The 134,949-nt window shown below is 51.1% G+C and overlaps 7 protein-coding genes across 16 annotated transcripts; 4 read left to right on the forward strand and 3 right to left on the reverse strand.

Moving 5' to 3' along the window:
• Positions 1-5,601: 5,601 nt before the first annotated feature.
• Positions 5,602-8,399, reverse strand: MRPL11 (mitochondrial ribosomal protein L11). Its single transcript, XM_029208367.1, has 5 exons — positions 8,182-8,399; positions 7,708-7,803; positions 7,190-7,283; positions 6,946-7,105; positions 5,602-5,881 (listed from the first exon to the last, which is right to left on the reverse strand). The coding sequence occupies exons 1-5, from the start codon at positions 8,302-8,304 to the stop codon at positions 5,776-5,778; spliced, it is 579 nt and encodes a 192-aa protein (XP_029064200.1). The 5' UTR covers positions 8,305-8,399; the 3' UTR covers positions 5,602-5,775.
• Positions 8,400-25,853: 17,454 nt separating this feature from the next.
• PELI3 (pellino E3 ubiquitin protein ligase family member 3) lies at positions 25,854-35,481 on the forward strand. 2 transcript variants are annotated; one of them, XM_029206872.1, is made up of 8 exons: positions 25,854-25,993; positions 27,136-27,288; positions 27,829-27,900; positions 30,007-30,136; positions 30,747-30,848; positions 31,646-31,840; positions 32,158-32,346; positions 33,749-35,481. In XM_029206872.1, exons 2-8 carry the CDS (start codon positions 27,137-27,139, stop codon positions 34,316-34,318), a joined length of 1,410 nt encoding a protein of 469 aa, XP_029062705.1. In that variant the 5' UTR covers positions 25,854-25,993; position 27,136; the 3' UTR covers positions 34,319-35,481. The 2 variants fall into 2 exon arrangements, with proteins under 2 accessions (XP_029062705.1, XP_029062706.1); XM_029206873.1 differs by lacking the exons at positions 25,854-25,993; positions 27,829-27,900 and adding an exon at positions 28,759-29,426 and having other exon boundaries at positions 27,262-27,288; positions 33,749-34,765.
• A 3,011-nt stretch (positions 35,482-38,492) lies between these two features.
• On the forward strand, positions 38,493-72,985 carry DPP3 (dipeptidyl peptidase 3). Of its 5 annotated transcripts, XM_029208105.1 has the most exons (19): positions 38,526-38,544; positions 39,735-39,864; positions 39,950-40,009; positions 48,970-49,059; positions 49,671-49,808; positions 50,390-50,464; positions 51,086-51,179; positions 54,839-54,969; positions 55,079-55,209; positions 55,285-55,343; positions 58,051-58,245; positions 58,464-58,576; positions 58,941-59,033; positions 60,512-60,574; positions 60,674-60,798; positions 60,923-61,043; positions 62,711-62,890; positions 69,852-70,014; positions 72,432-72,985. In XM_029208105.1, the coding sequence occupies exons 4-19, from the start codon at positions 49,006-49,008 to the stop codon at positions 72,602-72,604; spliced, it is 1,908 nt and encodes a 635-aa protein (XP_029063938.1). In that variant the 5' UTR covers positions 38,526-38,544; positions 39,735-39,864; positions 39,950-40,009; positions 48,970-49,005; the 3' UTR covers positions 72,605-72,985. The 5 variants fall into 5 exon arrangements, with proteins under 5 accessions (XP_029063934.1, XP_029063938.1, XP_029063937.1 ...); XM_029208101.1 differs by having other exon boundaries at positions 38,493-38,544; positions 39,735-40,009; XM_029208104.1 differs by having other exon boundaries at positions 48,970-49,808.
• Positions 72,986-73,681: 696 nt separating this feature from the next.
• Positions 73,682-92,855, forward strand: BBS1 (Bardet-Biedl syndrome 1). Of its 5 annotated transcripts, XM_029208132.1 has the most exons (17): positions 73,685-73,745; positions 74,093-74,169; positions 74,285-74,319; positions 77,283-77,555; positions 77,671-77,717; positions 77,859-77,897; positions 78,020-78,092; positions 80,045-80,176; positions 81,026-81,132; positions 82,678-82,798; positions 82,973-83,131; positions 84,240-84,309; positions 84,899-85,057; positions 87,516-87,649; positions 88,676-88,810; positions 89,619-89,705; positions 89,939-92,855. In XM_029208132.1, the coding sequence occupies exons 1-17, from the start codon at positions 73,699-73,701 to the stop codon at positions 90,023-90,025; spliced, it is 1,782 nt and encodes a 593-aa protein (XP_029063965.1). In that variant the 5' UTR covers positions 73,685-73,698; the 3' UTR covers positions 90,026-92,855. The 5 variants fall into 5 exon arrangements, with proteins under 5 accessions (XP_029063966.1, XP_029063967.1, XP_029063965.1 ...); XM_029208133.1 differs by lacking the exon at positions 89,939-92,855 and having other exon boundaries at positions 73,682-73,745; positions 77,383-77,555; positions 89,619-89,926; XM_029208134.1 differs by lacking the exon at positions 89,939-92,855 and having other exon boundaries at positions 73,684-73,745; positions 74,096-74,169; positions 77,383-77,555; positions 89,619-89,926.
• Positions 92,856-96,665: 3,810 nt separating this feature from the next.
• On the reverse strand, positions 96,666-102,683 carry ZDHHC24 (zinc finger DHHC-type containing 24). Its single transcript, XM_029208135.1, has 3 exons — positions 102,337-102,683; positions 100,885-101,162; positions 96,666-97,274 (listed from the first exon to the last, which is right to left on the reverse strand). The coding sequence occupies exons 1-3, from the start codon at positions 102,615-102,617 to the stop codon at positions 96,979-96,981; spliced, it is 855 nt and encodes a 284-aa protein (XP_029063968.1). The 5' UTR covers positions 102,618-102,683; the 3' UTR covers positions 96,666-96,978.
• A 774-nt stretch (positions 102,684-103,457) lies between these two features.
• On the forward strand, positions 103,458-116,362 carry ACTN3 (actinin alpha 3). The gene is made up of 21 exons (XM_029207976.1): positions 103,458-103,699; positions 107,149-107,263; positions 107,442-107,561; positions 107,862-107,948; positions 108,030-108,117; positions 108,594-108,672; positions 108,763-108,844; positions 109,592-109,677; positions 109,997-110,089; positions 110,532-110,762; positions 110,888-111,035; positions 112,050-112,200; positions 112,765-112,873; positions 112,970-113,110; positions 113,370-113,552; positions 114,214-114,348; positions 114,444-114,623; positions 115,048-115,194; positions 115,289-115,354; positions 115,830-115,988; positions 116,071-116,362. The coding sequence occupies exons 1-21, from the start codon at positions 103,550-103,552 to the stop codon at positions 116,227-116,229; spliced, it is 2,709 nt and encodes a 902-aa protein (XP_029063809.1). The 5' UTR covers positions 103,458-103,549; the 3' UTR covers positions 116,230-116,362.
• Positions 116,363-116,507: 145 nt separating this feature from the next.
• Positions 116,508-121,541, reverse strand: CTSF (cathepsin F). The gene is given in 14 exon segments (XM_029206814.1): positions 116,508-117,050; positions 117,131-117,189; positions 117,601-117,691; positions 117,782-117,846; positions 117,934-118,053; positions 118,860-118,940; positions 119,021-119,117; positions 119,206-119,351; positions 119,455-119,568; positions 120,135-120,210; positions 120,337-120,480; positions 120,482-120,577; positions 120,894-120,992; positions 121,252-121,541. Coding segments are annotated over 14 exon segments (1,476 nt in total). The 5' UTR covers positions 121,465-121,541; the 3' UTR covers positions 116,508-116,975.
• Positions 121,542-134,949: the final 13,408 nt, after the last annotated feature.

A 134,949-nucleotide genomic window follows, 5' to 3' on the forward strand; every position in this document is an offset into this window, starting at 1 on the left:
CCAAGTAGCCATGTATAAGGATTTTAGCTTCATCTTCTTTCCTTTTCACTTTTGATACAAAGTCCCTGCTAGAAGGCTTGGAAGCAGACTCATATTTTCTATGCAAATATCTATGCAAATTTTTGCCTGGAAATGCCAAAGTTGAAAATAACAAGAAATAGTTTCTTAAAAGGTTCGATGAAGTCACACACACATAAAGAGTCAGCTGATGGGCTTCCCTGGTGGCACAGTGGTTGAGAGTCCGCCTGCCGATGCAGGGGACACGGGTTCGTGCCCCAGTCCGGGAAGATGCCACATGCCGCGGAGCGGCTGGGCCCGTGAGCCATGGTCGCTGAGCCTGTGCGTCTGGAGCCTGTGCTCCGCAACGGGAGAGGCCACAACAGTGAGAGGCCCGCGTACTGCCAAAAAAAAAAAAAAAGTCAGCTGATTCTCACAAGGCAAGTAAAGCCATTTAGGCACAGGATAAGAACTCCTTAAGAAAACACAAACTGCCTTATGAAAATGCAAGGCCAACCTTCACGATTGTTTTGCAAGTTGAAATATACCTCTGAGACTTCATTCCAGCTTTGCTGCAGGCCAGTGACTAAGATTATCTACAGAATAGATGAAAAAAGCAATGTAATCATTGTTTAGTTGGAAGACATCTGACACAGTGCTGTAACTGAGCACACCCAAATAGTCCAGGGGAAGAAGCAGCCACACAATAGTTAGAAATCATCTACTCCTCTCACTATGGAGCTGTGGCAGAAGTACAACAAAAACTGAAAAATATAAAAGGTGCAGTCTGGAAGTCACTAGTATCATCAGAAGTAGGGGTGACAGCAGGCCTCATTCACATCACTAAAATAGGAAACTTGGAATAAAATGCAACAATATATAAATTTTTCAAAAAGAAATGGCCATGGCTTTTTTTCTTAAAACCTAGGTTGAATTGAACCTATACATAATATATATATTGAGAGTGAGAGTCAACAAGATCTTAACTTCTTTGTACTATTGTTATAAAAAAGTAAAACTTCAGAATGATTTTTTATAATCCTTTGAGAAGACTGCATGTAAGAGCACCAGGAGAGTAAGTGTTACATCTCCCATTCCTGGAAGAATAGTGGTCCATGAGATTATTTATGAGGATTAGGAAAGTTAGACTCACCCAAATATGATGCACTATTTAAGATTTATTATTCTTGAATAAGCAGTCCTTCCTCTAAAATGCAAGTGCCCCAATAGGATTAAATGCATGATTGTTGTTAAAAATTCATGTGAATTCAGCAAATTAAATGCTTTCCCTAAGGCCAACTGAGTTTCCATCAAACATACAAGGAGATTATATCTAGCTAAGGAGGAGGAAAGTATGTGCCAGGCTGGATAACCAAGCTGGGGAAATGCTAGGATTCTGGAAGCTACCTGAGAACGCAAATGGAAGAGTAACATTCGGTCCTTCAAAACATTGTACATGTCTGACTTTTCCAACTCTTTTTTCTACCAGTAGCAACTTCAAGCTCCCTCTGAAAAATTACTACTAAGACTGTAAATGAAGCAGAAATTTTTTGCCGTCTAAAAACTAACCAAGATATAGCAGAATAGGTATAGTTTTTAAAGAAAGCCTACTGATCTCCATGGTCCATGTAAAGTGGCGCATCCCTAGCCATGACCTCAAACGAACCGTATTTTTTCTTTGCCTCACCTCATCATTCTCCTTTCTTCTGTTTTCTATTTCTATCTCACCTCTCCCCACCTTGGTATTCAGAGTTTTGGTCCAAAAACCAGCAACACTGACATCACCTTGGGAGCTTGTTAGAAATTCAAAATCGTGAGTCCCTCCTCAGATATTAAATTAAATTCTGCATTTTAACAAATTTCCCCAGGTGATTCATAAATAAAGTTGCTTATCAAATAAAAAAAAAGGGGGGGCTGCCCTGGTGGCGCAGTGGTTGAGAGTCCGCCTGCCGATGCAGGTGACACGGGTTCGTGCCCCGGTCTGGGAGGATCCCACATGCCGCGGAGCGGCTGGGCCCGTGAGCCATGGCCGCTGAGCCTGTGCGTCCAGAGCCTGTGCTCCGCAACGGGAGAGGCCACAACAGTGAGAGGCCCGCGTACCACAAAAATAAATAAATAAATAAAAGAAGACATAGCTATAATAAAGTTTTCATGATGTGGACAGACAGCTAAAAATAAGACATAAATATAACATTTTAGGAAAAAACATAGGAGAAAATCTTAGGTACCAAGGGTTTGGTGAAGAGTTCTTAGGCATGACACCAAAAGCATGATCCATAGAAGAAAATAATTGATAAATTGGACTTTACTGAGATTGAAAACTTTTGCTCTGTGAAAGATCTTGTTAAGAGGATGAAAAAACAAGCTACACAATGGGAGAAAATATTTGCAGACCACATACCTGACAAAGAGCTCCTATCTAAAACTCTCAAAACACAGCAGTTAAAGAAAAACACAACAATTCATTAGAAAATGGACAAAAGGGAATTCCCTGGCGGTCCAGTGGTTAGGACTTGGCACTTTCACTGGGCCCACTGCCAAGGGCCCAGGTTCAACCCCTGGTTGGGGAACTAAGATCCCACAAGCCACACAGTGCATCCAAAAAAAAAGAAAGAAAAGAAAATGGACCCAAAAATGGAGACAATTCACCAAAGAACATAGATCTATGGCAAATAAGCACATGAAAAGATTTTCAACAACCCTAGACATTATGGAAACACAAATTAAGACACAACAAGATATCACAACCCACCTATTAGAACAACGAAAATAATAACAACATCAAGTTCTGATGAGGCTGCAGAGAAACTGGATCATTCGTATATTGCTGGGGCAGTGTAAGTAATGTACAGTTACTCTGGAAAATAATTTTGAGGTTTCTTAAACAACTGAAAACACACTTACTATATGACCCAGCAATTGCACTCCTGGGCATTTATCCCAGAGGAATGAAAATTACATCTTTCAAGAATAACCCCTGTATTTGTAATAGCCAAAAAGTGGAAACAACTAAATGCCCTTCAATAGATAAATGATTAAACAAATTGTGGTACATCCATACCTTGGAATACTATTCAGCAATAAAAAAGGAACAGACTATTAATACACACAACAACTTGGATGGATCTCAAAGGCATTAGACTGGGTGAGAAAAGAAAACAACCTCAAAAGGACATATACTGTATGAGTTCACTCATATACCATTCTAGAAATGAGGACAAAGACCTCCCTATAATAGAGGTAGAGAACAGAAAAGTGGTTGCCAGGGATTAGGATAGTAGGAGAGAGGTGGGTGGGTGCAACTATAAAGGAGAGAAGGTAACCAAGATGGGAGCTGTGGGGATTAGGATGACCTAATCTTGGAAGTGACATGCCAGCACTTCTGCCAGTCTTGGTGACATAGACTAACCCCAGCACAATGTGGGGGAGTGTTAATTACTAGGAGGTAGGGTTTGAGAGCCATTTTGGAAGGTGGCTACCACACCAACTAATTCTGCTACAAGAACATCTAAAACATAATAGGAAAAGGTGGAAAGGATGTAAAAAAAAAAAAGATATATTGTGCTGACTCTAAACAAAAGAGAGATTGGTGTAGGTATATTTAATAATAGACACAACAGACTTTGAGACAAAAAACATTACAAGCAAAGAGTAAATGGGAGATGAAAAGTATAGACAGTCTGTTTAGACAATTTTAACTGTTACAGTGAAAGAAAACAGAGAAATGGGGGCTTCCCTGCTGGCGCTGTGGTTGAGAGTCCACCTGCCGATGCAGGGGACACGGGTTCGTGCCCCGGTGTTCGCAAGAGAATTGCTTGTTCTTGAATTATACTAGAGTATGTGTGTGTGTGTGTGATTGTTGTTTTGGGGTTTTGTTTTTTATTTTTGCTATTGAGTTGTATGAGTTCTTTATATACTATGGATATTAACTCCTTATCAGGTGTATGATTTATAAACATTTTTCTCCTATTCTGTACATTGCCTTTTCATTTTGTTGATGGTTTCCTTTGCTGTGCAGAAGCTTTTTAGTTTGATGTAGTCCCATTGTTTATTTTTGCTTTGTTGCCTTTGCTTTTGCAGTCAAATAAAAAAACTCACTGCCAAGACCAATGTCAAGGAGTCTGTTTTCTTCTAGGAGTTTTATGGTTTCAGGTCTTATGCTCAAGTCTTTAACCTATTTTGAGTTAATTTTTAAAGTTTCATTCTCTTGCATGTGGTTGTCCACTTTTCTCAACACCATTTATTGAAGGGACTGTCCTTTCCCCATTGTATATTCTTGGCTCCTTTGTCATAAATTAACTGGCCCTATATGCAGTTATTTCTTCAACCTTTTGAGATAAGCACTATTTTCTCTATCTTACAGATGATGGATCTAAAGCACAGAGTAGTTAAGTAACTTGCCCAAGACAACACAGCTAGAGAGAATGGAAATGAGTGTGGCCTCTGACTGACAACCAGCAAGAAATTGAGGCCCTCATGCAACTGCTCAGAAAGAATTAAATGCTGCCAACCACGACGTGAGTTTGAACGTGGGTCCTTCCCCAGTCAAGCCTCAGATGAGACCACAGCCCCAGCTGACGCCTTGATTGAAGTTTTGGGAGACCCTGAAGCAGAGGACCAAATGATGTTCATCACGGGGTCGTGTGTATTTTTTTTTTTAATGCAAACAACAAACCTACCCAACAGTTGAGGACCTGGTTAAATAATGGTCTACCCATAAGACAGAATACTGAGTAGCCATGAAAAATGGTTTCAGAAAGATGATTAATAACGAAAAAATGTTCTAAATCACTGCCAAGTTACAAGTAAAAGTAGAATACAACAGTATCTAGAGTATGACCCAAATGTGTTTTATTCTTAAAGTATTATATATAAACACAAAGAAAAAAAAACAAGTAGAAAAGATATATACCACAATATTGCCAGGAATCTCATCTAGGTGAGGGGATTACTTGAGGCTTTTCTTTTCTTGTAGGGTTTTTCCTATGCTTTCCAAATCTTCTCGGTGTAAAACCAAGTACCTAGCACATAACAGGTGCTTAGTAAATGTGAATCCCATTTCCCCCCCCAACTCCTCCTCTCTTCTCTGAGAGGACAATAGTCCTTGATATTATGACTAATGGGAAAACAAAAGGCCAGGGCTTCCCAAGGACTTCTCCCACCATGGGCAGGTACCTAGTGATGCTTTGCTTCTTCCATGGTTCTGTAGCCATAAACCCCACAATAATTCACATTCAGGTATCACCTGACTCAGAGCCAGGGTCAGCTTAAAAGAGGGGCCTGAAGTAGCCCTTGGGATCCAGGGCACTCCATGTAGCAACCCTGCTTGGGGCTGTGACCTGAAGTCCCCAAAGGGTTCTGTCTCTGTTGAGGTGGCAAGTCCCCAAGAGATAGGAGGCATTTCTGATGGAAGCAGAAACAACATCTGCTGCCTCTGTACACCCAAGTCCAGCAGCCATGCCCCCACCTACCTCGCCCTTTCTCTCACCCCTGGAAAATGGGAAAACACAGGATTTTCTGCTACCTCTGCCAATTCAGATCCTGAGCAGTCGCTCTGCGTGGATGAGGTCCCTTTCTCTGGGGTCCCAAGGCAGAAACTGAGAGTGGGTGACAAAAGATGTTTATTCACACTTGATCCTCTGATATAACCACACGTGCAAAAATACATAATTTAAAGTCAGAAAAATATAATCAGGTTGATGTGACCTCCTTTCCTCCCCTCTGGCCCAGCCTTCCCAACTGGCCCTCTTCAAAATCCTGGAGGGTGGGGGACAGGGGTCACTTCTTGGCAGCTTCTGCCTGGGCTGCCAAATCTGCCTCTTTCTGAGCAGCCAGGAACAGGGCTCGCTCCTTCTGGAAAGCTGCCAGCTCTTCTGAACTGAGGCTGCAGGTACAGAAAAACAGACGGTAAGTGAAGGGCCGGTCACTGGTGGGGAGCTCACAGCACCATGTCACTGTCTCAGAACCCCTCTCCCCTCCTGCCCCCATACCTTTGCTCATCTGTTTCCTCTGCCAGAATTGCTACCCCACTATCACCTCTGCCTTTCACTCCTTTCTTAAAGCCCTACTCATCTTTTGAGGATGAGCACAGCTACACCCTAGTCCAAATTAACCTGCCCTTCCTCTGAGCCCCAAAACATTTTGTAAAATGAAGTCATCAGGTGGTGCATGCATATCTCTTTCAGAGCAAGGATCAAATTCACTCACTTCTGTACTCCCAATACAAGTAAAGATCTGAGCAAAGTAAAGTCTATCCCTGTTCCAGGCTTAACCCCACTCTTCTTGGGAAACAACCAACCGTCAGCCTTTGCATGAGGTGTGACACCAGCAGCAAGAGGCCAGCGAAGGGTTGAGTGTTGCCCCTGCTGTCGTCTGGCCCCATGAGGGGGTCTGCTGCTGGCCTCAGGATCAAGTCTGAATTTGAGAACCAACTAGTCTGTTTGGCTCACGTCCTACTATGTCCCATTCTGCCTCTAGTATTATATACCCAGATCACACTGAACTTCTTTGCTCCATTCCTTCACCTTACATCCTTCACAGGGACTTTTCTACTTCTTGCAATGCTTGCCCCAGGCCTTGACCTCACTTCCCAGGGCTCTGCTCCCTGTTCTGAGGATACTGTAGTTCCTTTTATCAACACTGACCATCTGGCAGTATACTGCTCCATTTATGGATCTGCCTCCATCTCTGGACTCTGAGTTCCTTAGAAAGCAAGGTCAAGCACGGCTACCTCCTTCCTAGCTGCATCCAGTGTCCAGAACAATGCCTAACACATGATAGGTACTTAATAAGTATATTCCAAATGAATGAATGAGGCTCCCCACTCCCAAGAATCTAAGATCCATTAACTCAGAAGCTGACTCTCCCACTCAGTGGGCCCTCAGCTTTGTCCCAGAGTCAAGAACTTTCCAGGCCCTCCCCTCACACTGAGCTTCCCCGGAAACTCACTCCTTCACCACACGAATGCCCAGGGAACGGGCAGAGCCAATGACAGAGCGGACAACAGAGGACAGGGGCACATCCTGCAAGGCGAAGGCGTCATCCTGAGCTTTGACACGGGCGATCTCATACACGTGCTTCAGTGTCACTAGGCCTGCCACCTCTTTCCCTGGGAGCAAGGAACAAATAGCCCTTCAGGTGTCACTGCTTCCTTCCAGAGCCCAGAAGCCCAGATGCCCACCCTGCCCCTTACCTGTGTGCCGGGCCCCCTTCTCAATCCCAGCAGCTGCCTTCAGGAAGTAGGAAACAGTGGGTTGGCCAATTTTGATTTCAAATGTCCTGTCAGGCTGAAAGGAAAAAAGACACATGAGAATCTTTCTTCCCACCTCCCCCAACCCCTGCTGCCCCAGCCCAGGGAACTTCTAACTTCCTGTCCCCCCTTCCCTCAGCTCACCTTCCCTTCCCTTTAACTGACAACAAAACCACAGAAGAAACAAATCTGCAACAAACGTCCCTGTCACTTCTATTCCAGGTCCAACTCTGCTCTGGAAGCCCCAGCAAGTTGGAGGAACAAAGGAAAGATCTGCAATATGGCAGCGCAGGTTCAGGAAAGATATGGCCTAGTCTCTACTGTAAAAATGGGGAAAGTGGGGCCGGGTAACAGGAAAACACTTGCCCCAAGTTATGAGCAGAGTAGCAACCCCAGGTGACCAGCTCCAGGGCCTGGGGAGAATGAGAAGGAAACTGGGGATCAGAGTCCCGACTCCTCACCTTCACAAAAATCTTGGTAGGCAGAGGAATGCCTTCTTTGATGTCCTTGGTCTTCTCGTTGAACTCCTTACAGAACTGGTTGATGGAAACGCCTCGCTGTGAGGGAGGCATAGGGGTCAGCGTGCGGAGGAAGGGACGGCTTCCTTTCCCCCGGAGGCTCCATCCATTCTCTCCTCCGTCTTCACTTCCCTAAGCTCCCATTCTCTTTTCTCTACCCAGATCCAACTACCATTTTATGTGCCAGATGATTCGTATGTTTCACGCCTCTCTATCCTTACAACAACAGCTCGTAGACGAAGAACAGAGAAAGCTGAACCTCGAAGAGGCTGTGTAACTAACCCAAGGACATACAACGTGTGGGCAGCAGAGCCGCGTTTTAAACCGAGGCCGCTCTGGCCCAGCCCGCACCCGCCACCCGGGTACTAGCTCCCACCCTCCGACGCCTCCCACGCCAGGTTCCTGCCGCGGCTGCACCTGACCCAGGACGGGGCCTAGTGGGGGCCCGGGCATGGCCTGGCCTGCCCGCACGATGGTCCGGATCACGCCGCCGGCCTCGGGCTTCCTGAGGGCCCGAGTGGCCCGGCTTAGCTTCGACATGAGGCGGAGTCCCCGGCCTTAGATCATCCCAGGTCCACAGTAAGAGCTAAGGCTCCTGGCGCCGCCACCTTGGGTTAAAGGTCAAGGGTCCTCACGTTAGGGTAAGGCAGATGAAGCCAACCAATAGCAGCGTTGATTCATCCTTCCGCTCTCCAACTAGTAAGACAAGGAGGATGAGATGAAGCGGAAAAAACTTTTAACTTGCTACCGTAAGATTGAGGAAGGACCCGAATGTCTCAGATACACACGTTCCTCCTGGAGAGCACACAGGCAGTGCCTCAGACAGCTAAACTGGCAGGTGGCCCTTAATATCCGCACTGCATTGTGGGTATGGTAGTTTTGACCGCGTATGCGAATCCCACAGCTTGCTATGTCCTGGGGCGCCATCTGCTGGACATAGTGATAATCCCTGGGTTGGAAAATAGTTTAGCGCTCCTTTTTAGGAGTAGGGATCTCTTCACTTTCTGAGCCTGTTTCTTCACCTGTTGTTGAAAGGGAAGATGGTTAAGAGTACGGACCTTGGAAGTAAACTGCCTGGTTGCTTCTCTTGCTGGCTGTGAACTTGATCAACTTATTTAATTTATGCTCAGTTTCCCCCTCTGTACAAAGAGGATTATAATAGGTAGTACCTATCCCTGGGATTGTTGTGAGGATTGAGTCAGCAAAGTGCTTTAGAACAATACCTGACACCTAGTCAGCACGTGCTCTTCACTGTACAATACGGACAAAACCTTGCAGAGCTCTTGTGAGGCTTAAGAGGCCCAGAACATAGTTGATACATCACCTGTGTCCAATAAAATCAGCCAGCATCTTCTTCTTATTGTTGTTATTATTATTATTTTTAGCATTTGCTACTTGCCAGGCACTGTGCTAAGGGCATTATTATCTCATTTAATCCTCACAATGGCATGACGTATATTGTTTTATTATACCCCCTTTACAAATGAGAAATTGAGGCACAAAAAGAGGCCCTAAAACACCTACCCTGTATGTGACAGGGCTGGGAAAGAAATATGAGATTATCTGATTCTAGACCTTGTTCTGTTTACCACAAGTCTGTACTGCTGTAATCCCTGGTTAAATGATATAATCCATGTAAAATGATATGATCCATGTAAAACCACACTGTAAACTGTGAGACACATAAACTTTTTATTCTGTATTCGCATTGGACTCCCACTAAGTAAATGTGATTGCTCCTGTCTCTGAAGTCTATCGAGTTCTTATAACGCTCAGCCCCATAAACCTTCTCAAGACTCTGGAACCACGAAGGCTCTTTGATTTACTAGCTGTAAAACCTGGGGCACAGTAGTTAACTTCCCTGTGCTTCCATTTCCTCACTAGTAAGATGGGGCTGAATATAATACCTACCTCACAGGAAATTAGTTAATTCAGGTAAAGCACATAGAAGAGGGCCTGGCCCAGAGCAAGCCAAGCTGGATAGGATTTATCTCTGGGTGCCCCACATCACCCAACCTATATTTACAAAGTTATTTACAAATAAAGAAATAAATCCTTCCTGAATGATTCCTGACAGGAATCAGGAAGTAAATGGGCATGGCAGGTGCTCAGGGAGCCAAGAATGTGGCCTGGCACAAACTGGGCTCCATTGGGTGCAATTTCCACTTCCTGTCAATGAAAGGACAGTTTTGATTACTCAGCTCTCACAGATTATAAGGAAGCAACTCCCTAGTCTGCGTTTGGATATGTGGGAGGCCAGACTGTTCAGTGGCGAAGATGAGCCCAGACAGGCGAGTGAGGACCCGATCTCACAGGCCTTGCTAGCCTGCTAAGGAGTGCGGGCTATACAGTAGGAAGCCATTGAAGAGTGTTAAGTATTTGTACCATATTTGCATTTTGAAAAGGTGACCCTGGCTTGGATGTGTAGAGGGATTGGAGGAGAGCAGGGATTGTATGCAGCGAGACCGATTAGGTCAGGGCAGTAAGACAGTGCAGAGATAACGGTAGCTTGGGACCAGTCCAAGAGATACTTGGAATATAGAGTTTATTTTAGTCAACAAATGCCTGTGTAGTATGAAGTGTGTACATCTTTATGAAGAGTAACTCATTTTTTAAAAAATAAATTTATTTATTTATTTTTGGCTGCGTTGGGTCTTCGTTGCTGCACGCGGTCTTTCTCTAGTTGCAGTGAATGGGGGCTGCTCTTCATTGCGGCGTGCGGGCTTCTCATTGCGGCGTGCGGGCTTCTCATTGCGGCGTGCGGGCTTCTCATTGCGGTGGCTTCTCTTGCTGCGGAACATGGGCTCTAGGTGCGTGGGCTTCAGTAGTTGTGGCACACGGGCTCAGTAGTTGTGGCGCACAGGCTTAGTTGCTCCGCGCTCCGCGGCATGTGGGATCTTCCTGGACCAGGGCTCGAACCCATGTCCCCTGCATTGGCAGGCGGATTCTTAACCACTGCACCACCAGGGAAGTCCAAGGGTAACTCATTTAAATCTCATTGCAATCCTTTGAGGTATAGGTGCTATTATTATGCCCACTTTATAGATGAGGAAACTGAAGCACAGAGAGGTTAAGTTACTTGTCCAAACTTACACTGCTAGAATGTGGCAGTGTCAGGATTTGAACCCAGACTTTTTGGCTCTAAAGATTCATGCACTTGACCATTCCCTAGGCTGCCACACAAATCAGCAGAAGTTAGTGCTTGATGGGTAATTTGTGGAAGGAGGGGGAGAGAAGCATCACGAGTGATGCCCAGAATTCTGGCCTGAATAATCATGCAAATGAATGGTTAGGCCTTTCACTTTTTTTTTTTTTTTTTTGGCGGTACACGGGCCTCTCACTGCTGTGGCCTCTCCCACTGCGGAGCACAGGCTCCGGACGCGCAGGCTCAGCGGCCATGGCTCATGGGCCCAGCCACTCCGCAGCATGTGGGATCTTCCCGGACCGGGGCATGAACCCGTGTCCCCTGCATCGGCAGGCGGACTCTCACACTGCGCCACCAGGGAAGCCCTAGGCCTTTCACTTTTAACGCTGGAGACACAGGAGTTGTAGGTTCAGGTAGAAGACAATGAGTTGAGTTTGGGTGTGTCTGTGTGACACCCGTCTGAAGGGTATGATCTGGGAGAGAAGCAGACAGGAACACTGGCCTCTGTAACATAGAGACTGGTAGTCTTTGAGGCCAGGGCCAGGAGTGAGATTGCCTGGGGTGGAGAGAAGAGATGAGAAGAGAACTCACATTTAAAGGGTGAAAAGAAGAGTGACTTCCTCAGCAGTCCAGCGGTTAAGACTCCTCACTTCCACTGCAGGGGGTACAGGTTCGATCCCTGGTCGGGGAGCTAAGTAAGACCCCATATGCTGCGTGGTGCAGCCAAAGATTTTTTAAAAGTAAATAAAACAAAATAAAGAGTGAAGGGACTTCCCTGGTGGTACAGTGGTTAAGAATCCGCCTGCCAATGCAGGGGACACAGGTTCGAGCCCTGCTTCAGGAAAATCCCACATGCCGCGGAGCAACTAAGCCCGTGCGCCACAACTACTGAACCTGCGCTCTAGAGCCTGTGAACCACATCTACTGAGCCTGCGTGCCACAACTACTGAAGCCTGCGTGCCTACAGCACATGCTCCGCAACAAGAGAAGCCACTGCAATGAGAAGCCCGCACACCGCAATGAAGAGTAGCCCCCGCTCATCGCAACTAGAGAAAAGCCTACGCGCAGCAACGAAGACCCAACACAGCCAAAAATAAATTAATTAATTAAAATAAATAAAGAGTGAAAAGAGAGAAGGAGGAGTGAGCAGAGGAAACGGAAAAGGAGCAGTTACGGAGCTGGGAGGAAGAGCAGGAGAATGAGGCATCTGCAGCTGCCGGAGAAGAGTCAGAGAAAAAGGAAATGAGAAAGTGGAGATCAAGCGAAAACTGAGCCTGTATCCCACGGAAAATGGAAAAGCCTGGACAAAATATTTGTGGGTGGGGGCTTTGCAGACCCCCAAATTACACAGTATCGAAGATTCACTGGGCTGCAAGAGGAAAGAGGAAAGAGGGATAGAGTGACAAGAGGAGGGATGTAGAAGGTCCCAGCTGGAAAAGCCCATAGCCTGCTTCTCAGGTGGGTTAATGAATCCCAGAAATGCAGGTGAGGGCAGGAGTAGGGGGTGGCTACTCCCATTCCCCAGGGAGGCAGCAAGACCCAGGGAGGGAACAGCTGTGCAGTGACCATGGAAGGCTCGGCAGAAATGCCTGCGTCCTTGTGTGGCAGAAAAGCTCCTATGCTTTGAAGCATGACAGGAAGAGAGCAGGAAGCCACCAGTCCTGCAGGCAAAGGCTGACAATGTAGAAGCCTTCTCAGGGTGCAGGTCCCGTCAGGCCATCTCAATGGGGACCCGTGTGAACAGACAGCATCGGGTGCCGGGTGCATCCTGCTGGGGGAAAGGGAAGGGATTCTGAATTTCCATCAATGGAGCCAGAGATGAAGTTGAGTTAAAGTAAAGTTCTGCATTTTACACGCAGGAAGTATGGACCGAGATCTGTACCTGTCACACACAAACAACGCTTGGCCCCATGCCTGGTACCCTGGGGGCGCCCAGGGGCATCGTGGAGGAGCAGCCAGAGAAGGCGAAGGCAGAGCGAGAAGGAGTTGGCTGGGCTCCTTTCAACTTTTTTTTTTCCTTTTTTCTTTTTTTTTGGCCGCACGGCGCAGCTTGAGGGATCTTAGTTCCCTGACCAGGGATCGAACCCAGGCCCCTGGCAGTGAGAGCACAAACTCCTAACCACTGGACTGCCAGGGAATTGCCAGGGCTCCTGTCAACTTTGATTGCAGAGGTGGGGAGTTAGGGACCTAGAACTACCCGCATATAGTCCGCCCCCTCCCTGAGGCCCCACATTCAAATTGTCCGCAAGTTCCGCCCACTTATGTCCCTACAGCTCCCACCAATTCTGCCATCCCCTCCGTGATTGCCCAGAGAGTAGGGCTGACAGCCAGCTTCTCACTCTCCCAACATACACACACACTTCTCGCCAGCTGTGTGAATTCAGGCAAGTCACTTCACCTCTCTGGGCCTTAGTTTTCTCAACTGTGAAATAAGAATAATGAAGATACCTACCAGACAGGACTGTTGAGAGAATTCAGAGAGATTAACCAGGTTGGGTGCTTAGCTCAGGCTGGCACAGGGCCTATGGTAAGCACTCTATGGAAGTTAACGATTATTATTGTCAGTTCAGCCTTCATCTTTCCTGGGCTGGATGCTCTATGGGCCCCTCTATGGGCTCTCTGCCTTCATTCTTGCCCCTCCAATCTAGCCTCTCCAATTTGGCCAGTGTCAGGCCCTTGTGTAAAGCTTGTCATTGGCACCTACAGCTTCTTTTCCCTACAGTGTAGATCTCAGTCCATCTGAGACAGTCATTAAAATGCATCTTCCTGGGATTCTCCATCCAGGGATACCTGTACTTCTCACAGAGCCCAGGGGACCCTGCTGAGACTCCTTACCCTACAAGCTAAAGTCTACACTTGTTGGTGTAGATGGGATTCAAGGCCCCACTAACCTCTCTAACCTGCTGCTCCCTACCTCACATCTACCATCCAGTCACACCAGGGAGCACACCCTTCCCTGTCACCCTGTGCCCTCCTGTCTGTGCATATACGTACCTGGATACTCTTTCTCCCCTTTTCTTCTTGGCTCCCTCTGCCCGCCTCCACATCAGGAAGGTGACTGTTATGGGATGAATTATCTCCCCCTGAAAGTAATATGTTGAAAGCCTAAACCCTACTACCTCAAAATGTGACTGTATATGGAAATAGGGCCGTTAAAGAGGTGATTAAGTCAAAATGAGGCCTTAATCCAATCTGACTGGTGTCCTTTAAGAAGAGGAAATTTGGACATGTAGAGAGACAGCAGAGATGCGTGTGCAGAGAAAAGACTATGTGAAGATGCAGGGAGAAGGGGGCCACCTGTAAGTCAGGGGGGGAGGCCTCAGGAGAAACCAGACCTGCTGACCTCTTGATCTTAAGCAGGGCTTATTTCAAACTAGGGTTGTGACCTATAAGTGGGTTATGGAATTGATTTAGTGAGTTTGACCAGCATTTTTTTTTTTTTTTTTTTTTTTTGCGGTACGCGGGCCTTTCACTGTTGCGGCCTCTCCCGCCGTGGAGCACAGGCTCCGGACGCGCAGGCTCAGCGGCCATGGCTCACGGGCCCAGCCGCTCCGCAGCACGTGGGATCTTACCGGACCGGGGCACGAACCCGTGTCCCCTGCATCGGCAGGCGGACTCCCAACCACAGCGCCACCAGGGAAGCCCTCAACCAGCATTTTTAACAAAAAAGAACAAAACAGAAAATAGCAGAGTACATCACATGGAGTAAAGGTACGTGTTATCTCATGGAACCTGTGTTTCCCTTGTGTGTGTGTTGGGCCACAATGAAAATGTATTTCTTTTTTTTTTTTTTTAATTTATTTATTTTTGGCTGCGCTGGGTCTTCGTAGCTGCACGGTGTTTCTCTAGCTGCAGCGAACGGGGGCTACTCTTCGTTGCACTGTGCAGCCTTCTCATTGCAGCGGCTTCTCTTGTTGCAGAGCATGTGCTCTAGGCACGCAGGCTTCAGTAGTTGTGGCACACAGGCTCAGTAGATGTGGCTCACAGGCTCTAGAGCACAGGCTCAGTAATTGTGGCGCACGGGCTTAGTTGCTCCGCGGCATGTGGGATCTTCCCGGACCAGGACTCAAACCCATGTCCCCTGCACTGGCAGGCAGATTCTTAACCACTGCGCCACCAGGGAAGCCCTTTTTTTTAAAAAGTTAGTTGTAACTCATTTTCTTTTTCTTGGCCTCGCTCTTCCCCTACCAAGGATCACACCCAGGCCCCGGCCAGTGGAAGCACAGAGTCCTAGCCACTGGACCGTCAGGGAATTCCTGAATATGTATTTCTTACATGCTCATGGCCAAAATATATAGAAAGTCATTGCAGTGGCCTGGGTGACCCTCAAAAATAATGTTGCACCTACCTTGTTCATTTCTGTGTTTCTGTTGCAAAATAAACTAAGGCATATTAACATTTTTAAGAGTTTATTTGAGCATAATATCATTCAAATTGGGCAGCATCCAATCTAGCAGATAGAAAGGAGCTCAGAGGAGCAGCACAAAATGAAGGACTTTTTATAGGCAGAAGGGAGCAGGAACAAGGAGGTTATAAGAGGCAAAAAAGTGGGTTGGTTATTGCAAGGTCACCTTCCTTTAGGGGACGGCAGGGATCTATCTGGGGTCTCACTAGTGCTGGTCAGGTGATTTCTATTGACTGGTTTAAGATTCTGGGAGAGTGGATATTGTAATTAAGTCTGGTGATGTGACACTTAGCATAAGTGACTCCACTTTGGGCCTGTTGGCTTGTTTTTCAAACAAGTCCAATGCCCGACCTAGCACCTGGCAGGTCTATGTGGTTAGGTCTTTTGGAAATACTTGTGGGGCAAATGCAATGATCCTTTCATATATTACCTCCTCTACTTTGGTTCCAAGAAAGTATTTTCTTGTCTCGTCACAGAAAGAATTCAGAGATGAGACACGGAGGCCAACAAAGCAAAGCGAGGATTTATTAAGCAATAGGACACTCTCAGGAGGGAGAGCAGGCAGGCTCAGGTGAGCAGCTGCCCTGAGTTTCTTTGGCAAGCTGGTTATACGGGGTGTGAAAATGACTGGGCAGAATATTCATTGAGGAGGGAGGGGTTTTGGTTCATATTGCCTGAATTTCATCCCAGTTCCACCTTCCCAAGGGGAGGAGGGATTTTTACCCTTATTTGGTCTTGATCAGAAGTGTCATGGAGTCTTCATGGGTACTTCTTGGTGCAACACAGGTGTCCTGGTGCGTGATGGGTACTTCTTATTTGCAAGGCTAATTTTATTGTAATGAGAGGGTAGTGAGCAAAAGGTTACATTCAGATGCCGGAGATTCCTGCCTTTTACCACCTTCCTTTTTTGGCCTCTAGGACCCCTGGCATTCACAAGATGTATGGTTTCCTGGACCTGGCCTATGCTCCCCTTTCTCTGTTCATATCTAGCTAACTGCCTGCTCGAATACTTCCACCTCTGTGACCCTAGTCTCAGCACCAAAATCTTTCACCTGGGTGAGAACAGCCTCCAACAGGTGTCTGCTTCCACTTTGGCTCCTCTGCAGGCCCTCCTTCAGCAGCCAAAAGGGGTCTTTCTAAAGCTTGTCAGGTTTTGTCACCCCAAAGTCATCATGCCACTCACCTACTCCAGTGACTTCCCACTGGAACCCAACTGAAATCCTAATTCCTTACCTGCCCTATAAGGCCCTTCTCCTCCCTCCCTTCCTTATTCCACTCCAGCCACACTGACCTCCTTGTTCTTTGTGATACTGTGATTTACGATGAGGAATATATACAATCGCCCCTCAGCATCCACGGGGATTGGTTTCAGGCCCCCTCCAGCCTACCTCACCCTCCCCTCCGCAGATACCAAAATCCAAGGATGTTCAAGTCTCTTATACAAAATGGCATAGCATTTGCATATAACACGTCCTCCCATATACTTTAACTTACTTATAATACCTAATACAATGTAAATGCTATGTAAGTAGTTGTAAATACAATGTAAATATTATGTAAATAGTTGCTGGTGCAAGGCTAATTTAAGTTTTGTTTTTTGGAACTTTCTGGAATTTCTAAAAAAAAATATTTTCAGTTCCAGATTCGATGTAGAATCCAGGTTGGTCTTTGTCCCTGTTCCTGGCACAGAGCTCCTAAAACCCTTGGAATTTCCTAAGTGATAAGAGCCATAAAGGTGAAAGGAGAGCCTTTTGTTATTCATAATAATCCCCTTTCAACAACTGGTGACTTTATGTTAATGAGGTGATTTTCTGAAAACCTCTAGGTAACCATAGGATGGGGACTGGTTGCCAGGGAAACCAACCACGTGACTAGAGGATTGGAACTTTCAGACCCATCCCCCAACCTCTGACCTCTGGGGAGGGGAAAAGGGATAAAGAGTTGACTTAATCACTGACAGCCAATGATTTAATCAATAATGCCTACTTAATGAAGCCTCCATAAAAACCCAAAAGGACAGGGTTCTGAGAACTTCCTTTTGGTGAACGTGTGCAGCTGCTGGGAGGGTCTTGTCTCTGGAAACTCCATGGCCCATCCCCATACCTTGCCCTGTGCAATCTCTTCCTTCTGGCTGTTCATTTGTACCCTTTGAAATATTCTTTGTAATAAACTGCAATCGTATAAGTAAATTGTTTTCCTGAGTTCTGTGAGTTCTTCCTATGTTTTCCTCTAAGAGTTTTATAGTGTCCAGTCTTACATTTAGGTCTCTAATCCTTTTTTTTTTTTTTTTTTTTTTTGCGGTACGCGGGCCTCTCACTGTTGTGGTCTCTCCCGTTGCGGAGCACAGGCTCCGGATGCGCAGGCTCAGCGGCCATGGCTCACGGGCTCAGCCACTCCGCGGCATGTGGGATCTTCCCGGACCGGGGCACAAACCCGTGTCCACTGCATCGGCAGGCGGACTCTCAACCACTGCGCCACTAGGGAAGCCCTCTAATCCATTTTGAGTTTATTTTTGTGTATGGTGTTAGGGAATGCTCTAATTTCATTCTTTTCCATGTAGCTGTCCAGTTTTCCCAGCACCACTTACTGAAGACAGTATCTTTTCTCCATTGTATAGCCTTGCCTCGTTTGTCATAGATTAGTTGAGCATAGGTGTGTGGGTTTATCTATGGGCTTTTATCCTGTTCCATTGATCTATGTTTCTGTTTTTGTGCCAGTACGATATTGTCTTGATTACTGTAGCTTTGTACCATAGTCTGAAGTTAGGGAGTCTGATTCTTCCAGCTTCGTTTTTTTCCCTCAAGACTGCTTTGGCTATTCGGGGTCTTTTGTGTCTCCACACAAATTTTAAGATTTTTTTTGTTCTAGTTCTGTAAAAAATGCCACTGGTAATTTGATAGGGATTGCATTGAATCTGTAGATTGCTTTGGGTAGCATAGTCATTTTCACAATACTGATTCTTCCAATCCAAGAACATGGTATATCTCTTCATCTGTTTGTGTCATTTTCGATTTTTTTCATCAGTGTCTTATAGTTTTCTGAGTACAGGTCTTTTACCTCCTTAGGTAGGTTTATTCCTAGGTATTTTATTCTTTTTGTTGCAGTGGTGAATGGGATTGTTTCCTTCATTTCTCTTTCTGATCTTTCGTTGTTAGTGTACAGGAATGCAAGAGATTTCTGTGCATTAATTTTGTATCCTGCAACTTTACCAAATTCATTGATTAGCTCTAGTAGTTTTCTGGTGGCATCTTTAGGATTCTCTATGTATAGTATCATGTCATCTGCAAACAGTGACAGTTTTACTTCTTCTTTTCCAACTTGAATTAATTTTTCTTCTCTGATGCCGTGGCTAGGACTTCCAAAACTATGTTGAATAATAGTGGTGAGAATGGACATCCTTGTCTTGTTCCTGATCTTAGAGGAAATGCTTTCAGTTTTTCGCCATTGAGAATGATGTTTGCTGTGGGTTTGTCATATATGGCCTTTATTATGTTGAGGTAGGTTCCATTTATGTCCACTTTCCGGAGAGTTTTTATCAAAATGGGTGTTGAATTTTGTCAAAAGCTTTTTTTGCATCTATTGAGATGATCATATGTTTTTGTTTTTGTTTTTTTTGTGGTACGCGGGCCTCTCACTGTTATGGCCTCTCCCGTTGCGGAGCACAGGCTCCGGACGCGCAGGCTCAGCGGCCGTGGCTCACAGGCCCAGCCGCTCCGCGGCATGTGGGATCTTCCCGGACCAGGGCATGAACCCATGTCCCCTGCATCGGCAGGCAGACTCTCAACCACTGCGCCACCAGGGAAGCCCCCTAACTGTTTTTTGTAGTGGACACATTTAGGTCCAATCCATGACCTTGGTGTTCCCCCATTCTCTGAAAATGCACCTCCAATCCATGGGGTTGGACCCAGCAACTATTTTTATATGACGTGATCCTGCCTATCTGTATTTGACTGGCCAGGAGCGAGCATCTCACCCAAGCTGGGCCAGAGTTCCTCCCCTTGTAATTTTTCATCAAAAGTTAGAAATTCTATTCTCAATTTGGACTGGCTTCCTGAAAGGAGAAGATATCAAAACTTGGGAGATGTGGAGCAGCCACTTCCTACCTCAGAACAAGTATGTTGGTCTGAAGGGAGGGAAGAGTGATGCCAACATACAGAGAGACAAAGAGACAAAAAGTGGGGAGAGACGGTTCCTTTCAGGTTCCCGCTGTCTGTTGCCACTCCTCAGGAAGAACTGCTTTCAGGTTTCTAAGGGTGTCTGTCAAGGTTCTTAATTTCAAGTACAGAAGCCAATTCTGGTCAACCTAAGCAGGAAGAAAATTTATGAAGGATACTCAGTAACTCACAGGATCTCCAGGCTGTTCAGGGAACTAGGCACAGTAGCTAGGCAAGTGGGAACACACCCAAAATCGTGACACAGAACTGGTCCTAAGAATACACCACTGCCCACGCTGGGCATAGCATCTTCACCACTGGCACCGCTGGCGGAGGGCTGCAGACTCTGCCGTTGGAACTACTTTTACTGCTACTTCCGAAATTGGACATAGCCACTGTCTCCTCCACATCTGCTTCTTTAGGAAATAGCCTCTGATTCAGTCTGAAGCAGATGCCTCTGCCTGGGAAGAATCTAAGACATGTGTCTGCACCCTAGATGCAAGGGATGCTGGGAAAGGGAATACCTGGCATTTTCAACCTTTATAGTTGGAACTAGTCTCTGTCTCATCAAGTTGGGTTCACACACACACACACACACACGGGAAAAGGTTTCAGATTATGGACAGCCAAAAATATATCAAACGTCTCTCACACTAGGATTCTGTAATACCCTGTTGCATCTAATTATGGAATCTCTCCTCTTTTTTTTCCTCCATATACAACCCATAAATAATACAGAAATTGGTGCCAGGAGTGGGGTTTGAAAGTAACAATCATAAAAACTATGGAACTGTCCAAATACAGTAGAGGCCGAGTTGTAAGTAGGGATAATTTTCATGACCTAGGATGGAAGTGGCAGTTCTTGTATCCAGTGGCAAAGCAGTTAGTTCAATTATCCCCCAGTGTCTCTTGAGACTTAGGTCAGGTGCCCACCAAGGGTGAAGCTTTGGCATAGCAAAACCAGTTTTCCATGATTCTCCAACTCTACAGCAGAAAAAGCTATCTCTGAGTCCCTATTCCAAATTCCCAAAAGACATAATGTGATTGGCCCAGCCTGGGTTACGTTGGCACCCCTACTCCCTTTAGCTGTGGCCAGGGAATGATATCACAAAGATAAACATGATTGCTGGGGATGCAGCACTGGGGATTAGGGGATTAGGGAGAAGTAGGTTCATTGGTGTGACCCAAGGCAAGTACTTAATAACTCAGTTGATCAGTGGGTAAATAAATGAATAAATCAAGCTATCAACATTTGAAGCTCTAGGGGCCCTTCTTATCCCCTCCCATAGCTTTTCTTCTGTCTGTGCACCTGCTGTCACTGGCTTCCTCAGCTCCTCTTCACTCACTCTGGCCATGGCTATCTCAGCCTCACCAGCCTCCTCTACATCCTGACTTTTCAGCTGGAACAACTCCCTACCCATTCAAATTACAGAATGTGAGGGTTTGATTGAACCAACTCTTCTTTTTTCTTTCTTTTTAAAAATAAATTTATTTATTTTATTTTATTCATTTTTGGCTGTGTTGGGTCTTCGTTGCTATGTGCAGGTTTTTCTCTAGTTGCAGCGAGCGGGGGCTACTGTTCATTGTGGCGCGTGGGCCTCTCATTGTGGTGGCTTCTCTCGTTGTGGAGCACAGGCTCTGGGTGCGTGGGCTTCAGTAGTTGTGGCTCACGGGCTCTAGAGCGCAGGCTCAGTAGTTGTGGAGCATCGGCTCAGTTGCTCCGTGGCATGTGGAATCTTCCCGGACCAGGGTTCGAACCCACGTCCCCTACAATGGCAGGTGGATTCTTAACCACTGAGCCACCAGGGACGCCCCTGAACCAACTCATCTTATTTTTAACATTTTTATTATAAAATACAATAAACAAACCAAAAGCTCATACAACATAAATGTACAGCTTAACAAACATTAAACGAGCACTCAGGTGAGTGCCACTCTGTCAAGACACCAAACAGCAACCTGGACAGCACCCCAGACAGCACCCCGGAGCGCCCGCTGTTCTACTTCCAGCCTGATTTTCAGGGTGTTAACTTCCTTGCCTTTCTAATTAGTTTTACCACCAAAGTAAGCATCTTGAACTGACATAGCTTAGTTTGGACTATTTTTGAGATTTATATCAATATAATTATAGAGTATGATTATATAATTAATATAATCAATATAATTATATAATTATAGAGTATGAATTCTGCTGTTTAGCTTCTTCTACTCAATGTTACTATTTTTTGCTTGTTTTGTTTTGTTCTATTTTGTTCTTTTTTAGTAAAAGCTATATTGAGGTATAATTCACATATCATACAATTCACCAATTTAAAGTGTACAGCTTAGTGGTTTTGGGTATGTTCACGGATACATGTAACCATCACCACAGTCAATTTTGGAACATTTTCATTACCTCAAAGAGAAACTCATACCCTTTAGCTATCACCCCTCATTCCACCATCCCTCCCTGGCTAAATAAGCACTAATCTACTTTCTGTCTATAGATTTTCCTATTTTGATATTTCTTGTAAATGAAATCATACAACATGCAGTGTTTTATGACTGACTTCTTTCACTTAGCATAATGTTTTCAAGGTTGTAGCATATATCAGTACTTTGTTCCTTTCTATAGCTGAATAATATTCCATTGTATAGATACACTACATTTTGTTTATCCATTCAACAATTGATGAACACTTGGGTTGTCCACGTTTTGGCTATTATGAATAATGCTACCATAAATATGTGTGTAAAAATTTTTGTGTGGGCATATGTTTTCATTTCTCTTGGGCCTATCCCTAGGAGTGGAATTGCCGGGTCACATGGTAACTATGTTTAACTGTCGGAAGCAATGCTGGTGGCTGCAGCATTTTACAATCCCACGGTCAGTGTGTGAGGGTGCCAATTTCCCCACATCCTGACACCTGCCTGTTTTTTTTCCTAGTCTATGTGTCATCCTTTCCTGTTGGAAACTGAAGATTTTAGATAATATATTGTGGCACCTTTGCATTTGCCACCCCCCAAGGGCTTACTATTGTTATTTGCTTGTTTAGTGACTGGGTGGATTATTTTAGTAAAGTCCATCCCCCTTTCCCACAGCCTGAGTTTAAAGCCTCTGTCCTTGGTCCTCAGTCTGCATGCTCACCTCAGTCACCTGGGATGACTGATTTGGGCAGAGCTCTCCTCGACTGACTCTTTCCCTGACCACACCCAGCTGTTAAACTCCACTCATTGCCAGCTGAGTTCTCTATTGTTTTCAACAGTGTCCTAGAACATAAATTGTTCCACAAGCTGATCCAATCAAGTTTGGACTCTGAAGGAATAGGGTTTGGATCCCTAAATCTATCTGAGGGGTCTGTCTTTTCCCAGCCCCACGCTTCTATCTACAACAAGGCGTCAAAGGCACAGCTCAGCATCTTAGCTCTTCCTTATCCATTCCTCTGCAAATCTCTTAGCCCAGAAAGCATTTGTTGTTGGTTTGTTTGTTTGTTTGCTTTCAACATCCTTTCTCAACTAGATGCACAAATACTCTTCCAAACTGTTTATGCCAGCCCCTATCTCTGGGCACTTGAACCCAAGAATTGAAGAAATACGGGCTGTATCTTGTTCCTTTCTTTGTCCCCTTTTTAAAAAGCAATAGGGTTGGGACTCCCCTGGTGGAGCAGTGGTTAAGAATCCGCCTACCAATGCAGGGGACACGGGTTTGAGCCCTGGTTCGGGAATATCCCACATGCCGCGGAGCAACTAAGCCGGTGCGCCACAACTACTGAGCCTGCGCTCTAGAGCCCACGTGCCACAACTACTGAGCCCGCATGCTGCAACTACTGAAGCCCACATGCCTAGAGCCCGTGCTTTGCAACAAGAGAGGCCACCACATTGAGAAGCCTGCACACCGCAGCAAAGAGTAGCCCCCGCTCGCCTAAGACCCAAAGCAGCCAAAAAAAAGAAGCAATAGGGTCAAGATCTAGATTGAAGAGAGAAGGGAGGGGCTGAACAAAAAGGTTTTCAAAACAATACTGCACATTTTTATCCCACTTCTGGAAGGTACTATTATTATTCCCATTTTATAAATACAGGAAGTGATGCCTAGAGAGATTAAGAAGCTGGAGTTCTTTTTTTTTTTTAATATTTATTTATTTATTTGGCTGCACCGGGTCTTAGTTGCAGCACACGCAGGATCTTTTAGTTGCGGCATGTGGGACCTGGTTCCCTGACCAGGGATCAAACCCAGACCCCCCTGCATTGGGAGCGCGGAGCCTTTGCCACTGGACCACCAGGGAAGTCCCGAAGCTGGAGTTCTTAGGACAGAGCATGGGCCTTAGAGCCAGAAGCCAAGGCTGGGACTTGAGATTCTGTGTCTGTTGGTGGTGTTCCAACTCACCCTTCCTCTCCCTGACCTGGACAATGCAACGCTTCAATCAGGCTCATCACGTGCTCCCAGAGGTCCCTCCTGGTCTGGCTGTACCCACCATGCAGCTCCAAGGCCAGTGCTCTACCACAGGAGAAGTCTCTGCCTCCTGGGACAAAGCCTTGGAACCTCTCTTAGCCCTTCCTGCAGTCTGGTGTCAGGTCGTAGCACGGGGTCTCTGGTCAAACGTCAGTTCCATACTTGCCTGGCTGTGTGACCTGGCTGCCCACCCCCACCCCAGCTTCACTTTTCTCATCTGTAAACTGGGAATTCTAACAGTAATTCAGTACGTGTTCACAGAGGGCCTGCTCTGGCAGAAAATGTGCTGGAAGCTGGGAGTGCAAAGGGGAGTAAGACTGTCGCAGTGTCCCTGTGTTCTATTATGGCTGTGCATACCTGGCATGCAGGTGGGCATACTGTAGGCAGTCAGGGATGGAAGCTACCCTGTGGTGCAGGATTTGTATGACCTGCTGCCGGCAGCTCAGCAGTCCAGCCTGCCCTGTGGTGGCCTCTCAGGGAGTTTCTCTTTGATTAATGACTGCTTTTGTCCTCAAAGGGTGTGCTGTCAGCTGCTTTCTTGTTTCATCTGGCTGCTGGGGCCCCAGAACAGTTGGCAAAGCAGTTGGTATCTTGGACTATTTTTAGGTGGCGGAGTTAGTGGGGTGTGTGGATGTGGTGGGGCCCAGGAGGAGTCTTGGAGACGGGCAGCTTCATAAACAACAAGTTGGGGAGACGGAGGGGAAGTGTGCCCCCTCTCAGGAATGTGTGGGCAAACTTTCACTTATCCTTCTTGACTGGGGCCAAAGGTGGCCTCCTCTGTGCAGCCTTCCTTGATTTCCTCAATAAAACATGCACTCCAAAGATGCAAATTAAAGGTCCACCCTCTGGGCTTCCCCCAGCTCTTGGTTATAGTTCCAAACAGACCAAGAGATAATGAGCTCTAGGGATCTTATATGATGCATCTCTGGGTCTCTCTGGCTCTGCACCTCTGAGTGCTGTCCAGCCTTCCCAAGTCATAACAACAAGGTATAGAAGTTAGGAGTCCGGACTTTGGAGTCACATAGCTGAGATCCACTCTTGGGCCCTTTCTAGGAAAATAACCACGACCAAGTCAGGTTCCTAAATCTCTGTTTTCTCATCTTTAAAATGGGTGATTATAGTGCCTGTCTCCCAAGAATTAAAGGGCTTATTTTGTTCAAAGCACAGCACATAGCACCTGGCACAGACTGACAGACAAGATCTCTTGCAAGCCCAGGACCGGAGGGGACTGCAAACCCCCAAAGGTCTCCATCCCCTTTGCGGCATCTCAGGTAGTGTGTGCAAGCTGGCGGGAGAGAGAGAGGTGTTCCTAGACACCTGGGGGTCCCCGAGTCAGCCGGAGGTTGCTCAGCAAGAAAGCAGCCGAGCTTGGTGGGGGAAGACAGGTCTGCTACTGGAGTCAAACGCGGCGGCTTTCCTCTCCTTCCTGCTGACGCACACCCACTCCTCCGCCTCCTCTAGTATTTTCCTTCTCTCTCCTTCCCGCCCCTGCCTCTCTCCTCTAATTCCGCAGCTTCCCCATCTGGGAGGCGAGTTCTCGGGCAGGAGGTGGATTGTCCCTGGCCTAAGGTGGGGAAAGGGACCTCCAGCCCAGTGGGAAGGTCCCAGACCGCGGTGGGGGAGGGGGCGCCAGGGTCTCAAGGAGAACTCGGGAGTCCCCAGAAATGAGGGCGGGGTCAGGGGAGCCCGAACTGGGGGAGGGGTCTCGTAGACTACCTAAGAGTCCCAGAGCTGGCGAAGTTGGGCGGGGGAGTTCCTAAAATAGAGTGGTGGGCGGGGCTTCCAAGGGCCCGAAGGCGGGGCCCTATAAGGGGCGTGGTTTCCTGCGAAAGGGCGGGGCTCCGCCGACTGGGGAAGAGCTTCGCCGCAAGGGGCGGAGTCTTGAGTGGGGCGGGGCTTACTCGGGGCGGGGCATAAGGACAGGGGGCGGAGCGTGGCTGTTGGCGCCCGTACCCCTCCCCCGGCTCCGGGTGTCTCCGTGACGAGGCAGCGCGGAGCCGCCGCGGGTCGGGCCCATCCCGCCGCGGCAGCCCCAGGGCCGAGCAGGAGGGAGGCGCGGAGAGAGAGGCGCCGAGCGGAGGCCGGAGCTTGGCCAGGTGAGGCCGCCGGGGCGGAGGGGGCGGGGGCTTCGCCGGGCGGGCCCCAGCGGACGCTGGGGGCGTGTTTGAGTGTCTGGGTGGCAGGGGTACTTGGTCTGAGGGCGGGCGCCTGTGGCTCTTTGCGCGATCGCGCCTGCTGTGGCGGGTCGAGGGTGGACTCTGCTCCCGTCCGGGCACTGCCCGCGGGGCTCGGGTTGTGCTGGACTGTGTGTGTGAGCGCGCGTGTTTGTGTGGAGGGGCCGCCGGGTGTGTATCTGCGTATGTGCTGGGCTGTCATTGTGCCTGCCCCGGGCGCGGGGCGCCGGCCTGCCCCGGCGCAGTCCCTCCTGCGCTGGGATATTTTCCAAACAGGCTTCCTGCGGGGACCGGCTCTGCTGCAGCCCGAGCGGGAGGGGGGAGCGCCGCCCCCACAGGCCTCCAGAGACCCGGGCGGCTCGGGGACTGCAGACTGACACCTGAGGGAGGGAGGGGGGTGCACCGGGGAGGGGTCCAGAGGCCTGCCCGCAGGGCGAGGACAAGATGGGGAGACTGGGGCAGATGGATGGGGAGGTAGAGGTGGCCAGACAGGCGGAGATGGGGAGGAGCGTGGGTAGAGAGATGGCGAAAAGGACAGCGGCGGGGACAGAGAGTCACTGAGAAAACAGACAGACAGACAGAGGCCTAGACCGGCAAAGGGGCAGAAAGATTAAGATGGACAGGTAGATTCCAAAAACCTGACAGAAGTGTTACTCAGAGGTCCCGGGGCTGAGAGCCAAACCCAGGAACTGAGTGAAGGATGAGCAGTGAGGGCCCCCAACTCCTGGGGTGACTTTCTTCCAAGCACATCCCAGACTGAGGTCCTGGCCAAAAAGAAGCTTCTGGCCACCCCAAGTTGGTCCATCCCTCTGTCCCTGCCAAATATTCTGATCCTCTGTGCAGCCCCACCCTCTTGGTTCCATCCCATCCATCTCCCTTCCCTGGTATCCCAGCAACCCTGTCAGTTTAGGGGAGGCAGAAGTGAAGTGGTTGCCATAGCAACAGAGTGGGTGAAAGGTCACTCTCTTGTTAGCCTAGGTGGCCTGCAGCAGGCTGGAGCTGGCATTGAGGGGGCTGGGATGGGAGGCTGCAAAGCTCTTTTTCTCCTCTCCCACTCTGCCCAGAATGGTGTTGGAAGGAAACCCTGAAGTGGGCTCCCCCCGAACCTCAGACCTCCAGCACCCAGAGAACCAGGGCTCTTGTGTCCTCTCTTCTCCCAGTGAAGATGCACAGCCAGGGGAGGAGCCCATCAAGTATGGTGAACTCATCGTTCTGGGGTGAGCCTCCCTGGTTCAGGTGGGGTGGGGCACCAGGCACCCCACAGGACAGCCAGACCAAGGGCCCCGGCTCTCCCCACTTAGGGCCTTCTGCTGTTTGTCCCTCCTCACCTTCCCAGCTGAGAGACAAAGTTGACCAAGCCCACCTCAATTCATAATTATTATTTTATCTTCCCATTTTTCATAAATTACTGAGACAACTCTAACTGCCCACCCACGTTTCTGAGCAGAAGAAAGTAACACCAGCTGCCTTTCATAAAGCACCTAGTGTGTGTAGTCTGAGGTGAAGAACTCTGGTTCTCCAGCAAAACTGCTTGGTTCAAATCCTGCCTTGCAAGTTGCTTAACTTCCCTGTGCCTCTGTTTTCCCATTTCCCAATAGGGATGCTAATAATAATACCTCAGAGGGTTGTTGGAAGGAATGAATGAGGTGATTTCTGTAAAGCACGTAGGACAGTGCCTGGCACACACCAAGTGTTCTGGGAGGCAGGCCTGTGCCGAGCCCTTTCATGGACATTATTTCATTTCAATCTTCACAAAGATGCTGTGAGGAAGGAGGTGAGGAAACCGAGGCTCAGAGAGGGGAAGTGACTGGCCCAAGGGCACACAGCTGGTAAGTGGCAGGGCTGGGATTTGGACCCAGGGCTTTTTACTCTAGGTCTAGTGAACTTTTGCTAAGCTACAGCTGACCCTCACGCTACAGATGAGGAAACTGAGGCCAGGAGAGAGGAAGAGACATGAGTTGGTGGCTGAGTAGAGCTCATCCCTTCCTGGTCTTCACCTGATCAGGATCTCTGCACCACCCACCTAGCTCTTGCCCCAGGCAAAAATTCCTCTCCTTCCTCCCCTGTCTGTACCTCCTTTTGGCCTCTCTCTCTACCCTGAAGAAAGTATACGATAAGCTATGTTATCATTGTGATGATTATTTAGAAATAATAATGGCTACTGTTTGTTGACATGTACATGCCATGTACTTTTTTTTTCAGTAATAATAATAATAATAGCTAACACTTACCAAGGGCTTGCTATATATATGCCAAACTCTGTGCCAAGCATTTTTAAATGCTTTATCTCCTCTAGTTCTCACAATGAACCTGTGAGGTAGGTCCTGATAAATTAACCCCATTTTACAGAGGTCATATGATAAGCGGGAAAGCCAGGATTTAAGCCAGGCCAGTCTGAGCCCCCAGCCTGTGTCCTGAACTGTCCCACCCGCCATATGTGGGAAGAGCTTACAAGGGCAAAAGTGATGCCCCTCTCAGGGGTGCTTGCATTAGAAAAGCAGCTGCTTCGGAATTCCCTGGTGGTCCAGTGGTTAGGACTCCACACTTTCAAAAAAAAAAAAAAAAAAAAGCAGCTGCTCGATGTCCCAAAGGAAGAGCTGGCATTGCAGCTGAGGGTGAGGCCACTGACGAGGGAGAGCTCAGACCTAAGGGGACAGGCCCTCTTGACTGCCATTTGTTCTCTGCAGGGCAGTGAAGCCCCACACTGGCTGGACATCAGAGCCACCTGGCGAGCACATTGGAAAATACCCATTGACAGGCCCATCCCAAACCTACAGAATCAGAATCTCCATGTGTGAGGCCGGGGAAGATTCTGATTCAAGTGGTCCTCAGCTGTATTTGCCAGCTATTCATCCTTTTCACTTCCTGCCGCCAAACCTTCCATGGCTCCCCACTGCTTATGGAATAAAGTCCGGAATCCTCAGCCCGGTGTTCAGGGCCCTCCCACCAAGTTCATTTTCCCCTGCTGCACTTTACCACCCAAGTCATCACTCTGTGATCTCACCAAACCCTTCCAGCCTCAAGGCCTTTGCTCAGGGTGAGCCCTCCTACAGAAAGTCTTCTGCAGAAGAGGCTGGAGTCAGACAGACCCGAGTTCACATCTAGACTGTTCCCACTGACTAGCCTGGGACCTCAGGCAAGTCATTTTATCTCCCTGAGCCTCAATTTTCCTCATTCGTAAAATGAGAAGAAAGATACTTGCCTGGCAGGACGTTGCACACGTTCCATTAGGTAATTAATAATGTGAAGCACCAAGAACACGGGAGGCTCCGGTACATGGCAGCAATCAAGGTTATGACTCACTCCATCTTTGCCTTCCACAATCATTCCCTCCGGACGAGAGCTGGAAAGGAAGGTAGAAATTTGATGTGTGTGGTGATATGGAGGTAGTGGCATTGTGGGTCTGTTTTTTTTCTTTCATTCTGGTTTCCAGTAGTACTTGTGATATAATTAATGACAGTTTGCTAAAGGTGAATCCTTTCTAGTTCTTCAAGGCCCAGTATGGGTGTCCCCTCTCTTAGAAACCTGATCCTGGGGCCAGAATTCCCTTCTCCTGTCTCTGGGCCTGGGGCATACTTGGCTTGTGCCTGGATCATGGCAGGTGGCACCCGGGTTCCTTGAAAAACTCGGGGCACAGAACTGACTGTGGTGTGTCACTATACCATGCCAGCACCTGGCACCTGGCCAGGCATGGTTCAGGAGTCCAGAAAACACTGGTTAATTGGATGCAAGGCCTTTTGAGGATATTCTGACCCCCACCCCACTCCCTGAAGGCACCAATTGGATAGAGTAGGGTCTTCTAGTTGTGGGTGGTTCTAGGGCTTGTTTATTAAGGTAGGATCTGCCCAGAAGTTGGCAGTTCCTCCTAGTCTCTCAGGGGCTCACTTTCTCTCTCTCTCCCTGCAACCCTTTCTTCTTATCCCTCACATCCACAGCTACAATGGGTGTCTGGCAAGTGGGGACAAGGGCCGCCGCCGAAGCCGCCTGGCACTGAACCGCCGGCCACACGCCAATGGAGTGAAGCCGGACGTCATGCACCACATCTCCACACCGCTTGTGTCCAAGGCAAGCAGCTTGTCCTAGCAGTCCTGGTCTTCCAGGTCTTCCAGCACGGTCTTCCCAGTCCTACCTGCCCACAGCCCCGCTGGAGCAGGGGAGCCCACTGTGTCTTCACTCACTGCCCCAGAGAAATGGTGCTGGTGGGAGATCCCTTGCCATGTGTTACAGTCTGCAAAGTGTTTCCTTGACCACCAGACCCCATCCATTGGATGGAAGTGGTCAGCATCATTGTAGAGGCGGCCAAGGCTCAGAGAGGGGATGTGACAGTCACACAGCAATGACAAAGGAAAGGCCTTTGGCTGCAGAGGGTTTGGGTTAGAATTCGGGCTCTGCTGTTTCCAGCTGTTAGACCTTAGGCCAGTTTCTTCTCCTCTTGGAGCTGCAGTTCCCTCAACTGTAAAACGGGAATGATAACCATGCCTCCTTCGGGTGGCTTTAGGGATCAAACAAGGTAACCTGTGTAAAGTGCCAACTGCATAATACACCCTCTGCAAAGGGTGGAGCCGCCCCTTCCCTAGGAGTGGCCACTGGGCCTTGGGCTCCAGCTTCTGGCTTAGAGGCTCACCCTTCTCCTTGCCACATGCCCGGGAAAGTGACTTCTCCTTTCTGTCACCAGGCACTGAGCAACCGTGGCCAGCACAGCATCTCGTACACACTGTCCCGGAGCCACTCGGTCATAGTCGAGTACACACATGACAGTGACACAGACATGTTCCAGGTATGCTCGGGCGCCTCCACAAGCCTTGGCCACTGGACCACCAGGCCTGGACACTCAGCTCTGCAGGTGTTCCAGGGGATGGCTCGTGGCCACGGGGCAGGTACTTTGTGTCCTCAGTGCAGTGGATCACTCTTCAGATGAGGAAGCACGACACCCCAGTGAGGGTTGTTGACTTCCCAGTCACACAGGAAGTCAGTGGCTGGATCAAGATTCAGACCCAAGCCTGGACTCCCACCTGCGGGAGGCATACAGTTTAGGAGTTCAGAGTGTGTTGTGAGAGTCGCACTGCCTGGCTTCTGCTCCCAGCTCCGTCAGTTAGTAGCTGGATGACTTTGGGCAAGAGTCGCTTAACCTCTCTGGGCCTTGGTTTCCTCATCTGTAAAGTGGGGCCCATTATAGTCCCACCCCAGGGCATCGTTGGGAAGATTAACTGAGATATTGCACACGAAATGCTTAACATGATATATAGTAAATATTTACCAAAAATTCACTATTTTCTACTAACATTTGAACATTCCCAGACTATGGGTGTCAGTTACCCTTTCACTGTTCTATCCGCAAATCAGCTAGTTTTTAATTGAGTGGGGTGCTTCCAGGAACTGGGGGGGAGACAGAGAAGGAGAAACACAGACACCAGTGATTGGATGTGGAGACCCCCAGGGAGCTGGGATGGTGCTGTCCCCTCCTTGTTTGGTGACCCTGCACACAGAGCAGCTGCTGGGAACCCTGGGATGGGAAGCCCGCAGGACTGACCTGTGCACACAGCATTCCTGTGCCTGCCCTCCCCTCCTTCACAGATTGGCCGCTCCACGGAGAACATGATCGACTTTGTGGTCACAGACACGTCCCCTGGAGGAGGGGCTGCCGAGGGCCCCTCTGCCCAGAGCACCATCTCCCGCTATGCCTGCCGCATCCTCTGTGACCGCCGGCCGCCCTATACCGCCCGCATCTATGCCGCTGGCTTCGATGCCTCCAGCAACATCTTCCTTGGAGTGAGTGAGCCCCCCGGGCAGGGACCAGCACTACATCTGAGAGTGAGCCGAGGGGTAGGCTGGGGAGGGGCAGCATCCTGGGGTGATGGACCAGCCTGCAGTAATCATAACCATGACCTATGCGGGGATTAGCAACCCCACTTAACAAATGAGCAAAGCGAGGCTCAGAGAGGTCAGGTGACGCCCAAGGTCACGCAGCGCCAATTCTAGTCCTCTCCGGGCCACCTCTGAGCTCGAGGGTAGAGGGGCAGCACTCCTGGCTCGCAGCCTGCTGGGGGCCACTCAGGGATGTGATCTGATCCCACGTGTGGTCCCAGGAGCGGGCAGCCAAATGGCGGACCCCTGACGGCCTGATGGACGGCTTAACCACCAACGGGGTCCTGGTGATGCACCCAGCAGGCGGCTTCTCTGAGGACTCGGCCCCGGGTGTCTGGCGGGAGATCTCGGTCTGTGGGAATGTATATACTCTGAGGGACAGCCGCTCGGCACAGCAGCGGGGGAAGCTGGTAGGTGGCCTGTCCACCCTCCTCCCCACCCCCTCATCCTTCCTGGGTCCTCCCAATCTCCCCTTCCCCCTTCCCAAGCCAGGACAGATGATCTCCAGTCCTGCTGCACAAGGGATCCCCCACAGGGTCCATCTGGGGGCACGTGCCACTTGCACCACAGAGGGGAACAGACCAGCATCTCCAAGTGTAGCCCACATACTGCCGGAGGTCCCTGGGGTGATGTGAAGTGGCACCCACACAAACACACCGTGCAGTACCAAGTGGCTTTGAGGATGCCAGCAGCTGAAAACTTCACACCCTCCTATGAGGATGACACTTGGCCTGTGTGAGAGCAGTTTGTAGCCTGAAGTGTTGGCAGTTTGTAACATGTCTGTCACGTTCACACGGGTTCAGCTTTATTCTCTCCCAGCAGGAAAGGGCCTTGGAGTAGTTCTGACACAGGTGACAGTGAACGCTCCATGTGGTACAGACCAGAGAACTAATGTTAGGGGCTGGGAGAGTCCTAGAGAGACATAGGGGCTTTGCCCAATGTCATGTGGCGAAGATCCTCAAATGGGCCACGCAGAGCTTTTCCTAGGTATGAGCACCTCGGGCAAGGAGGTGCCAAACCTCGAGGAAAAGCATGGCTTATCTTTCCAGAGCATCAATTCTATTGGGAGATCTGGGGAAACATTTTTAAAATTATGCTTTTGAACGTTTCACTAGGACACACTTATTGAGCACCTACTATGTTCTGGGCACCATTCCAAGTGTTTACATTGATTCATGAAAACCACTTGCTATACAGGGAAGTAAAATCCATCTTGAGGATAAGGAAATTAAGACACAGAGAGGATAAGTTACTTGACCAGGGACACAGAGTTAGTCAATGCTGAGGCCAGCATTCACACCCCGACGATCTAGTGCTAGAGTCCTTGCTTTTAACCTCAGCCCTTAGGACCCCTGCTTTGGGCTAAGTCCCCAGTGTTTTGGACAGAGGAGTTTCTGGCCTCTGCCATTAGGGGAGAGCCTGGGAAAATGTTTTAGAAAATTCCCATTTTGGTCCAGGCCTTCTGATTTGACAGATGAGGTGACCAAGGCCCACGTTTCACTGAGTGTAAGGAATGGTGCCTGCCTGGGTGTTTTTTGTTGTTGCTGTTTTTTCGGACAGTGCCTGCCTGGGACCACTTGCCTCCCCTCCCACATGGCTTCTCAGTCTTTTCTGCTGCTCTGCCCCCACCCTCCCCCCTCCTCTGCCCCAGTCCAACCCCCTCCTCTGCCCCAGCCAGCCCCACGGGTCCAGAGTGCTCTCTCTAGGGAGGTTCAGTGGGATGGATGGGTGGCTTGACTGGGGTCACGGCGGCCCAGTGGCAGGGGGGTCAGGAGCCTCTTGGGCAATAAGGCTCTTCTGCTGCCCTTGCAGGTGGAAAACGAGTCCAACGTGCTGCAGGACGGCTCCCTCATTGACCTGTGTGGAGCTACGCTGCTGTGGCGCACGCCGGCGGGGCTGCTGCGGGCGCCCACGCTGAAGCAGCTGGAGGCCCAGAGGCAGGAGGCGAATGCAGCGCGGCCCCAGTGTCCCGTGGGCCTCAGCACCCTCGCCTTCCCCAGCCCGGCCCGTGGCCGCACGGCACCTGACAAGCAGCAGCCCTGGGTCTACGTCCGCTGTGGCCACGTCCACGGCTACCACGGCTGGGGCTGCCGACGTGAGCGGGGCCCCCAGGAGCGCGAGTGTCCTCTCTGCCGCCTCGTGGGGCCCTACGTGCCCCTGTGGCTCGGCCAGGAGGCCGGCCTCTGCCTGGACCCCGGGCCGCCCAGCCACGCCTTCGCACCTTGTGGCCACGTCTGCTCTGAGAAGACTGCCCGCTACTGGGCTCAGACGCCACTGCCCCATGGCACCCACGCTTTCCACGCTGCTTGTCCCTTTTGTGGGGCCTGGCTCACCGGCGAGCATGGCTGTGTCCGCCTCATTTTCCAGGGGCCGCTGGACTAGGCTCCCTGGGGGCCCCCTGCTGCCGCGCCCGCCTGCCCACCCAGGTCCCCCACCTCCTGCAGCCCAGAGGGAGCTCTGCATGTGGGACTCTACCTGCTGGCACATCGCCACACCAGATGGACGCGTTGGATGGATGGTGCCCTTCCCCTCTTAACTCGGGCTCCAAAGGGGGGTCTCTGGGACCCCTACCTTGGTCAGAATGATGGGGCCCTCAGCACCAGCTCTGTCCCGGCCTGATGGAGGGAGGCTCACCCCTACGCCCTGGCCCTTCCTGGGGCATCCCACATCATGCCACCTACACTGTGCCCCTGGGGGAATGAAGGGGCCATGGGCCCCTGACCCCCAGCTTAGGCTGGCTGTGCCCTGAGCCTGCTGACCCAGTTCCAGATAATCACCCTGCTGCTGCCCTGGGTTCCTCTATAAACCTTGCTGCTCAGCTGCCCTCACAAATCCCTCGTGTCCTGCATGTGTGCAACGCCTCCAGCCCCTAAGGGAGTGCCGGGTGGGCAGCAGGCTGGGACCGACATCTGCGGATACCCACTGTGGGCAGGACTCCTTGCCAAGTGGGATCTGGGGACACAGAGACAGTCAGACCTGGTTCCCTGCCTGGTAGAGTTCACAGTCTAGTGGATGACAGACAAATTACTGAAGGACAGCATGGCTTCCTGTGTGCTGGGATCAGAGAATCACCAGGAGCTGTGAAGCTGGTCTCACTGGAGGGTAGAAAAGTGAGGAGTGAGAGAGGCTTCACTGAGGAGGCGCATAAGGGCTCCGCCTCGTTGGACTGCTGGGAATCCCCACAGGAAGGATCCACAGGAAGTGGTGGGGGGTACTTAAGGCAGAAGGGAGGCCGAGCACAGGCTCAGGTGTAAGTATGCAGGGAACTGAGTGAGAGGTTCAGAGTGGCTGGAGCATGGGCTTCAGGGGGCAGAAAGGTGGCTGGAACGAGATGCTGGCGCCATGCTGACAGGGAAGATGCTGGGTGAAAGTTCCGATTCTCATTTCTGGACAGTCAGGAGTTGAGCAGGGGCGGGGGGGCGGGGAGAGGACTCGTGGTTCCAGAGTGTTGGCTGTGACACAAGGGCTACCATCACCGAATGCCCACTATGTGCCCTGCACTGTGCTAATGGTAATAATAACTATGTTCATTGAGCACTCACCAGGCACCAGGCTCTGCTTCTCAGAGGTTTTATTATTTAATCCTCCCAGTAACCCAGGGAGGGAGGTGTTACCATTTCTGTTTACAGGGAGATTAAAACACATGCTCCAAGTCACACAGCTGGAAAGTGGCCAAGTCAGATTCGAATCCACAGCTGACTGCCTAGCCTCAGAGCTTGCCCTCTCCTCCATCACACTGGGCTGCTTTCCTTGGACAGGGATGGGAGGGGTCTGGAGGGCAACCCAGGTAAGGGGAACAGCATGGGCAAAGGTGTGGCAGGGAAAATGCTTGATGACCAATGAGGTGGGTGTGGAGGAGGCAGAAAAGAGGAATGAGGGCTGGGAATGTTGGGCTGGGGTCTGGTGGGCCTTGGTTGCCATAGAGGCCAAGTCTGAACTGGATCCCTATTCATCTTGGCTAAGTGTCGCCTCTTCCTGAGAGCCAAGGCAAGCTCGGGGTGCTGCTGGGATTGCCCCAGAGCTTTCCTGGGGCAAACAAGTTGGAAAGACAGGTAGATGGAGGTTCTGGAAATATAAAAATCTGAAGAAGAGGCTCTGAGTACCAGCCTGACCTGGGCATCATCCCCAGTGGAAGACAGAGCCTTAGGGAGTACAGATTCCAAGGGGAGGGACCTGCCCTAATCCACACGGTGGGCTGGAGCCACAGAGACCAGACCGGGGACTGTTGAGAGGAGAGAGGGCACTTGCTGGTGGTGAGAGGAGGTGATCAGACTTGCTTCTAGAGCATCACACTGTCACAGAGGGGGAGCCCAGATGGGGATGCTGGGGTGGACTTGGGAGCATTGCAACTCCTACACACACACACACACACACACACACACACACACACACACACACACAGCCAGAGCAGTAAGAATCCAACTCTTTCCATCTCTTCTCACTCTTTTGAGAACCAAACGGGGGAACACTCCCATGCCATTTCTATCAGGGAACCTCAGACTCTCTAGGAGGAGAGGCAAGCAAAAGGCACAGGTGCCACACGAGGGAGAACTCAGAGGTGTTGGTGGAGGCGGTCAGACAGCCCTGGTCTTGGTTCAGCTCTACCCCTTTCCAACTCTTGGAGCCTCAGTCTCCTTAGCTGTTAAATGGAATAACAGTTCCTATGTTGCCAGGTGGTTGTGAATGTATGGAGGACACCTGTAACATAGTATGTACTTAATATTACTTCCTCACCTTCTCCTTCATTCCCATGGGCAAGAGCCAAGGCTGGGGATGGTCATGACTCCAGGGATTAGACTGATGCATGTGATACTGTGTGTGTGTGTGTGTGTGTGTGTGTGTGTGTGTGTGTGTGTTGGGACAGGTGGAGGGGACAATGTGGTGGAAGGCTAGACCCCAGTTCAGGGACACCTGAGGACTTCCTGGGTGGCCTTAGGGAAGTCAATGAATCCATCAGCCTCCATTTCCCCATATGTGCAACAGGTAAAATGATATCCTATCTCAGGGTTTCTGCAAGAATTAAATGGGATCCTCCATGTCAAGCTGCTAGCACAGACCTTCAGGAAGTGCCCATATTAGCTGTGAAGATAAAAATGCAGCTTGGTTGGGGGTTTCCCAGGAGTACTGGGATCTTTCCTTGGCCTGAGCTGCCCACTGGTGTCCATGGAAGGCACTTCCTTCTTTATCTGTGTACATTTCAACCTCTCCCAAGTCAAGGAAGACTTTACACGCATGTTAAAGACAATGAAAATCGAGGCACAGGGAAGAAGAGTGATTTTCTAAGGACACAGACCAATTTATTGAGCTCCTCCCTACAATGAAAATCACCATCAGAGTCAACAGTTCGCACCACTGTGCCAATCAGGGCCTTGGGCACTTTTTGTGAATGAGAAACTGGTGCCACTGCTGGGTAGCTGCTGCTCTGGGCTGAGACACAGGTGTGGCCAAGGCTGGCAAGAAAGGTATCCCCTCTCTTCCACCCCTCTCTGCACAACACTAGGGGGCAGCACTACCCTGTCAACACTTCACTCAAGCCTACAACATCCCTCCCAGTAAAGACGATTTTTAGCCTGGTTCTCTGGCTGAGGAAGCCAAGACTCAGAGAGGTAAAGTGTCCCACTCAAGGACACACAGCCAGTAGGCAGGGGAGGCCTGACTGGACCGTAGATGGCCTGGCTCTGCCCCACCTCTGACTTGGGACCCTCACCATGTTCCCTACTTCGCCCAGGCTGGGCGCTTGGCCCTTCCACATGCCATTCCCCGCCCAGGCCATCCTCCTGTGAGTCTCTCCAGACATCCAAGGCTCGGCTCTGCCCTGGGCAGCCTTTTGGGGTCACAGGCGGCTTGCTCATCCGTCAGGCACCCGGCAAGCACCAGGGAACTGCCAGGCCCCTCGCCCCTTTGTGCTGAGGAAACTGAGGCTCGAAGATACTCAGCTGCAGCCCCCATCAGGCCCACGGTAAGTCGGTAGCGGTGCAGGGAAGTACTTGGGGGCGTTTCTCCGCGCCCCCCACACGGTAGGACCATGTCAGCCCTGGCAGGAGCCCGCTCACCTGTAGCCTCGATTCCCTGCGCGAAGGGTTTTGCAGTCTCGGAAGAGTCTCCGCCCCCTGGCCCTCGACTCCACCGAGGAAGGACCACATCACTCCCACGGTGCAGGTTTCCCCATACAAAACTGAGCTCGGGGGACTGGGAAAAACCCCAAAGGAGAGCGGAGGTCAGGACTGTGGGGGGGGGGGGAAATCCCTGGTGCTCTGTCCGCGACAGCTACGCCGCCCCGCCTGGACTCGGGGTCCCTTGCCAGCCCCGTCTGCCGGAACTAGGCCGCCACCGGCCAGGCCACTGAGGTTCCTGACCCCCGCGCGGGCGCCACCTGCCGACAAGAGGCCAAGGACACAAGGGCCGTTCTGCTTACGACGCCGTGGTGCCTGGGGCGGGGAGCCGGCAAGCCGGCGAAGCTCGCCTCGGTGCGCCTATTGGCTGAAGGCGATGCCCGTCCGGGCCCCGAGGCCCGGCAATTGGCTGGTGGGGGCGGAGTTCGCGGAGCCCCAATGAATGGGGGGAGCCGGAAGCAGGAAGTGAGTTTGCGATCGGAGCAGCTGCTGCAGGTGAGGTGAGGCGCGGCGCCCGGGTTTCGGGGTCACAATGTGTCATCCTCGGGGGACAGGGCAAGTCTGGGCCGAGCGCAAGATCATTCTCTTTCTGCCCCCCATCCCGTACCCCTGCCAAATTCATCGCAGCCCCGAGGCCAAGGAATGCTCCAGGCAGCAAAGGGTTAACACTCCTTTTAGAACCCAGGGGATTGTGCTATTGGGGAGTAGCACCGGTAGGGGCGGGGGAGGTTGGAAACTCATTCCTAGTAAGAGAGGGCTTTGTGGAGTATACTCTGGGTTGGGAGACACCCGGATCCCAACCGGGCAGTGAGACCTTCGGTAAGTTGCTTGGCCTCAATCTCCCTAACTGTAAAATGAGTTTTCTCCCAACTCTGAATTTCTGTAGCTAGGGTAGCTCCCCTGGCCCAGTACAGGGAGAGGACAGGAGGACGGAGGACCGAAGAAAAGGCAGAGAGATGAGGGTGGGACAGATCCTGGGATCAGTGAGAGAGGAAGAGTCCAGGGAAAATCATTTACTGCTGTAGGTACATTCCATTCGATTGGGGTGACCTTGTGACCTCGTGACCTCATCTAATTTGCATACCCACCTGGTGAGGCTGGGGTTACTATCAATCTCATCTTACAGAGGCTGTAATGGAGGGGCAGAAAAGTAAAACAATTGACTTGATATTAGGAGTCTGGGGCTGAGCCAGGATTGGAACCTGGGTCTTCCAACTGGGACTTTGTCCTTATGAGCACAGTGGTGGGCAGAATTGAAGAACCTGCAGGATGATTCTGAAGGAGGAGGCTAGGAGGTCAGAGAAGGAGGAGGGGAGGAGTGAGGCCTGGGGCTGGGAGTCCAGAGATGCAGATCTCTGCTTCTGACCTCTCCCTTGTGTTATTAGGCAAAGCTCTAGCCTCTCTGGACATGTTTCCCCAACTGTAATACTAGGTAGTTGGATTCAGTCTTTAAGTTTGAGAGGCCATGGGCCAAACATTGCCTACCAGAATATTTTCTAATCTCCTTGGGTGAGTCACCTAACCGTCGCTGAGCCTCAGTTAGCATATCTGGTGCATGGGTACAGTGGTATTCCCTTCCTCATGGACTTTGGAGAGGATTAAATCAGACTGTGAGAGTGCAGAGTCAGGTGTGCAGTTGGCGTGCGATAAATGATGGCTGTGATCATGGTGATGGTTCTCAGCAGGGCCCATGGCGGACACCCAGTACATCCTCCCCAGTGACATCGGCGTGTCTAGCCTGGACTGCCGCGAGGCCTTCCGCCTGCTGTTACCCACAGAGCGCCTCTATGCCCACCACCTGTCACGGGCTGCCTGGTATGGAGGCCTGGCCGTGCTGCTGCAGACCTCCCCTGAGGCTCCCTACATCTATGCCTTGCTCAGCCGCCTCTTCCGTGCACAGGACCCCGACCAGCTGCGCCAGCATGCCCTGGCTGAGGGCCTTACCGAAGAGGAATATCAGGTCAGTTCTCTCAGGCCAACCTGCATTTCCTGAGTGGCTTCTGGGTGTGAGGGGCCAGGAAGCAGGGGTACAAAGGACTTTCTGTCTCTTTGCATTAGACGAAAGGTTTCAAACACAGGGACATCCCCTCCTGGAGCTTCAGTCTTCTCATCTGCAAGATATGCGTGAGGATAGTCTGTACCTCTTAGGGTTGTAGCAACCTGATGCCAAGATAAGTGGTGGCTGCTGTGATTATAGCAAGGGCTGTGGAGTAAAGGAAACAGCTGTGGAGATTCGGAGGCGGTAGAGGAATGAGTCCAGTGTAGGAATCAGGAGGTCTGTGTTCTGACCATATCTTCCTCTACCGTGTTGTGTGTCCCTGGGCAGAATGTTCTGCCTGTCCTCTTGTTTTTGTCTGTCTGTGGGTCTGATGGCCAAGGAATACATTAATGCATTCTTAATGCATTACAGAAATGCAGAAAGACACAAAACAAAACAAAAAGATCATTTGTTCTCAGTGACCTCCCCAGAGGTAACCACTGAAGATGGTGGGATATATAACCTTTTCAGTCCTCTGCCTGTATTGCATACCTGTACATGTACATATGCACATGTATTAGTTCCTTATTTTCTCTTTTACATATGAGATCACATTCTATGTATTCTTATGAGTTCTGCTTTTTTCACTGAACACCACGTCTTGGAGGACTTACATGGGGTACATATAAATCCACCTCCTTCTTTTTTATTGGCTGTGAAGCATTCCACAGCAATGTACATGATAATCAATTTAATCTTTTCTTTATTGATGGACATTTAGGTTTTTCTCTACTCTTCTTACAAACAATACCACGATGAGCATACTTATGCACATGTGTGAGTAGGATCTATTTGTAGAAGTAGAATTGCTGGGTCAAAGGCTCTGTACATCGGCAATTGATTGGTGCTGTTAAATCATCATCTGAAAAAGCTTCACCGAGAATGTATGAGGATATGGTCTGTCTTTCTATATGTAAAATAAAGGGATTGGATTGCTTATCTCTGTGCTGAGGCCCAGGCTGTTTCTTCTACGTTTTTTTGAACTTTGAGTAATCACATCCCGTCTCTAGGCCTTGATTTACTCATTAAAAGAGCTAATAGAGCTTCCCTGGTGGCGCAGTGGTTGAGAGTCCGCCTGCCAGTGCAGGGGACACGGGTTCATGCCCCGGTCCGGGAGGATCCCACATGCCGCAGAGCGGCTGGGCCCGTGAGCCATGACCGCTGAGCCTGCGCGTCCGGAGCCTGTGCTCCGCAACGGGAGAGGCCACAGCAGTGAGAGGCCTGCGTACCGCAAAAAAAAAAAAAAAAAAAAAAAGAGCTAATAGCTGGGGAAGTGCTTATTAATGGAAAAGTGCTACCCAAGTATTCATTATTTTCAGTGGGATTCTTTCGTTTGTAAGTAACAGAAACCCACCTCAAATTGGCTTAAATGAAGGAAAAAAAAAAACCTTGACTCCCAGTCTGGTCTGGCATGTGAGGAACTTAGATGTTGCCCATCTGTTCTAACAACAAATAAAAAGCTGAAGAAATTGAAAAATCAACAACTCTTCTTAGATCCTTAAGAGAAGTGAGGTAACAGGGCAAACTGCTGCCCCCAAAACTGGAGAGACAGACAGGCAGGTACAGAGAATCACAACTTACCAGAGCAAAAATTCATGAGCAGAAACCTCCACAGAACCAGTGCTGGGGTAGGAAAACCTGAACTGTAACTGATGAATTGCTGGAGGCTCAATGTGGACAATTCTAAGAGTTAAAAACTCCAAGGGGACCCAGTCATAAGGGGGGCCCACAGTTTGGGGGATTTTACGTCCAGGAGCTTGACCTGGTTCTCATAATGAATTTCAGAGAAAAAGTCCCTCATGCTCCTCACAGGAGGAGAGGAAAAGGAACCATTTTTGAAATATGCTAGAACATTCTGTTCTTCCTAACACAGTCTGCCCTCAGGAAAAACTGTTTAACCAGAACCAAACCTGCTAGGGTTTTATCAGAGCCTAACTGATCTGGAAGAAGGGAAATACCCAGCTCCATAGCTCTGACCATCTGTCCCATCTAAGAGGAGTGGTGGGAACATGGGACTGAGAAGCACATGTGAAGTTCATAGTCCAGCAGCAAAGGCACACTAAAGGACTGAGACCTAATCATGGGATTCTAGAATGCTTCCCCTGCCCCCACACCTTACCATCACCTTAATAAAGGCCTATTTATGACAGTTCCTTTTACCTAGCACATCATGTCTGGCTATCAAGAAAAAAATTCCAAAACATTCTTAAAGGCAAAAAACACAGCTTGAAGAGACAGAGCAAGTATCAGAACCAGACTCAGATATGGCAGGGATGTTGGACTTATCAGACCAGGAATTAAAACAACTATGACTAATATTCTAAGGATGCTAATGGATAAAGTAAACAGCACGCAAGAACAGATGGGCAGTTTGGGATTAACATATATACACTACTATATATAAAATAGGTAAACAACAAGGACCTATTGTATAGCACAGGGAACTATACTCAGTATCTTGTAATAACCTATAATAGAAAAGAATCTGAACAAGAATACATATATAGGGCTTCCCTGGTGGCGTAGTGGTTGAGAGTCCACCTGCTGATGCAGGGGACACGGTTCGTGCCCCGGTCTGGGAAGATCCCACATGCCGCGGAGTGGCTGGGCCCGTGAGCCATGGCCGCTGAGCCTGCGCGTCCGGAGCCTGTGCTGCGCGACGGGAGAGGCCACAGCAGTGAGAGGCCCACGTACCACAAAAAAAAAAAAAAAAACATATATAGATATATACATATAGATATATACATATATATATCTGAATCACTTTGCTGTATACTTGAAACTAACACAATATTGTAAATTAACTATACTTCAATTAAAAAAAAAGAACAGATGGGCAATGTAGGCAGAGAGATGGAAATTCCAACAAAGATCCAAAAAGTGGTAGAGATCAAAAAAACACTAATAGAAGTGAAGGACACATTTGGTGGGCTTATTAGTAGACTTGACATAGCAGAGGAAAGAATCTCTGAGCTTGAGGGTATCTCAATAAAAACCTCCGAAACTGAAAAGCAAAGAGAAAAAAGACTGAAGAAAACAGAATAAGATATCTAAGAACTGGGACAACTATAAGCAGTGTAACATATATATAGTGGTAAAACCAGAAGAAGAAAGAAAGAAATAGAAGAAATATCTGAAATAGTAATGACTGAGAATTTCCCCAAATTGATGTCAGATACCAAACCACAGATCCAGGAAGTTCAGAGAACACCAAGTAGGATAGTAAGTGCAAAACAAAAAAGAAAAACAAACAAAACCTACATGTAGGCATATCATGTTTAAACTACAGAAAATCAAAGAGAAAGAAAAAGTCCTGAAAGAACCCAGAAGGAAAAATTATCTACAGAGGAACAAAGAGAAGAATTACATCAGACCTTTCAGAAATCACGCAAGCAAGAAGAGTGGGCTGAAATATTTACAGTGTTGAGATAAAAAGCCACCAACCTAGAATTCTGTACCCTGTGAAATTATCCTTCAAAAGTGAAGTGGAAATAAAGACTTTCTCAGACAAACAAAAACTGAGGGAATGTGTTGCCAATAGATCTGCTTTGCAGGAAATGATAAAAGTTCTTTAGAGAGAAGGAAAATGATATAGGTCAGAAACTCAGATGTACAGTAAAAAAAGGAAAGGCACTGGAGAAGAAATAAGTGAAGGTAAAATAAAAACTTTTATTTTTCTTATTCTTAATTGATCTCAGAGATAACAGTTTGTCCAAAATAATAATAGCAGCAACATATCCAACTATGTGTGCTTATGTGTACATGTGTGTATATGCTTATGTATGCTTATGTAGAAGTGAAATGAATGACAGAAGTGATATGAGGGAGAGGAGGCAAGAATTAGGATCCTTTTGTTATTATAAGGTACTCAAACTGCCCATGAAGTGGACTTGAATTAGTTGTAAATGTATATTGCAAACTCAACCACTGAAAAAACTAGAAAAAGAAGTACAACTGATATGCTAAGAAAGAGAAAATGGAATCATATAAAACGCTCAGTTAAAACCACAGAAGGCAGAAAAAGAATGGAAGACAGGTGCCAGCATGGTTGAGTTCTGGTGAAAGCCCTCTTCTGGGTTGCAGACTGCTGACTTCTCACTGTGATTTCACATGATGGATCATTTGAGCTGGCTCTCTGGGATCTCTTTTGTAGGGGCACTAATCTCAATGAGGAGGGCTATTCCCTCATGATCTAATCTCCTCCCAAAGGCCCCATCTCCTAATACCATGGCCTTGGAGGTTAAGTTTCAACATACTGATTTTGGAGGGACACAAACATTCAGATCATAGCAATCGATAAACCTCTAGCCAGGTTAACTAAGAAAAAAAGTGAGAGGTCGCAAACTGCTAATATCAGAAATGAAAGAAGGGACATCACTACAGATCCATGGGCATTCAAATGATAATCAAGGAATACTATGAAAAATTTTATGCCCACAAATTTGATAACCTGTATGAAATGGACCAATTCCTTGAAAGACATAATCTGCCAAAACTCACACAAGAAGAAACAGATAATCTACATAGGCCTATATCTATTAAAGAAATAGAATTAATAATTAATAAACAACCTTCTAAAACAGAAAACATCAAGCCAATATAGGTTCACTACTAAACATTTAAGTTAGTAGTACTAACTTAATTGGTACTAAACATACCAATTCTCTACAATCTCTTTCAGAAGAGAAAAGCAGAGGGAATAATTTCTAACTCATTCTGTGAGGCCAGTATTACCCTAAAACCAAAATCAGACAAAAATTACAATGAAAGAAAAGAAAACTACAGACCAATATGTCTCATGAGCATAGATGCAAAAATCCTCAATAAAATGTTAGTAAATTGAATCCAACAACATATAAAAAGAATCATGTACCATGACCAAGTAGGATTTATCCTGCCAATCTGGTTCAACATTCAGAAATCAATAAATGTAAATCATCACATCAACAGGCTAGAGAAGAAAAAATCACACGATCATATCAATAGTTGCAGAAGAAGCATTTGGCAAAATCCAACACCCATTCATGATAAAAACTGTCAGAAAACCAGAAGTCTTACAGCTAACATCATATTTAGTGGTGAAAAACTTTCCCACTCACATCAGGAATAAGGCAAGGATGTCCCCTCTCACCACTACTTTCCAACATTGTACTGGAAGTCCTAGCTAATGCAATAAGACAAGAAAAAGAAATAACAGGTACACAGATTGTGAAGGAAGACATAATACTGTCTTTGTTCACAGATGACATGATTGTCTATGTAGAAAATCTGAAAGAATCAACCCAAAACTCTTAGAACTCATAAGTGATTATAGCAAGTTTGTAGGATGCAAAGTTAATACACAAAAGCCAATTGCTTTCCTATATTCCAGCAATGAACAAGTAGAATTTGAAATTTAAAACAATTCCATTTACAATAGCACTCAAAAATGTTGAAATACTTAGTCGTAAATCCAACAAAATGTGTGCAAGACTTATATGAGGAAAACTACAAAACTCTGATGAAAAATATCAAAGAAGAACTAAATAAATGGAGAGAAATTCCATGTTTGTGCATAGAAAGATTCAATATTGTCAAGATGTCACTCCTTCCCAACTTGATCTATAAATTCAGTGCAATCCCAGTCAGAATCCCAGCAAGTTGTTTCGTGGATACCGGCAAACTGATTCTAAAGTTAATATGGCGAGGCAAAAGACTCAGAATAGCCAACACAATAATGAAGCAGAAGAACAAAGTTGGAGGACTGATAGTACTCTAGTTCAAGACTTACTATAGAGTTACAGTAATCAAGACAGTGTTCTGGGGCTTCCCTGGTGGCGCAGTGGTTAAGAATCCGCCTGCCGATGCAGGGGACACAGGTTCAAGCCCTGGTCCCGGAAGATCCCACATGCCGTGGAGCAACTAAGCCTGTGCACCACAACTTCTGAGCCTGTGCTCTAGAGCCTGTGGGCCACAACTACTGAGCCTGCATGCCACAACTACTGAAGCCCATGTGCCTAGAGCCCGTGCTCCGCAACAAGAGAAGCCACTGTGGTGAGAAGCCCACACACCACAATGAAGAGTAGCCCCCGCTCGCTGCAACTAGAGGAAGCCTGCGTGCAGCAATAAAGGCCCAATGCAGCCAAAAATAAAAATAAATTAATTAAAAAAAAAAGACAGTGTTCTGTTGGCAAAATAATAGACTAATAGATCAGTGCAGTAGAGTAGAGAGCCCAGAAATAGACCCGCATAAATATAGTCAACAAATCTTTGACAAAGAGCAAAGGCAATACAATGAAATAAAAATAGTCTTTTCAGTAGATGGTGCTAGAACAACTGGGCATCCATATGTTAAAAAAAAAAAAAAAGAATCTAGACACAGACCTTACATCCTTCACAAAAATTAACTCAAAATGAATCACAGCCTTAAATTGAAATACAAAACTATAAAACTCCCAGAAGATAACATAGGAGAAAATCTAGATGACCTTGGGTATGCAGGTGACTTTTTAGATACAACACCAAGTATGATCCATGAAAGAAATAATTGATAAACTGAACTTATTAAAATTAAAGTTTTCTGCTCTGTGTAAGACACTGTCAAGAGAATGAAAAGATAAGTCACAGACTAGGAGAAAAAAATATTTGCAAATATATGTCTAATAAAGGACTGTTATCCAAGATGTACAAAGAATTCTTAAAACTCAACAGTAAGGGCTTCCCTGGTGGCACAGTGGTTGAGAGTCTGCCTGCCGATGCAGGGGATGCAGGTTCGTGCCCCGGTCCGGGAGGATCCCACGTGCCGCGGAGCGGCTGGGCCCGTGGGCCATGGCAGTGGGAGGCCCGCGTACCGCAAAAAACCCCAAAAAACTCAACAGTAAGAAAATGAGCAACCCGATTTAAAAATGGACAAAGACCTTAACAGATATTTCACCAAAGAAGATATGCAGATGGAAAATAATCATATGGAAAGATGCTCCACATTGTATGTCATTAGGGAATTGCAAACTTAAAAAACAAGATGCCATTATATACTTATTAGATCAGCCAAAATCTAAAACACTGACAACACCAAATATTGGCAAGGATGTGCAAAAATAGGAACTTTTGTTCATTGCTGGTGGGAATGCAAAATGGTACAACCACTTTGGAAGAGAGTTTGGCACTTCCTTATAAAATTAAACGTACTCTTGCCATACGATTCAGCAGTCATGCTCCTTGGTATTTACCAAAGTGAAAACTTGAAGTGAAACTTATGTCCACAAAAAAACCTGCACACGATATTTTTTTTTTTTTCGGTACGTGGGCCTCTCCCTGTTGTGGCCTCTCCCGCTGCTGAGCACAGGCTCCGGACGCGCAGGCTCAGCGGCCATGGCTCACGGGCCCAGCAGCTCCGCGACATGTAGGATCTTCCCGGACCGGGACATGAACCCGTGTCCCCTGCATCGGCAGGTGGACTCTCAACCACTGCGCCACCAGGGAAGCCCCTGCACACGAATTTTATAGCGGCTGTATTCATAACTGCCAAAACTTGGAAGGAACTGAGATGTTCTTCAGTAGCTGACTCAATAAACAAACTGTGGTACATCAGACAATGCAACATTATCTAGTGCTAAAAAGAAATGAGCTCTCAAGCCATGAAAAGACATGGAGAAAGTTAAATGCCTATTACTGGGTGAAAGAAACCAATCTGAAAAGGGTACATACTGTATGATTCCAACTATATGATATTTTGGAAAAGGCAAAGCTATGGAGATAGTAAAAAGATCAGTAGTTGCCAGGCGTTGGGAGGGAGGACGGGCACAGAGGATTTTTAGGACACTGAAACTACTCTGTATAATACAGAGTAATGTATCATACATAATGGTAGATATATGTCATTATACATCTGTCTAAACACATAGAATGTACAACGCCAAGAGTGAACCCTAATGTAAGCTATGACCTTTGGGTGATGAGGTGTCAATGTAGGTCCATCAGTTGTAAGAAATGTACCAGTCTAGTGCGGGCTATTAAAATGGGGGAGGCTGTGCCTGTGTGGGGATAGGGGACTTTGGAGTAATCTCTGTGCCTGCTGCTCAGTTTTGCTGGAAACCTAAACCTACTCTATAGAATAAAGTCTATTTAAAAAAAGAGAGAATTACTGGCTCACATAATTGAAAAGTCCAGGGCTAGGGAGGCTTCAGGCACGACCAGATTCAGGGGCTCAGTGATACCGTGGTGATGCAGTCTTCATCTCTCAGCTTTGCTTTCTTCCGTCACCCCAGTAGGGGAGCTCCAGGGGACTCAGGCCTGATGAGTCTTGGTATAAACCGGAGGCTCGTTGCCACTGGGAAATGTCCTGGTTGGGCTCTTATTGGCCACCTTGGGCCTGTGTCCACCCCTGGAGTTGGGGAAGGGAGGTTTCGCCCTATCCCAAAAGGAAGATGTGAGGCCTTATTGCCAGAGGAAGGGAGACTAGATTTGGGGCCGGCAAAAGCTACAGAGTAGTTGACCAAGGCCCCTCCAGCCCTAACGTTTGATGCTTCCGGTGCTGGCTGCCTGCCAGGTGAGGGCTGTGGACAGCCCTTCCTGCAGAAGGAGGTGGTGTTTGCACTGGGCCTCGGGGGTCACATGAGAGGGCGGCAGGTGGCTGAGAGGATGCTGGTGTAAAGGGAACAAGGTGCATGAGGGTTTGGATGTATTTGGTAGCTGTTGAGAAGACCAGTTTGGCTGGACGATGAGTGTGTGAAGACTGGGCTGTGAAAGCATGTTGTGGCCAGACTGGGGCCTCCCAGGATGTGGGTCCTGCCCCGCCAGTCTCCCAGCCTCACCCATACTGCTTCCTCTGGGGTGTTAATATCCCAGGAGGGAACCTCCGTGGGGTAGGGAGGCTGTGCTTCCTCTGACCCCCTTTCCCCCAGGCGTTCCTGGTCTACACTGCAGGTGTCTACTCCAACATGGGCAACTACAAGTCCTTTGGTGACGCCAAGTTTGTTCCCAACCTGCCCAAGGTGAGCTGAAGAAGGCTGGGAAAGGTGGGCAGTTTGGGGCCAGTGGGATGGGGGGGAGCGGGGCATGCAGCAGATGGAGCCCCAGTGGGAGTCGGGCCCTGAGAGGAGCTTTGACCTTGTCACTGCCACACTGTACGGCCTTGGGTGCTGCAGCCACCTCCTGACCCTGCTGACCCGAGGGACGAATGAGCGGAGGCTGTGGAAAGGCTCTGTGCACCGTTAGGTGCTGCAGAGATGGAGCCTGCCTGTCACCACTGAGGACAGCGGAGGAGCCTGGGCATGAGGAGTCCCTCTCTGGGACCACGGGGCTCAGGCCCATCTGGGGCAGAGGCAGCTCTTACACCAGGGCTCTCAGCCCCTACTGAGTGCACGAATTGCTTGGCGAGCTTGTTGAAATGCAGCTTCTGACCCAGCAGGCCTGAGCAGGTGGGGCGTGAGGGTCTGCATTTCTCCGGCAAAGTCAATGCTGCCAGTCTGTCAACTGCACTCTGGGCCAGAAGGTCTTAGACTGTGGGAGAAGAGCTTGGGGGTCGATGGGGGCGGGGAGGAGGGCGCTCCAGGAGGCAGGTTTGGGTGGTGTGGCCAGGCCACGGGCCTCCCTTCCCCTGCAGGAGAAGCTGGAACGTGTGATCCTGGGTAGTAAGGCCGCGGAGCAGCACCCGGAGGAAGTCGGGGGCCTCTGGCAGACCTGTGGGGAGCTCATGTTCTCTCTGGAATCGAGGCTTCGACACCTCGGGCTGGGGAAGGAGGTGAGGCCCCCCCAGCCACACTGGGGAGTGGAGGGCATCCTTGGGGGCCGCCTGGTATGGAGGGAGGGGCACCCGATGGGGAGGCAGCGGGCTGTCCGTCATGCCTGAGGCCAAGCTGCCCTCCACCGCAGGCCTCAGCGCCATCATTTGTAAGCAGGTTGGATGGAACGCTTTCTGAATGCCCTCCCAGTTCTGACATCCTGGGATGCCATGTGCAGGAGGAAGGAAGGAGAGAAGCTGAGAGCTGGAGGGAGCTGAGGAGGGGGCATGGGAAAGGAGGGGGCCAAAGCCTCCCACCTCTGGAGGCTGCTTGGGAGCTGCGTGGGGTGAGGGATGCAGCAAACCTTAGGGGCGGGCCCACGAGAGGCTGGCACAGAGCTGCAGGAAGGCTGGACTTGGGCCTCTGTTTGTTGTTTGTGTTGTAATTTTTTCCCCCTGGAAAGAGCTGGAGAGGGACAGTGGAGGCTGCTGAGAGGAAGTGGAGGAAGCCAGAGGCTGGAGAGGGTGGCTGGGAAGGAATTCACCAGCTTCCCCAACCCAACTCAGCAACTCCTATTTCCCATCTGCCCCTTCCCCGACAGGGAATCACCACCTATTTCTCTGGGAACTGTACCATGGAAGATGCCAAACTAGCCCAAGACTTTCTGGACTCACAGGTTTGGGGGTTGGGGAACTTGGGGTGGTGGTTTGTTGGGGTCCCCTTGGCACTGGCGCCCACTCCTGGGTCTCAGCTTGGGCCCAGAGGCATGGGCATCTTGGGTCCTTGAGGTGGAGAAGACTTGGGAATCCTCGTCTAAGGGTCAGCCTGGCATGAATGAAGATGTCCCCGTGTGTGCCCTGATGGAGCTGCCCCTGCCCCACCCTGGGCTGAAGGGCCTTGTGACAGCCTCAGGGCAGGAGGACACAGAACATCAGAGCTGCTTGGATTGGGCTGTGGCATCCATGTGTCACTTTCACCTCCCAGCTCAGCCACACAGCGACATTTCCTTATCTGTGGAATGGGACCTGCCTCCTGTACCCCAGATTAGCTGAGGTCACGAAGTGTCTTGCACAGCGCTTAGTAAAAGTTAGTGCTCAGTGTACTGAACAGAGCGGGAGCCTGCCCTGGCCTGACCCTGCTCTCTCCCCTCGCAGACAACTCAGGCACGTCCACCGGAGGCCCCGGACTGCTTTACCTGTGTATCTTCTCTCCCTGGTGTGACCCACTTTCCCTCCCCCCACCCCACAGCCCGCTCTGGACTTCCTCTCCCCCAAACCCCTGCCCTGGTCTTTTCCAGAACCTCAGTGCCTACAACACACGGCTCTTCAAGGAGATCGGCCAGGATGGGAAGCCCTGCTACGAGGTGCGGTTGGCTTCTGTGCTGAGCACAGGTGAGCTCACGCCCCTTCTCCTCCTTCCTGTGTTCCTGGACCAGCGTGGAGGGGGCCAGAACCCAGGACAGGGTTAGCTGACTACGGAAGCTGCAGGCAGTAGCCACAGTTGTAATGGTTATGGCACACGTTGATCGAAGGCTTGCTAGGTGCAAGCCCTAGTGCTCAGCAAATGGTGTTCCTGTGAGGTGAGCGTCCCCAGCCCCGGTGCTGCTGGTGGTGATGTAAAGCTAAGAGGAGGCTCAAGGGCAGGGGAAGGGCCTTTGTTCCACCTGGCGAACATCACTGCTGCGAGCCTCTGACAGGGGCCACGTGTTGGCCATGGTCCCCATCCTCCAGGCAGTGGTGCAGAAGATACCAATCCATGTAAACAATGGAAGTAGAGGCTGGACCATATGTCCCATGACAGCCTAGAGGAGAAATCCAAACTGCACATCAGTGAAGGCTTAATGGAAAAGGTGACCACCTGGGCTTCCCTGGTGGCGCAGTGGTTGAGAGTCCGCCTGTCGATGCGGGGGACGTGGGTTCGTGCCCCGGTCCGGGAGGGTCCCACATGCCGCGGAGCGGCTGGGCCCATGAGCCATGGCCGCTGAGCCTGCGCGTCCGGAGCCCGTGCTCCGCAACAGGAGAGGCCACGGCAGTGAGAGGCCCGCGTACAGCAAAAAAAAAAAAAAAGGTGACCACGTGTGTCTTGGAGGTTGGGGACAATACAGAAAGGTGGGGGTGGTGAACTTACTAAAATCCACTTCCTAAATATCTCCCCAAGTACCTTCAAGGCAAAGCCCAGACGCACTACTAAGGGCTCCATCATTTGGAATTTCTTGGTTGTAAGTGAGGAAACCTATTTCAAATTTGCCTACAGCAAAGGGGACTTCGTAGGCTTGAGTAATTAAGAAGCCCAGAATACAGTAGCTTCAGGCACAGCTGGACCCAGCTGCTCAGACAGTATTCTCAGAAATTTCTCTCTCTGTCTCTTGGCTCAGCTCTCTTTGACTTCACCCACAGCAGGCTGCTCCCATCTACATGTCCAGTGGTAGATGTTAGCTGTTGGCTGGGGCCTCGGCTGGGGCTGTCAACCAAAACACACAGCCTGATAGCCACCAGCTGGGCCATTCCAGCAAAGAGAGCCCTCTTCTCCCCGAAGTAGTGTCTTAACGTCTGGGAGTGGCTCAGGTTTCTCTGTTTCGGGTCCTTGTGGTTAAGGGACCCTGGTCCCAAGCCTACCTCACAGCCAGGTGGACTCACAGCCAGTTGGACCTACCACCTGGACTTGGGGTGGTTGTGAGGGGGTGGTTCTCAAAAGAAAACTGGCGTCTGTTACCAGGTGAGGGGGATACAGATGCAGCATTAAGAGAAGCATCCAGGCCCCTGTGAGGACCTCTGTAACCCCGTCCTCCCTTCCACACCCACCTCCCACCTCCCAGCCCCAGCCTCCCACTTAGACTTTGGGCTGCAGCCACGCTCAGCAGCTTCCGATTCCCTGAAAACCCCATGTTCTCACCTACCCCCTCCAGGCCTTTGCACGGTCTGTTCCCCATTCCCGCTTGGAATGTCCTCCCTCCCCTCTAGGTGTTCCACTGATGAACCCTAATCGTCCTGTAGGCCAGGCTTGGACCTCCCCTTCCCAGGACCTCTCCCTGTCTCCCCACAGCCTCTTTGATCATCAGCACACCCAGTAATTTCCCAGTGATTTTTCTGTTGACTTCAAGCTCCTTGAGAGGAGGAACTCTGTGTTTCATTCACCGGTGCCTTCCCAGCAGCTCTCCCTTCGTTGATCCTCAGATACCAAGCAAAGGAGGACAGGTCGGGAACAGCACTCCTGGTGGAGGGAACAGCATGAGCCAAAGCAAGGTGGTGGGAAGGTTTAGGGAGCAGCACGTACGTAGTGCGATTTGACTAGGGAAGAGGATAAGGGTTCCAGGGAATAGGAGGGGATCACACGGGAATATGAGCTGGGCCTCTAGGACGCCGCAGAGGACAGTGGTTAAGAGTGTGGCTCTGGAGCCAGGCTGCCTGACGTAACAAACGCCCCCATTTGTTTAGTGATACAAAGCCACCTTTTCATGCTCCTGGGCTCTGTGGGTCAGGAATTTGGATGAGGCACGCTAGGAACAGCATGTCTCTGGCTGACAATGCCTGAGGCCTCAGCTGGGAAGACTTAGAGGTGGCGGGTGACTCAACAGCTAGGGGCTGCATCCTCTGCCTGCTCACCGACTCACACGTCCAGTGGTAGATGTTAGCTGTTGGCTGGGACTTCAGCTGGGGCTGTCAACCAGAACACCTCACACAGCATCTTCATATTGCTCGTGGTGGCTGGGCTCCAGAGCGAACACCCCAAGAGAGCCAGGCAGACGCCGTGTCGCCGTTTGTGACCTAACCTCAGCAGTCACATGGCGTCACTTCTGCTGTAGCCACAAGCCTGCCTGCCCCGCTTCAAGAGGAGAAGTCCTGATAGGAGAAGTCACTTTGGGAGATGGGAGATACTGTGGCCATCTTTTCTTTTTTCTTAAATATAAGCTAGAAGTATGTTGTATGGATCAGAGACAACAGGCAAAATACAACAGTGTTAATATCCCATTGTGGACTTCCTGGTGGCGCAGGGGTTAAGAATCCGCCTGCCAACGCAGGGGACACGGGTTCGAGCCCTGGTCCGGGGAGATCCCACATGCCGTGGAGCAACTAAGCCCGTGCGCCACAGCTACTGAGCCTGCGCTCTAGAGCCTGCGAGCCACAGCTACTGAAGCCTGCACTCTAGAGCCTGCGAGCCACAGCTACTGAAGCCCACATGCCTAGAGCCCATGCTCTGCACCAAGAGAAGCCACCGCGATGAGAAGCCCGCGCACCACAACGAAGGCTCGCCACAACTAGAGAAAGCCCACGTGCAGCAACAAAGACCCAACACAGCGAAAAAAATAAAATCCTTTAAAAATATATATCCCATTGCTTCTGTAACAAATCACCACAAATTTAATGGCATAAAACAACACAAATTTATTCTGTTACAGTTCTGGAGGTCCAAAGTCTAAAAGAAGACTCCAGTTCCTTCTGGAGCCTTCAGGGGAAATCTGTTGCCTTGCCTCTTTCTGTCTCTAGAAGCTGCCTGTGGCAGCTTTCTCGGCCTGTGGCCCTTTCCTCACATCTCTCCCTCTTCTTTCTTCTCTCATCACATCTCCTACCTCCCTTCACCCTCCTGTCTCCTCCTTATAAGGACTCTTGTGATTACATCTAGGGTATGGCTAGCTTTTTAAATACAACCTGCCACACTGGGTTTGAATCTGACTCTGCTACTTGCTGCTGTGTGACCTTCAAAAACTGACTTAACCTCTCGGTGCCTTAGCTTCCCCATCCGTAGAATAGAGATAATAATTTCCCGCTCCCCACAGAGCTGATGCAAGGCTCAAATGAGTTAACATGTAAATAACTTAGAACATTTCATGTAACATAACATTGGGTTGGCCAAACAGTTCGTTTGGGTTTTTCTGTAAGGTAGTACGGAAAAAGCCAACCCAATATCTATATTTTTGAAGATGAAAGTTTATACTAATTTCTGTGGGCAGTGGGGAGCCATTGAAGATCTTAGAGTAAAGGAGTGTCACAGCGAGAAGCCTGCTGGGGTGTCTTATATTAGCCTTTTCCCTGAGCCATCCTTTTTCCCTCAGAGCCTATTCTGGACTCCGAAATGAATTCCAAGCTGAAGAGCTATGAATTCCAGGGAAGCAATTTCCGGGTGACCCGGGGAGACTATGCACCCATCCTCCAGAAGGTAGTGGAGCACCTGGAGAAAGCCAAGGTAGGGCTGGCTAGGGGCTGAGGTGCTTCTCCAGGCCCCTCTGGGCAGCAAAGGTGGGTATGGGGATGGGTGGGTAGCCTGAGGCTGACCAACCCTTGCTCACCCCCAGGCCTATGCAGCCACCAGCTACCAGGAGCAGATGCTGGCCCAGTACATAGAAAGCTTCACCCACGGCTCTATCGAGGCCCACAAGAAGGGCTCTCGCTTCTGGATCCAGGACAAAGCCCCCATCGTGGAGAGGTGAGGCGCCAGCCTTCACCCTGCCCTGTCCGCCCCCCCCCGCCCCGCCTCCATCTCAGCCCTTCTCTCCCCCAGTTACATCGGGTTCATCGAGAGCTACCGAGACCCTTTTGGCTCCCGCGGAGAGTTTGAAGGTAACTTCTGGGAGGTGGGCGGTCGGATGGAAACCCTTACCCTTGTCCCCTGAGGACTCTCCCCTCCCCGCTCCTCCCTCCGCAGTAATAATAACAATGACAACAGCCATTGATGATTTGCCATGTACTGGACACGTAGCTCATTTTGACACCATCATCCTATGAGAATGTCTCTCCTCACTTCACAGATGTGGGAACTGAGGCACAGGTGGTGGGTGGCCTAGCCTAGGCACCTTGGCTCTGAGCCACTTTGCTGTGCTGCCTCTCGTGTCTGGTCCAGGCATAGGCTCCAGCTTTGTCACTTAATGGCTGTGTGACCTTGAGCCACTTAACCCCACCTCTGCGCATCCGTCACTCCTTTTTGGGTGTCATGGGAAGTGAGGTATTATATGCAGACGGCTCAGCACAATGCCAGGCATGGAAACGGTGCTGAGTTGATGGGAGCAGAATTAACACTGGGACTATGAACTTGACTCGGCTGCTGTCATCTCAGGACAGGTGGCAGGCTGCCTCGGCCCTTGTGTCCAAGCCCCCATGGGACCCACTAGTGCAGGGCAGGGCATCCAGCCTGAGGATTTAGACTTGTTTCTGCCAAGCTTTATCCTCCCCAGCCCCTGGATGTAGAGTCTGGAGCATCCAGCTGCCAAAAGCCCGCGAGATTAGCCTTGGAGGAGAGAGGAAAGCCCCGACAGCCCATGAGGGCTTGGATCTGAGCCCAGAGACAGGCAGAAGGGACAGGCAATCCAGGGGCCGGAGGGTGAGACAGGTGTGCATACTCACAGCTTTCCTGCCTGGGTCCTGATTTGCCAGGCCTGCTCTGAGGGCCAAGACCCCAGGGCCTCCTCAGCAGCCTCAGTCTCAGAGGTCCCCCTCTTTTTACATAACTCATTGTGATTATTAGAAAAGTAGTCTCTGTTCGTGGTCAAAAATTATGAAAATGCAGACCAAAAAAAATCAGCTGTGATTGTACCCACCCCAAGGTTAAAATTTAGAATGTACTTTTTGTCTTCTGTTTTTATGTAGTGCTATGCTTAAAAACGTGTGTGTGTGATTTAAAATCTGCATTTGTTGCAAGTAATTGGAACAGTACAGACGTATGTAGGATAAAATGTGAAATCCCTCCTTTACTATCCTCTCCTATGTCACACCCCTCCTGAGATCACCACAGCTCGCAGTTGAGTACAGGTCCTTCCAGGCCTTTGTCGAAGCATTCTCACACACACACACACACACACACACACACACACACACTCCTTTTTTTTTTTTAAATAAGTTTATTTTTGGCTGCGTTGGGTCTTCATTGTGGCACACAGGCTTTTCATTGCGGTGGCTTCTCTTGTCGTGGAGCACGGGCTCTAGGCGTGCGGGCTTCAGTAATTGTGGCTTGTGGGCTCAGTAGTTGTGGCTCGCGGGCTCTAGAGCGTAGGCTCAGGAGTTGTGGCGCATGGGCTTAGTTGCTCTGTGGCATGTGGGATATTCCCAGACCAGGGCTCAAACCCGTGTCCCCTGCATTGGCAAGCTGATTCTTAACCACTGCGCCACCAGGGAAGTCCCCACACATTCCTTTTAACTCATCCAGGTAAATGAGATTATATTCTCATTCCGTGTATTGTTCTGTCACTTGGTTTTTTCACTTAATCATGTATCGTGGATATTTTTCCTATTGGTATATATAGACCTACCACATTCTTTTTAATAGGTGTATAGTATTCACAATATATCATAAATAATTCCCCACAGCATTTGATATTGTACTACATATCTAACAGCTGCATGGCATGCCGTCACATAGCTGCCCCCTGATTTATTTAATAATCCCCAATCATTGGACATTTATTTAGGTCGCTTTTCCTTCTTTGCTATTTTAATCATCCTCTCTTCCTGCCCTGGTGTGATGATTTCATCAGACAGAGCGAATCCAGATGGAGAGGCATTGCCAAGCCCATCCCTCGGCCAGGTTAAGGTTGACCCCTTCCTCAGTCTAGGTCAGGCCTTTCCAGGGCACAGTCCCTGCAGGGTTAGCAGGAATTACATTAAGAAGGATTTGTTGCTGAGCAGCAGGGAGTCTCTGCTTGCAGGACTCTTCAGTACCTTTAACGTGCAAATGTGCATTGCGAACCTTTAAGAAGATGGAGGTAGAGTGTATAGTTTTGCCCAAACTTATCTGACCAGGGAGCTCTTTCTTTATGAAGGCTCTCATAGAAAATGTGTTCTATGGAGTACAATTTTGGAAATTGTACTGCTTTGAGCCAGGAACTCTAACTGCACTGACTCTGAAAGGATCAGTCCCAGCCGCCTGTGCAGCAGCCTCCCTCACCACCGCATAAGCCAGGTGCACTAGCCGTGCAGGACAGTTCACAGTTCCCCCAAAAAGGAGAGCATCTTTTTTTGTTCATGTCGTCCCTTCCACTGGGCATCTGATCCTTTCCCCATCATCCCCTATGTACTCCCCACAATCTCCTTTAAGATCCACCTCAGGTGTTACTCAGCGAAGCCTTCTCTCTGTACCCCACCCATCCCAAAACAGTGACCTCATGGAGGCAGGGCCCAGGTCTGGGTCACTGTTCTCCCGAGTGGCCAGGACAGGGTCACTGTGCACAGCAGGCATTCAATACCTGCATGACGGCTGGAGGGTTAGAGGGGTTGAGGAGGGTGTGGGATCCCTTCCAAACCCTGCCAACCCACAGCCCACTCTGTCCCCTGACAGGCTTTGTGGCCATGGTGAACAAGGCCATGAGTGCCAAGTTTGAGTGGCTGGTGGCAAGTGCGGAGCAGCTGTTGAAGGAGCTTCCCTGGCCCCCGGCCTTCGAGAAGGACAAGTTCCTCACCCCCGACTTCACCTCCCTGGATGTTCTCACCTTTGCTGGCTCCGGCATCCCTGCCGGCATCAACATCCCCAACTGTGAGCTTCCGTAGGCCCTGCCCCTCGAACACGACAGGATGGCCCAAACCCCCAGGAGACCCCACTGAGAGTCGCACCCTCCGCCTCCACACACTCACCCTGGCCACAAATCACCCTGCTCCGCTCACCATCCCGGCCTGTCCCTCTTGTCCAGACTCCTCGTCTGTGACCCTTGACCTTTGCCCCTTCTCCCTGGTCCCCGCCCTCACCTTCTCCAGATGACGACCTAAGGCAGACGGAAGGCTTTAAGAACGTGTCGCTGGGGAACGTGCTGGCCGTGGCCTATGCCACACAGCGGGAGAAGCTCACCTTCCTGGAGGAGGAGGACAAGGTGGGCACCGGCAGCCCGAGGGCCGGCGCTGGGCCTGGCCTGACCTCAGCTGATGCAGGAAGGCGGACAGGCCAGTGCAGAGGAGAGGAAAGAACACGGCTTCGGGCCTGGCTCTGCTGCTTCCCTGCTTGTGACCTTTGACCTTGTGTCTTTGGATCCTGTTTCCCCAGCTGGCAAACAGTGGAGGCAGCCCCTTCTTTGCAGGTTGCTGCAAGGATGGGATGGGCTTTGCAGTGCCCAGTGTAGTAGGCCTTTAGCAAATGTGTGCATCACGATGGGCCCTCGGCCTGGCACGGGGGATGTGGGCAGGCCGTGTGGCCGTGGTGGGACAGTGGGCAGCGTGGGTCTCCGCTTGTCTCGGCAGGACCTGTACATCCGCTGGAAGGGACCCTCCTTTGATGTGCAGGTGGGGCTGCACGAGCTGTTGGGCCACGGCAGCGGCAAGCTCTTCGTGCAGGTAAGAACACGGGGCTGGCCCTGGTGCCCGCAGGAGCCTCTGCAGAGCCAGGCCTACGGCTCCCCTCCTTCACAGTCAGCCCCTCAGGGGTGAAGCCGCTCCAGTCTTGGCCCTCAGTGTCTCAGCCTCCCCCAAGAGTCCCAGGATTGAGTGGGACCTGCAGGACTGTCCAGCTAAGGTCCCCCCACAGGAAGAATTGCTTGGCTCAGGCCAGGGAAGCCTGCCCTGAGGGTGTGACCCAGGCAGCCCCAGGGCTAGAGAGGCCAGGAGGGGCAGTGTCTGGAGCCCGTAGTCCTGAGGCTGCAGCACTGTCTGTCTTTGCACTGCTGTTCCCTGGAGCCTGTACCTTTCCAGGTATTGAAGGGGGCCCCTTCTCCCCAGAGCTGCCCCTTCCTTCTGGCCAGCCAAAGTGGCTGGAGCGCCCTCAGCACCCACTCAGGGAATATGAGAAGACAGACAGCCTTTCTGGCAGGCCGGGAAGAGCCCACTGTGGACCCCCAGCCCGGAGCTACATGGATGACATGACTGGGGGTGGGTGGGGCAGGGCTGTCAGAGAGCGCAGCATTGGGCCTGCTCCTTGTGGGTGGAGCTGCCTCTCCGAATGGGGACGGGCTGGGCCTGGAAGTCAGGAGGATCCAGAGAGCAGCTGATGCGGGAACAGCTTGGCATTGGGCTTTGTCCAGGCTTTGAAGTCCCAGGGAAGCGGGGACACATGTGGCCCGTCGGTGGCCTTGCACAAGACAGTTCCCCTCCCTGAGCCTCAGTTGGCCCATCTGTAAAATGGGGTTCCTGACTCCTATGGTATGGCTTTTGTGAGGAATAAAGGCAAAGCCCTGGGATTTGCTTGGCACTCGATAGGCCCTCTGAAAATGGGTGTTATTGTTAAGAGACAGTGTACACAGACATTATGTGCTCTGATTCCGCTTTGGGGTTCTTAGTCTCTGAGCCTTAGTTTCCTCCTCTGTGAAGTGGGGTAGTAATAGAATGTTCCTTGGAGGGTGGTTGCAAGGGTGAAATGGATGGTGCACGCAAGACACTTGGCACATGGAGAGGACGGTTAGGGTGATGCTTCTGAGGCAGAGAGTCACATGCTGTGACCTCCTCTGCCAGCAGAGGGGCCAGGAAGGTGAGGAGCGGCCAGGCCTTCTGGTCCACCCACTGGGACATCTCCAGCTGGGCTCTGGAGATACTGAGTCCAAGTCTTCATGTGACTTTGGGCATGTGCCTCCCCATCTGGCCTGCAGTGTCACTCTCTGTGCAGGAGTAGGTGCCTGACGTTCTTCTACCTCCGGGGCTTCTGAGATGTGTCACAGGACAGGTTTGGAGGCGGCAGTGTGTCGGTGGACCTGCTGCTCCTGCCATCCACTCACTGCTCCCGGTCACCTTTCTGAGCCACTTGGATCCAGGGCTGAAGGCCTGGCCCAGGGCAGGGGCACCTTGCCCTCACCTGCCCCACATTCATGACCATTCTCCTGCAGGATGAGAAAGGAGCATTCAACTTTGACCAGGAGACAGTGATCAACCCAGAGACAGGGGAGCAGGTGAGGGTGGCCTCGGCGGAGCCTTGGGGTGCTGGGAGTGGGGTGGCCTATGGGGATGGCAGGCACCCCTAAGCTTGCTTCCTGGGCCTCCCCTCCCAGATTCAGAGCTGGTACCGGAGCGGGGAGACCTGGGACAGCAAGTTCAGCACTATTGCCTCCAGCTATGAAGAGTGCCGGGCAGAGAGCGTGGGCCTCTACCTCTGCCTCAACCCCCAAGTGCTGGAGTACGAGCAGCAGGCCTGGGTGGGGGGGACCTCCTCTGTGGATGGAGGGGGTGCTGGCAGGGAGGGCAGGGCCCGGGTAGCCTCTGACCCCCATCCCCCCTGCCACTTCCCCTCCCTCCCCCAGGATCTTTGGCTTTGAGGGGGCTGACGCAGAAGATGTGGTCTACGTAAACTGGCTCAACATGGTTCGGGCCGGACTGCTTGCTCTGGAGTTCTACACCCCTGAGGCCTCCAGCTGGAGACAGGTGGGGGCCAGGGGACCCCTCAGGAGGGAAGAGCCTTAGGTGGGGGCCAAGATCAGGATTCTGGGTGTAGGGAAGGGACAACCGTACCTATGAGGCGCATAAACTGGGTTGATCCCAGAGTCCACTGCATATGAGGGCAAGTCACGTCACTGTTGTGAGTCTCGGTGTCCCTGTCTGTGAAATGGGAGTAATAATCTCCTTGCCCACCTTTGAGGGTGAATCAGATGAGATGATTTTACTATGATCACTAACAGAGGACTTGCATAGGACTTACTCTGTGCCACTTAGTTCTAAGCGCTTTATGTGATTAACCCATTTGTCCCCAGTGTCAACCCAGGAGGTAGGTACTGTTATTACCCTCATTTTAGAGATGAGGAAATTGAAGCACAAAGCGATTAAGTAACTTGCTGGTAACAGAACCAGAATTCAAATCCAAGCAGCCTGCCTCCAGAGCCATTAGGCTACACTGTTCGGTGATGAGATGTACTTTAGAGATAGGGTAAGCAATTGAAATCTTTTAAGAAGTCAAGTAAGTCTGTTTTGAGGAGGCAATATTGTGTCATCAAAAGAACACATGGAGACTTCCCTGGTGGCGCAGTGGTTAAGAATCCGCCTGCCAATGCAGGAGACACAGGTTCGAGCTCTGGTCCAGAAAGATCCCACATGCCGTGGAGCAACTAAGCCCCTGTGCCACAACTACCAAGCCTGCTCTCTAGAACCCACGAGCCACAACTACTGAGCCCACATGCCACAACTCCTGAAGCCCACATGCCTAGAGCCCGTGCTCCGCAACAAGAGAAGCCACTGCAATAAGAAGCCCACGCACCGCAACGAAGTGTAGCCCCCGCTCACTGCAACTAAAGAAAGCCTGTGCGCAGCAACGAAGACCCAACACAGCCAAAAATAAATTTATTTTTTAAAAAAACACTTTTTTTTTTTTTTTTTTGCAGTACACGGGCCTCTCACTGTTGTGGCCTCTCCCGTAGTGGAGCACAGGCTCCGTACGCGCAGGCTCAGCGGCCATGGCTCACGGGCCCAGCCGCTCCGCGGCATGTGGGATCTTCGCAGACCGGGGCACAAACCCCTGTCCCCTGCATCGGCAGGCAGAATCTCAACCACTGCGCCACCAGGGAAGCCCTGAACACACGTTTTAGAGTCAGGAAACTTGGGTTAGTCCTTGCTCTCTCCTACGAGCTGTGTGACCCTGAGCAAGTCACTTCACCTCTCTGGGCCTCTGTTTTGTCATCTGTAAACTGCAGATAACGGTGCCCTCTTGATCCCACTGTTGAGTGCAAACAGGATTGTGGAGAAGAAAGTGCTCGGGGTCCTGGTGGCGAGGGGCCCTCTGGGGGTAACTGTTCTCATGAGGGTGGGCTGTGGAGCAGCAGAGGGGATGGTGGGTGACAAGGGGGAACATGGGGCTCTGGGTCCTGCCTGGAAATGGCCTTCCTGTCTACCAGGGCAGCCTGCCCTCCCTTGCGAGAGGAGAAGGGAAGCATTTGAGGGGAGAGGAATAGGCACAAAAGGACCCACAGGCTGGGGAAGAATAAAACGACAATAATAATTGACAATTAGTGCACACATATGATATATCAGGCCTTGGAATGAGCTCTTGATACTTCTTGCCTCGGGGTTGCAAATGATTCCTTTCTCTTTGGCCTCGGCAGGCCCACATGCAGGCCCGGTTTGTGATCCTGAGGGTCTTGCTGGAGGCTGGCGAGGGACTTGTTACCGTCACTCCCACCACAGGCTCCGATGGGCGCCCAGATGCCCAGGTCCACCTTGACCGCAGCAAGATCCGGACCGTGGGCAAGCCCGCCCTGGAGAGGTTCCTGCGGAGACTCCAGGTAAACAGGGGCCTCTCACCTTGGAGGCCCCCTCCAGCCTCACCCTGTCTCCCCACCCTGTAAAAGGGAAGGCTTCTTGGAGGAGGTGGTATTTAAGCTGGAATTTGAGTGCCAAGGAGGAACCAGCTATTAGAAGATCTGATAGCAGAAGAAACAAAGCGTAAAGCCTGGTCTTGGGACTGGAAGGAGCTTGGTGGGTTGAGAGACAGAAGGAGGAAGCCTGGAGCTTGGTGAGTGAAGGAGGGAGGGACAGTGGTCACTGCAGCCCTGACATCCCTCCCATGTAGGGATGTTTAGAGTCAGTAGACCTTTTGGGGTTCTGGTGCCAGTACTAACCAGCTGTGTAATTGGGGTAACATACTTTGCCTTGCTGGCCTCCACTTTTCTCATCTGTCAAATGAGTTACATCACCTGCCTCACCTGGTAGGAATTAAATGAAACAACATATATGTGGAACTGAGCGATAGAATGTCGTGTTATCCAAGCCAGTGTGACACAAAGTGTGGTCCAGAGACCAGCAGCAGCATCGCCCAGGACATGCAGATTCAAAGGCACCACCCCAGAACTCCTGATTCAGAAATTCTGAGTGTGGGGCCCCGAAACCTGCATGTTTACTAGCCTGCCAGGTGATTCTGACACTCAACAAAGCTGGAGGACCACCGATGGTGACCCACTCCTTACCGGGAAGTGCCTTCCATCAGAACAGGGTCCTGCTGGCTTTTTCAACCTGAAGAAGGCCCAGCCTTCAATTCAGCAAATATCTCTTTATGATTGTACTCCCACCTATTTCCAGAAGGGATGTTAGGCATTTTTCCTAAAAAGATGTGTTTGGCCATTAAAGGAAAATAAAATTAGAAATTAAAAATCATTAGATGCAAAACACAGTGCAGTGTCTTGGGTCAGATTCCGGAATAGATAAAAGACATTAGTGGGAAAACTAGTGAAATCTAAATAACGTCTAGAGTTTAGTTAATACAAATGTACCAATTTTGTAAGATGTTAACAACAGGCAAAACTGGGCCAGGGCCACACGGGAACTCTCTGTACTATCTTTGCAACTTTTCTGTAAATCTAAAATTATTCCAGAACAGTCTATTAATAATAATAAGTCACTAGATAAAGGAGTCAAATCTGCCAAATCTTCAGCCAGTATTGAACTGTGACCTAGCAGTGAGTGAACACGGCATTCCGTTCTAGAGATTGAAGCAGGGGGGTCTCTGTACGAGAGGAGTCATTCAGCAGAATGGACAGTGTCTGCAGCAGTAGTTTTACAGAAGATACGGAATATGGAAGCGTTTTTGGTGTTGCTGTTTCTTTTATTAGCCCCCAGGAAAAGCCAAGAGCAGAGCAAGGAGCCAGCCCCAGGGAAGATGAAGCCTTTTCCATAGGGAAAGGCTTCAGCCATGGGTCACAAACACAGTCATAGCTTTGGCCTACCCGTATTATAAAAGTTGGTGAGGTGAGATACAAATGTGTATTTCTGACTTCTTTGAAGGTCTGACATCAATAGACGTAATTCCCACGTGAATGATGGGCTGGAACTGAGCATCAGCCACTGCATTTGCACACTTGGACATTTGGACATGGCGTGACTCTCCAGTTTGCCGGGTCCACTACCTACCTGCCTTACTCACTTGTTCATGATAACACCTGGGTCCCGTCAGCACCCCTGTTGCCAACTCTTTGGTTTAAGCTCCTGGGGTCTAACCTGTCGACCTGATGAATGTGTGTTCACATTCTGGGTGTTAAATATCATGCAGAAGAGAGAAAGGTGAGGTATTCTCTCTAACCTTCCCCCAGGAGTTCCCAGTCGGTTTTAATTACTCCACAGCTAGGGAAAATCATTCTAACCCTGGGTCTAAGAGGGGGAGGCTTACCTGGAGGGTGCCCTAGTAGGAATCCTACTTTGCCACCTGCAAATTGCCAAAAGAAGTAAGGATCAGAGCCACGAAATGTCAGATATTTGGAAGAGAGCCACATAGACCTCCTAGCAATAATCTTTATAATCACTGAAACTAAAAGTAGGCAGCTGAAACAGGGTTTAAACCCAGCTGAAGATAAAGGAAGTTATACAGCATGTAGCACAGAGACACAAAGCTAGGAAATTTAAGAGAGAGATTAAGAGACATGGAGGATAGTGTGAAAAGGCCTAATGTACATAAACTGAAGTTCCAAGAGGAAAGGAGAGAGAAAAGGTAAGAGAGGGAATATTAGAAGAGATAATGGCTGAGAATTTTATAGAACTGATTAAAGACCCAATTCATAAATCCAGGAAGCTCTAGAGATACCAAGAATGACAAGCGGAACCCCTGTCTAGAAACATCATAGAATGGGAATTCCCTGGTGGTCCAGTGGTTAGGACTCTGCGCTTCTATTTCAGGGGGCCCAGGTTCAGTCCCTGGTCGGGGAACTAAGATCCCGCATACTGCGTAGCCAAAAAAAAAAAGTGAAGGCAAAATAAGAGTAGAAATTTAAAGGGGGACATAACTGTAAATATAGCAGGAATTTATGGCAATAACTTTTTAACTTGGATGAATGGACAAATTCCTAGAAAAATAATAACATTAAAATTGACTCATGAATAGATAGCTTGAATAATCCTATAGCCATTACAGAAATTAAATCGGTGGTCTAAAATCTTCATACAAGAAATGCTAAGCTGGGACTTGCCTGGTGACGCAGTGGTTAAGTATCCACCTGCCAATGCAGGGGACACAGGTTCGAGCCCTGGTCTGAGAAGATCCCACATGCTGCGGAGCAACTAAGCCCGTGTGCCACAACTACTGAGCCTGCGCCCTAGAGCCCGCAAGCTACAACTACTGAACCCCGTGCGCCTAGAGCCCGTGCTCTGCAACAGGAGAAGCCACCGCAATGAGAAGCCTGCCACATCACAACAAAGAATAGCCCCCCCTCGCCGCAACTAGAGAAAGCCCACGCGCAGCAACGAAGACCCAACGCAACCAAAGATAAATGATTAATTAATTTTTTAAAAATGCTAAGCTCACAGAGTTTTACAGATGAATCCTACAAAATATTCAAGTAACAGATGGTATCAATTTTATATAAACTCTTCCATACAATAGAAAAAGAGAGAATGTTCTCTACCTCCTTGTAAGTTGCCAGTTTAATCTTGATACCAAAATCGAAGATAGTTCAGGAAGGGAAAATGTAAATGCCAAAATTCTAAAACAAAATCTTAGATCAAATCCAGAAAATATCAATTTGGGTTTAATCCCAGAAATGAAAGGTTTATTTAACATCATAAAATATATTTATGAAAATCACCATATTAAAGGAGAAAAACCATGATCATCTCAATAGATTTAGAAAAAGCTCTTGAAAGTCAATATCTATTTATGATAAAAAACGCTCAGGAAACTCAGAGTCAAAAAGAGTTTCTTTTTTTTTTTTTCAAAAAGAATTTCTTTAACCGATAAGAGTTGTCAGTCGCTGTTAGACTGAGGAACAAGTCCTGAGAGCAGGTGAGGGGATTAAGGAGAGACGGGGTCAGGAGGATGGTGTACAAGCACACACACACTTTATTTCCCATCAAAACTCTTTATATATTGCAGTAGGCAATACATGTTTTTGTTAAAATCACAAGACAGGATCATCAGGCAGTATTTCCTTAGTGTTGAAGTTATAGTACAAAACATTCTGCGAACCAGAATATAAACATGCATGAGAACAGACTGTGATTACCGAAACATGCCAGGGACAAACTATAGTTAGAGAAACCGCAAGCAGCCTCACGGGCCAAGACTCATATCTTCTCTAATAATCTTTCGGGTCCTGTCAAGAATTAAGCAGGACTTTGCCATGCTTTAAGCTGCAAGAACTGTCAGCTTGCAGCTGGTTCCCGACAAAGAGTGTCTCAAAAAAAGAAAGTACAGTAAATGTCATTTGTTGAAACACTAGAACATTCCTTTTAAAATCAGGAAGAAGACAAATATACTTTCTATTTCCACTTCTGATCAACAGTGTACTGAAGGTCCTAGCTTTTAGAAGGAAACAAGAAAAACAAGTAAAAACTTTGGGCATTAGAAAGGAAGAAACAAAACTCATCGTTTTGGGAATTCCCTGGCGTTCCAGTGGTTAGGACTGTGCTTCCACTGCAGGGGACACGGGTTCTATCCCTGGTCGGGGAACTAAGATCCCGTATGCCATGTGGGCTGCCAAAAAATTTTTTTAAAAATTAAAAAAAAAACCCTCGGGCTTCCCTGGTGGCGCAGTGTTTGGGAGTCTGCCGGCCGATGCGGGGGACGCGGGTTCGTGCCCCGGTCCGGGAAGATCCCACGTGCCACGGAGCGGCTGGGCCCGTGAGCCATGGCCGCTGAGCCTGCGTGTCCGGAGCCTGTGCTCCACAACGGGAGAGGCCACGACAGTGAGGGGCCCGCGTACCGCAAAAAACAAACGAACAAACAAACAAAAACATCGTTTTGCAGATGATATGGCTGTCTACGTAGGCAAGCCAAAAGAATCTGTAAATTATTGAAAGTAATAAAAGAGTTCAGCAAGGTTGAATAAAGGCCCAAGAGCGTTTTTCATGGAACTCTACAAGCTGATGGTAAAATCTAGATGGAAGCATAAAGGACCATGAATCAGAGCCAAAACACTCTTGAGGCAAAACAGGTTGGGGACTTGTTCCACCAGATATCAAATTTTATTCTGAGACTTCTAAATTCAGTGTGGCACTGGGGCAGGAATAGACAAATTGACCAGTGGAACAGAACCAAGAGCTTTGATTGTTTGGTATATGACAGAAGTGGTGTTGCAGACCAGTGGGGAAGGAGGGACCATTTAATAGTGGCCCTGGGACAATCGATTATCCTTATGGAGAGACACTTTGGATTTCTACTTTATACCACACACAGAATTCAATCCCAGAGAGATTAAAGGCTTACACGTGAATGGCAAAGTTTTAAACTGAGAAAATATCTTTATGACCTCAGGGTGGAGGAGAATTTCTCCCCATACAAGAAGCACAGGCCATCAAGGAAGAGATCGATCCCTTTAACTACATTAAAAATGACTTTTAGGGACTTCTCTGGTGGTCCAGTGGTTACGACTTTGTGCTTCCACTGCTGTGGGCCTGGGTTTGATCCCTGGTCAGAGAACTAAGATCCCGCAAGCCATGCGGCGCAGCCAAAATAATAACAATAATAATAACTTTTATTCATCAAAACTTACCATAAAGAAGGTGAGAAGATGAGTCTTAAACTAGGATAGGGTATTTACCACATATGTGTTAACAAAAGGTTAGCATCTAAATATATAAAGAACTTTAAAAAAAAAAAAGGGGGGGAGGAAAAGACAACCCAACAGAAAAATAGGCAAAGCTCATGAACAGAAGAGGAAAATAAGTAGCCCACCAACTTGTGGGATGCTATTCCTTCTCGTTAGTCATCAGAAAAGTGCAACTTAAACAACATGAGATTTCCACCCACCATCTTGGCAAAATGAAAAACTGTCAACGCCACCCTGGTGTGCCGAGCAGGACGGACTGCCAGCCCCTGCTTCTGGGAATGTAAACAGGTGCAACAACTCTGGAAAACAATGAGGGCATCGTCCTTTAAGGATGAGCATTCACCTGACCTCCAGGCCTTGATTCTCTGAGGAAACCTGCCTCTGAGCATCAGGAGACGTACAGGATGTCCCCAGCAGCCTCAAAGGGCAAAAAGCACAGGTTACACAGCAACAGTGGAAGAGATGAAACTGTGGCGTGTTTGTAAGTGGAATACATACAGCTGTGAGAAGGGTGAATTATAACTACACGCACAAACACAGATGAATCTTAGATGTAACTCGAGCAGAAAAAGCACATCACAGGATGTGGGCAAAATTTATGGTTGAGAGTAAAACTCAGGGAAAACAAGAGACTAATGAGCACCAAGTCGAGTGCTAATTCCTCAGATCGGGGAGACCACAGGGTGCAGTCAAGGAGGGGGCGGTTGGACTGACTTTTAAGCTGGGTGGTGGTTGTATGGGTGTCTTATTCTTTATAACATACATACTATATATTTTGGGTGTGTGAAATGTTTTACTAAAAAAAGAGGGTAGGGACTTCCCTGGCGGTCCAGTGGTTAAGCCTCCGAGCTCCCACCGTAGGGTCAGTACCTGGTTGGGGAACCGAGATCCCGCATGCCATGCAGCTAAGGAAGAGTATTTGTTGAATACTAAGGATAATTGCCTGAACATTTGTCATGGTAAAAATAATTTTATTTTTTGGCTGTGTTGGGTCTTTGTTGCTGCACACAGGCTTTTCTCGAGTTGCGGTGAGCGGGGGCTACTCTTCGTTGCAGTGCACGGGCTTCTCATTGTCGTGGCTTCTCTTGTTGCAGAGCAGGGGCTCTAGGCACTCGGGCTTCAGTAGTGTGGCACGTGGGCTCAGTACTGGTGGCTCGCGGGCTCTAGAGCGCAGGCTCAGTAGTTGTGGTGCACGGGCTTAGTTGCTCCGCGGCATGTGGGATCTTCCCAGGCCAGGGCTCGAACCTGTGTCCCTTGCATTGGCAGGCAGATTCTTAACCACGGCGCCACCAGGGAAGCCCAATATTTATTTATTTATTTATTTGGCTGCACTGGGTCTTAGTTGCGGCACGTGGGATCTAGTTCCCTGACCAGGGAACAAACCCGGGCCCTCTGCGTTGGGAGCGCAGAGTCTTAGCCACTGGACCACCAGGGAAGTCCCTAAAAATGTTCAGAAAAAGAAGAGGGTGATGATAATACCTTCCTTGTCTACAGCTCAAGTGAGACACACAGAGGAGAACAATTAGCTCCACTTTCGTGTGGGCGCTTACTCTGTGCTAGCACGTGATCCGCATTCCTCGCGTATTCAGCACAGGAAAGCTGCGAGAGAGCACATGTAGTCCAGGGCTGGGCGCCGTTGGCTGTAGCCCCTGGCAAAGCCCCATGGATGCCGGGAGGGCGCCCATGATAGGCACTGACTGCTGCCTTCCCACAGGTGCTGAAGTCCACAGGGGACGTGGCTGGAGGCCGGGCCCTGTATGAGGGGTACGCGGCCGTCACCGATGCACCCCCCGAGTGCTTCCTCTCCCTCAGGGACACAGTGCTGCTCCGTAAGGAAGCCCGGAAGCTCATCGTTCAGCCCAACACTCGCCTCGAAGGTAATGGGCTCCTGAGCCCTCACTGATGGGGGCCGTGCAGAGCCCTCTGGGAGCACAGAGAAGGCCCGGAACCAACCCGGGCTCAGGAAAGGCTACCTGGGGTGGCCCTCCTCCCCATGCCAACCCTTAGGCCCACACCTTGGCATCTACCACCCCCCACACACATGGGGTCATGCTGCTTCTCAGACGGCAACAGAAGGTTTGAGGCAGGCCAGCAGGGCAGGGGCTAGTAGAACAGGCAGACCCCGGGCCTGTGAGGAGGCCAGGCATCATACCGGAGAATCAGGCCTGTCGGGGGCCCAGGAATGAGGTCAGCTCAGGCAGAGAGTTGGCACCCAGCAGGCTGAGTTGAGCCCAGGGGACAACAGGACTCGGCAGAGCCCGGAGGGAGATCAGCACCCCCGTGGTCCTTCTCCCTCCTCAAGCAATGATGCCGTTGCCAGAATCCCTGGCCCTGTCTGCCTTGCGCTTGTACCTCTTGTATTAAAGGCCCTTTTGTATTAAGAGCGTTTGCTCCTCACTGCCATAGTCATGGGCAGTTGTGAGGGTTAAATGAAATAATTACCTCCTCCTGGTGAGGAAAAAGCATTTAAAAGGTTTATTCTAAACTCTACTCTGGGGAATTCCCTGGTGGCCCAGTGGTTAAGACCCGGCGCTTTCACTGCCAGGGCATGGGTTCAATCCCTGGTCAGGGAACTAAGATCCCCGCAAGACATGTGGTGCGGCCAAAAGAAAAAATTAATAACAATGAAAATGCACCTCATTTAAAAAATAAAATAGAGGAGTTTGGCCCCCACCCCTTGGCAACCCTCTCCCCGGCTCCCCACCCTCCAGGCACACCCCCTGAGCTATCACCCAGCTTCCTCTTCTTCAAACGGCTGTCACTCTGCCATTTTCCTGTCTGCTCGTCTGCTCATCTCCATGGCAGCAGGAGCAGCACATCCCTGACACCTGGCACAGGGCCTGGCCCACAGGAGCCTCTCAATGCCTGTCAGATGAGTGAGAGAATGGATCATGCCGGGCACACAGTCAGTGCTCATTACATGGACAATATCGTCATTGCTTTGACTGTCCAGCCCTGGGCAGGCATTGGGGTTGGACTACTCACGTCTAGTAGTTCACAGCCCATTAGGAATAAGCCAGAGAGAGAAATGATCTTACAAGGGAAGTGTTCATGGGTGCCCAAGAGACGCAAACAGTGGTCTGAACACTTAGAGAAGGGAAGATCACCTCTACTTTTGAGGGACTCAGGGAAGGGTCTGGGGAGGAAGTGGGGGTGAAGCTTTAAGGCCTGAAGAACAGGTTGAATCCTCAGAGGTGGTGGTGGTGGTGGAAATGTTGATGATTGTAGCTAACTTTTGAGGACTTCCGTGTCAGAGTCTGCGTAAACTTTCCATGGATCAACTCCCAACAACTCAATGAGGAAGTTATTATCCCCATTTTTCAGCTGGAAACCAAGACACGGAAGGGAATGTACTTGCTTGAGGTCACACAGTTAGTGGGTGGCAGGACCAGGATTTGAACTTGGGCCATCTGAACTCAGAGCCTGTGCTCTTAGCTGCGTACATCCCATGATGCCACAGAGCACAGCAAGGTGCTGTGAGTCGGTAGAGCAGCGGAAGGATGTTAGAGGGAAGTGCTTCCCAGGAGTATTCAGGAACACCCCATAAGTGAGATGGGTGCCCTGGGAACAGCCTCACTTAACAGGTGAATAATAGGTTCAGAGGTCGTGATGCTCGTGGTAGCTGGCACCTGGTGAGCATTCCCTCAATGCATTCTTGTATTTAATCACCACAGCTTCTCGAGAGAACGAGTACTGTGCTTGCCCACACTTTACAGATGAGGAAACTGAGGCTTAGAGAGGTTGAGAAACTTGCCCAGGGTCCAGCAGTAGACAGAGATAAGGCAATTCCTGGAGGCCAAGGACTGTGTCTGTTTTACCTAACATGGCACTGGTGTAAATCTTTAAGTGAATGAATGAATGCAGCAATTCACTGAATACCCCTCCTTTAATATTTCCTATCTCATAGGATTATTTTAAGGATTCAGTTAGAAATATTGAGGGGCTTCCCTGGGGGCACAGTGGTTGAGAGTCCGCCTGCCGATGCAGGGGACACGGGTTCATGCCCCTGGTCTGGGAAGATCCCACGTGCCGCAGAGCAGCTGGGCCCGTGAGCCATGGCCGCTGAGCCTGTGTGTCCGGAGCCTGTGCTCTGCAACGGGAGAGGCCACAGCAGTGAGAGGCCCACGTACCGCAAAAAAAAAAAAAAAGAAAAAGAAAAAGAAATATTGAGCACAATTTTTGGCACATGGTAAGAGCTCAGGAAGAACTAGCTGCTCCTATGCTTATGACTGTGATTCTGCTTCCCTATTAAGACCTTTTCCTGCTGCTGTTTTTTTCTCCATCTCCTCCCCAGGCTCAGAAGTACAGCTTCTTGAGTATGAGGCCTCAGCTGCTGGCCTCATCCGATCCTTCTCTGAGCGCTTCCCAGAGGATGGGCCCGAGTTGGAGGAGATCCTCACCCGGCTGGCCACAGCTGATGCCCGGTTCTGGAAGTGCCCCAGTGAAACCCCATCTGGCCAGGCTTGAGGCAGATTTGCATGGCCCTTCCCCCACTCCAATAAACCAAGGCTGCAAGTGGCCCCCTTTTTGTCCGTGTCTTAGGGGCTAGGGGAGGGGCAGGAGCTCGGACCTTGGTGCTACCTCAGCCGAGGGTGGCCACACTAAGCCCTTCCATTTGACAGCACTTTCCAGCTTACCAAGTGCTTCCCCTGTGTTATCTCATCTGATCTGCACTGCCCTCTGTGGGGTGGGCAAGGCAGGACTCCTTATCCGGCTTCCCAGATGAGGCAATGCAGGTTCTGAGAAAGTGACCTGTCATCCTGCAGGACTCAAAACCTCTCCCAATCCAGTGCTCTTCATGTATTACTTTTATAACCAGAAAAATAAATATTAGAAACCACCACCATCTTTGCAATTTGTGTGGTTCTTCCTTGCCTTTACCTCACTTCTCATTTGCTCCCAGCAAGGTGCTGGGATCAAGGCCTGCGGAGGGAGAAGGCGGGTTATTTTTAGGCTCCCATCCACAATGGGATTTTGACATCACCTCTAAATGTGGATATACAGAGAGTCAAGAGATGAACGTAGCACAATTTTTGCCGTCCTCCTTCGTGGCTTTTCTTCTATTTTAAAATATTCCAGGAACCTAAAAACTGGAAAGCCTCAACTTCAGCCACAATCCTAGGATTTAATCTCTTACCCTTTGTGTTTTTTCTCTGAGCCTGGACCTCTAGAGTAAGGAGGGAGAAAAGGAGTGGCCTCTTTTCCACCCGGTTAACCATGAGGATGAAGAGGGGAGGAGTTAGTTTTGCTGTTCATAAACACTACAAGGGCTCCTTTCCAGGGCTCAAAGCCAGAGGGCCCTGCTGCTGACTCTGAGCTGCAGGGCCCAAAAGCTCCTACTGGAAGGATCAAGGATAAATGATATGAGCTGGAATGAGGGATTGCATCTCAGTAGCTAGAAACCCGGCACAAGCCGGAGCATCCTGCTCGCTGTCCTCTGCGTCCCGGGCCGGAAAGCTGAGCGCCCGGAACCTTTATACGCCAGCTTTCCAGAACCCGGGCTCTATTAGGCGCTGCGCGGCGGCTTGCCGGAGCTGGTTGCCAGGGTGACGCCTGAGAAGATGGCTGCTGCGTCTTCGTCGGATTCCGACAGCGGCAGAGCTGAGAGGTGAAGGCTGGGGTCCTTGAGGCCTCTTTTCCTACCTATGTGAAGAGGGTGCCCTGGTCCCCGGGATCTGGGCTCCTGAGGTTCTCAGCAGCGCTGGCGGTCCTTGAAGGGCTCTTAGAGATCAAGTGGGGAAACTGAGGCCCAAGGAGTGAATGGGTGCGTGTGGGTGACTCGAGGTCACTCTGTGCGCTGGTGGTGGAGCCTGGACTTGGACCCAGATGTTCTATACCCCTAGTTCAAAGCTGCCTACACACCTCATTCTCAGAAACCAGCTCCGGCAAGTTTTCTTTCCCCTCCCTTGGGATTCATCTTCCGCGCCCCCCGCAACTCTTTCCCTCTTCTCCCAGCAGTGAAGCCAGTTCGAAATGGCTGGATGCACACTACGACCCCATGGCCAACATCCACACCTTTTCCGCCTGCCTGCGTGAGTCTCTGGGACCAGGAACCCCGGTTCTTGGGGGACGGAGGAGTCAAATGGTTCTGTAGGGAAGCCTCTAGAATTCTGAGACCCTGGCTTATGGCTGTTTTATGTTTTCCAGAGCTGGCAGATTTGCATGGGGACGGGGAGTACAAGGTAAGCATATCACCCCAGAGGTGAGACTTCCCGATGGCTCCAAAGAAGCTCAGCATAATCTGGAATTAACGTGTACTTTGAAAAAGCACATTTAGGGTTAAATTTTATTTTTAATGTGGAAAGTGAAGAGAACCTGTTGATTTCACAGTACAGACTGCGGAAAGTAAAGCAGAGCAAAATGCTGCCGGAAATTATACTAAGATAAAGCATCTTAATTTTGTTAACTTGAAGTAATTCTTTACTGGAAGGGCATATCCCTTGGTTGGGGATGGGGCGTTACTCTGGAGGGAAAGTAGAAGGGAGGAGAGTGAGAGTTTTATGTTTATCAAAGGGACGGGAGAGGCCACAACAGTGAGAGGCCCGCGTACAGCAAAAAAAAAAAAAAAAAAAAAAAAAAAGGGCATAGGGACTTCCCTGGTGGTCCAGTGGTTAAGACTCCGTGCTCCCAATGCAGGGGGCCCGGGTGTGATCCCTGGTCAGGGAACTAGATCCCACATGCCCCAACTAAAGATCCCACACGCCACAACTAAGATCCCAGTGCAGCCAAATAAATAATTTTTTTTTTTTTTTTAAGAAAAGGGCATAGATTTTAAGATTAGCCATGAGCTAATCATTGTTGAAGCTGGATGATGGGTATTTGGGGGTTCATTATATGAGTCTCTCTACTTTTGTGTATGACTGAAAATTTTCCATAATAAAAAGGTTAAATTTTAAATTTAATTTAAAATATAAAAGTAAGTAAATAAAATGTAAATAAAGAAATAAAAAATTGGGGGACTTCCCTGGCAGTCCAGTGGTTAAGAGTCCACACTTCCAATGCAAGGTGCGTGGGTTCGACCCCTGGTTGGGGAACTAAGATCCCACATGCCGCACGGGGTAGTCAAGAAAATATTAAAAAACGAAGAAAAATAGGGCTTCCCTGGTGGCGCAGTGGTTGAGAGTCCGCCTGCCGATGCAGGGGACACGGGTTCATGCCCCGGTCCGGGAAGATCCCACATGCCGCGGAGCGGCTGGGCTCCTGAGCCATGGCCGCTGAGCCTGCGCGTCCGGAGCCTGTGCTCCGCAACGGGAGAGGCCACAACAGGAGAGGCCCGCGTACCGCAAAAAAAAAAAAAAAAAAAGAAGAAAAATAGATTTAAAATTTTGAAGGCACAGGTTTTTAAAAGGTTGAGATATATATTGGGCTAAATAAAGGAAGCTAACATGTCTGGAGTAGACTCTCTTTGAGGCAGTTTCACATACATAGATATTATTTATTAGTGGGAAAATAGATTCTGAGAGGCTGAGTTTACCGAGTTTGTAAAAGGTGTCAGACCTGGGTCTGTCAGCTCAGCCCTCAGCAAGGGCAGTGAACCCACAATGGGTGTGTTATGTGGGCAGCTTGAAGGGAGTCATACCCTACATGGACTGTGCAGTCGGATTTGGTGACTTTGGCCCCCAAATTCCTATCCATAAATCATTCAACAATTCGGCAAGCATACAGTGAACCCCTTCTGTGTGTCAGGTGTTGTGCACACACTGAACTCAGAAATGAGTCAGTCCATAGTCAGAAGGAGATATAGACAATGCCCTTAATTCATCCATGATGTTGACTGAACACCTAGTGTATACTTGGCGCTGGGCTGACAGCAGTGAAGGGTAGAGAAATCACAGACCCAGTAACTAATGTGAAATGGTAATGCTTTTGTGTAATAACTTTTTCAATGGCTAGGTTGCTTACTGTCGATTCCAAGCATCTAACCCAGTGCCTGGCACAAATTAGATAATTGATAAATATTTTTGGGGTAGATGAGTGGATGCTAAAATAGAATATATGGAAAGTATTGCGGGAGCACCAACGAAAGAACAGTGACTCCATCAGGAGGCACTAGAGGGCAGTAACATGAACTGGTGCTGAAGGATGAATGAAGTGTCCCAAGAAGGCATGGAAGAGAGGAGGGCATTCCAGGCAGAGGGAACAGCACAAGCAGAGGCAGAGAGGCTTGGAAGTTCACAGCATATTTGGAAAGAGCAAATTTGAAATTAGAAAGTTGAGGCCAATATGAAATAATAATTAAGACCACTGGCTTTGGATCCAGACAGACCTAGGTTCAGGTCCTAGCTCTACCACTTACTAGCCGGGTGATTTTTACCTAACATCTCTAAGCCACAGCTTCCTCATTTGTGAAATGAGGCTAATAATCGTACCTACCTCACAGGTTGTTGCTAGGATTAAATGAAAGGATGCATGAAGTTACTGGTGTGGCTCCTAGCGCACTGTACATGCTCAGAATCCGGGCATTCTGTGGCAGCCCGCATTCTGGCTGGAGCATAGCATGGATAGGGAGGTGTTAGAAAACAAGTTGGGAACCAGATCAGAGGGGCCTTGAAGGCCTCACTCAGCAGAATGGGTTTGCATGGCAGCTACAGTGGCTTGGAGGGTGGAAAAGACAGGCTGAGGAGCTTGGTTCTCCTCTCTGGGTCCATAGAGCACATCCTGCTCTGCGTGATTGGTTCTGCATCTTTAGCTCTGTTCCTGTTTGGAAGCCAGGCCTCAGAGCCCAGATATGAGTTTCAGGCCCCCCAATGACCTCAGCAACTGTTCCAGTGTCTAGAACAGTGCCTGGCATGGAGCAGGCCCTGAAGAAATGTTTACTGAACAAACAGTGAAAACATGAGCTGCCACCTACTCCTTGCTAGGTTCTCGAGTTGATTATCTCATTTGATTTTCACTACAAGTGTCATATGGTAGGTATTCCCCTTTTGCACGTGGGAAAACTGTGGCTCAGGAAGTTGCATCAGTTTTCCCAAGGTCACACAGCTTACAAGCCTTCTTGCAAAGCCTTTGCCCTTCCCCCACCCACCCATGGTGCATTGTGAGCCTATATGAATGTGCACCAGCAAAAAGCTAAGCCCAAGAAGAGGGGCAGTAGGGGGGTGGTCTTTAGACCCTGAGCCAGGAATCAGCCAGCCTCTCTCTACAGCTGGTGGTGGGGGACCTTGGCCCAGGTGGGCAGCAGCCCCGCCTGAAGGTGCTTAAAGGGCCCACAGTGCTGAGCGAAAGCCCGCTACCTGCCCTGCCAGCCGCTGCTGCCACCTTCCTCATGGAGCAACACGAACCCCGGACACCAGCGCTGGCACTCGCGTCAGGCCCTTGTGTGTATGTGTATAAGAATCTCAGGCCCTACTTCAAGTTCAGCCTGCCCCAGTTGCCTCCAAACCCCCTGGAACAGGACCTTTGGAACCAGGCCAAAGAGGTGAGTGATGTGCGGGATGAGAACAAGAAGGCGAAGGTGGCAGCCTTGGGGTTGTCCTCGTTCCCTGCCTGGCTCTGGTGCTCACAGGCTGTACCTTCTTCCCATGCTGGCACAGGACCGGATTGACCCCCTGACACTGAAGGAGATGCTGGAGGGCATCCGGTGAGATCCCACTTCCCCCTTCGTATGCCTCCTACCCCTCTCTCATTCCCCCACCCCTACGCCTTCATCCCAGAGCCCGCAGTCTGAACCCCAGGCCCTGTTCCTTAACTAAACCTGCCATGATGGTCCCTCTCCTTACAGGGGGAAGGCAGAGGTGCCTTTGTCTGTACAGTCACTCAGGTAAGGGCCCTCTGGAGGGCCAGGGCTCCAGAAGCTCCCAGCGGGGAGGGAGCGGCCCTGGAGTGGCCTGGGGAGGGCAGCCAGGCCCAAGGCAGGCAGGTGTCAGTGCTCTGTGTGTCCAGGTTTCTGCAGCTGGAGCTGAGTGAAATGGAGGCATTTGTGAACCAGCACAAGTCCAAGTCCATCAGGCGGCAGGTACTGCCCCTCTCTTCTTATTTCCCTAGAAAAAATATGGACAGTTTTTTGAAAAGACCATGTAACATTAGTGGTAAATTCTATAGCCAAATGCAACTATTTTTACTTTGCAGTTACCCTTCCACATATATAGTCACAAAGCTGCAGGGCTTCTACTTTCCAGTTAACAGTGACAGCTTTTTTTCTTTTTTTTAATAAATTTATTTATTTTCATTTTAAAAATTTTTTGCTGCATTGGGGTTTTGTTGCTGCACATGGGCTTTCTCTAGTTGCGGTGAGCAGGGGCTACTCTTCGTTGGCGGTGCATAGGCTTCTCATTGCAGTGGCTTCTCTTGTTGCGGAGCACGAGCTCTAGGCACGCGGGCTTAGTAGTTGTGGCACACGGGCTCAGTAGTTGTGGCTCATGGGCTTCGTTGCTCCACGGCATGTGGGATCTTCCCGGACCAGGGCTTGAACCTATGTCCCCTGCACTGGCAGGCAGATTCCTAACCACTGCGCCACCAGGGAAGCCCCACAGTGACAGCTTTGAATTGATATATAGTTATGTAGCTTTATATAACTTTTATCATCTTGGGGGTAAAGGTAATATATTTTCATTAGAGAAAACTTTGAAAATAAAGAGAAATATAAGTGACTACACTCACTACTCAGAGGTACTCTTACCAGTTTGGTACATTTCCTTTATAAATATGCTTTTATATCCTGCTTCCCTTGAGTACATAACATTATATCTTGAGCATTAGTCTTGAAGAACTCCATTTTTAATCAAGTGGCCCCTTGATTATTTCATTGATTATTCATTATTTCATTCATAGTTTATGTAACTATTCACATGCAGGTCATTGGAGAAGAAATGTCTCCTTTTTATGCACTTCATATTTTTATTAGTTATGCTTTTAATGGCTTTATTGATGATCCTGTTCGTTGATGAACTCCAGTGGTTCCTGACCTAGGGGTTCCTGACCCTAGCCCAGGGATGGGCTCCCATAGCTGTCCCTGCATTTCAGAAAGCCGCAGGGGAACCGGCTACTTCCTGTAGAGGCCACGTGAGCCGAACACACTGACCAACACATACCTCAGCATTTGGCTAGCCTTAGACAATTCTGTGAGAAACACTGTTCTCTCCTGCCGAGCAGCAGCTGAGGTCCACAGGTGTCACTATCATTGAGTACTTTTAAAATCAGGAAGTAAATTAAGTAAGTATTGCTTAAAAGATGCAGTTTTGGGGAGGCCATCGTTCAAGTATGTGTATGGTTACATGATTGGGAGCCACTAACATCCATGTTTCTATAACTTTTCTCCTTCCACTAGGCATTGAGGATCATTCCTTTTTTTTTATCTTAAAGATAGTCACACAATGAACAGCTTTATCCAAAGAAACATTTTAGTCCCGCTAAATTATTTCCATAGGAGAAATTCCTAAAAAAGGGATCATCCCCTTCTCTTTTGTTTTCTCTCCAATCACAATTAGAAAAAGAACATATGCCCACTGTAGAAACTGTAGGAAAGCACAATGAAGAAATTAAACATCACCTATGATCTCATTGTCCAGAGATAACCAGTGTTTGTATTTAAGGGTTTAGCTTTCCAGCATGTTTTTTTATTCATATATTTTTTTAAAACTGGGATAATACCAACATAACTTTTTACCTGTGTTTTCTCTTAATACGTTAGAAGCATCCTCCCTGTCACTGAGTCTTCTTGTAAAATGTGATTTTTGTAAATGACCGCATGGGTTTTTTATCATACAGATAGCTTATAATTGACTTAGACAATCCTCTTTTGTTAGAAAGTTAGGTTTGTTGCAGTAAACACCTTTGTACATAAATCTTCTGTCACATCTCTGATACTCTTCCTCCTCCTTTGCCCTCTTTCTTCCTGGGGTGTCCTGGGAGTCTCTGGGGGGATGGTGTGAGGGGAGCTACTGGGTGACCCCTGGAGTCCCTCTGCAGACAGTCATCACCACCATGACCACCTTAAAGAAGAACCTGGCTGACGAGGACGCTGTGTCCTGCCTGGTGCTGGGCACTGAGAACAAAGAGCTCCTGGTGCTGGACCCAGAGGCCTTCACTGTTTTGGCCAAGGTCAGTGTGGGGCCTGGCCGTGGGCACACCCGTGGCCCAGGCTCCATTCCCTCCCCTGTTCCCCAATATCTCCTGCCCCCCCGTTAGTTCTTGGTAATATGTGTTCATTGTAGAAAATTATAAAATGTAGATAAGCGTAAAGAAAGAGATACAGGGACTTGCCTGGTAGTCCAGTGGTTAAGACTCTGCGCTTCCACTGCAGGGGGGCACGGGTCCAAGCCCTGGTCGGGGAACTAAGATCCCACATGCCATGTGATGGGGCCACAAAAAAAAAAAAAAAAAAAAGAAGAAAAGAAAAAGATATATATCCCCAAATCCCACCACCCACAGATAAGTCTTTGGCATAAGTCTTTGCAGACATTTTCATATTTAGACACAGATATATAACTTTACATAATTTTTTTTTTTTTACAAATATGGCCTCGTGGTATAGGATCATGTAAGCTACTGTTTTCATGTAGCAGAAGCTTATCAATATCTTTCCATATCTATATAAAACCACATCAGCCTTTGCAAAGGCCACACAACATCGATTATATAGATGTACCCTGTCACCTATTGTACATTTGTTTGCAGTTTTTTGCTATTATTAATACCACCTCAGTGGGCTTCCTTGCCCAAACATCTTTGCGTGCTTATCTAAATGCTTCCTTACGATGCATTCCTAGAAGTGGCCTAGTTTAGTCAAAGGGCTACATGTTGCCGAGTTTCCTTCCAGAAAAATTGTACAAGTTTAAACTGTGACCAGCAGGGTGTTAGTGAGGAGATTGGGACTTGGAGGAATTACTTCAGGTCAGGGAAGGGCTGGGGCTCCAGGGAAATCGGGATGTTTGAGTCTGTTCTTTGCAGATGAGCCTACCCAGCGTCCCCGTCTTCCTGGAGGTTTCTGGCCAGTTCGATGTGGAGTTCCGTCTTGCTGCTGCCTGCCGCAACGGGAACATCTATATGCTGAGAAGGTAGCCACATCCGTGGTCTCTGGGGCCAGAGGAACATCTCAGAAACCTGGTGGTCTTGAGGGCTTGTAAGATGAGCAGGGGGCTTTGGGGCTGGAATGTGGGAATGGAAAGAGCTGAGAACCTCATATAGGAGGCAGAGCCCTTGAGCACAGGGGACGTGTGGAGGCTTGTCTGATGGGGCCTGGCAAAGTGAGAGACTGGGCCGGGTGGCCGTAACACGAGTGATGCAATCAGATATTAGAAGAAATGAAAATAGTCTCATATTTGTTCTGTTGCTTTTATAGGTATGTGAAATTTCCTTATGCATTAGTTTGATATTTCTCAACAGTCATTTTTTTTAATTCAAGAAATGTTTTTGAGCACCTACTATGTATTAAGCATTGTATAAGGTATTGGGGATATATTGATGAACAAAACATTAACAAAGTCCCTGCCCTTGTGGGAAGATAGATATTAAAGTCAACAAACCAAGGTAATATTGCAAACTGGATGCATGCTATGGAGAAAAAATATAGGCTCAATGGGAAAAAACAATGGGGTCAGGGTGATCAGCGAATGCCTGTCTGGGGAGATGAAGGTTAAGAAGGAGCCAGTTGTTCAGAAAGTGAAGCAAGGGCTTCCCTCGTGGCGCAGTGGTTGAGAGTCCGCCTGCCGATGCAGGGGACACAGGTTCGTGCCCCAGTCCGGGAAGATCCCACATGCCGCGGAGCGGCTGGGCCCGTGAGCCATGGCCGCTGAGCCTGTGCGTCCGGAGCCTGTGCTCCGCTAAAGTGAAGCGAGAGTGTTACAGGCAGAGGAAATTTAAGCGAACTCTAGGTGGGAAAGACATTGTCTTGTGCCACTCAAGCTTGGTGGCAAGACATGACGTAGAGACCAGGGTCGGTTCATGCAGGACCTGGTGGGACATGGTAAAGATTTTGGATTTTATCCGAAGTGCAGTAGAAAACTATTATGGGGTTTTACTCAGAAGAATGACATGACCCGTTTACATTTTTTAAAGATTACCGTGCTGGGTGGAGGGTAGATTGGAAGGAGTCCCGGAGACCAGTGGGGAAGCTCTCAGAGGAGTCATCAGGTGGGAGATGACTCTGGCTCAGACTTAAGCAAGGTGGGCTAGAGCCTGTGATGGACAGACAGGAATTACCCCTACTTTCTGGATAAGAGAAATTAAGACTCAGAGGCCAGGAAACTGAGAACAGTGCATTTACACAGAATAAACTCCTCATGCTTTTCTGATGAATTACTAAACTGCGTCAGTCCATTACTTTGTCTAACCTGCAGTGCGCTCACTGTAAACTGGTAAGTGCCAGGTTATCACACAAATTACTGTGGTAAAGTTGAGAGGAAGACTAGGAGGGAAGACACACTTCCTGTTATCCAAGGTCATGCAGTACTAAGTCACAGAGGTGGAACTAATAGCGCAGTCATCTGCTTGTGGGCCAAGGTTCCTGCCAGGATAGTCTGTGGGGCTTGGAAAGAGGAGGGTCAGCCGGGGAAGGAGAGAGGGTTCCTCTGGGGCTGGGAGAGTGTGTCTTTATTCCACAGAGACTCCAAGCGCCCCAAGTACTGCATCGAGCTGAGTGCCCAGCCTGTGGGGCTCGTCCGGGTTCACAAGGTCCTGGTGGTGGGCAGCAACCAAGACAGCCTGCATGGCTTCACCCACAAGGTGTGGCCTCTGGGCAAGCACCAGCCCCAGCCCCTCCACCCGTGCCTCCTTAGTCCCCCTCAGCAGGCGAGCCCTTCCGGCCTTCCCTTCCCAGCAACTCCAGCCACCCCTTCTTTCCACTCTTAAGCCCTGAGCCCCCTGCAGACATTTAGCCGTCCCCTGCCCCCCACGCAGGGTAAGAGGCTGTGGACGGTGCAGATGCCCGCAGCCATCCTGACCATGAACCTCCTGGAGCAGCGCTCCCGGGGCCTGCAGGCCGTCATGGCCGGACTGGCCAACGGAGAGGTCCGCATCTACCGCGACAAGGCCCTGCTCAGCATCGTCCGCACGCCGGTGAGCTGCTGCCTCCTCCTTGCCCCGCTCCCACCTGTGGGGCCCCTTCGCTGCCTCTCCTGACCCCACTCCACCTGCCACCCTTAACTTCTGATGCATTTTGAAAACATTCGTTGAGCATCCCATATGCACAACTCACTGTATTAGAAGGATAAATCAGTGACTGAATCCTTACTGTCGGGGAACTTACAGTCTGAAGTGATAGCCAGCTAGAGACACAGCCGATTCAAATACAAGGCAGACTAAAGCAGAGCAAAGCACTGAAAAAGCACAGAGGCAGCCCAGTGACTGGGGGCGGGGAGTGGTGAAGGATAAATGGGGATGGAACTCAGGAGCCATTTCACAGGGCAAACCACAATTCAGCTGGGCCTCGAAGCAGTCTGCTTCGATAAATGGAGTGGATAAATGGAGATAGAATATTCCAGACTGGAAATAAGATGAACAAAGGCTGAGAGGCATGAGTGTTCTTTAAAGGAGTCCAGGTAGTTTGATGAATCTGGACCAGACTTTTTCAAACAAAATCAATTTAATAGGCCAGCAACAGAACCAGAAAAAAGAAGTTCAGAATATATCACATGTGAAACTTTGTGTACCTGTATGTATAAAGTGTCATATGTCACAATGTAAAATTGGAAAGCAGCTGGTTTGGACCACAGGCTGCTGGGAGGGCAGGCGGTGTGGTGTGTGGGTTGGGGAAAGGGCAGGGAGAGAACTAATAGAAAAGGCAGGTTGGCGTCAGATGCGGAAGGCCTTGAATGTCCTGACAAGGAGGGCAGAAGCCACTGGAGGTTTTTCAGCAGGGAATAGGTGTGGTCATATTTGTATTTTTGAAAGGCAGCAGAGGCAGCAGTGTGAAAGACACTGGGGAGGAAGACTAGGCTGGGAGACCTCTTAGAAAGCTGACCCCAAAGCCAGTGATGTTCAGTCTGGAACTGTGGCCGTGGCAGTGAGGAGGGGGCTGGGATTAGAGGCAGCGTGGCTCCAGGCCTCGCCTCACATCTCACCTCTTACGTCATATCTGGGGTCTCCAAGCCTTATCCCCCTCCCCCCAGACTTGCTCTCCTCACTGAGTCATTTTCCCAGCTAAACTCTGACATCGCCACCGTAGGATGCAGTGACCAGCCTTTGCTTTGGCCGCTACGGGCGGGAAGATCACACCCTCATCATGACTACACGAGGTGAGGCGAGTCACGCCTGGCAGGGGGTTTAAAGTTGGGAGTCGGTGAGATAGGCCAGATCCTGGGAAAGAAGAGGAGGCGGATGTGCAACATTGGTGGGCCTAGGTTTGGAAAGCAGGGCTTGCAGACACGTCCTGTCTGGGCTGGGCCTTCACTGGGGACAGCTCACCAGCAGTCTGATGTCACTACCTGGGGGCCAGGCCCTGGCTGTGTCTCCAGTTCACCCCAGTATCCGCCACAATGCGGAACTGGAACATCACAGTGGTCAATAAATAACTACTAGGGAATTCCCTGGCGGTCCAGTGGTTAGGGCTCTGCACTTCCACTACAGGGGGCTCGGGTTCGATCCCTGGCCAGGGAAGTAAGATCCCGCAAGCAGAGTGGCGCAGCCAAAAATAAACAAGTAAATCAGCTGCTAAATGAATGTATGAATTAATGGTAGGACACACTTCATTCCTTCCAGAAACTCAGAGTCTCAGCAGGAAGACTGAAATGGGTCGATATGAGACAGATTGTTTGGGAAGAAAGAATGGGAATGTAGGGTAGAAATGGGGAGGACAAATCTGCTTCTGCCTGTCCTCCTCCCTAGGTGGTGGCCTGATTATCAAGATCCTGAAGCGCACAGCAGTGTTTGTGGAGGGGGGAGGTGAAGCAGGTCCCCCACCAGCCCAGGCCATGAAACTCAACATGCCCCGAAAGACCCGGCTTTATGTGGATCAGACACTGCGAGAGCGGGAAGCTGGCACTGGTGAGATTCAGGCTGGCTCCTTCCTCTTCCTCCTCCCTTGCGCCAAAGCAGCAGGAACTGGGTGAATGCCGCCTGGGTGCCCTGAGCAGTGCGAGGAGACCTGGGTGAACCGGGTGGGTCTCATGCCTCTGGAAGCCCAGAGACAGCCTAGGAGGTACACCCTGCCAACAAAGAGCTACAGCTCAAGGGGGAAGGTGCTGTGGGTGAGGGCGAGAGCCCTTAGGATTCGAGGAGGGAGCAGCCACTTTTAGATGGAGGAATTCTCATGAGAGAAGTAGAATCTGATCGAGGTTCTTCCTTATCCTATTTGATTTTCCTGCTCTTTTTGTTCATTCATTCACTTAATACCTATGATTATGCCAGGCCTTGTGCCAGGTGCCTAGAATTAGGCCAGTCCCTACCTAAAGAGCTCAGTAGACCTTGCTAACTTCATGTTGCGTGACAGGTGTAGAAGAAGTCTCTGCAGAGGGCTGTGTGTTTGCCTGGGAGCCTGGGAAAGGCTTCAGAGAGAGATGATATTGGATTTGACCCCAAAAGCTGATTATAAGCCTACCAGCCAGAGAGGGAGAGGGGAGGGCGATTCAGGAAGAGGCTTGGGAAAAGGCACAGGGCCCTACCTGGATCTAAGCAGCATCTGTCATGTGGCTGCGGGTACAGTGCAGGAGGGCTCAGTGGCCAGTGGGAAGGCTGGGAAAGCAGGTCAGCTGGCTCCGAAAGGGTCTGGAATGCAAAGTTAAGATGTTTTGGTTTATTCCGTGTAGTGGAGAGATGGGAAAGATGTTAAGCAGAAAAATACAGTAACTCAACCCCCTCTGTCTTTGAAAGGAATCTGGCTTACAGTTTAAAGGATAAATTACAGGATAAAGAAAATAGCTAGCAGGCTGTTGTAGCCTAGAGAACCCAAGAGAAGCAGCTGATATATTAGAGGAATAATTAGGAAGTTCTCTAAGGTATAATGAAAATGGCAGGAATCAATAGCTTTTGTATTGGATACCAACAGTATCCAGTTAGAAAAGAGAAAGTTTCCATTCACAATAGCAAAGAAATCCTTAGATGTAAACTTAACAAGAAAACATACAAAGTCTAATAAAGAAAATTATAAAACTGCTTTAAAGAACAGGAAAGACCACCTGGATATTTAAATAATGAGATTTACCAAGTCTCAGGGTAGTAAGACCTGAAGTTGTAAAGCTGTTGATTAGTTAACAGCTTCTGAAATTAATCTAGAAACATAGCAAAGTTACAGTTAAAATCCCAATGGGTTTTATTTTGAGGACTTGACCAGTTGATTCTAAGAGTAAATCTAAGAAGTTTGGGGAAAATAAGAATGAGGAGACTCAGCCCATCAGATAGCAGAATGAACTATGAAGCTGTAGGAGTTAGCAGCTGTGGCATCAGTATGGGAATTGATACAGCTCAGTGGCACGTTTAGGAAGTCCAGAAACAGACCCTTGTACATGTGGAAAGTCAGTATATGATAGATGTGTCATTTCAAATTAGTGGGGGAAGGAGAGACTGTCCAAGAAACATAATTAGGACAACTTGTTTCTAGAAAAAAAGTTAGAACTCTACCTCATACCAAACACAAAAGTTAATTCTGGGTAAATTAAAAATAAACTGTGAAAGTATTAGAGGAAAAAGGAAAGATGAAAGGATGGGGTAACATAAAGATGAAAGCTTCTGAATGGCAGAAGGCTCCTCACAGGCACAAGGAGCAAGGACAGACTGGCTGACCAAGGTGCTCAGTCTGGAAAGTAGGGACAGTGGGATGGAGGGGAGGGAGCGGGCTCTGGAGAGGCCCTGAGGAAGAGTCATCCGACCTTGGAAAATGATTAGCTGTGAGGGGTGGACCTGGGTGACTTGATGGATGGGGATGCAGTGACGGAGTTAGGGAAATGAGGTTGGTTTCCGCAGCGTTGAGCTCCAGGGGTTGATGGGACGTCCAGGTGGAGGTGCCCATCAGGCAGTTAGAAGCAGCAGGCAGGCCGGGCACCGAGCTGCCCAAGATGAGTGCACAGTACCAGGTGCAGACGCAGGCCAGACCCTGATGCACCCCTGCCCTCAGGAGCTCGCGGTTGTTCCTCTTTGGGGTGGTCACAGCCAGGGCAGGACATGGATGGGGCAGCGAGGAAGACAGAGGATGAGAAGAAGACCAAGGACAAAACTCGAGGGAACCCCAGCCCTTACTAGAAGGAGCCAGCAAAGGAGGCTGCGGTTGTATGGGCAGCCAGGTGGTGGGAGAACCAGGAAGGAGGAGCAGGGAGTGGTCCGCAGCGTCCAGTGTCACCAGAGGCTGGCTGTGGGACCTCAGTCCTCCTGTTGCCCACATTCCCAGCCTCTGCCCACTGTGCCTTCCTCTCGCACTCTCCCCACGGCCGCCTGAGCAGCACCCTCTCCCCCAGCCCTGCCCCCTCCTCCTGCCTCACGTCCAGCATCGGCCCTTTGTGTGCCTCCTCAGCCATGCACCGGACCTTCCAGGCAGACCTCTACCTGCTGCGCCTCCGGGCCGCCCGTGCCTACGCGCAGGCCCTCGAGTCCAGCCTGAGCCCCGTGTCTGCGACGGCGCGGGAGCCGCTCAAGCTGCACGCTGTGGTGAGCACCCACGTGGCGGGGGGCATCAGGCCGCCTCAGGGCCAGAAGGGCAGAGGTCAGGGCTGTGCGGGCACCCCTCGGCCCAGGAGCGGATCCCAAGGCAACTAGGCCCCGTGCCCCTTCTCACCTTCCCACAGGCCCAGGGCCCAAGTCTCACATCCTCCTCTGTGAGAGCGCTCTCACCTCTTTCCTGTGCCGCCTCTTCCCCTTGGCTGGCCGCAGAGTGGGGCACGCTCTCCAGCCCCCTTATTCCATGCGGTGCCTCAGACGAGCCCCCAGACTTGGGGCAGGGCACACAGGTAGTCACCTTGGGCTGTTTCTTCCCAGGAGCCTTGAGGGACTCTTACAGCTGCGGTACAGGGAAGAAACCTGTTCATTTCGGTAACTGCCGGCAGCCCAAGGAGTTGGGACTGCCCAGTACTGGGAAGGGGCCATCCTGAGACTTACACTGGCACAAGGAGGAGGAGGGCCCCTTGTACTCAGACACAAGTGACCTCAAGGTCATCAGGGCTCCAGCCAGCTCTGAATGGGTCCCTGAGGTGTGCTGTCTGATCCAGTTGGGCTTCTGATATCTCTTTCCCTAAAGAAAGTGGATAGATACAGAGAGGAAGCGGCTGCAGAGCAGTCGAGGATAAGAGGGAGGAAAGTGAAATCCTTGCAGCCACCAGAGGACGAGAGGAGGAGGTTGGGCCAGGCCCTGCGAAGAGCGAGGTGGGGCAGGGCACGGACACAGGTGGGAGCCAGGGCCGGCTTCCCCAGGCCAACTGTGCCTCCGACCAACTTGCTGAGTGGCCTCGGTCGAGCCCCTTCTCCGCTCTGGGATTTTGCTCATCCCTTGCACACGGAGCCAAGCTTCTGAGCTCCGTGCCTTTTGAGGGGCGGATGGACAGTGCGTTAGAGTGGTTCGAGGAAGGTGACTTGAGGGCGCTGATGGGGGAGCGGGCGGGCAGGGCCGGGGTAGGCCATATTCGGCCCCCAAGGCCACTAGGTCCTACGGGCTTTCTCCCCACCCCACCCTCTGCACAGGTTCAGGGCCTGGGCCCCACCTTTAAGCTCACCCTTCACCTGCAGAACACCTCAACAGCCCGACCCATCCTGGGGCTGCTGGTCTGCTTCCTGTACAACGAGGGGCTCTATGCTCTGCCCCGGGCCTTCTTCAAGGTACTGGACCCACCTTACTGAGACCTGGAGTGAGAAAGGGTGGGCGGGGCCGGATTAGATGTCTGCAGGTCAGAGGTGAGGGAGCTGGCAAGTGGCTACAGCCACAGACCAGACTAGGGTGCAGCAGGGGCCCTGGGGAGAGCCCCCGAGACCTGCCTCAGCTGCTTTTCTCCCAGCCTGTGAGAGGTCTCAGGGAGGCACACCGAAGGTTCTGGGAGAACAGTGAGAGTCCAGGCCTCACCGGTGCTGCTCTCAGAAGCCTGTTGGTGCTCTGGGGTCCCAGAGCCCGCCCTGTTTTCTAGCCACTCCTGCAGCAGGAATGGGAGCCCCACGGAGACTCTTCCAGAGTGAAGAGCCTTGTTTCCCCCCAGGTCCAGGTTTGACCCTAAGTTGGAAGGACCAGAAACTGAGAAAGACTTTGGGATGTGAAAGAAATAGCCCTGGACTTGGTTGGAGGTTTAGGTTTAGGGACTTCTCTGGTGGCCCAGTGGGTAAGACTCCACGTTTCCCCTACAGGGGGCACGGGTTCGATCCCTGGTCGGGGAACTAAGATCCCGCCTGCTGTGTGGTGTGGCCAAAAGAAAAAAAAAAAAGGTTTAGCTTTAATTAGGGACATGCATGCAGCCCTGCGGCATTCACTCCCCCCACTGAGCCCACATCCTCCTCAAACTGGCTTGTCATCCCTGCCCACCCTGCCAGGGCACACTGAAGTTCAGCTGGGACAACAGGTATGAGAGTGCTTTGGAATCTACCAAACACTGTCTAGGTGTGAGGGCTGACTTCTTTACCTCTTTGTCCCCAAACTTAGGTCCCCTTGCTGGTGCCAGGGCTCAACTACCCCCTGGAGACCTTTGTGGAGAGTCTTAGTGACAAGGGCATCTCAGACATTATCAAGGTAGGTTGCCGGTTGGTACTAGTTGGGGAGGTCAGTGTGAGTGAGTGCGGACAAGGCCCCCGGGTGGCTGCCAGGATGGGGTGGGTGTCTGCCCAGTAGAGGCCTCCCAGCCTCCCCCTCCCCTTTGACAAAGCCCTGCACTAGGGCCAGTGCAGACCAGACCGTGCTTGGCCTTTGCAGGAGCAGGGGTAAAGGGGGAATGCCCCCTACTACCTGGGGCACCTTCTCCATAGGTGCTGGTGCTCCGAGAAGGCCAGAGCACACCCCTGCTCAGCGCCCATATCAACATGCCTGTGAGTGAGGGGCTGGCAGCTGCCTGACGCCTGAGCCCGTGTTAAAGCCCCTGTGGAATCAGGACCAGGGAGTTCCAGCCCCTCCCACTGAGCCGGGCAGAGTCCACGGCCCCAGGCCCATTCCAGTGCAGCAGTGTGCTGGGCGACAGCCTCCCTCTCCTCTCCTAGTGCCCCTTTCTCACCACCCTGACCACTGGGTGACCTGTAGCAGCAGGTCAGTGAGTCCCCAGGAGGTTGGGCTCCGTCCTCCTCAGGGAAACCCAGGCATTGGCCCTTTGGGCTCTCTCTTCTCCCCACTTTTCCCCAGAAGCCACTCCCAGGTCTGAAGGCAGAGTTCTGAAGTGCTCAAGGTGAGATGAGGGCATAGGCCCAGCCTCCTCGTCTGCCGCTTCCCTTAGGCATGTCACTCTGCTTCTGCTGCAGAATTGGCTGGGGCCTTGCCTGAGACAATCAGAGGCTCTTCTTGGGTGAGACTGAGCCCCCTGTTGCTCCCTGGGGTTCCAGAGGCTTGGCTCCTCCCAGCTCAGCTTGCAGGCAAAACACATGCTCTGATCTCCCCTCGTGAGCTCAGCAGGGGGCCCCGGGAATAGCTGCCTTCCCACAGGAAGTCTTGGGCTCAGCCAAGGTCTCAGGCCTGTGATGCTCCATGAAGATCACCAAGGGAGAAGCTGCTGTGGGGGGCAGAGAGCGCCGTGCAGGAGCTAGTGGCCCCAGCCCCCCACCAGGCTTCTGAAGACCACACAGCTGCTGCTCCTGACTTGGATGCTCGTGCCCAGAAAGCATCCCAGGAGAGGAAGGCTCAGAGAGACAGAGCAGAGGTGGGGCCGCGGCACACAGGAGGGGCGTCTCTGGGGTCCTGGGGAGGGGGTTTGGGAGGCAGAAGCCTAGAACTGCCAGTCAAGATGCTCTTCTGTGCCCCGGAGCCCAGATCGGTCAGGTGAGGGGCAGGTTCACTGGGCAGTGGCCACAGTGTGAGATTCACTGGAAAGGCATGGACCATAGGTGTTGAGTCAGGTTGAAGACTGAATGAAGGTACATGTTTAGACCTTAAGCATCAGAGACCCACAGTCTGGGCCCTTGGTGCTTCCTGGAGCCCCCTGGCTAGTCTGCCTGGCCCGCCTCACAGGCTTCTTTTGAGTTAGCGCTACCAGGGCCGCCCTGAGCCATTTGTGAGCCAGGAACCCTACTGCCTGAGGAAGGACCTATATCTTCTGTCCGACCAGGTACAGGCTAGCATGTGGCAGACAGCTCAGGCTTGTGGGAAGTACCCAAATCCCTGTGTGTTTCAGTTTCCCCAAGCGTAAAATGAGGCAGTTTGACCAGATTCAGCTCTAACATCCTAGAGTTGGCAGCCCCTCTAGAGGAAACAAGGAGTCAACTCCAGAAAGTAAGTGCAGAGCTTTTGCTCTTGAGACCAAGGGCCCCAAGCTGATTGATTCTGCCGGGCAACAGCCTCTGTGCCGGAGACAGTGAGGGACAGCCCACGGTCACCCGCTGTCCTCCCCAGGGAATGTATTCTGGGGCCAGGTTAAGAGAAGCAAGGGGACTGGACCAGAGAAAGAGCCCCATCCCCCTCCTCTCTGCAGAGTCCAGCCACTCGCAAACAAACCAATTGGATCAGGGTGGTCTAGACTTTCTAGATCAAGCTGACTGAGGCACAGTTGGAATAAGCAGGAGGTTTCGTCTGGAAATGGAAACGACAGGTAGAGCGAGTGTCGCTGTCAGTCAGAGAGATTTCAGCTTAACCTGAAGAGTCTTCTGAGACAGCTTATCAGAGATGGAAGGGCCTGCCCTAGCAGGTATTGGGCCCCTTGTCACTGGAGCTGTGTCACTGGGGCCTCACAATCCCTTTCACCCCAGTGAAGTGATGAACTGTGTGAACTCGGAACAAAGAAGTCTGATCTGGGTTCAACTCATAGTTATTCATGATGATGAAAGCGGAGAAACTATTCCTAAGCCCAACCTAAGGTGAATTTATATGATATAATACAATGTACCTATTATTAAAAAATATGTGAATTGTACTGGTCTGGACAGTGTAAATAAAGCAATACAAAGCAAGAAACTGTGCATGATACCCAATGCCCTCACCAGTTAGAGCTCCAAGAAGCTGTACAGTAAGGATGAGGAGAGTGGTGCTGCCTTTTTTTTTTAAGTATCTTGTACTTGTATTAAGTACTTGGTACTATGGAATTAGGCAGTTTATAACAAGAAAACAGCCTCTCAGGAATTTCCTGGCGGTCTAGCAGTTAGGACTCGCGCTTTCACTGCAGCGGCCCGTGTTCAGTCCCTGGTCAGGGAACTAAGATCCTGCAAGCCTCTCCCCATTCCCCAGTACTGCTCCCATGCTACAGTTCTCTTAGCTATTCTTTAAATATGTTTATGCTTAGACATTATTTCTTGGCTCCCTATCGTAATAGATGAGGCTTATAGCTCTCTTGTGGGAGCACCCTGCCCTCTCCTTTTCTCCCCAGTTTTTAGGTAAATTCATACTCACTGTTTGGATTACTGTGTGAAAGTTATCTACTTATTACAGAGCCAAGAATTGGGCTATAATTAAATTACCTTTTTTGTGTACTTATTTTTCATGGAGTTAATAATTGCCCTGTTTTTTTCATTTGCTTAGTTTTCTATATTATACCGATTGCTAATTCTTCCTCCTCCCAGTCTGACGGTTCCTCTTTTTTCTGTACACTTCTGTTCATCCCCCGCCTAAGTGAATGCTGTTGGCTCTCTAGAACTGCAGCGAGCACTTCTCCTGGGAGTTCTGTTTGCCATGTTCTGGGCTAGATTCCCTAATTCCTGGACCCCCATGTCTTTTTTCATAATTCTTCCATTTTTGGTCAGGGAACTAAGATCCCACATGCTTCATGGCATGGCCAAATAATAATAATTTGAAAAAAAACACTTGGGCTTCCCTGGTGGCATAATGGTTAGGAATCTGCCTGCCGATGCAGGGGACACGGGTTCAAGCCCTGATCCGGGAAGATCCCACATGCTGCAGAGCAACTAAGCCCACGTGCCACAACTACTGAGCCTGCACTCTAGAACCCGCGAGCCACAACTACCGAAGCCCGCACACCTAGAGCCCGTGCTCTGCAACAAGAGAAGCCACCGCAATGAGAAGCCCGCACGCTGCAATGAAGAGTATCCCCCACTTGCCGCAGCTAGAGAAAGCCCATGGGCAGCAACAAAGACCCAATGCAGCCATAAATAAATAAATGAATAAATAAATAAGCAAAAAATAAATTAAAAATTAAAAAATTATTTTTAAAAAAACTTAAAATGTAAGACAGCGAGAGTATATAAAATGAGCAGGCAAACTTGAAAAAGAACCAAACAGAATCTCTAGAAATGAAAAATAAAACATTTGACACATAAAACTCAATGAGTTGGTACAACCACAAAAACAAACAAAAACCAAAAAAACTTCAATAGATTGGTTTAGCAGTTGATGAAAGACTTAATTGGAAGATAGATTTGTGGAAATTATTCAGAATGCCAGAAACAGAGAAAATAGGAGCTATTAAGAGACAAGGAGGGGGACTTCCCTGGTGGTCCAGTGGCTAAGACTCTGTGCTAGAACTGATGAAAGACATCAATTCATAGAATCAAGAAACCTAAGGAATCCCATTTAGATAAATACAAAGAAAACCACACTTGGACGCATCACAGTAAAATGTAGAATACCAAAGACAAAAAAATCTTAAAAGCAGTTGGAGACAGAAAGTATCTTCAAAGGAACAGTAACAACAAAACAATGAAGTAGATGACAGCTGACTTACAGCAACAATAGACACCAGAAGACAGAATAAAATTTTCAGTATATTGACAAGAAATAACTATTAGCCTAGAGTTCTACACCCAGCAAAAAAATAACTTAAAAGGGTAAAACACTAGCCAAGATAGGACAACAGCACAAAATAAAGGAGTAGAAATATATCCAAGAACGTTAATTACAATAGATAAAAATGACTGAATACTGGGACTTCCCTGGCCGGAAGTTCAATGGTTAAGACTGTGCTTCCACTGCAAGGGGCACAGGTTTGATCCCTGGTCAGGGAACTAAGATCCCACATGCTGTGTGGCGTGGCCAAAAAGAATGGACTGTACTTCAGTTATTAGAAGACAAAGATTTAAACAATCCATCTACAGGCCATTCTTAAGAGGCAGAGAATGAAAGTAAAAGAATCAAAACTCAACATACTTGGAATAGAAGGGAACTTTCTCAGCCTAATAAAAGTCATCTATTAAATAAAAAAACACAGCAAACATATTTTATGGTGAAATATTGAAATCATTCCCTCTATTGTGAGAAACAAGTCAAGGGTAGCCACCCTTTCTTCCACCCAGACAGAGGCAAGAAAAATAAGAGATAGTTCCCCGGTGGTCTAGTGGTTAGGATTCTGGGCTTTCACTGCCACGGCCTGGGTTCAATCCCTAGTCGGGGAACTGAGATCCTGTAAGCCGCGTGGCACAGCCAAAAAAAAAAATTAAAAATAAGAGATATAAAAATTAAAAAGGAAGAACAAAACTATCTTTTCATAGATATGATTATAAATACAGAAAACCCAGAAGAATTTTCAAGGAAATAAATGTTTTAGATTTGCTGGACATAAGAAAATTATTTTCATAAACTATGAATGATAGCATCACAATATCAAATACATAAGAATAAATCTAACCCAAAAAGCCATGATCTTTATGAGAAAACATACATAACTTTATTGAAAACATTACATGGAGAGATAAACCATGTTCACGAACTGGAAAATTCAATTTCATATGGATGTTGATTTTCCCCAAACTGGTCTATAGATTCAGTTGGGTTCCAGTCACAATTTCAAGGGGGGGGTTTATTGGTGGAACTTGACAAGCTGATTCTAAAATTTATATGGAAGAGCAAGGGCCAAGTAGATCTTAGGAGATCATACACAGGGGTAGATAAAATGATCAGGGGGACAAGAGAGAAAAATAAATTGTGGTATATTCAATGGATCACTATACAGCAAGGAAAAGGAGTGCTCTACAGCCACACACGTTAATTTGGATAAATCTTAGAAATATTGAAGGAAAAAGCAAATCACAGAAGAATAAACATGGCGTGGCTCCGTTTATATAAAATTCAAAAACATGCAAAACCAGTACAAACATATGTAATAAAATCACAGGGCAAAGCAAGGGGATGATTAAGACAGCACAGTGTTTCCTCTACCAGGGAGGGGCACAGCAGGGACCTCAAAGGAAATAGTATCCATTTCTTAAATGGGGGTGGGGAGGGTGTTGTTTCTATTTTATAAATATTTCCTTGTATCCTTTCACTATAAAAAAAAAAAAACAAGAAAAGATATTCTGGAGGGTGAGGGGTAAAGCAGTAGAGGAAACAGAAGTCTTCCAACGCTTAGGTACGGCACAAAGTGCCAGGTACACCAAGTTCCTAACAGAGTTAAAAAATAGTAATAGAGCATGCTGTTTAGAAAAACAAAGAAGGCTTAGCAGCTCAAACCTTTGTGGGCATGGGCGGGGCCTGTCAGAAGGGTGGGCTTCTCTGCGGGTTCTTGGAAGGCAAGCCTGCCATGTCACTGAAGGACTACCCCCCTCCCCCAGCAGCACTTGTAGGTTTTACTTAACTCCATTTTTGGTCCAGTCCCTCACCCCCAACCCTCCCCAGGGCCCCCCGAGATGCAAAGCTTCTTCGAAAAGCCCCCGCCTCCACCCCAGCCGGGTAGCGAGGGGTCAGGTGGGTCCTGGGGGGCAGGGCAACCTAGCTGCTTCTCATAGAGACCTTGAATCAGTCCCGGCCCTACTGTCAGCCCCAAACCTTGCCTTCCACGGTGAACCTCTCCAGGGCTCCTGGGGGCAATCGGGCTGCCTCTTGGCCCCTCCAAGAAGGGAACGCTTAATTTCAACTTCTAATTCTCTAAGAGAGTAAATGAGCCTCTATCCACTTTCCATCTTTCAGAATGTTGTCAGGCTCTTTGGTCTAGTGCTGTCTCCCTCCTATTTTCTTTGTCTTTGTAAATTTACATCATTTTTAATTACTATCATTTTAGATTTTAAGAGGAAACAAACTCACATGTTTAAACCTGCCACATTTAACTGGAAATGTCTATTTACTATATTTAAATAAAAGTGTTTAACAAGTAGCCCCTGAAGTGTCCAGAGAGGAGGAGCTTAGCAGTCTCAGCACCATCCAGCCAGCACAGATGCTTGAACAGCCCCACCTGATCTCTCTGCCTTGATTTTTTCGGCTGTTCAAGGGTGAAGGAGAAAGCACGAAGATCTGGGTTCAAATCCGGACTCCTCCATTTACTACCACGTGATCTTATCACATCAACTCTCAGAGCTTTATCACCCACATAATTGCTGCCCAGGGCACCAGGTTAGCTGGAGAGAAGTTCACTGAAATTGTTGCTGTGAAATGTTCCTAACTATAAAGCACTGAACCTGGGGAAGAATTCTGGATTCTCATACCCTGGAACACTACATTCTGCCTTAAGCTGCTGGCCAACCCCCCCCCACACACACACAAGGCCGCAGGAGGCAGAGCCCTGGCTGCTCACACCCTCAGGCATTCTGTGGTTCCCAGGCCTGCCAATCAGAGGAAACAAAAACAGCAGCCCTGGAAACAGTGAAGGTCCAGAAACCCACAGAGACGGAGGGAGTCCAAGAACCAAGTGGGCACTTTATTAACCTGGCAAAGGGGCAGCTGGGCAGGCCGAGCAGCCCCCTGCCAGACCCTTCGCTGTACTCAGGGGCCACTGATAGAGGCAGAGCCGCAGGGCCCAAGCCCTGGACACTAGGAGTCCAAGCTGGGCAAGGGCAAGGCTAAGGGCGGGGCTGGAGTTGCCGAAAGCAGGCATCAAGTACCAGCGTACCAGCCTGCCGCCCCTTCTGAGGCTGGGGGTGGGCCTGAAATGAGTTATCTGAGTCCCCTCTCCCGTTCCCCACTCCTTGTACAGCTCAGGCTCTTCCTGGAGTCAGGAAGCCATGAGTCCCACATCAGCTGTGGTCTGGAACGTGATGCCATCCCCCGGCAGCGGGGAGGCCAGGAAGGGCCAGAGCCAGACAAGGACCCAGCGGGGCCCCAGGGCCGCCTGCAGGTTGTGGGAGAGGCCCAGGTCGTAAGAGTGCTGGCCCCGAGCCCACTCCCACGTGGTCTGGCCCCTCAGCAGCAACATCCCATGGAAAAGTAGTCCAGCCCCGCACAACAGTGCGCCTGCCACACACGTGTCGGTCACGAAGGCCAGCGCGAACTGCGCCAGAGACACTCTGCCTGCAAGGAGAGAGCAGAGAGGGTCAAGGAGAAGCAGCAGGCCCCAGCCATCCCAGAGCCCAGCTCCTGCCCTCCTCCCGTCCCCTACTCCACCATGAAGCAGGGAGCATTCCTCCACTCAGCAAACACTGAGTTGTTGCTCCCTGGCCAACCCATGCCGGCTGATGGGAACACACTGGTGAAACGGGCAGACACAGCCCCCTGCCCTAGATGCGACTTTCACTCATGCATCACAAACCTGTGAGCACCTCCCATGAATACCAGGATGAATGGCAGGTAGCATGTCCGACCTCAGGGAGCTCACAGACAGACATTCAAGAGATCATGTCTCAGTTACTTAATTACAGCTGTGATGTGTCTGACAATGGAAAAGTACAGCATCTTGCATCATCTTGACCCACAGAAGGTAGTAAGTATCAGGTGAACAAATGAACTACAAGATGCCGTGAAATGTTATGTCAAGCGAGAGAAGGCAGACACAAAAGGTTATGTATCGTATGGGGCCATTTGTATGAAATGTCCCAAACAGACAAAGCCATAGAGACAGAAGATTAGTGGTTGCCAGGGGCTGGGGGCATTAGGGGGAAATAGGGAGTGACTGCTTAATGGGTACTGGGGGCGATGAAAATGGTCTGGAATTAGACAGTGGTGATGGCTGGACAACACTGCGAATATACTAAATGCAACTGAACCGTGCACTTGAAAATGGTTAAAATTATGAGTTTCATGTTACGTGAATGTTTTTCCAATAAAAAAAGAGAGACTACTGGCGGGGAGACGACATGGAAACTTATTAAGAGGCTCAGGGAAATAAACTTCATCTATTTTGACAGGGATATTTTGGGTGATGCCTGAAGGTTAAGGAGGTATTTGCTAAGTGAAGAGGGGAGAACACATTCTGTGTGAAGGTCCTGAGGCAGGATGGAGAGGTGCCTGCGATACAAGTGAGTGCACAGTTCTGGAAGCTCAGGAGAGAAGCCCAGGCTGGATACGCAGATTTGTGAGCGGTTGGTACCCGGCCGGTTCCGAGACCCGGCAGAGTGTGTAGGGAGATGAGAATGGCGTCTCGACCTCAGCCCGGAAACCAGGTCCTTAGGGATCAGATATAGGGAAACCAGGAAGGAAAGGAGGAAACCCCAAAGTACAAGCCGTTGGGGACGTCAAGCGTAGAGCCCTTTAAGGAGGCTGAAGGCCAGCAGTTTTATGAGGCTGAAAGGTCTCATGAGCAAGAAAAGAACACAGAAGGGTCCTCTGGGTTTTGTGGAGACAGAGGCCTGGGGACTGTGGCAGTCTCGGAGGACGGGTGGGGGCAGAAGCCAGTTTGGAGCAGGTGGAGGAATGGGTGGGAGGCAAGGAAAAGCAGCCTATAGCCCAGGCAAGTCCTTTGACTTGGCTGCTGATGGAAGAGCCAGAAGGCATGAGCTGGAAAAGGAGGACATGGGGTGAAGAGAGGCTTTGTACCAGCTGGGAAAACCCAAAGGAAGCCAGTGGAGGGAGCCTGTAGTGGCAGGAGGAGAAGCGACCCACGGTGTGAGGGCTCCCAGCAGGGAGGAGGGGTCGGGCACCAGGAGAAGGCGGGGCAGTGAGCTTCTGCCTCCAGGACGGGACAGCCAATTCTGGACGTGCCATCTGATGACTAATTTCCTCTGTGATGTATTTTCAGGAGAGGTTGGGGCTTGGAGGACAGGAAAGTGGGAAGATTTGAGCTGCAGCCATTAGGGGGAGGAAGCTTATGAGAAACCAAGGCAGCCAGGCACCGCTGAGGGCCTGTTGAGGTCAGCAGCCATGAATGTGACATAACACCAACTGCCACATAGTACCAGGCATCTCTGGCAGCTCTCCGCAGCCAAGGGCAGACACAGAGAAGCCAGGAAGGCACAGCGGAAGGAAGACGGAGCAAAAAGGCTTGAGATGAGATGCTGCGGAAGGCTGGTGGAAATGAGGGCGCTACGTTGGACCTGGGGTGGTGAAGGGGGAAGGTGCTGATGGACAGAAAGGTGAGGGCCAGGAGCTCCGGAGGGGCGTCGCGGAGCACAGAATGAGATGGATAGGAGAGGCGGTGGGGGCAGAGAGAGGGGTGACATGGGGTGCTCTGGGAGGTGACACATTTTGGATTCTGACACGACTGGGGTGGGGATGTGGGAGTAGGGGAAGGGAGGAGGGGAGGAGAAGGTCAAGAAGCTGAGCGACTGGGGCCATTCACCCACGCTTTCAGATACCTATGCCTTCAGCAAGGCCCAGGGCTGAGAGGGAGATGAGGGGCTGGAGCCCAAGTCTTCGGTGACTGCGGGGAGCGAGTGGGAGACTGTGGATGACCGGGGGTTGGGAGCGTGCAGACAGGAGCAGCTGGAGGGCTTGAGTCTCAGTGGAGGCAGGGGGGTCATGAGGAGGGCAGAGGAGGGCTGCCCAGGAAGCCAGTGTGGGCACAGGAAAACCCTGACAGCCCCAATGGGCCTCCCATGACGCCCCCTGGGCTGCAGGGAGGGGGTCCTGGGGACAGAGCTGGGCTTGGATAGGAGGAGACAGAGCCACTATTCAGAGTTGTCAGGGAGTTTAGTAATTGCAGGACAAGGTTACAGAGAGGACCGTGGACAGGTCAGGAGGAAGGAGTCAGGGAAAAGCAAGCCCGAAGCGTTTTGGGGGGCAGAGAACAAAGTATAAAAAACCAGTGGGGGGCTTCCCTGGTGGCGCAGTGGTTGAGAATCTGCCTGCTAATGCAGGGGACACGGGTTCGAGCCCTGGTCTGGGAGGATCCCACACGCCGTGGAGCAACTAGGTCCGTGAGCCACAACTACTGAGCCTGCACGTCTGGAGCCTGTGCTCCGCAACAAGAGAGGCCGCGATAGTGAGAGGCCCGCGCACCACGATGAAGAGTGGCCCTCGCTCGCCGCAACTAGAGAAAGCCCTAGCACAGAAATGAAGACCCAACACAGCAAAAATAAAATAAATAAATTAATAAACTCCTACCCCCAACATCTTCAAAAATATAATAATTATTATTATTATGTTTAAAAAAAAACAACAGTGAGGTTTCTACCTTGGGTGGTGTCAGAAGAAAGTGTCAACCAGAACACAGCCTCTCAATCAGTCTCCTGATTCAAAATATCCCCTCCCCACTTCCAAAGACTGGACCTTCCCCTGCCTGTAACTTTCACTGGCTCCCCACTGCCCAGTCAAGTAAGGACCAACTCCTCACACTCCATTCAAGGCCCTCCACCATCCAGTCCTCACTTACTGCCCTAGCCTTAATTCTCACAATTCCCACCAAATGCCTTCACTACTCCGTGCCCAACCTCCAAACCTTTGTTCACACTGCTCCCCTAGCTCCGAATGCCCCCCACTTAGAATGCTCTCTCACCGTCCCATCCCCCTCTAGGTGAAATCCCACTAGTCTTTCCTCCCCTGATTCTCTCAGCCAGGAATCTGTACCTACGTTGAGGCCCTGTATTTTACCAGACCGCACACCCAAGTGAATACCAGGCTCCCCTCACCTCCCGTAATTGACGTGGGGACTAGGTCCCCAGGGCGCTGCCTGGAGAACCAGGCGGAAATCCCATCGCCTACCAGAATGGGCCTCTGCCTCTCTGTGGAGGCCTCCCCGGCCCCCCACCTGTGAGCAGCATGAGCCAGGGCAGCAGGAGGAGGGCGGCGGTGTGGAGAGGTGTGTGGGCTCGCAGCAGGGCCGACAGGGCAGGGCCCAGCAGCACAGAGACGTGCAGCAGGACGCCTGCGGCGTGAAGCAGCAGACACAGGAAGGGCCGGTAGTTGTGGAAGCCCACGCAGCGGCCCAGCAGGCGGCAGTGGTGGTCCCGGCGAAGGATGCAGATGCGGCAGGCAGAGCAATGCCCGCTGCGCGGTGGCACCTGGCTTTGGCACTGGTAGCAGTAACTGCAGGGAAGGAACCACAGGGTCAGTTCTCCCAGCAGCTCTGAGTGCCCCATTTCATGCCCGGTCAGCCCCTGAGCCCATCCTGGGGAAGCAGGCACAGCCCCTGCCCTCTCTAAGCTTCAGGTTCTTCACAGGTAAATGCAGGCTAAACACCACTTCCCAGGCCCTTCCATTCCTGGCACAGCAGGTCTGAGGGCTCTTCCAGCTCTGAGAGCCCCAGTCCTGAGGCCTTTCTCTGGTCTCTAACATCCGGAAGCAAACTTCTCCTGTCCTCCACTGTTACCACCTCCGTCCAAGTCACCATAAGCTCCCCCCTGGATTACTGCAACAGCCTCTTGCCTGGCTTCCCTGACTCCACCTTTGTCCCAACTGGTGTAGTCTCACCCCAGCAGCCAGACTGATCCTTTTAAAATCTAAGTCAGGGGAACTCCCTGGAGGTCCAGTGCTTAGGACTCCGCGCTTTCACTGCCGAGGGCCCGGGTTCGATCCCTGGCACGGCCAAGAAAAAAATAAATCAAGTAAATAAAATCTAAGTCATGTCCCTCCTCTGCTCAAAACCCTCCAATGGCTCTCCGTTTCACTTCTAGTAAAAAGCAAAGTCTTCGAGGTCTTACAAGGTCTTTACGTCTCTGACTTCTCCTCCCTCACTCCACTTTGGCCACACTTGCTGTTCCTGGAACATGCTGGGCAAACAAATGCCTCAGAGTCTTTGCATCATCTGTTCCCTCTGCCTGGAACGTTCTTCCCCCAGATGACTGTGGCTAACTCTCCCCCCCCTCCAAGTCTTTGCTCAAATGCCACCTTCTCAATGAGGCCTACCTTGACCACCCTATTTCAAACTGCAATTTGAGTCTCCTTTATCCTGCTCTTTCTGTTTCCTTACCACCAACACCTTCTAACATTCTACATTATTTTCTGATTTATTACGCCTCAAGTTTATCATCTACCCCCTCCCTGAAATCAGGAATATGTTTTATTGTACCTCCAGTGCCTGGAATAGTACCTTGCACGTAGTAGGTACTCAAATATTTGTAAGTGGATGAATGATACTCCTTCTGCCGTCTGGTTCAAGCGGATCTTACTGTAAACTGGTTCTAACATCTTCAGGTCCTGAGGCCCGCCCCCTGCCCAAAGCTCCCGCTTCTCCCCCCACCAGATCCCGTGCCCCACTCACGCCCAGCCCTGGCCCAGACCACGGCCGGCCAGCATCACACCCCGGATGCTGGGGTCCGAGCGCAGGAAGAGCCCCACGTTGCCCAGTAGGTTGAGCAGCTGAAAGGTTGCCAGCGCAAGCTGCAAGGTCCGGGCCAAGGGTCCCAGTGGGGGCGGCCCGGGACCCAGTACCAGCACGTAGGCCAGCTCCAGGCCCACGGCCGCGGCCCACAGCGCGGTGAGCACAAGAGGAAGCCGCGCGGACGCCGCTTCTGCGCTCCCCACAGCCCTGGGCTGCCCCATGGCCTGGACCCACTAGCGGTCGGATCCCGGGTACCCCGCCGCTTCCGTATTGGGGCGGGGAGAGTGGCAAACGGACGTCTGCTACGACCAATAGAAGCTCTGAAGGGGGTGAGCGAGCGTTGAGGTTCACGGGGAGGGCCCGCAGATACGGAGATGTGATTGAACGGCCGAACGAGCCAAAGAGATGCTTGGAATCTCGTTGGCGCTAGAGCCGGTAGGGCAGCGCGGTTACAGCCCACCCGCGCAGGCCCCGCCCCTCCCGCAGAAGCTCCGCACGCTGGGCCCGCTGGCCCGCACTCCGAGAGGATTGAGTTGCAGTTTAGGTGCTGTCGGTGTTTCGCGGCTCAGCACATTCCTCCTCTCCCTCTAGTCGCCCCGATATTAATAGCCCTGCTTCGGCCCATCCAGCTGGCTTGGAGCCCCTCCCCATGCTCTAGTGTCTCCCTTCATCACCCCAGAAAACATTCAAAACAGCTCGGCGCCTCGGTGTTTCTGACTGTGAAATGGGAATAGTGCTCCCTGTTTCCCACCAGCGCGGCGCAGGAAAAGGGTCATGAGGCCCAAAAGGTAGCTTCTAGAGCAGTCTGCAGCCACTATTATTATCGTCATCTTCGTTGTACATGTGAGGAAACAGACTCAGAGAGGGCCCGTGGCTTTCGCAAGAGTCACACAGCGCCCAAGCTGCGGAGCCGGAACGCGAACCCCGGATCTCCGCCACGGGGTACACCCCAGTGTCCCCAAATTCTGCAGTCTCCTAGCCTCAGGACAACCTGCTGCCTGGTCCCGACCCGAGTGGCCTCGCCCCCATCCGGCCCCTCCCTTCTCCCCCATATTTAGCAGGAATCCGATCCGGGGCTGGGCCGGGTGCTACTTAACGCGGCCCCCATGTTCTGGAGCGCGCCGAACGGAGCGGAGCCAGGAGCCCGAGCGAGATGATGATGGTTATGCAGCCCGAGGGTCTGGGGACCGGGGAGGGGCCCTTCGCAGGCGGCGGCGGCAGCGGCGGCGAGTACATGGAACAGGAGGAGGACTGGGACCGCGACCTGCTGCTGGACCCGGCCTGGGAGAAGCAGCAGCGAAAAGTGAGTGCTAGCCCGTTTCCTGATGGCAAAACTGAGGCCTGAGAAGCCAGGCGGTTTGTCCTTGGCATCTCAGCAGGTCAGGGGCAGAGCCTGTCTTAACCCTCAGTGCCACTTCCTCGCCCAGGCTCTGACCATCAGTCCTCTGCTGTCCCCCAGGGCCCGAAGAGAGGGCTGGAGACCCTCACGAGGGGTTTAGGACAAGAAGAGTTTCAGGGGTCCCCACCCCACAGGCTTCATTCCCCTGGGCCCACTGCTCCACTTCTGCTAAGGAATATGGTTTGGGCAAAGCCCGGGAGATCCAAGTTCAGGGTGTGGGTGGGGTCGGGAAGAATGATCTTTGTCTCCACAACCCCACTCTCCAGTGAAATATTCCCAGACCCCACCTGCGGACTTGAAGCCAGGCAGCTAGAGGACTTGGGAGTGTGGGGAAGGGGTAACCGTCGCAGACCCCTTCCCCGCCCTCTCTATGTTCTCTCCAGCGTGGTGTCCGTGGTCACTCTATCCCAACTGTTAAATGAGGAAGCTGGGGCTGAGATAGGACCCAAATCATATGCTGTCAGAAAACAGGACTCCCCGCAACCTGAGGGTCTTTGCCCGTTGCTTGCCCCACCCCCATTCTTTCCCAAGATACCCCTCCTTACCCCAGGGGCCCTGAATCTGCTGAAAAGGCCACAAGGTCGGGGAGGAGGGGAGCCCTGGGTTCCCTTTCGCGGTAGGTAACCTGACTCTCTGGCCAGATAGACACTTCGTGCTGAGGCAGCACCTTGGAGAGCTGAGAGGGGCACATGGGCAGCTGCTGCCCAGGCCCAGCCTTGTAAGGCACTCGGGCCTCCCCTCCCCGATCTATTTTCACTCGCAGACTTTCCCAAGTGGAGGGGGCAGGACACCTGGCGACCCAAAAGAGAAAATGATCCAGGCTGGAGTGAGGAAACTTTGGGGAGTGTGGCAGGACAGCGGTAGGAGTGTACCACGAGGTCATTAGACCCTGCTCAGCACTTGCCAACAGTGTATGAGTCCAGGAAAGGGCAGGGGAACAGGGGTGTTTGGTGGAATTTGCAGGATCTGAGAATCCCAGAATTTAGAATCAGAGCATTTATGCTGGGTTAGTTGATAGGAGATGACCCCAGGGGCTGGGAGGCTCAGCTGACTCGGCTAGGGTGCCCGGGGTGACACGCCTCCCCCCAGGCTCCTCCTGCACCTGTCTCCAAGCAGGGCTGTGGTCCTTGGGTCCAGCAGTCTCCCAGTGATGTCATCCCTGCCCCTGGCTCCAGCTGCCATCTGCTCTGCAACAACTCCTATCCCCCCCATGCACCCACCCAGGCCTCTCCCAGATCCAGGTCCACATGCCCCTCATAAGATACAGGCTAGTCTGTAACTTGCTTTCATCACTTAAAATATCAGGAGCATCCTTCCAACCCAACTTACAGCCACCCACCTCACTGACTCATTCAATGATTGCACAGAGTAGACACTCTGTAAATTCATCAGCACCCCCTGGAGTTGGACATTCCGGTTGTTTCTCATCTAACATTGTTTATTACAATGTAATGAACATCTCTGTGCTCAGCTTTAGTCCCACCCCCATGCCTGCTTCTCCTCCATGTATTGAAGCACTCCTGCCTCCCCCACCTGATAACCGAGTCCTCTTTATTCAACCTCATTGCAAACATTCATTCATTGTTTCTTAGGAAGGTCCTAGTATGTGCCAGCCACTGTTTTAGGTGCCAGCAATTCAGCAGGGGGCAAAATTAAAGACACCGCCTCAGGGAGCTTATATTCTAGCAAGGACAAATGTTTTCATCTCATCCACTTGATCCTGCCCTGTCCCACTCACTGACACCTTTCCTCCCTCACCCTGGTCTCAGTCGGCACCTCCTCACTTCTCCCTTCTGCTCTGCGAAGCCATTTGTCTCCCCTCTGCAACCAGAATGAGCTTTCTAAAACACAGTGCTGCCCCTCCCTGTCCTGTGCCTGAAAGCTTCCCTTGTTGCCCTCAAGATCAAGTTCAGACTCCCTGGCTTAGCACTCAAGATCATGCATGACCTGGCCTCTGCCGCCCCTCTGGCCTGCCTCTCACTACGTATACCCCAACACCCCCAGAGCAGTGCCCAGATAGCTGTAGCTCCGCAAACCTAGTAACTGTTTCTCATCGCCAAGCACTTGCCCGTGTGGCTGCCCCTGCCTGGAATGCCCTTGCCTGCCCTTCCCTGCCTGAGTAACTCCTGCTCTTCCATCACAGTTCTGATCAATTATTAACCTTCCCCAAGAGGTCTCCCACTTGATATGAAGAACTCCTCCCCTAGTCTCCCCAATACTAGTCTCTCCCAGCACTTCTCAGACCAACAGGACTCTTTGACTGTGAGTTCCTTTAGGGCAAGGAGCAAATCTCATTAAAAGTCATGTTTGTCAAATGAAAAATGCCCCTTCCTCCACCACGGAGGCCTCACCCAGTCCTGCCTTTCCTCCTGCCCTATCTCGACCCAGCACCCACTTACACAGCGGAGGGAAAGAATTCCAAATGATTTCCAGGGCCACCTCCCTGGAGTATCTGCTTTGCGGTGGCGGGGGGATGCTCTCAATTCCAGAATCCTGCAACGTCAGGGGAAGAAGGACCTGAGACATCACTGAGTCTGAACCCTTAATTGTGCAAATGGAGAGACTGAGCCCAAGAGAGGTCAAGGGGCACATCCCAGGTCACAGAGAGTGAGTAGTTCAGCTGAGATTGGGGCCCAAGTATGGATTCCACCAAGGACTGCTGATGGCAGAATCCAGGGCCTCGAGGCTTGGTAGGTTGGTAGAAACTTGTGCACTAGGTCACTGCCATCCCCCAAAGACACGCAGCCGTATACCACCCCTCCCATCTCAGACAGAGGCTGAGGCAGAAGCACACTCTGGCCGGTGAGGGAGGGCAGTCTCCTCCAGAAACTAGGTCAGGCTGGGCCTGAGTGTCCAGCTGACCCTCTACAGCCTGCAGAAAGCTCTTGCAGCCTCATGGTCTGCTTGAAGGCCAGTTCACAACAGCCTTAAGAGATCGGTGAGCCTGAGATAATAAAAACACAGGTGCACAGTCCCTCAGAGCCATCTGTGCTTCAACACAGAATTTTTCAGATTTGAGGCAGTATCACCCTGCACTGACCCTTGTGCCTCAGAGAGCCCCACACTTTGGAGTGTCTGCTTTACAGGTTTCTAATTCCCCCTGCAGTGCTTGTTTTGCCGGCAGTGAGGCACCCCAAGTCCAAACTGGGGCCTGAATGGGCCCCAGACCCCATTCCTCCTTTTCCAGGAGAATTAAATCTCAGAGAGGGAAAGGGGCTGGCCCCAGATGCACAGCAAGTCAGTGGCTGAGCCGGTACTTGAATCCAGGGCCTTGGGCTCTGAGATCTGCCCTGACAGAGGAGCCAGGGCGCTGTCCTCAGCACTAGGGTCTGAGCACTGTCCTCTGCCCCCAGACCTTCACTGCCTGGTGCAACTCGCACCTGCGCAAGGCTGGCACCCAGATCGAGAACATCGAGGAGGATTTCCGCAGTGGCCTCAAACTCATGTTGCTCCTGGAGGTCATTTCAGGTGAGGGGTGCAAATCAGTGCACAGGGACCCCAGGACACAGGGGAAAACCCAGAGAGCTGGGGGAGTAGTGACATCAGAGTGCTGGAGGGGGATTGCTGAGGGAGGGGGAAGTTTGAGGACCATGTCTTCAGCTTCCTCTCATGACCTTTGACCCTTGACCTCTCCCCTCACACCCAGGAGAGAGGCTGCCCAGGCCAGACAAAGGCAAGATGCGCTTCCACAAGATCGCCAATGTCAACAAGGCCCTGGACTTCATTGCCAGCAAGGGGGTGAAGCTGGTGTCCATCGGTGCCGAAGGTGAGGCGGTGGCAGGAGGAGGCCTGGGCAGGGCCGGGGGTGCGGTCCCTCATCTCAACAATGGGGATAACCGTCCGTGCCTCGCAGGAGGGACTGTCAGGAGCGAAGGTACCCAAAGTGCCAGCGCAGGACCTGGCGCCCAGTAGGTGTTCAATGAATCATTTTGAAGGAAAATGATTGAGCACCTACCTACTAGGTGCCGGCCCTGGGATGGGGACAAGGGCCAGAGGGCGGAGCAGCGGGAGGGCAGCCAAGGCCTCAAGTGCCAGGTGGAGTGTGTCTCCACCCCCCACCCTGCAGAGATTGTTGACGGGAACCTGAAGATGACCCTGGGCATGATCTGGACCATCATCCTTCGCTTTGCCATCCAGGACATCTCCGTGGAAGGTGAGCGGCAAGGAGGCAGGTAGGGTGAGAGGGCTGGCCCAAAGCCCTCCCCAACCAACACTCACCCCCGTCCCCGCCCAGAAACCTCGGCCAAGGAGGGCTTGCTCCTGTGGTGTCAGCGGAAGACAGCGCCATACCGCAACGTCAATGTGCAGAACTTCCACACCAGGTCCGTCTGCCCATCAGCGTGTGGGGCCTCAGCCGGGCTCTGGGCCCTGGCATAAGCCACAGGGCAGGAGAGGTCACAGCCAACTTCCTGCAACAGTGTCTGAAAATAGGAGGACTCGGTCAATGTTGAATCGAATCCAGGAGGGCAAGGGGGAAATTCCTGGAGGAGGGAGCACGGGAGACATCCCGGGAAGGGTGTTCCAGCCAGAGAGAACCTTGTGAGCAAAGACCTGGAGACCAAAAACATCTAGAAATTGGTGTAGCTTAAGCACAAGGATGTGAAGGAACCATGATGAGCTTGGAGGAAACGGTCCCAGGTTGGCAATCAAGGGCCTTGGATGCCAAGCCAAGGAGTTTGGACTTTACTCCATTTTACAGATGAGGCCGTCCTGATAGGGGTGCTCCTGGGACAAGGGTAGGACAGGGCCGCAGCTTGAACCCAGGCCTGACGCCCACACCCCCCTTCTCTCTGTGCAGCTGGAAGGATGGCCTGGCCCTCTGTGCTCTCATCCACCGGCACCGCCCCGACCTAATTGACTACACCAAACTGCGCAAGGTAGGCCTCCGCCACCCCCAGCCCCGACTTCCCAGTCTCTGCCCTCAGCTGACCTTTCACCTCTCCCCCCCAACCCCGCACACCATCTAGGATGACCCCATCGGCAACCTGAACACTGCCTTCGAGGTGGCAGAGAAGTACCTGGACATCCCCAAGATGTTGGATGCAGAAGGTGAGAGTAAGCCTCGCCTGGGCGAGGACTCCCCTTACGCACCAGTTGGCACGGTCCTACCTCCACACCTTTGTCCCTGCTCCTCCCTCCTCCTGCAATGCTCTGCCCCTCACCCTGCTCCCTGGGCAGAATCCTCCCTGCCAACAGGCCCCCTTCTCCAGGAGCCTGTGTCCGGTCCCCTGTCCCTCTCCACCCAGTGGAACCAGGCTCTGCCACCTCTGCCTTATGTAATGGCTCCATCTTCTACCCCATATCCCAGTAACCTGGGTCACCTGGCGGCATGATGGTCACCCATCCTGGGAGCTGCTCTCGGGTGGGTCCTGCCTCTTGTCCCTGGGCCCGTAAAGGCTTTAGTCAGTTGAACCAGCAAACATTTTCTGGGCACCTACTGTGCCTGGTACCCTGGATGTGAACTTAGGAGAAAGACAGACAGGCAGACAGACCAAGGTATGGGATGGTTAGAGACACCAGGCAGTGCGGACTGGCGCCTCATCAGGGCTACAGTGTCTGCTCACTCACCCACACCCTCATGCTCTCCTCACCCCACAGAGGGGGAGGTTGCTAGGCCCTGGGGTGATCCGAGAGGACTCCAGGGAAGAGCTGGGCTTGGGGCACCTGGCAGCTAGTGGCCATGACTAGATGTCTGTGCACCCTACCGTCCCGAGGGAACTCTCTGCCTGGGTGGGGACAGGAGCCCACTCCCCACCTCTGGCTTCGGCCAGTCGACACCTCGCTGCCATCCCGCAGACATCGTGAACACCCCAAAGCCCGATGAGAAGGCCGTCATGACTTACGTTTCCTGCTTCTACCACGCCTTCGCGGGGGCGGAGCAGGTAGGGGCTCAGCTGCTGCTGCCTGGGCTGGGCGTGTGGGCCCAGGGGCCCAAGCTTGGCGGCATCTCCACGTTTGGAGGTGCCAGGCCCCATGTGGGTGGGAGTGCCACTGTCCCAGCCGCACATACTCGATCCTTGGGGGAGCTCAGGCGCAGAGGCCTCTGGCCTGGGAGCCCATCCTTACCCTACAAGATGTGCCCCCTCATCCTCTCCTCTGTTGCATGGGCCCAGGTTTGAAGGGTTTGTAGAGGGAGGCTGGGTCGGGGGTGTCTGTGGCAGCTTGCTCTAACGCCAGCCCTTCCGCCCACTCCCACCACAGGCAGAGACAGCCGCCAACAGGATCTGCAAGGTGCTGGCCGTGAACCAGGAGAACGAGAAGCTGATGGAGGAGTACGAGAAGCTGGCCAGTGAGGTGAGGCTGGGGCTGAGAGGACCTCCCCCTCTCCCCTACCTGTGCTCTCCCAACCCAGCTGAGCCCCTGGCCTGGACCCGCAGAGCCTACCTCTCCTCAGAGTAGCTGTGGCCTCTCCCAGCCTCCTCCTGCCATCTCTACCCACCCCCGGCCCCCTTCCGCCCACCCAGGCTCCTGTCATCCACTCATCATCCATCCAGTTACTCGTTAATTTCTCCATGCACTCATCTTTAGGCAGTCTCCTGGCCCTTTGTGCTTTGCCGACCTACACTGGTCCCTGGACTCAGAAGTTAACCGTCCTGCTCCTGCCCTGACGAGCGGGGACCCCCACTCTGCTTGAGGCCCGGCCTTCAGGCCACAGCTTGGGTGTGGGTGGAGAGGGGTGGGCGAGGTGAGCAGGCCCACTCAGAGCTCTCTGCTCTGCCCCTGCCTGGCCCCGCAGCTGCTGGAATGGATCCGCCGCACCGTGCCGTGGCTGGAGAACCGCACGGGCGAGCCCAGCAAGAACACCATGCAGCGCAAGCTGGAGGACTTCCGGGACTACCGGCGCCTGCACAAGCCGCCCCGCGTGCAGGAGAAGTGCCAGCTGGAGATCAACTTCAACACATTGCAAACCAAGCTGCGGCTGAGCCACCGGCCCGCCTTCATGCCATCTGAGGGCAAGCTGGTCTCGGTGAGCCAGGCCAGGGGAGGTGGTGACCCCGGCCCTGCCCACATCCTCTGGGTGACCTTGGACTCTCTGTCCCCATCTGTATAACGGGTGAACTGTGATGGCGGGCACCTCTGCCTGCCCCATAGGACATAGCCAATGCATGGCGGGGGCTGGAGCAAGCAGAGAAGGGCTATGAGGACTGGCTGCTCTCGGAGATCCGGCGCCTGGAGCGGCTGCAGCACCTGGCAGAGAAGTTCCAGCAGAAGGCCTCCCTGCACGAAGCCTGGACCCGGGGTAGGTACCTCTGGGGCCTGATTCTGTCCTGGTGTTCTGCAAGGAAGCTGGAGATCTGTTTTCTAGTCCCACCCTGACTTGCTGTGCAGTCAAGTCACTGCCCCTTTTGGGGCCACAGTTTCTTTATCTGTAAACTCAGGCCCCTAACTTTCTCCTGGCTCTGGTCTTCTGTAGGTCTGCTCTGATTAATTTGTCATTTAGCACTTTATTTGTGTATGTGGCAGGTGTCCAAAGGTGAGTCCCCCCACTAACATCACTTACATTATACCCAAAGTATACTGATGCCAAAATATTGCATGAATCAAATATATCACTGGGTGCAAACATTCGCTCTGTATTCTATCAAGGATTTTAATCCTATAACTGAATGAGTCCTGCTGAAAAAAATAATGAACGCTAATAATGGATTATGGACATATTGAATAGCGGTGGTTTGACAGAATAATTCCTTAAATATACAGCCATTTATGTGATCCTGACAGGTCTTTGAACTTCTAAACCTCAGTTACCTTCTCTGCAAAATACAGAGGCACTCAATAAATGGTTGCTGCTGCAATTACTGTGACTGTGGTCTTACCTGCATAATTATGGTAACTGTCATTCTCAAAGCACTTTTACATTCATTATTCATTCATCCAACAAATATTCATAGAGGGTCTACCAAGTGCTGGGCACTGGGTAAGCAAAGGAAAATGGATCAAGGGCTCACTGGGTTCACAGAGTCATTGGAAAGCACTTTGCGATCGAATAATACCAAAAGTGTACCAAGGGCCACCCCAAGTTGTGCAGGGTCAAGGGACCCTGGCATCACTCACAGGCCATGCCCTGGAACAGGAGCTTCACTTAACTTTATCATACTAGTGTCTCAGAGCAAACCCTGAGGGTAGGCTGGGCAGGTGTGATCACCTACATTTCACAGATGAGGACCCTCCATGGTCACACAGCCCGGCTTGGACCCCCTGCTCCTGTCACAGCTGCTGCTTGGTGACCTGAGCCGGGCCTCTCTCCGAGCAGGGAAGGAGGAGATGCTGAGCCAGCGGGACTATGAGTCCGCTTCGCTGCAGGAGGTGCGGGCGCTGCTGCGGCGCCACGAGGCCTTTGAGAGCGACCTGGCGGCGCACCAGGACCGCGTGGAGCACGTCGCTGCGCTGGCCCAGGAGCTCAAGTAGGCGCGGATTGCTGCGGGGCAGCCCGGGGTGACCACGCCCCTACCTGGCCCCACCCCCTCTCCCCGCTCCCATAGCCCTCCAGACCTTTTGCTTTCCCTGGTTGGGTAACCCTGCCTTGGCACCCATGTCCTTCCCCGTCACCACTTACTCTGCCCTCCTCCTGTAACCCTCTCCCCATCTCCGGAGCCCACTCTGCTCCCCACGTTCTTCCCACACTGGCGCTCGACCTGCCCCCAAACCTGGCGGCTCCCTTCAGCTTCAGGCATGCCCAATCCTCACCAGCAGCCTGGGCCTTGTGCCACCTCTTGGAAACTGGCCCCCGAAACTCCAGGCCCTGCCCCTCCACCCAAGCTCCTCCAGGGACTGGAGCTGAGGACTCCCTTCTCCCGGGAATGCGCTGGGAAGCCCCTGCGCTAGGAAAGCCCCGCTTTGCCCCCACCTCCCCTGGCTCCCTTATGCCTTCACCACCACTGGTGCCCAGGTTCCAGCCCCTGAAGGGCAGTCAGGAAGAAATCTGGGCTGGAGTCTGGCCCCAAACTTGCCCCCCTTCCCGCCCCCAGTGAGCTAGACTACCACGAGGCGGCCTCGGTGAACAGCCGCTGCCAGGCCATCTGCGACCAGTGGGACAACCTGGGCACGTTGACCCAGAAGAGGCGGGATGCGCTAGAGGTGAGGCTGGGGGCCAGGGAGGTGGAGGCTGGAAACTGGAGGAGGTGAGAGGGCCTGCTGGGCAGGCTGCTGACTGGCCATCCCTGTGGCCCCTAGCGGATGGAGAAGCTCCTAGAGACCATCGACCAGCTGCAGCTGGAGTTTGCCAGGCGGGTAGCACCCTTCAACAACTGGCTGGATGGTGCTGTGGAGGACCTGCAGGACGTGTGGCTGGTGCACTCGGTGGAGGAGACCCAGGTGGGCGCAGGGGTTCCAGGTGTGGGGCAGTTGGAGGGGATGACAGGGAAGCGGCCTGTTTCTGTCAGCCACCCCTTTGGGCTCCAGGGAAATGGGGGGCCAGAGAAAAACACCAGTTCCCGAGTGCTGGGAGACGGAAGGCCTGGGTTCTCCTGCCAGTGCTGCCCTGGCCCCACTGGATGGCCCGGAGCACGCTGCTGCCCTTTGTTGCTGCGGGAAGTGGGGGCGCTGGTTGATGCTTCCTGCCTGCCCTCCCCAGAGCCTTGTGACAGCACACGAGCAGTTCAAAGCAACATTGCCCGAGGCCGACCGAGAGAGGGGAGCCATCCTGGGCATCCAGGGTGAGATCCAGAAGATCTGCCAAACATATGGGCTGCGGCCCAGCTCCGCCAACCCCTACATCGCCCTCAGCCCGCAGGACATCAACACCAAGTGGGAAACGGTCAGTGCCGCCTGTGGCCTTTCCCTGCCTCCCCCGCCCCGCTCAGATGCATTCTAACCACCCTGATCTGTAAAATGGCCGTAACAGCAGCATTTTCCTGTGAGGTGTGATTTTTTCTTTTTGGCTGTGTTGGGTCTTCGTTGCTGCACGCGGGCTTTCTCTAGTTGCAGTGAGCGGGGGCTACTCTTCGTTGTGGTGCACAGGCTTCTCATTGTTGCAGAGCATGGGCTCTAGGCACGCGGGCTTCAGTAGTTGTGGCTTGCGGGCTCTAGAGCGCAGGCTCAGTAGCTGTGGTGCACATGGGCTTAGTTGCTCCGCGGCATGTGTGATCTTCCCGGACCAGGGCTCGAACCCGTGTCCCTTGCATCGGCAGACAGATTCTTAACCACTGCGCCACCAGGGAAGCCCCTAGCAGGCCTGATTGAAGCAGACTTAGATCTGGTGTGTGGACATCCTTTATAAAACAATCTAAGTTCATTAAGAATGATGTCATGGGCCCCATTTTGCAGACGAGGAAACGAGCCTAGAGAGGCTGAGTGCTCAGAGCTTGGCCCCCACAGAGCCCTGAGGCCTTGGCTCAGAGCGGCGGGAGCAGTGTGAGGGGCTGGAGCCCATCTCCCACTCCCAGAGCTGCCCCTGGCACAACCAGCCTCCCTCCCAGGTCCGAAAGCTGGTACCCAGCCGTGACCAGACGCTGCAGGAGGAGCTGACTAGGCAACAGGTGAACGAGAGGCTCCGGCGGCAGTTTGCAGCCCAGGCCAACACCGTCGGGCCCTGGATCCAGGGGAAGGTGGAGGTAAGGCTGGGATCATGGAGCCAGCCCGGGAGAGCAGGGCCAGGGCTGGGCCACCGGGAGCTGGGAGCCCTCATTCTGCCCGGCTCCCCCTGCAGGAAGTGGGGCGCCTGGCAGCGGGAATGGCCGGCTCTCTGGAGGAGCAGATGGTGGGGCTGCGGCAGCAGGAGCAGAACATCATCAACTACAAGAGCAACATCGACCAGCTGGAGGGTGACCACCAGCTGCTGCAGGAGAACCTGGTGTTCGACAATAAGCACACCGTCTACAGCATGGAGGTGGGATCACACCCACTCAGGACAGAGGGGAGGCGGCACTGGCTGGGGAAGCCTGGGGCGGCCACAGCTGGACACAGCACATCTGCCCCAGGGGTTCCCCAGTTCAGCGTGGCCAGGTCCCCCAAAGTACTTGTGGGGATACTGAGACCCAGCGAGTGAAAGTGACCTGGCCAGTCACAGAGCAGTCTAAACCCAGGCCTGGATTGGCCATGGCTGATTGATCAATATGTAATACATAATAAATCATCAAACTTTAAGGCAGGAAGGGCCACTGGACGTCACTCTGTGGAACCTCCAGATGGGGACAGAGGCCCAGCAAGGGGGAGGAGTTGCCCAGGGTCAATACAGTGAATTGGGGGTGGAGCCAGACCTAGTGGCCAGGCACTGGCCACCCACTGACCCAGCCTGTCTTCTGCTTGCCCAGCACATCCGTGTGGGCTGGGAGCAGCTGCTCACCTCCATTGCCCGCACCATCAATGAGGTGGAGAACCAGATACTGACCCGAGATGCCAAGGGCCTGAGCCAGGAGCAGCTCAACGAGTTCCGGGCATCCTTCAACCACTTTGACCGGGTCAGCAGGGGCTTAGCCCTGTGCGGCGGTGGACTTAGGGGCAGCGGGGGGCGGGTGTTGGGGACTGAGCCTGACATCTGCTCCCTCACTACAGAAGCGGAATGGCATGATGGAGCCCGACGACTTCCGGGCCTGCCTCATCTCCATGGGCTACGACCTGGTGAGTGTCCCCCAGCCGCATCCCAGCCGTCCCACCTGTGCCTGTGTCCCTCCCACCTCACACACGACCTCATTTCCTCCTCACCCACCCGCTGGGGCTGGGGAGAATTACCCCATTTCACACAGGGGCTACCAAAGGCTCAGAGAGGTAAATTAACTTGCCCAAAGATACTAGATTTGGACCTTGTTCTGTGTGACTCCAAAGCCTGAGCTTGCAACGTTTCTACATCACAGAAACAGCACTACAGAGGCCCAGGAAAAGGTCAGGACCAACGGGCAGCAGGGGGCACTGCCGTGGGCAGGAAGCAGAGCACAGCCTAGCAGAAAGGATTTCCCAGACCTAGAGCTAAAGCTGCAGCGGACGGTCTATGGAGAAAGGGGGCACCTTGTCACTGGAGCTGTCGGGCCAGGGGGACACTGGGAGCCCTCCTGGCTTAAGCACCCCCGGGCATGGTGCCCGGCCTCTAACCCTGCAGGGGGAAGTGGAGTTTGCTCGAATCATGACCATGGTGGACCCCAACGCAGCCGGGGTCGTGACCTTCCAGGCCTTCATCGACTTCATGACCCGAGAGACAGCCGAGACCGACACGGCTGAGCAGGTTGTGGCCTCGTTCAAGATCCTGGCGGGAGACAAGGTGAGTCCCTGGTGGTGCAGGGGGCTGGCGGGCGGGGGCAGGGAACAGGACCTGTGGGCCCTCAATCCCTCTTCTTCCCCAGAACTACATCACACCTGAGGAGCTGCGGCAGGAACTCCCAGCTGAGCAGGCCGAGTACTGCATCCACCGCATGGCGCCCTACAAGGGGGCCGGGGCTCCAGCTGGAGCCCTGGACTATGTGGCCTTCTCCAGTGCCCTCTACGGGGAGAGCGACCTCTGACCTCGACCGCTGAGGTTCTCTATGCAAGTCCGGAGAGAGGGTGCTTCCTCTGGCTGATCCCATCCATCCCTCGGAGCAAGGGCCCTAGAGAATGACCGGCCAAGTGTTTCTCAATAAAAAGCCATAGTGGGCCCCTCTCCATCTCCTTTTGCCTCCTGAAGCAGAAGCTGGGCCCTCAGGCTTCTGGGCAGGACCAGTTGCCTGACCGTGACCCTCCTCCAGGGGTCCCCACCACACCTCCTTGCCCTCAGGGTCCGACATTCACACCACACTGGGGTCTAGGACACCTCTTTATTGTGTTAGAAAAGGTTGGTTACAACAGTTTCTCTAGACATGGAAGGCAACACCTGTCCCCAGATCCAGGGGGGACCAGAAAATTTATAGCATCAGAGGAAAGCCAGGGCAGGAAGCCTGAGCCTACAGAGGACCAAGCTGGCTTTAAGACCAGAATATTTTCTTCCCCCTGCTCCTTACCCGAGCCCAGGGTTCTTGCCCCAGCTTTGGCTGCCAAGACATCATCCTTCACCCCAAGATCCTCCTAGCTACCACAATTCAACAAAGGTGCAGTTGGGGAACTTCAGGGTGGGAGTAGGGGCTGTGCCCCTAGCCCAGTGGCCTTTGCTCACCCTGAGGTACCTGGTGCCCGTCCCTCAGCCAGCTGTGCCTCCTGGGGAGGGGCCTGGTCATGCAGGTCAGGCAGGGGAAGGGGCTGCCCTGGTCAGCACCAGGCCCTGAGCTGGTGCGCCTCAGTCTACCACTGCTGAGCTGGCCATGACGTTCACACCACAGGCCCCGGAGCCACGGTGCAAGTAGTAGTAACCCTGGGAGACAGGGGGGGCTTGGTGAGGGCACCGGGGCAGGATGGGGGCTGGAGGGCTGGGGCCAGCTGGGCGAGACTCACCTCCTCGCCCCAGTCAGTGCCCCAGCTGTTCTTGATGGCCCAGAAGGGAGTGGCAGAGCCTGAGGAGCAGTGCGGAGAGCAGGGAGTCAGGGCCCCAAGCACTTTGCACTCTTCAAACATCTGCTGTGGGCCTACTGTGTGACAAGTACTAGGAAAAGAGCAGAAAGCAAGACAGGCCCACCTACCACGCTCCTGGAGACCTGGTACAGCTCTGGGGTTTGGGGAGGACACCCCCCACCCGCCTCTAGCAGGGTATCCATTCATAACACCTCAGCCTCCCAGTGCCTTGGCTTTCCCATTCATAGAGAGGATGGATGATCCTGCCTGGCCCACAGCCCAAGGCAGAGGTAAGGACAAGGTTCCTTGGTGTTCCCCTGATGCCCCCTCCAGAGGTCCTGAGATGCTGTGGTCCAGCCTCTGCCTATGACCTGGGGTGGATGGATGGGCAGAGCAGGGTCAGCGGAACTCACGGTTGCCGTAGCCCACGAGCAGCACAGCGTGGTCGATGAGCCAGGGGCTGCAGAGGGGCCGCAGTGGGTGGGAGATCCCATGGCGGTAGAACTGAGGGGGAGAAGACGAGTAGGGGGCCAGCTCTGAGAAGTGGGGGCAGAGTCAGCAAGAACCGGAGCAGCAGTGAGGCTGGGGTCCTACCTGCATGCCAAAGGCATTGATGGCAACGGAGATGGGGCCCTTCTTGGCCAGCCAGGCCGCCAGCTCTAAGACAGAGGAGGGGCAGTGTCAGGGGCACCCAGGCCCCAGCCCCACCTGGCCTGTCCTCACCCCCTCACCCCTCCCTCACTCACTTTGCTCATTCTGGCTCAGCTCCACTGAGTCGTTGATGTAGACCTTGGCCTTCTCTGCAGAGAAGCTGCAGGCCTGCAAGTGGCCGTGGTAGCTGTAGTCGTCCTCTGTCTCCAGCCCTCCTGGGGAATGGCGGGGGGCAGATCGGGGGTTAGAGAAAACGTGGGCCCCAGTTCATAATGCTCATATGCTCCCAGCCAGGGGCCGTGCTAAGCCCCTCCTACACAAGGCCTCATGTTCTCTCCACCCCCAGCTATAGGCCACCCTCTCTGAGGGAGGCCTCATTCTAGAGGTGACACAACTGAGGCCCAGAGGGATGGGGGAGCCGCCAGTGAGAAATGTGGCAGAGATGGAATCGAGCTCCCAGCTTCTGACTCCTCACTCATCCCAGCATTCCTGGGACTCCTGACCTTGGCTTGCTTGTCCGGCCCTGACAGTTTGCTCCCAATCTGGCCCAGACCCCTGCCAGACTCCCTCACCAATCTTGGTACAGCCACCTCAATCCCTCAGCCCTCATTTTCCTGCCACTGCGACCCACTGCTCAACTGAATTGCCAATTTAGGACAATGCCTCCTCTCAGGGGTGAGGTGTGCTGCTCCCTGGTTTAGCAGCATTATAGAAATACAGACCGCCAAGCAATGAAAATACCAAGACCCCCTGCTGTGCACCAGGAACTTTACATATATTTCCTCACTTGACACTTAAGACGATCCTACAAAGTGGGCATGAGGAGCCCCATTTCCCAGGTGAGACAACTGAGGCTCTGAAAGATCTGACCTGCCCAAGGGCTTCAGCCGGTAAGGGTCAGCAATAAGACTTGAACCCAGTTCAGGTGACTGCCACGCTCATGTCTCTCCCCTCCCAAAGTGACTTCCTGTGGAGGGAGCTGGGGCTCCCGCTGCCCCTCCTGAAACCCATGAATGCATACCCAGAGTCCTTATAGCTGAGTAGGCGTTGGAGGGCAAGCCACCCAGGCAGGCCTTGTCCACCTTGTCACAGTCCAAGAGCTCTAGGAGACAGAAGCCTGGTCCCGAGGAGCCCTCCGGAGGGGCTGGGCTGGGGACAGGGTGGGCAGAGTGGGATGCTCACCCTGCTCAGAGAGGGAGAGCAGGGACCCCCGTTTTAGGAACCACTGGCCCTCCACGTTGCCTGTGACTGAGAAGGCCCAGCAGGAGCCGCACATGCCCTGCAAGAGACCGGGAGAGTCAGGGCTGGGTCCCTTCCAAACGCCAGTGCAGTCCTCATGTCCCACCCTCACTTCTTGGGGGTCCAACCTGGTCCTTGACTTTGGTGACAGCCCCCTTACTCCTCCAGTCCCACTCAGGTGGAGGAAGGTCAGGGATGGACTGGGCTAGGCGCATCTTCTTGCCAGGCTCCTCTTTTAGGAGGGGATTCAGGTAGATGGTGCGGAACTCCTCCTCTGTGGGCAGGGGATGGGAAAAGAGTATTCTAAGCCAGTCCTGACCAGGGGCCTTGGGAGCAGGCCCTGTCTCTTCCAGGTACCATGACGGCTCTGACCCTACCTGTAAGGTCACTGAACTTGGTGACCCCATACCGAGCTGTGCCACGGTCCAGGGCCTGGATCTTCTGCGCTCGCACCATGTTATTGGCAAAGACGGACATGCGCCACCTGGCTTCTGAGGAATGAGTAGAAGAGAGGCTTGGGCCCCAGGCAGATCATAAAAGGAGAGGTGCTTGGGGATAAGAGGCAGAGGTTTCCCTGGGGAATGGTAAGCTCTGGATCAGGCCTGAAGCTTATTTCAAGAAGGGCAGAACCCTGGGGCGGGTGAGGGTAGGGGGCCAGACCTGCAAGTGACAATGGGGCCAAACCGGGGTGATGACATCCCAGGTATGAAGGCAGAACCGAAATGGGCTCCAGAGGACATCCTGAGACAGGAGGTTGTGGGAAAAGGCCACCATGCCAGGGGTCCTCCAGCAGAGAAAATCTGGCCTTTGCCCCATCCCACTCTACCCAGGATGATGGAGACCTATGGTTTCTGACTAGGAAAATCAGATGGGAGAAGGGGCCAGGTACCTGAGATGGCTGCCAAGTCCTGGGAGGCTGAGCAAGAAGTTGGGGATTTAAGGGCCCTTGAAAGGATGCACTGCCCCTGTGCCCTTCCCCTCTCCCACACCAAGGTGCCAAGTTGGGGGGAAGGTCCTGATCTGATCGGAACAGGTACAGCCAAGGTTAGGTCCTCACCCTCCGTCGTTTCATATGTCCGGTTATAGGTGGTGACAAAGTCCTTGAAGATTGAAGCCATCTTCACAGAAAAGTCCTGGAAAGACAGAGGGGTCTTTACAAGGCGTCCTTCTCAGAATGACCCGGGAGCCCCAGGCCAGGGTGAGGGGAAGAGAGGGAATATAAGGCAGCAGCCAGTTCCCCAGACAAACTGGCTCCTCACCTGGGGCAGGGGATCCTTGTTCAACAGTGGAAGGAATGAACTGAAAGTCTCATTTTTGTCATCTGGAGGAGAGGGTTGGAACAGAGAAGAATCAGGACTGACCCCTGAGGGAAGTCTGACCTGAGCTATCCCAGCATCCCTGGGCTATCCCAGCACCTGTAATCTTGGTATCCGCTGGGCCACAGTCCCACCTCAGCAGCGTGTGTTTCCCCAGCTCATCCAGGACTTCAAAGCTGCAAAGCTGGAGGAGGAGGAGGAAGCCCGTTGGGGGGCTGGGACAGGAGCACGGCCTCGGCAAGATGGAGCCGGAGGGTCCCCCAATGAGGACCACCTCCAAGGCAACCAACCCCATAGGGGAGAGCGAGGCACAGTACGGGAGTGAGCACCCAGACACCCTCCCTTTTACAGCATCTTGGTCTCTGGCCTTCCAGGCCTGGGGAGTGACTCACGGTGGGGTAGCTGCGCCCTCAGATCCCTCCCTCTGGACTTGACCGATCATCCCAACTACTGCCAGGCTCAGTCTGGGGGCAGCGTATCGCAGGAACCCCATCACTCACCAGGGTTTTCTTGGACACACGGAGCTGGCACACCGTGGGGTCGTTGCAGGGCGGCTCCACCAGGGTCGCCTTCAGGGAGTACAGCGACCCCCGGCCCGCCTGGATGAGGGGTGGAGGGGGGCGCCGTGAGGCGGGCACAGCCACTCCCTTCTCAGTCCGGCCTTCGTGGGGCTCACAGCCCCACCGTGCCGTTCCCCTTCCCAATCCGTAGAGGTCCAACGCCCCCATCCCAAGTCAGGCGTACAACGCCCCCGCCCCAAGTCTACCCCAAAGCTCCCAGCCCTCGGACGAGAGCCCCGCTCACCCCACACCGGGCCCCCACCCACCGCCGCCGCCGCCGCCCCCAGCGCGTCCTCACCCGGCGGACGCGACCGCGCACGACCCTCAGCGCGGCCCGCGTCCTGGCAGCCCGGCCGCGGTTGTACATCTCTAGGGCGAAGCGGGCGGGCTCCAGCAGCTCCGGGGACGCCAGCTCCCAGGCCTGCGCGCCGGCCGCTCGGGGCTCGTTGGGGGCCGGAGCGGTGCCCGGGAGCAGCCCCAAAAGCAACAGCAGCTGCAGCCAGGGCGCCATGGCGAGGGCGAAGCCGGCGTCCCGTCCTCACGCTCTGACACACGCGCGACCCAACCGACCGGGCTGAGCAGCCCGCGGTCGGGGGGGTTCGGGGGGGGGGGGGGGGTTGGGGGAGCCCTGGGGGGCCTTCCCTCCGTCCCTCCCTCCGCCCCTCCCTCAGCTCCAGGGCGGCGGGGTGCCGGCCAATGGGCGCCGGTTGGGGGCGCCTGCGCGCTCGCTTATTCACGTGAGGCTCATGGGTCGCGCTGGCTGTGCAGGCATCCTGGCGCTAGTCCCGCGCTGATAACGCATCCTTGCACCAGGCGGGTCTGAGGAGGGGTGGCCCCAGCCGCCGCCTTGAAGTATTCTTACGTCTTGGAGCTGCTGTTTGTGTAGCAGGGAAGAGCCAGTTCTGACTCCCTGTTGGATCTGTTTCTTTTACTTTAACCTTTGCTTTTCGTTGCTTTTGTTATTATAATCACTGTCTATAGCTGTGAGCATCCTGCCACAGGGAACCCTGCCCCTCTGCCTGTTAAACTAAAGTGCCTTTGTTCAGCTCACAGAGAGACATTCTGACCTTGTCCATCTGTGAGTGGCTGCACAAAAGAAGAGATTAACACATCCCCTCCTATTTTGCAAGATAGATGGTATTTTTACTTTACTTCCTCACCTCCTCCCTGTCTCTGTTCTATAAAAGAAACTGGCATCCAGACCCCGATAAGATGTTTTTTGGGGGACCCTAGTCCACCGTCTTCTCAGTCTGACGGCTTTGTGAATAAAGTCGTATTCCTTGCCTCAACACCTCGTCTCCCGATTTATTGGCCTGTCGTGCGGCGAGCAGGGCGAGCTTGGACTTGGTAACGTTTGGGGAGGAGAAAGGATGCTGGCCTGAGAATAAAAATAACTAGCATTTATTGCATGCTTATTATACATGTTATATGCCATCTCCCTTTAATCTTTGTAGCAATCCTGTGAAGTAGATGTTATTATCCCCAACTTATAATTGAGAAAATACAGGTTTAGGGAGATTAAGTGGCTTGCCAAACAGCTGCTAAGTGAAAGAGCTGGACTTGAACCCAGAGAGTTGGCTTCAGAGCTTGAGTTCACAGCTCCACCAGCTCTTCGAAGCCCCTCTTCTCATCAGCAAAATGGCAGCTAAAATTCCCTGCAATGGTGCTGCCTCAGGCAGTCACGGGGATCAAACACAAACATGCGAACAGCGCACAGGGTTGGGACCGTTCTTTTGTTCCACCAAGTATTCACCACTGTGTTCAAGGCCTAGCAAGAAGAAGCATGAACAGATACGCTAGGCATAGTGCTGCCTATTTGGAGCTCCCAGTCTAGAGGAGAGAGATGAGTAAAAGGAATTTTCCTCCAAGATGTTACCAGCTGTGGGACAGGAAACAGGGAAGAGAGTTTTTAAGGGAGTTGGGGAAGCCCCAGAAGTGGGTAGAGGGTTAGTTTGGGCATGGAGAGTGGGGAGAGCAGGTCCTAAAGATCATCCGGTCCACACCTGACTTCTTTTGGTAGCAGAGGGCTATCGAGGCGAAGTGACTTTCAGCTACTCAAAACTCAGTGCTGGAGCCTGACCAGAGTCAGCTCCAAACTCCCAGCTGATGTCTGAGAGGGAAGGGCCTGAGGGAGCCCAGCAGTGGCTGATCTCCCCCTGCTTGTGCCCTCCCCAGTTGCAGCTCTTCGGGGCTCCCTTTGTCTCTCTTGCAGGAGACAGTCCCAGGTCCTTAATCTGGCTCCTAAGGCCTCCTTCAGGTCCAGAAGCACCTTGGCCGTCACCTTCTGCTGTGCACTTGACACTCCAGTCTCACTCTATTTGCAGAAGTTCGAGCTCTTGCGCACCCTGGAAGCTTCACATTGCTCTTCCCTTGGCCAAACTCCCAGACACCTTTCAGCTCTCGGTTTAGAGGATGATTCCTCAGGAAGGCGTCCCTGACCCACCCCTGAAACAGGAGGGAAGGGGGCAGGGCACAACCTCTGAAAGAATGACACAGCCGGAGGACATGACATAAACTGATTAGAACCAAATGGGTCCAAGATGGCGGACAAGTCGACTTCCACTAGATCTTGAGCCTCAGTATACCTCACTGTAACACGTCAGCAAGCTAAATGACATACCTACAGGCGCCATGACAGTTCTAAGTCCAACCACAGGGATCAAAAAGTGGGCGGTGGCCCAATTCCTGGAAATCCCCGCCCCTTCCCGAAATAGCTGAATACTCCTCCCACTCATTAGCCTAAGAAATTACCCACCCTTATGAAAACTGACAACCCCATACCCTGGGGCCACTCTTGCCTTCTGAGATGGCCCACACTCTGTCTGTGGAGTGTGTTTCTCTCTAAATAAATCCACTTCTTACCTATCACTTTGTCTCTCACTGAATTCTTTCTGCAGTGAGACATCAAGAACCTGAGCTTCATTAAGTCCTGAAAACAGGTGTATGGCCTCAGTTGGAAGACCAAGGCTTTTGGTCGGGTTTGAGTCCTGGCTGTGTGGGTTCGAATCCCAATCTGAGGTGCACGGTTTCACCCCCACTGCCCCTGGCTGAGCTCAGTGCCATTGCTTCTGTACTCCTAGACTCTTAGCCCCGTGAACTGCCTCCTCCTGAAAGGTCTAGCAATTTCTAAGGCCCAGCAGGGTTTCCAGAGATCCACTTTGCTGTCATATTTATTTCACCTTCGTGGGAAACAGTCATCTTCCCCAAAGTCTGTTCCTTGGGCACCGGAGCCACCTAACAAGTGTCTGGGGGAAAGGGTGCCTCATTTTCTCATCAGAGCGAGGGAAGAGCGCATACTTGTAATTCACAAACGAAAGGGAGGAATTTTTTTTAAGTCACACATATGTTATCTCAGGCAATTCTCACAACAACCTTCAAGAGAGAAACCGTACAATTACACATGAGGAAAGTGAAGCCAGGGGCATGGCAACATCCAGGCGCTGAGCTGAAAAGAGGGAGGCAGCAGAGGAGACTGGGAAGAAATGGACATTGAGAGAGAAGGAAGGCTGAGAGGATGAGGTCAAGAAAGTAGAAGAAGAGAGTGGATTTCAAGAAAGAGGAAGTGGCTGGCTGTGTCAAATGCCACAGAGAGGGCAAGTAAGATGAGAAGACAGAAGTGACCTTGGGATTGGGCAACATGTAGGTCATGGGGGACCTCATTAAGAGTGGTGAGTTGGGGGCTTCCCTGGTGGCGCAGTGGTTGAGAGTCCGCCTGCCGATGCAGAGGACACGGGTTCGTGCCCCGGTCCGGGAAGATCCCACATGCCGCGGAGCGGCTGGGCCCGCGAGCCATGGCCGCTGAGCCTGCGCGTCCGGAGCCTGTGCTCCGCAACGGGAGAGGCCGCAGCAGTGAGAGGCCCTCGTACCACAAAATAAAATGAAATAAAGAGTGGTCTGGAAACTAAGATCCTGTAAGCCGCACGGTCAAAAAAAAGAAAAGAAAAGAAAAAAAAAGATCAGTGACCAGGGGGTGTGGAGTGAGGAATGGGGGAGTAGCTGACAATGCATGGTCCCGGCTTCTGCTTCAGTAAGTCTAGGTAAGGAACTTGGAATATGTGGGTGAATCTTAGAAACATTTATGTTTGAAAAGTATGCCCTTATATGTCAATTTCTACACTGAGATGAAGTTTATTTTAAATTTATTTTCTATTGGAATGTCCCCCAAATATTAGGGATGGTGTGCAAAATTTACAGGTTTTTTTGGCCGTGCCAAGTGGCTTAAGGGATCTCATTTCCCTGACCAGGGATTGAACCCAGGCTATGGCAGTGAAAGCGCCAAATGAATCCTGACGATCGGACTGCCAGGGAATTCCAGCAGCACTTCTTTAAAGACCTGAATTTTCAATGAAATGGTAGTTGCTTGCAGCTCATCCCTAGGTTCCAGGATAAGGGGTTGATTTCGCCCTCTTCTGCCACTAGGGTTTGAGACGGTCTGCATTTACACTGAAGCAAATGCTACCCAGAAATGAAAATGTCTAGGGGATGGCCCAACACCCTGGACCTGGCCAAATGGAACTTCCCTTTCTAGGACAAGGTAGGGCAAACAGCAGGGTTTCCTTCCGGGAATTTCACCTGATTTATGAAAATGGTAGTTAACAGCTATATGGTCTGAATCTATTCCAGATCCCTCCAGCTCACCTCCTGACCCTTGGAAATGGTGGACACTTCTAAAAATTTTACCCAGTAAGTGAAATACTTCAGTTTCCTAAGACTTGTTTCCCCAAGACTGAGAGGTAGGAGAAAGTGAGAAGGGATTAGAAAAGAGGGAAAAATCACAGGCTTTAGAGTCAGACTGACTAGCTTTTAATTCTGGTTTAGCCACTTCAAATTGGCTGTGTGGCTATGAGCAAGTTACTTTACTTCTCTGAGCCTATTTGCAGAAATAAGATAGAAATGTACCTCATTCATTACCTCAGTTCTAGTCTTCTCGCAACAAACAAACAAACACTTGCAGAGAGAGTCCTAAAGGGTGGGATGAGAAGTGAGAGTGTGAAAGCCCAGATCCTTGGGGGCGGGGGGGGGGGCTCGGAAAGAGGAGAAGGCCAGTTAAGCAAAGCTTAGGTGGCTAGGCTTTCACATACACCAGGTTTCAAGGGAGCTCTACTGTCCCTGGAAATTTGAACTTGGAAATATGTAGGGGCATTTTTGTTTTCACATTGATAGGGGCTCTTCTGGTCCTTAGTAGACAGGGGCCAGAGATGCTACACATCCTTCAGTGTTCAGGACAGTCCCACATAACAGAATTGTTCCGTGTCCTGCACAGATTTCTAATGTCCCACTGGTCATTTATGTAAGAGGAAAAACCTGTTTATAATTATCTGCGCCAAGAACCCTAACTCTGTTATATATGTAAACATGTAATATTATGTGCGGTTATAGCATACACTAAATTTTCCAGGAAGTCTACTAAAATGAAACTCCAGGGAAGAATTTTCCTTGTATGAGTTCAAATCTTTACAAAGGGCATTCACTGTAAGGTCGGATCTTAACAAACGGCACCACGAAACAGAGGAAAGCTTCAAGTGAGCTTTATTAGGGAGCGCTCCCGGGCGAGGTTCACTTGTCCGAGAGAAAGGGGCCAGAGAAGTCGCACCCGGGCGAGGGTTGGGCAAGATTTTATAGGGGAAGAAGGGAAAGGGGTGTGGTGAATCTGGGAGGGCGCAGGGTGTTCCTTATTTGGTGGTCTTTTCGGGTATCCTGGGGAACCGTTAGTCCCGCCCCTCGAAAGGCGGGAAGGCTGGGCCGGGTGCAAAGTCCCCGGGTCAGTTCCTGGAACTGGGTGGTCCGGAATGTCTCCAGGTCAGTTTCTGGAACTGGGTGGTCCGGAGAGTTTCTGTCTGATGCAACCTGTGAACCTGATTGTGTTCCCCTGCTTCGGGCCAGTTGGCCTTACGTTCACCATTTCAGAAGATCATGTCTCAGACTTCCCTGGTGGCGCAGTGGTTAAGAATCCGCCTGCCAAGGCAGGGGACACGGGTTTAAGCCCTGGTCTGGGAAGATCTCACGTGCCGCGGAGCAACTAAGCCCACGTGCCACAACTACTGAAGCCCGCGCCGCCTAGAGCCTGTGCTCCGCAACAAGAGAAGCCACAGCAGTAAGAAGCCCACCCGCAAGGAAGAGTAGCCCCCGCTCAGCACAAGTAGAGAAAGCCCACGTGCAGCAAGGAAGACCCAACGCAGCTAAAAATTAATTAATTAATTAATTAATTTAGAAAAAGAAAAGAAAAAGATCATGCCTAGATCAGTATTTGGGGTGATCCCAGTTCACAATAATCACCTTGTTACGTCTCCCGATGTGATCCTGACTGAGCATGTACATGTGGAAATGCAGATTTCTTTAGCACAAATTGCTTTCATTTTCTTTTTACTTGATTTAAAAAATTATGTCGTTAGGTAGGATACTATCCATGAATTTTCTTTCTTCATTTAACAAATATTGACCGAGTGCACAATAATGCATCAGGCACAATCCAGATGTTGGGATGTAAAGAGGGCATTGTAAAATATTTACTGTTAAAATGGCGTGTTGGATCTGACAGAGTTGAGATCCATTGGTAGGCTGACCTGGGTTTTAATCCTAACTCCACCACCATCTACTATTATATAACCTGGGACACATCTTTTCACCTCTCTGAGCCTCCTTGTATTGATGCGTGTAGATTACAAGGGATCATGCAGCTCCTCCTATCTGCTCACTGAATGGTAGCTGTCAACATTATTATTATGTTGATTGATTCCTTTATGGCACAGGTACAGTAACACCATTTTATCTTTCTCACATAATTTCTCAAACTCCGTTGCCTAGCTACCTCTTTCTTTTGAGGCTCCTCATCTCCCGCCCACTCTGAGTTGTCCAAAATCTGCAGTGATTTACTTAGTCCGAAAGAGGCGCTGGTTTCTGAGAGTATTTCCTGTAGTCTGACCTCTTTCCCCACCTTGCAGGCAACTGAGGTCTGGAGTCCACTGCTGTTATGACTTATTACCACCACACGATGGCGCTGTTGAGGCTTGGTCCTGGACACTCCCAGGGTCTTGAGCCTGTAAGGAAGTTGAGGGGCGCTCTCTCCCTGCTCTCTCACCTCCCACCCAGCCACTTCCCTCAGGAATCCCACATCTCAGCATATGGCATCACTGTTCCCTCGGTTGTTCAGTCCACAGACCTGAAGCGTCCTTGATTCTTCCCTTCCCTGCATGCCTCACATCTAATCCATCTTCAAGTGCTCTGGTTCCACCTCCCAATGTCTCCAAGAATCATCCACTTATCTGTATTCCCACAGCCATCACTCATGGCCAAACCACCATCACTGCTGGCCTGGCTGGACCCACTCTTCCCTCCAATAATTCTCTCCACGCAGCAGCTAGAGGGGCCTCCTTAAACATAAACTGGATCAGGTTGTGGGCTGTGACACACAGACCAGATTCTTCTTCAGGGATGGACTTGGTGTCCAGCTACTGGCTCACTGCCCTCCGCTGTCAACCCCTCAGGGCCTCGGCTGAAGAGTCATGCCCACTCCCCCAGGCAGCTGCATCTAATGACAAATCTGAAGGGTCATCCCAGCTTCAGAATTCCCTGCTGGGTCAGGGGAGGTGTCCATTGAGACTGCACGCAGCTCAAATTCTCCCTCGGCTCAGTTTTGCCTCCCTCCCCTCTCTTCCACCCGTGTTGATCTTGACAGCACTCTTTAATGGACCTCCTGCCCGCCAATCACCCTCTCTGAATCTGCTCCCCAGGGAGCCAAACCTAACTGGCACTCTCCACTTAGAACAAAATCTCAACTCCGTACCATGGCCTGTACAGCTGGGTATCACCTGGCCCCTGCCCTCCTGTCTGAACTAATCTCGTGCTCTCTCACTGCCCCTCACTCAGCCCCTGCCACAATGACCCTCTTCCTGTCCACAAGCTAAGTGCTTTCCAGGTTCAGGGCCTTTGCACTGGCTGTTCCCTCTGCCTGGAGAGACTCCCCCTGCTCTGTAGGGGGCAGGTTCCTTCCCAGCTGTCCTGTCTCAGCCTAAATGCTATTTCTTCAGAATAAGGACCACCTCGTCTAAAAGAGCCCCCTCCCTCTCTCTCAGAACACTGTATCTTTCAACATCCATCATACCCTGTCCTTACTTTGCTTATTCCCACTGGACTGTTTTTTTGTTTGTTTGTTTTTTCTTTATTTTTACATTTTTCTAGCAAATCATAGTTTAAACAAGTTACATGAAGTCAGATAATTTCAAAAGCAAAACTATAAAATTTCTTTCAAAGAAATTTACAGAAAAATATTATTTGATGTGGGACATAGGTGCATTTGATCAGATGTGAGAAGATATGGTGTGGGGACCCCAAAAGTCTGACAGACTAAGACCAACAAGGGTCAAAAAATGACCCTGCCTTGGCCCTTAGTGGATTTACTGTAATATTTCTTCGATGATTTGATGGATGGATGGATGGAGATTCTGGGCCCCAAGTCTTGAGCCCAGACTCCTTTCCTAGAGGTGAATATATCTCAGGGAACATCTCTCAGCCTTGAGTGAGCAGCTCTGGTCCACTTCCAGGTCTCCCTGGCTGAATCATTAGGCCTAGGGTTAGGGTACTGACTTTCCCCACTTCCACCCCCAAGGGCTCTAGAGCTCCATGCATAAATCGATGCATATCCTCACTGCGTTGTGGCTAAGATCTCAGGCTGCAGCAGCTTCAGAGAGCCCCTGAAGATTCTTTTTTTTTTTTTAATAAATTTATTTATTTTATTTATTTATTTTTGGCTGTGTTGGGTCTTCGTTGCTGTGCGCGGGCTTTCTCTAGTTGCGGCGAGCAGGGGTTACTCTTTGTTGTGGTGCGCGGGCTTCTCATCGTGGAGGCTTCTCTTGTTGCGGAGCACGGGGTCTTCAGTAGCTGTGGCACGTGGGCTCAGTAGTTGTGGTGCACGGGCTCAATTGCTACGCAGCATGTGGGATCTTCCCAGACCAGGGCTCGAACCCATGTCTCCTGCATTGGCAGGCGGATTCTTAACCACTGCGCCACCAGGGAAGCCCCCCTGAAGATTCTTGTTACACCCTAATCCCAGAATGACCTCACCTCACTGTTGTATAACTCCTAGGAATCATCCAATAACAGCAACAACAATAATAATAACGCATAGCTAGTGCTTACTCTGTGCCCCATCTTACACCCTTCATAGGAATTACCTTTTAATTTAGAAAGGTTACCTCCAAGTGATCTGAGGCCTTCAAGGTCCTGAAGTAGGAGAGGATGACATTTTAATAACTCCCTCAGTGGAACCCACTTCAATCTCTGCCTTAACCAGCCAGCAAGTTGTTATTTTGGGGAGTTTGGTCAGATGAGGTGTCGCGATTTAAAACCTGAAACTAGGGGCTTCCCTGGCGGCGCATGGTTAGGAATCCACCTGCCAATGCAGGGGACACGGGTTCGATCCGTGGTCCGGGAAGATGCCACATGCTGCGGAGCAACTAAGCCCGTGCGCCACAACTACTGAGACTGCGCTCTAGAGCCCGCGAGCCACAACTACTGAAGCCCGTGCGCCTAGAGCCCGTGCTCCGCAACAAGAGAAGCCACTGCAATGAGAAGCCCACGCACCGCAACGAAGAGTAGCCCCCGCTCGGCACAACTAGAGAAAGCCCACGTGCAGCAACAAAGACCCAACGCAGCCAAAAATAAATAAATAAATAAAAATTTAAAAAAAAAGAATAAATTGGGTTATTTGTCTTTATTATTGAGCTGTAAGAGTTTTTTATATAGTCTAGATACAATTCCCTTATCGGATATGTGATTTGCAAATCTCTTTTCCCGTCCTGTGGGGTGTCTTCCACTCTCTCAATGGTGTCCAGGGAAGCACAAGTTCTAAATTTTTATCTATCACTTATTAACTATAAGACCTTCAGCGAATAGCTCTGCTTCTCTGAGCATTTCTTCATCTGTAGGGTAAGCATATAGATGTCTTGCAGGGATGAGATGAGAGTACAATAAAATGAGGCACATAAAGCCCAGGTCCCAGGTCCCAGGGCTTGGCTGGGCTTGGACATAACCTACCTGCTCCTAAGCCTCTCAAGGCAGGAAGGGAGGCTCAAGGTCACGGGTGATCCACAGGCCTCTCCATTACTTCTACTCGCTCTTGAGGGCAGAAACCCTGTCAGCTTTGCTCATTCATTGCTTCCTCCTCAGTGCCTAAGCACAGCCATAACTCACTGAATATGCGATAAATGAATGGGTGAAAAGGAGATGGAATTCCTTGCCCAAGGTCACAGACAATGAACGGGAAATCTGGGACTTCTTTTTGTTTGTTTTGTTCTTTCTACAAGTATTTTCTCTTCTTCCTTTTTTTAAAAAAATTTTTATTGGAGTATAGTTGATTAACAATGTTGTGTTAGTTTCAGGCATACAGCAAAGTGGATCAGTTATACATATACATATATCCACTCTTTTTTAGATTCTTTTCCCATATTGGTCATTACAGAGCATTGAGTAGAAGTTCCCTGTGCTATACAGTAGGATTTTATTTTATGTTATTTATTTTATTTTATATTTTTCATTTCATTTTATTTTATTTTCTGGCCACACAGCAGGCAGGATCTTACTTCCCCGACCATGGATGGAACCTGTGCCCCCTGCAGTGGAAACACCAAGTCCCAACCACTAGATTGCCAGAAAATTCCCTATTTTATATATAGTAGTGTGTATATGTCAATTCCAATCTCCCAATTTATCTCTCCCCCCATTTCCCCCCGGTAACCGTAAGTTTGCTTTCTACCTCTGTGACTCTGTTTCTGTTTTGTAAATAGGTTCACTTGTACCATTTATTTTAGATTCTACATATAAATGATGTCATATGATATTTGTCTTTCTCTGTCTGACTTACTTCACTCAGTATGACAATCTCTAGGTCCATCCATGTTGCTGCAAATGGCATTATTTTGTTCTTTTTTATGGCTGAGTAATATTCCATTGTACAATATGTATGTACCACATCTTCTTTATCCACCCCTCTGTTGATGGGGGATACCTGGGACTTCTGACTCCCTGGCTGGAATATACCTGATGATGCCTGTCTCTGTCTGCTCAGGCTGCTGTAACAAAATACCACAGACTGAAGGCTTAAACAAACGTTTATTCCTCAGTTCTGGAGGCTGGGAAGTCCTAAATTAAGGTGCCAGCAGACCAGTGCCTAGTGAAGGCCTTCTTCCTGGTTTGTCATTTGCTGCTTTCTTGCTGTATCCTCCCACGGTGGAAAGAGAGGGGACTCCGGTCTCTTCTGCTTCTTATAAGGGCTGGGGCCCCACTCTCATGATCTCATCTAACCCTAAATACCTCCCAAAGTACCACCGAACATCATCACATATGAGTTTTGGGGGGGACACAAACTTTTAGTCCATAGTAATGCCTAACTCAGTGGTATTAGGTGAACTTTGTATTTAGTGAATAATAGCTTTTAAAAAAAAGTTTAGCTTTTGTAAAATTGTAAACAAATAATTCTTTTACATATTTTAGGCCCCAGGTTGACCTAGAAAATTAGTTTGTGATATCTGAGCAGTGACATAAGACATTTGTATATAAGTATGCTGTTTAAAGATTTCCATCTTTAGCAAAATTTCTGTCCATTTAAGAAAAAACATTTGCCTCTGGATCTCCACTTTGATGCCCTGCAGGCACATCAAACTTAACTTTTTATTTTTTTTATTTTTTTGCCATGAAGTTTGTGGGATCTTAGTTCCCGGACCAGGGATTGAACCCGACCAGCCTGCAGTGGAAGCGTGGAGTCCTAACCACTGGACCACCAGGGAATTTGCAAACTTAACCTTTTCAGGGCTGAACTCATCATCTACCCCCACTGCGCTCCCACCAAACCCTCCATCATCTCGTTTCATGCAGGGCTCCACCAGAGGCCCAAGCCAGACACCCAGGAGGACACTGAGGAGGTGTCCTTGACTCTCTACCCTCATTCCCCACAGTCAATCTTCACCAAACGCTGCCAAATTTGCCTCCTAAACACTCCGTCCTGGCTCATCTTCCCACTGTGGCAGCCTCCACCCTTGTCTGCTAGCCTCCAACCCGCAGCCTCCTAACCCTCACCCGTGGGGCAGCCAAATGTCACTCTTCTGACTAAAGCCTGATAAAACCCCTTTATTTCTCTGACCTAATTCCCAAGCATTCCCCACCTGGTCTGTGCCACTCCAGCCACACTGGCCTCCTGACTCACCAGGCACACACCCGTCTCAGGGCTTTTGAACTTACACCAGCCACAGCCTAGAATGTTCTTTCCCAGGTATCACACAGCTCTCTTTCCACTCCTTCCAGTCTTTGCTCAAATATTCCCTCTTTTGATCCCCTATTTTTTTTTTTTTTTTTTTGCCGTGCCCCGGCTTGACCAGGAATCGAATCCGTGCCCCCTGCAGTAGAAGCGCAGATACCTAACCACTGGACAGCCAGGGGATTCCATGATCCCCTATTTTATAAATTTATTTATTTTTAGCTGCTTTGGGTCTTCGTTGATGTGCACAGGCTTTCTCTAGTTGCAGCGAGCGGGGGTTACTCATCGTTGCGGTGTGCGGGCTTCTCATGGCAGTGCCTTCTCTTGTTGTGGACCACCAGCTCTAGGCGCGTGGGCTTCAGTAGTTGTGGCTCACGGGCTGTAGAGCGCAGGCTCAGTAGTTGTGGCGCATGGGCTTAGTTGCTCCGCGGCCCATGGCATGTGCGATCTTCCCGGACCAGGGCTCGAACCCGTGTCCCCTGCATTGGCAGGTGGATTCTTAACCACTGTGCCACCAGGGAAGTCCCGATCCCCTATTTTAAATTGCTTTTCTCTGAATTTTCTGTTGCCATTTTGGCTTTTTTCCCCTGTATCATTTGTTTTACCTGCCTGGCTGTTGTGTCCTCCCCCAGAACACGAAGCGTCCTTGTCTGTATTGTGCAGTGTGGCGTCCTCAGCAGGTGGAGCAGCCCCAGGCACCGAGCAGGTGCTCGGTAGGTATCTGCTGGTGAATACATGGCTTCCCAGCACCTACAGAACAAGGCCCACACTGGACCTGGCCCTGCCCCCGCCTCCGCCTCCAGTCTCACTCCCTTCCCGGCCTTTTCAAGGCTGATTAATGCCAAAGTACTTGTAGTTCTCCCCCATACACTATGCTCCTCTCCTGTACTTTTGCTCACGCTGGGCTTGGAAAGCGCTCCTCTTCTCCTCTGCCACCATGTGCCTGCTGACTCCCACTCAACCTTCTAGAATTTAGACTCCAATTGAGTGTGGCCTCCTCCAGGAAACTCTCCCCGATCACCCTTCCCCTATGCCCCGGCTCTGTGGAATGTCCATTTTGTGGGCTCCCACCGTACCCTTCACTTGCCATATTATTGAAATTATCTTCCCTACTAAACTTTAAACTCCTCAGCGACAGCGACTGGTTCTTCCTGGTTTCCTCTGGCTCTGCTTCCCACTATCCCCCCCCCCCCCCCCCCCACCAAGCAGTGTCTGTCACTTGGGAGGAGTTCAGTGCTCTGGGCCTGAAAGAAGAATGATGTGGGCCTCAGAGTCACCGCTGGGAATCAAGTGGGCTGTCCGAAAGCCTGATTTCCTCCGGGGACAGGTAACGATGAAAGCCGAAAATCTGATCATATTCAGCTTCTCCCCATGGACTTCAACTGGGCAGACTTGTTTTTTTATGTTTTATGATAAACAGTACAGTGGTTAAGAGAATGTACTTGGAGTCAGACCTCTGGGTCTGAATCCAGACTCTGCCATGTTCCTAGTTGTGTGACCTTGGGCAAGTTACATAACCACTCTGTGCCTCAGTTTCCTCATCTGGGCCTTGAAATAACAGTAGTGCCTACCTCACTGCATTGCCATGAGGACTCAATGAGTTACTGCATGAAAAGTGTTTAGAATGGAGTCTGGCACTTAATAATCACTATATAGTATTAGCTAGTGTGATTAAAATTGCCTTTTAAAATAAGTTGTTTTGTTTTTGTTTTTTGCGGTACGCGGGCCTCTCACTGTTGTGGCCTCTCC

The sequence above is a fragment of the Monodon monoceros genome, unplaced genomic scaffold, assembly GCF_005190385.1.
Source record: "Monodon monoceros isolate NGI ecotype Baffin Bay Population unplaced genomic scaffold, NGI_Narwhal_1 Super_Scaffold_7, whole genome shotgun sequence".
Lineage (NCBI taxonomy): Eukaryota > Metazoa > Chordata > Mammalia > Artiodactyla > Monodontidae > Monodon > Monodon monoceros.

Coding starts and splice junctions, on each gene's coding strand:
- MRPL11 (XM_029208367.1), bottom strand. CDS start 8,304: ATGTCGAAGCTAAGCCGGGCCACTCGGGCCCTCAGGAAGCCCGAGGCC. Junction 7,284..7,707: donor CTACCAAGATTTTTGTGAAG/GTGAGGAGTCGG, acceptor TTTTCCTTTCAG/CCTGACAGGACATTTGAAAT. Junction 5,882..6,945: donor GGCATTCGTGTGGTGAAGGA/GTGAGTTTCCGG, acceptor CTGTACCTGCAG/CCTCAGTTCAGAAGAGCTGG.
- PELI3 (XM_029206872.1), top strand. CDS start 27,137: ATGGTGTTGGAAGGAAACCCTGAAGTGGGCTCCCCCCGAACCTCAGAC. Junction 30,137..30,746: donor CCACACCGCTTGTGTCCAAG/GCAAGCAGCTTG, acceptor TTCTGTCACCAG/GCACTGAGCAACCGTGGCCA. Junction 30,849..31,645: donor GTGACACAGACATGTTCCAG/GTATGCTCGGGC, acceptor CCTCCTTCACAG/ATTGGCCGCTCCACGGAGAA.
- DPP3 (XM_029208101.1), top strand. CDS start 39,740: ATGGCGGACACCCAGTACATCCTCCCCAGTGACATCGGCGTGTCTAGC. Junction 55,344..58,050: donor CTCCCGCGGAGAGTTTGAAG/GTAACTTCTGGG, acceptor GTCCCCTGACAG/GCTTTGTGGCCATGGTGAAC. Junction 60,799..60,922: donor CTCAACCCCCAAGTGCTGGA/GTACGAGCAGCA, acceptor TCCCTCCCCCAG/GATCTTTGGCTTTGAGGGGG.
- BBS1 (XM_029208130.1), top strand. CDS start 73,699: ATGGCTGCTGCGTCTTCGTCGGATTCCGACAGCGGCAGAGCTGAGAG. Junction 77,898..78,019: donor TTGTCTGTACAGTCACTCAG/GTAAGGGCCCTC, acceptor CTGTGTGTCCAG/GTTTCTGCAGCTGGAGCTGA. Junction 84,310..84,898: donor CCTCATCATGACTACACGAG/GTGAGGCGAGTC, acceptor CCTCCTCCCTAG/GTGGTGGCCTGATTATCAAG.
- ZDHHC24 (XM_029208135.1), bottom strand. CDS start 102,617: ATGGGGCAGCCCAGGGCTGTGGGGAGCGCAGAAGCGGCGTCCGCGCGG. Junction 101,163..102,336: donor GGTCTGGGCCAGGGCTGGGC/GTGAGTGGGGCA, acceptor CCTTCCCTGCAG/TTACTGCTACCAGTGCCAAA. Junction 97,275..100,884: donor CTGGCTCATGCTGCTCACAG/GTGGGGGGCCGG, acceptor CTCTCCTTGCAG/GCAGAGTGTCTCTGGCGCAG.
- ACTN3 (XM_029207976.1), top strand. CDS start 103,550: ATGATGATGGTTATGCAGCCCGAGGGTCTGGGGACCGGGGAGGGGCCC. Junction 107,264..107,441: donor GCTCCTGGAGGTCATTTCAG/GTGAGGGGTGCA, acceptor CCTCACACCCAG/GAGAGAGGCTGCCCAGGCCA. Junction 107,562..107,861: donor GGTGTCCATCGGTGCCGAAG/GTGAGGCGGTGG, acceptor CCCACCCTGCAG/AGATTGTTGACGGGAACCTG.